This window comes from Pangasianodon hypophthalmus, chromosome 22 (assembly GCF_027358585.1).
Source record: "Pangasianodon hypophthalmus isolate fPanHyp1 chromosome 22, fPanHyp1.pri, whole genome shotgun sequence".
Classification (NCBI taxonomy): Eukaryota; Metazoa; Chordata; class Actinopteri; order Siluriformes; family Pangasiidae; genus Pangasianodon; species Pangasianodon hypophthalmus.
Genome location: NC_069731.1, coordinates 1,133,333 through 1,277,511, shown reverse-complemented (window position 1 = coordinate 1,277,511; position 144,179 = coordinate 1,133,333). Strand labels below are relative to the sequence as shown.

General features: G+C 39.0%; 6 protein-coding genes and 1 long non-coding RNA gene across 10 annotated transcripts in view; 3 read left to right on the top strand and 4 right to left on the bottom strand.

The window, feature by feature from the left end:
* Nucleotides 1-13,640, top strand: part of LOC128317186 (hemicentin-2-like) — a 17,319-nt gene extending 3,679 nt beyond the window's left edge. Inside the window, exons 2-5 of the mRNA XM_053227822.1 lie at nucleotides 11,892-12,052; nucleotides 12,240-12,602; nucleotides 13,157-13,411; nucleotides 13,537-13,640. Of these exons, the coding sequence (XP_053083797.1) occupies nucleotides 11,892-12,052; nucleotides 12,240-12,602; nucleotides 13,157-13,411; nucleotides 13,537-13,640 (883 nt within the window). The remainder of the gene's footprint in view (nucleotides 1-11,891; nucleotides 12,053-12,239; nucleotides 12,603-13,156; nucleotides 13,412-13,536) is intronic.
* A 15,375-nt stretch (nucleotides 13,641-29,015) lies between these two features.
* LOC128317185 (sialoadhesin-like) lies at nucleotides 29,016-32,503 on the bottom strand. Its single transcript, XM_053227821.1, has 5 exons — nucleotides 32,461-32,503; nucleotides 30,293-30,655; nucleotides 29,461-29,715; nucleotides 29,279-29,387; nucleotides 29,016-29,130 (listed from the first exon to the last, which is right to left on the bottom strand). The coding sequence occupies exons 1-5, from the start codon at nucleotides 32,501-32,503 to the stop codon at nucleotides 29,016-29,018; spliced, it is 885 nt and encodes a 294-aa protein (XP_053083796.1).
* A 9,388-nt stretch (nucleotides 32,504-41,891) lies between these two features.
* On the bottom strand, nucleotides 41,892-45,858 carry LOC113541446 (sialoadhesin-like). The gene is made up of 5 exons (XM_053227820.1): nucleotides 45,816-45,858; nucleotides 43,222-43,587; nucleotides 42,418-42,672; nucleotides 42,193-42,301; nucleotides 41,892-42,045 (listed from the first exon to the last, which is right to left on the bottom strand). Exons 1-5 carry the CDS (start codon nucleotides 45,856-45,858, stop codon nucleotides 41,892-41,894), a joined length of 927 nt encoding a protein of 308 aa, XP_053083795.1.
* Nucleotides 45,859-59,633: 13,775 nt separating this feature from the next.
* On the bottom strand, nucleotides 59,634-67,230 carry LOC128316998 (uncharacterized). Its single transcript, XM_034298038.2, has 8 exons — nucleotides 67,116-67,230; nucleotides 65,633-66,004; nucleotides 64,927-65,181; nucleotides 64,691-64,790; nucleotides 64,374-64,428; nucleotides 63,108-63,211; nucleotides 62,537-62,650; nucleotides 59,634-62,046 (listed from the first exon to the last, which is right to left on the bottom strand). Exons 1-8 carry the CDS (start codon nucleotides 67,156-67,158, stop codon nucleotides 61,980-61,982), a joined length of 1,110 nt encoding a protein of 369 aa, XP_034153929.2. The 5' UTR covers nucleotides 67,159-67,230; the 3' UTR covers nucleotides 59,634-61,979.
* Nucleotides 67,231-71,520: 4,290 nt separating this feature from the next.
* LOC128317203 (uncharacterized) lies at nucleotides 71,521-72,986 on the top strand. Its single transcript, XR_008300740.1, has 2 exons — nucleotides 71,521-71,624; nucleotides 71,735-72,986. It is a non-coding gene; the product is annotated as an uncharacterized LOC128317203 (long non-coding RNA).
* A 5,560-nt stretch (nucleotides 72,987-78,546) lies between these two features.
* LOC113525078 (uncharacterized) lies at nucleotides 78,547-82,456 on the bottom strand. Its single transcript, XM_053227974.1, has 5 exons — nucleotides 82,375-82,456; nucleotides 80,328-80,693; nucleotides 79,215-79,469; nucleotides 79,001-79,106; nucleotides 78,547-78,890 (listed from the first exon to the last, which is right to left on the bottom strand). Exons 1-5 carry the CDS (start codon nucleotides 82,415-82,417, stop codon nucleotides 78,809-78,811), a joined length of 852 nt encoding a protein of 283 aa, XP_053083949.1. The 5' UTR covers nucleotides 82,418-82,456; the 3' UTR covers nucleotides 78,547-78,808.
* Nucleotides 82,457-84,073: 1,617 nt separating this feature from the next.
* nek11 (NIMA-related kinase 11) lies at nucleotides 84,074-138,528 on the top strand. 4 transcript variants are annotated; one of them, XR_008300738.1, is made up of 17 exons: nucleotides 84,074-84,137; nucleotides 84,584-84,788; nucleotides 98,567-98,732; nucleotides 103,952-104,070; nucleotides 104,222-104,286; nucleotides 104,774-104,900; nucleotides 106,537-106,686; nucleotides 109,742-109,820; nucleotides 110,354-110,424; nucleotides 110,858-110,977; nucleotides 111,963-112,056; nucleotides 112,240-112,342; nucleotides 123,188-123,288; nucleotides 130,505-130,565; nucleotides 134,404-134,501; nucleotides 137,845-137,911; nucleotides 138,181-138,528. XR_008300738.1 is itself a non-coding variant. In XM_053227968.1 (16 exons), the coding sequence occupies exons 2-15, from the start codon at nucleotides 84,601-84,603 to the stop codon at nucleotides 134,475-134,477; spliced, it is 1,518 nt and encodes a 505-aa protein (XP_053083943.1). In that variant the 5' UTR covers nucleotides 84,152-84,489; nucleotides 84,584-84,600; the 3' UTR covers nucleotides 134,478-134,501; nucleotides 138,181-138,527. The 4 variants fall into 4 exon arrangements, 2 of the variants coding, with proteins under 2 accessions (XP_053083943.1, XP_053083944.1); XR_008300737.1 differs by lacking the exon at nucleotides 84,074-84,137 and adding an exon at nucleotides 84,152-84,489; XM_053227968.1 differs by lacking the exons at nucleotides 84,074-84,137; nucleotides 137,845-137,911 and adding an exon at nucleotides 84,152-84,489 and having other exon boundaries at nucleotides 138,181-138,527.
* The last annotated feature ends 5,651 nt before the right edge of the window (nucleotides 138,529-144,179 follow it).

The window sequence follows — 144,179 nt, the reverse complement described above, 5'->3', positions numbered from 1 at the left end:
CTCCACAAAATATTTTTGGAAATAGTGTTCAGTTGACCCTGATCTCTCCCCAAGTATTCGCCCTCACGAGATGTTTTATAGGAGTTATTTGGTGATAAATAAAAGAGCGTGGTTGAGGAGGTGATTGACAGTTGTGGACATGACAGTCGAGTCATGAGTTGCGTGCACCTTCCAACACACACCTGAAGCTCTGGACAGTTCTGTAGCAAAGCCATGTCTTGTTCTGCTGTAAACTGTTCTAACAGACCCTCAGCGGGGAATTCTCTGCAGTTTTTCCAGTATGTTGCTCATTGTGATGCTTAAGCTAGCTCGTTGTAGTGATGTTATAACTAGTAAACCGACATGAGCGAATGAAGTGATGGCACAAACCAAGGCCTCTAACACTAGCTACATTTGATAATAATTCACTATTAACTATATGACCTTAGAGAACACTCAGTGTGGTGTGTTAAGGTTAACCAGTCTCTCCTTTTTAAACAAATGCCACAGAAAGAATGAGTGGAGTATATAAAAGCACTTCTCCATTCAGATGGGTAACTCACTGCAGGTGTCAGAGCTAGATGAACATCATGGAGAGCAGTGAATTTTTTCCTCAGAAAAAAGCTGTGTTGAGTGTAAATGTTGACTGCTTTTTATATTTTCAGTTGGTACATTACATTCACTACTTATACTTTCATTACTTTGATTAAAATGATTGATAATATCAGCTAGCTAGCAAATGGTAGCTTATCTTAAGCTGCACTTCAGGTAATATCAGCGTGCATGCTCAGGTACGAGCGTCCATCACTAATATGGGTGGGTCAGAGGTACGAGCGTCCATCACTAATATGGGTGTGTCAGAGATACGAGTGTCCATCACTAATATGGGTGGGTGACAGGTATGAGCGTCCATCACTAATATGGGTGGGTGAGAGGCGGACCCACTGTCCACCTGACCTTTCTCCACTTATTCAATATAGAACTTCAGTAGCTCTTTGGGATTCAGCCACTAGAGGGAAGCATTGACCAATTTATAGCGCTAAATCAATTTCATTTAATTTAATTCTGCAGAAATGTATAGTCTAAACTTACACTGAAAGATTTATACATTTATTTATTAAATGTTCAGACAAGAGAAGCCAGTTCAAATAAGAAAACCTTTATTCAAATGAATGCCAAGCCACAGCAGACAAAAAGAAAAGGAGGGAAAATTATTACATTAACTTAAAGATACAAAGATTCATTAAAGCAGTAAGCGAACATAAACCAGAAGCTCAGTATCAGTAGCACTTGTTTCTAAACCAACCTTACACCACAGCACGGTCGAGTTCTGGATTGTGATTGGTCAGAAGGTGTTGATTAATTTTCTATACCAGCAGCTCTGACAGTAGCACAGCTGCATATCACAGGTTTATATTAATGCACTTGTTCTAAAACATTATTGGTTCTGTAGAAAAAGCTTACTCACAACTCATTCACCGGCTCATTACAGTGGACACGCCACATAAACTGATAAAAAAAACTTGTATAGTCTTTGATATGGTAAAGTTTTCTTCAAGGAGATGCTTGTGTATTATTTATGGAAGGAGTCTCCAGTGTCAGTGCTTTGAAACAGTCAGAGGTAAAGCTGTAATTTTAAGCTTCTTTGTGGTTTCTCAGTAACATGACAAGTGTTTTTATCTTATAAACTACAAAATGGAGAAAATATAGATAACAAGAATTATTCTTATTATATTATAGTGTATTATATTGTTATAGAAAAAAATTGGTTTAAATGTTCTTCTAGACAGGATGTTTACAGGAAATAAACTGAGACTTATAATACTAATAAGTCTTAAAACGTAATGTGCAGTGGCAGCTGATATTAAATGGAAGGGCTAAAATCTATCAGTAGCAATGGACAATTTAACTAGGGTTGAACAACAACTACAGTATTAGTAGTAGTAATAATAATAATAATAATAATCCTTATCATCTGCAAGCTCCTCTGGATAAGGGCATTTGTTATATACTCTAAATGTAATTAAATGTAACAAAATGTAACTAAGTGTCTAATTATAGTCTCAGCCCTTCATGATATTCTGTGTGTTTCTTATGAGTGCTGGTGGTGCTGTTGCACTCAGTTTTAAAAAAAAAAATCCAAAATAATCCAATAATTAAAACATTTGTTAACTTCAAATAAGATGATGTGGATGCCATAAATGAAACCTTAGTCCTGCTAGCCCATTGATACGACCTCTCCTAACCTTTTATTTAATAGATTTGATTTTATTCTCTCTTATCAACCAGGTAGTAAAACTGAGAACCCTGATGCTCTTTCCAGGGAGTTTAACCGTTCTGAGCTAGCCTAGTCCCCAGAGGTGATCATCCAACCATCAACCATTGTTTTGTAGTGGAGGCATTCTTCACGGTTTCATCCAGGAGTGTCAAAGACCTCAGACTTCGTCTGTTGATGTCTCTGGTGGCTGAAGATGGTGTAGGACATTAGATCTTTTGTAGCCGTCTGTAGCACCTGTACATGGACCAAGAACACCAGAGCTTCCCCACAAGGCCTGTTACATCCTCATCCCACCCCTCTCATCCTTGGTTGCATGTTTCCATGGATTTTGTCACTGTCTTACCATCTTCACATGGTAATACAGTTATTCTTGTCACGGTATATAGATTTTCGAAGGCCTGTCACCTCACACCATTGCCCAAAGTTCCCTTTGGTCAAGAGACTGCTAAAATTATGCTCCAACATGTCATCAGGTTGCATACTTACATTGAGGACCTTAGATTGTTTCTTGATTCTGGAATGCTGACAGCTTAATGGTGCCTCAGCCAGCCTGTCTTCTGAGTTCCTTCACCAATCCAATGGTCAATCAGAGGGAACAAACCAGGAGATAGAAACAACCATGAAAAGCCTGGTTTCCTGCAATCCATCAAAAAAAAAAACCCACAATATTTTAAAATAAACATTACTGATGCATATGTATTAACATACATACATACAGGGTGTCCCAAAAGTCTCCATACATTGGGGACTATGTTTGCCAGCACCACATCGATTGTGCCTTCGTTGTCTTCCATGGTGTTCCAGGACTTTTGGTGTTGCTGAGCTCGCCAGTGCATTACTTCTTTTTAAGAATGTACCAAATTGTTGATTTGGCTACTCCTAAGGTTTCTGCTATCTCTTTGATAGGTCTGTTTTTTTCAGCCTAATGATGGCCTCTTTCACTTGCATCGACACCTCTTTGGACCACATATTGAGAGTTCCCATGAACAGTTACCAAATGCAAATTCAACACTTGCAATCAACTCCAGACCTTTTATCTCCTTAATTTGTCATGAAATAATGAGGAAACAGGCCACACCTGGCCATGAAACTGCTTATCAGTCAATTGGCCAATTACTTTTAGCCTGTGAAAATGGAGGGACTCTAGAAAATGGCTGTAATTCCTAAACAATTAATGCAGTATTTCGTTAAACCCCTTGAATTAAAGCTGAAAGTCTCCACTTCAATCACATCTTGATTGCTTCATTTTACCAGCCCTTTGGGTGGTGGAGAGGGATTATCAAAAGGTAAGTGTGTGAGATTTAGTGTCAGTTTGTTGTTGTTTTGGTGCATTAAGCCAGTGGTTCTGGTTCATCTGAGTTGGATCTAGCACTGATTCATCACACTACTGGAATAACATTTGTACATTTCTTCTTTAATGTGTTTATTTATTATTAAATGACAACACACACTTTTATAGTTATAAATATAGTTATAAACTTTGATTGTAATGCCTTTAACAATGCTGATGATGTATTAAACAATAAAACTAGACAAAAGCAGCAATCTGTGGGGTCCAAGAACTGAGAAATGCCTGGTGAACACTGATTGACCGATGGTCACCATGTTTTTTTTTTTTTTATTTTTAAACAACCCAGTCATCATAAAAATCTACTTACAGAAAAACTAAATAAAATGACTAATTAAAAGTCCTCACTATAACTGTCCTTGTCCTGGAATTTTGTATGTGTTGTAGGAGCACTTAAGATTACAAATGATATGACAAATTAAGCCATCTCTGACCATCTCTTGGTATCCTTCACCATCACCCTCCCTATCCTGCCTAAAACCACCAGCCATCTATACTTCTCTCCCACTCGTAAAAACCTCCACTCTATCTCCCCTTCCTCCTTAGCTTCCTGCACCCTATCATCCCTTCCTGTCCCTGACTCCTTTTCCTCCCTACCGTTGGAGCTAGCCACTGACACTTTCCTCTCCTCACTTTCCTCATCCACGGACCTCGTCTGTCCTCTATCCTCTAAACCCAGGAAGATTTCCTGCCCTGCTCCTTGGCTATCAGATGTGTTACGCAGTAATCAGAGAGAATTAAGAACAGCAGAGAAAAAAAATCGCAACTCGACACAGATCTTGTCTCTTACGGTGCTCTCCTGTCCAAATTTTCATCTGAAGTGACTTCTGCTAAGGCTGCCTTCTACAAAGAAAAGCTGGAATCCTCTGCACAAGATCCTCGCAAGCTCCACAACATCTTTTCTTCACTACTCAACCCACCGGCTCCTCCTGCTCCATCCTCCCTGACTGCTGAAGACTTTGCCACTTTTTATGATAAGAAGATTGGAAAAATCTGCCAGACATTCACTTCTACTCCTACTTCTACACTACACACTGAGGATTCTCCTTCTGATTTGCTGACACAGTTTTCTAAACTAACAACAGAAGAGATCCTGCAAATCATCTTATCCTGCAATCCTGCCACCTGCCCATTGGATCCAATCCCTTCCACAATGCTCCAGACCATCTCTCAAGACCTCCTCCCCTTCATCACCTCTATCATCAATGGCTCCATAACATCTGGTCATGTTCCAACCTCATTCAAGAGAGCAAGGGTTACTCCCATCCTGAAGAAACCCACTCTAGCAATTCCTACCTGGAAGGTCGGTCATATCAGGTGACATGGAGGGGATCCACATCTGCTCCCTGCAGACTCTCCACTGGTGTCCCACAAGGCTCAGTACTTGGTCCTCTCCTGTTCTCCCTCTATACTCGATCTCTTGGTGCGGTCATATCCTCACATGGATTTTCATACCACTGCTATGCAGATGACACTAAACTCATCCTCTCTTTCCCTCCCTCAGACACTCATGTTTCCGCTCAGATATCAGCATGCCTGGCAGACATCTCATCATGGATGACAGCTCATCAGCTGAAACTTAATCCCACCAAAACTGAACTGCTGTTCATCCCAGGTGATTCATCCCCATCTCAGGATCTTGCAATCTCCCTAGACAATTCTCTGATCTCGCCTTCGGTTACCGCACGCAACCTTGGGGTAACCATGGACAATCAACTGTCCTTCTCCTCTCACATTGCTAATCTCACACGCTCATGTCGATTTCTCCTTTATAACATCAAAAGAATTAGTCCATTTCTTTTCACACAGGCCACACAGGTGCTTGTTCAGTCCCTTGTCATTTCAAGATTGGACTACTGCAACTCACTCCTGGCAGGTCTGCCTCTGAGTGCCATTCGTCCTCTGCAACTGATCCAAAATGCAGCTGCACGATTGGTTTTCAACTTTCCTAAATTTTCCCACACCACCCCATTGCTGCGCTCCCTCCACTGGCTTCCTGTAGATGCCCCCATCAGATTTAAAACACTGATGCTTGCCTACAAAGCCAAAAACGGACCAGCACCCACTTATCTCAAAGCACTTATCACACCTCGCACGGCACCATGCTCCCTTTGATCTTCTAGCACTGCTCGACTGCTCCCACCATCTCTCAAGGTACAAGGAAGGCATGCATCGAGACTCTTCTCTGTTCTGGCACCAAGGTGGTGGAATGAACTTCCCCTAGATGTCCGAACAGCTGAGTCACTGGCAGTCTTCAAACGACGTCTAAAGACTTACCTCTTCATAAAGTACTGAAGTTAGCACTTACCAAAAAAAATAAAATAAAGTATTGTCTGAGTGACAAAAAAGTACTGTCTGAGCGCTTGTCTATTACCTCCCCAACAGAGTTTTGGACTGATGGTATTCCTAGTTTGTGACCTAGTGAGCCAATATCAGAATGTATTTTTGATAGACTTGAAAGCACTTTTGTAAGTCGCTCTGGATAAGGGCGTCTGCCAAATGCCATAAATGTAAATATAAATATGATTCACACTTTATCAGTCTCTTTTTTTCTTTAGGTTTGGAATGATTTTTCTACACACTTATTTTGCAGGTGATCTCATGCAGAAATACTGGGGTGTGGAATATCCTGAGCCGGTTTGTGATGTGAGAGGATTCAGTATCTTCATTCCCTCTAGTTACTATTATCCACAGTCAAATTATCAGGTTGTACAAATGCTTTGGTGAAAGGGGCAGCTGCCATGGCCCCAGACTGCCACGAAAAGGAGACAGAGAGCTGCCTCTCAGTAATTAGTGGTAACCTGTGCCACCTGTGACTGGCCTATTTAAGGCCTACTTACAGGTTGCTCAAATGCTCAGTCTTGAGTTTACCCTGTGAGTGAAATACTAAGCTGGTTCTCTGGTCCGTTCCTCTGCGCTGGGTTGGCCTCACCTTGTCAACCAAGCCACCCTTTCACCCTTCCTTCTCCTGGGGGAAAAAACCTCTTTTGTTTCCTTGTTAGCTCATGTAGGGTGAAAGTGAGTGAGTGAAGTGACTTGTGGCCAAGTATGGTGGCCCATACTTGGAATTTGTGCTCTGCATTTAACCCATCCAAGTGTGGACACACACACACACACACACACACCCAGAGCAGCCTTCTTTTTGCTGCGGCGCCCGGGGAGCAGTTGGTGGTTCAGTGCCTTGCTCAAGGGTCTCACCTTAGTCGTGGTATTGAGGGTGAGAGAGATTCACTGCCCCCACCTACAATCCTGCCGGACCCGAGACTCAAACCCACAACCTTCAGGTTCACCTTCGGGTTACAAGTCCGACTCTCTATCCATTAGGACAGAGCTAGGCTTCATATGCCTTAAACCTAGCTCCCCTTCTGATTTCAGTCCTTCTCATGGTACACTGGTAATGCGCTTGCTTTCTAACCCAGAGTTCGTGATTTTGAATCCGATTCTGGGTAATGTTTAATTTGTGTAATTTAGGAAATTGCTTTTTTTTCATTTTGTTACTTTTCTCCACAACCAGGATAGTGTATGTTGGCCTGAGCTAATTTATTTTCTGTTTTGCAGGTTTCTGTTTATCCTCCTTATCTGCTCTGCACTTCTACACTTCTATCTCTTGAGTATTAGTTGTAGCTCACTCAGTTTGCCCTGGTGTCCTGTATCCTGAGGCCTGGGTTTGAATCCACCGTATGGTGAATCGCTACATAACTTTGTTGCCTGATGAACTCAAAAATGGGCAAGTGTATAGACCCACCGCATGTTTAACAGCTCATCAAACACCAAGTCGTACTTGGAGTATGTTGGAGACAAATCACACTGCACTTAATCCCCAATGTGCAGTTCAGTTATTCCAGAGAGTACAAATTCAGATTTATAACCAATGTGGATGGTGCCAGATATGCAGGTGATCCTGGAGTGACTCTTAATGTTGCAGGTAATTTTTAATAAAGAAAATAAATGTCGATCAGCATAATTTCCTTTCCCAACTTAAAGGAATAAATGCATAGTTCTGCAAAGGCAAGATTCTCTTCTTAAACCTACAGTTGCCTCAAAACGTCTGAGTTTAATTAGTTAAGTCATATCATTAAAGGTGCAGTTAGGTCAACATTAGGGGAGTTTTGGATAGTAGTGGCCTAAAGATTAGAGTGTCTACAGGAAGATTTCCAGGCTGGAAATCAGCTTTCCAAACTGGTTTTCTCAGCCCCTTAATGTACTTGTGCTGAGGCCACGGCTTAAACCTTTTATATTTTACCATGTAATCTGCCAGGTTATTTGTGCAAGTAACAAAAATTGACTGTTGCACCTTTAATCGAAAACTAATACAGGATTCAAAATGCATTATTTAAAACTGATTAAAAAAATAAACACAGCTGTTTGAGGAATAAACAGTAGGAAACAAATCTATTTATGTGTTCTGTTCACACATACTGAGCTCTTTCCTGACTATCATGTGATCTTAACTCAGAATGCTCCTCTGTATGTTATGCATCAGCATCTATACTGCAGAGATGGAACAGCTCCATGTAAATGTCCATGCTTTTGGAATGGGATGTCCAACAAGATCATATGTGAAGGTCAAGTGTCCACATACTTTGGCCATTCAGTGTATTTCTGAATCAAAATTGTTTTTTTTTTAATAACGTGTGTGTGTGTGAGAGAGAGAGAGAGAGAGAAAGACAATGCATGAGGCCTCTGCTCGTCTTCCTGTCTTAATGCTTTGACACTCTTGTGGTGGCTTAGTTTGTAGCTATATTGGGTATATTCTTTTATTCCAGGAAGTACTTTTAAATCTCACATTTCATGACCAAGTTAGTGAGCTCAGTGTATATACATAGACCCAACACTGAGTGTGTGAAGTTCTTGCTGAAGAAGAGATGAAGATGCTGCACTTGGCTACGATTCTGCTCACGCTGTCCGGTATGAAACATCATCTCACTCTTACACACAATTATTGTTCAGAGTTTTAAGTGTTTGCTGATTGATGTTGCAGTGTGTATGGTCAGTTATTGGATTATACACTTGGACAAACACATTATACTGTCTAATGTTAGTGAATGTTTGATTTCAAGCTGATGAAAGATTTCTGATGGTGGTGATTAAGTAGGTTTCAGTAATAAGAAACAAAACAACATTAGTAATTAACTATCATTAAAATCTTATTTTAAAATCTAAATTTTATTTGTACTGTATAGCTCTTTTAACAATGGACAGTGTTAAAAAAAGGCTGGACAGAAATATATAAATTTGAAATTTATTAGTTTATCCCTAATGAGCAAGCCAGAGGTGACGGTTGCAAGGGTCCTTGAGAGGAACCAGACTCAAAAGGGAACCCATCCTCATCTGGGAGACACTGAATAGTGCGATTATAGATCAAAAACAGATAAGACAAAGAACACAAGAGCACCCACTAGACTCCTGCTGTACATCTAACCTCTGACTTTTAACTAACAGACAGAAAAGACCGAGTCCCAGGTAGCTGTACTACATTTCAGACAGGTTGCCATGTGCTGATAAAACCATTCATATCACCATGTAAGGAATGTCAGTTTTTTCCAGAGGTAATATTAAGATGAAGATTTTTTGAGGAGTCATGTTAGTCATGTTTTGCTTCTTTTGGAAAGTCTTTTTCATGGCAGCAAAATCGTGCAGTAAGTTAAAAGAATAACTTAGAAATAGACTGATGTGTGCTGAAGGAGCTTTTGAAGAAATAGAAACATTGCTGCTTCTGAGATTAGCTTTTGAAAGAGTGCAGAGAGACACATGAGACTTTGAAGATAGGATAAATAGTTGGGTGGAACATTTTGAAAAGTATTAATAGATAAATGTGAATCTACCTGTCAGGACTACATTACCCATCAGCCCCATGCACATCATGAGATCATGCACACCTGAGTCACGTTAAGGTTCTTGTTTTTCTAGTCCATGTTCTTAGTGTTTGTGTCGCACCTCATTTTCATTTATATGACCTCTTTAGAAAAATATTATAAATTAGCTCCTTTTAAACATTCAGTATTCAGGATTATTTAACATGATTAGCTAACTACAGGGCTGTGGCCTTAGCAAGAGCTTTATACATTTTTTTTTTTTTTAAAGAAGACATCCTAATAAAACACTTAACACTAATAAAATACTGATTCAGGTCTAGTCTACTATCTCTATTAAAATATTCAAAACATGTCAATTTAATGGAGATGAATAAATTTAATTTGAAATCTGGCTGCCATGATTGTTAATATTTATTTCTCAATGATGCATAAGACAGTGATTAGCAGCCAGGTGTCACTCTAAAGAAATGCACAAGATTTGTAGATTAGTTAAGCATCAAGAAGTGTGACTACCTTTTATAAAAGCATAACATTTGGCAGTTTGGGGTTCTGGAGCACTCAGGTGTGTGTCAACATCATGCCAAGAAGAAAGGAATATGACCTCAGAGAAGCAATTCTCAATCTGAGAAGGCTTATAAGGCCATCTCCAAATAATTTGAAATTTGTCAGGAGTGGGTGTGCTAGCAAATTTAGTCTATGAACAGACCCTTTAATGCTCAGAGGTATAAAGAAAAACCCCAGAGCTATCATGTGACATACAGGCCTCTGTAAGCACATTAAATGTTTATGTTCATCACAGCATAATCAGAAAAAGACTGAACAAGTATGACTTTCATGGAAGATTGAGTACCCTGAACAAACCACAAAAGTTCTGGAACAATATCCTTTGGACTGATGAGGCCAAGGTGGAGATGTTTGGTCATCATGCACAGTGCCATGTTTGGTGAAAATGAAACACAGCATATTACCACAAACACCTCATACTAACTGTGAAACATGGTGAAGGAGGGGTGATGATTTGAGCTTGTTTTGCAACCACAGGAGCAGGGGAAACTTGCAGTCATTGAGACAACGATGAACTCCACGTTATACCAGAATATTCTTGAGACAAATGTGAGATCATCTGTCCAGCAGCTTAAGCTGGGCTGAAATTGGGTCATGCAACAGGACAATGATCCCAAACACAGCAGCAAATCGGCATCTGAATGGATAAAGAAGAGAAAAATGAAGGTGTTGGAATGGCCAAGTCAAAGTCCAGATCTCAACCCCATTGAGATGCCGTGGTGGGATCTTAAGAGAATTGTGCATAAACGAATGCCCTCAAACATCAATGAACTGAAGCAACTTTGTAAAGAAGAGTGGGCCAGAATTTCTCCAAAATGAGACACGAGAGACTGAAAAACTCCTAAAGAAAACATTTTACTTTGTTATTGTTGCTAAATGTGGTTTTACATGTGACATGTAGGGTGTACTTATTTTTCCCACCTGGTTTCTTAATGTTGGTTTAAGTTTTGGGGACAAAATGACTACATACTCTAATCTGTTTTTTTGTTTTTTTTTTATTGAAGTTGGTGAAGACCACACAGTTGTTATTTAGGCCCTGATAATTAAAAACAAAATTGAAGAAGCTGTACTTTCTTTTTCCCATGACTGTATATATGTATCAGATGAACACACATGAATACACACAATATACTGTATAAAATAATATATCAGTGTAACTTCATCAATCTCCTTTAATCTCCATTTATTTCTCTACACAGGTGTTCTCAGTGATTTGAGTGTGAAATATCCTGATAAGCTGATCTGTGGTGTGAGAGGATTCAGTGTCTCCATTCCCTGTAGTTATTCTTATCCAAAATCAAATCCCAATATTCAGGTGACACAAAAGCTTTGGTGCTCAATGAACTCAAACACAGATTTGTGTAAGAATCCACCATATGTTTATAGCAGCTCATCAAACACCAAGTCAGACTATGAGTACGCTGGAGACGACAAATCAAACTGCACTTTGTTAATCCACAACTTACAGTTCAGTTATTCTGGAGAGTACAAATTCAGATTTATAACTGTTCAGCCTAGTGACAGATACACAGGTGATCCTGGAGTGATTCTACAAGTTGCAGGTAAATTTTAATGATTAAAAAAAAATCCAAATTATTCATTATCTGTATACTTTACTCTCCTCACCTATAGGAATAAATTATAGTTTTGCAAATCTTTCTTGTTGTGAACTTGTTGAATCCATTGCCGAGATCAGCTTTAATTTTATCAAGAAATCTCATTTAGCTGATGTTTATTATTCAATAATACATTTTTAGCTTTGTGAGAAATCCTGATTCACTGATGTGGAGTCTTTCCTGCTCTCTGAAAAAGATTTAAAGGTGTCACTAATCAGGCTCAGTGGAAACGGAACCCTTAAACAAGGAGACTCGTTAAATCTGACGTGTGATGTGAAGTGCACACACAGTTCCTCACAGTTTGTGTGGTCTAAGAACAACGAGCGCTTACCTGCATCAGGACCCGTTCTTCACTTTCCTGCTCTAACCGTGAGGGATTCTGGGAGTTACACCTGCACTTGGAAAACCAACGAGGCGTCAGGATCTGAAACGATCAGCCTTCAGGTCGAGGGTGGGTCCATTTGCTCACAACATTCCAGCCTCTGTGTGTGTGTGTGTCGGAATATTTGAAGAAATGTCTAAAATTATTCATAGGATCTGTACATGCTTCCTCTCTAATATAGATCTATTGGGAGATTTTTTCTTTTAATTTTACCTTTTTAAATCTTGACAGCGTTATGTACACACTTATTTTGCAGGTGTTCTCAATCACAGAGACTGGGGTGTGAAATATCCTGATAAGCCGATCTGTGGTGTGAGAGGATTCAGTGTCTCCATTCCATGTAGTTATTATTATCCACAGCAAAATTATCAGGTGATAGAAAAGCTTTGGTGCTCAATGAACTCAAACAAAGGTCAGTATCATGGTCCACCGTATGTTTATAACAGCTCATCAAACACCAACTCAGACTTTGAGTACGCTGGAGACAACAAATCAAACTGCACTTTGTTAATCCACAATCTACAGTCCAGTTATTCTGGAACATACAAATTCAGATTTATAACTAATGTGACCAAATGCAAATGGACCGGTGAACCTGGAGTGATTCTACAAGTTGCAGGTAAATGCTATGGTTTGAAAAAAGCTAAAATAAAATCATCTTTATGTGCATAATGAACTTTCCATAAGATTCCACTGTGAAGGAGTGTTTTTATTCTACCAGTTATCAAAAATATTTTCAGCTGCTAATAAATTAATGACAGAATGTGATGGGGCATGCTGTTATTGGAAAATAATCACTGACCTGGTGGTGTGATGCAGCCTGACGTGATGTTGATTATTTTCTCATAACAGAACAAGCGCATTAATAGAAACCTGTGATTTGCAGCTGTGCTACTGTCAGAGCTGCTGTTCTAGAAAATTAATCAACACCTGCTGACCAATCACAATCCAGAATTCAACAGCGCTGTGGTGTAGACATTACATAGAAAACATATATTAATAAAAATGATGGAATCTTTTTCAAGAAATATACTTTTTTTTTTTTAAATAACAAAGCACATTATATAAGACCATATTGTTGACTCAGACTTTAGGTTTCGACTGTAGTATAATTATTAACCACCTCTCAGTCCTGATTCACTGACGTGGAGTCTTTCCTGCTCTCTGAAAAAGATTTAAAGGTGTCACTAATCAGGCTCAGTGGAAACGGAACCCTTAAACAAGGAGACTCATTAAATCTGACGTGTGATGTGAAGTGCACACACAGTTCCTCACAGTTTGTGTGGTCTAAGAACAACGAGCGCTTACCTGCATCAGGACCCGTTCTTCACTTTCCTGCTCTAACCGTGAGAGATTCTGGGAGTTACACCTGCACTTGGGAAACCAATGAGACATCAGGATCTGAAACGATCAGCCTTCAGGTCGAGGGTGGGTCCATCTGCTCACAACATTCCTGAAGTTTAAATATCACACTGTCTCTAATGATTACTGAAGGAAATAATGTGACTTGTGTTTAGTTAAGTATTGTTGTTGTTGCTGTTGTTTTTTAACAGATGAAAATCCTGATCATTGGCCAATCTGGATCATTGTTGTGTTGACAGCCGGACTGATTTTCATCACCGTAGCTATCGCAGCTGTGATTTACAGCAGGAGGTGAAACAGTCTAAAAAAAAACTCACAATCTTTTTGTGAAACAAAAAATGTCTTTATAAAAGCATACAATTTTGACATGTCACAAGCTGTACTGCCAAACTGTTAATTTAGTAGTAAACAGCAGTTAACATGTAGTTTGTGCCTCAAACAGGTTTCTGTGTGAGCGCAGGAGTGTCCACACTGAGCAGCAGAAGGAGGACGATTCTGATATCTATGCTAATGTCCAGCAGAAGAAGGATGATTCTGATATCTACGCTAATGTGTAATAGCAATGACCTGACCACAGTTTCACACCTCATGCTAAACATAGTCTTCTTCTTGTGAATTTCCTGTGTGAGATGAAAAAGTTACACATCACTTACATTTCCTTTGTGTTGCATTTGAGCTTAATTTCATGATAGACAACTTAGCTATTTATTACATTTATTGGAATTTCAGTCATGGAGCAATTTTTGAAGTTGGTTTAGAACTTTGTGTTAAAGCACATCTTTTACAGTTACTTCCTCTGCAGAATGATGGGGTTTTATTTTTAAGGCCTCAGACTTGTTTCACATTAAACTTCTAGAACAATAAAATTGTGTTTATGTTCTAAAGTGTGTGATTTTTTCTTTTTTGGGAGGATGATGGTTAAAACACTTGAATGAATTCACATCCAGAGTAGCCTGATTAACCAGATGCTTTATTACAAGTGCTCAGTAAATGAAGAGAAAATGTACAGAGGTTCAGGTTTCCATCACTGGATGGCGATGTTGTTCTTTGCAGCAGACCTCAACACATTCTCTGTATTTGAAGACATGAACATACATCCCCTCTGCTGTTACACTCAAACTTAATACATTTATTTTCTGAAAAATCAAACTACAGACTTGAGGATCTGGTGTAATGGCGAAAAAAAAAAAACTTTATCTATATTATTCAAAGTAGGCAAATACATTAACATAGCAGAGGGCATGATCATTATCATCACTGTTACTGTGTTAATTATTACAGTAACAAAACCTAAAGATAAATAACAGCTTAAAAATAGGAAGAAATCTAATCTCCTGCATCATGAGCAAAAAACTTCACACAGCATGTATGTTACCTTATACATAAAAAGACAACCCTTTTTTTTTGCATTATGCTTAAAATAAGTTTTTGTTAGGGAAAAAATGATAAAGCACTCTGCTAAAATGAGGATGCGAACAATCGTTTACATTTACTCATTTGGCAGACACATTTATCCAAAGTGACTTACAGTTGAGCAGAGCAGATGAAGTTTATAGAACTTGCTCAAGAATCCAACAGTGGCAGCTTGGCAGTGCCGGGATTTTATATAATTAAAAACTCCCTGCATTAAATGGTAATGATCAACATCAGAATCAGAAAATCTTGTTTCTAAAGCCGTATTCAGACGGGATTAGTTTTGCGGACTTAAGTAATGTTGTTGGAGAATGTTTGTAGTGATTCTGAGCAAAATCACACAGGATCAGGTCTCTCTGTATGAATCCCACAGATGGGCGTGTCTTCACGATGTACGCATGGTTGTTGCACTAAAAGTAGCCTACTATACACACCTTACACATTTAATGCAAACGGATTGCTTTGCCCTTTATTATACAGTAAGTACTGGTTGTGAGGGGGCGTGGCCACAAGTCGTGCTTGCACATCAGGAGGTCACATGACTATAACATGTATACAGGCTGTACCTGCCACTGCAACTCGCTCCTGGCAGGTCTGCCTCTGAGCGCCATTCGACCTCTGCAACTGATCCAGAATGCAGCTGCACGACTGGTTTTCAACCTTCCTAAGTTCTCCCACACCACCCCATTGCTACGCTCCCTCCACTGGCTTCCTGTAGCTGCCCACATCAGATTTAAAACACTGACACTTGCCTACAAAGCCAGAAACGGACCAGCACCCACTTACCTCAAAGCACTTATCACACCCCACAATGCACCACACTCCCTCCGGTCCTCTGCTCGACTGCTCCCACCATCTCTCAGGGTACAAGGAAGACCTGCATCAACACTCTTCTCTGTCCTGCACCTAGATGGTTTAATGAACTTCCCCTAGATGTCTGAACAGCTGAGTCACTGGCAGTCTTCAAACTGCCAGGTGTCTGTGTGCTTTTCTTACTATATTACCTCCCGAACAGAGCTTCTAGACTGATGGTATTCTTAGTCCATGACCTAGTGAACCAGTATCAGGATGTATTTATTGATGGAGACTTCAAAAGCACTTCTGTAAGTCGCTCTGGATAAAGGCGTCTGCCAAATGCCATAAATGTGAATGCACCTGGCTAGCAGTAAGTCAGTAACCTTTTTGGCAGGAGACAATAGAAAAGATGGAATGCTTCCTGTCTTTATACTGAAGAAAAAGCGCAAAATCTATTTTCACACAGGCTATAATGCAATCTTTATCAACATGTCAATTCAGACAGGATATACAATATATTACCTCTTGTTTATTCTACAGGTTCTTTTTAAAATACAGTGTAACCTTTCGAGACGCGTTCATTTGCATGTATGTAAACAATTCAGATGACGGATTCAGGCGGGACTAAAATCCCAGAGACATTAAATCCATCTCCACATGTAAAACTAAACCTGTCTGAATAGGGCTTAAAGCACCCTAAGAAGTAAAAAAAGCTGTTTACTCAAAAACAGCATGAATTACAATAAAAAAAATCACAAGAATGTGTTAAACAAATTCATTTTAAATCTCCTTCCAAACAAGATGTTTACAGCAAATAAACTGACACTTCCTATGATATTAGCAAGTCTTAAATCCTACAGAGGTGAAGACCCACAAACAAGCAGCAACTCAAGGTGGCTGCAGTGAAGGCCTGGCAAAGCATCTCCAGGGAGGAAACTCAGAATTTGAGTTTTGAGAACATGGGCTCCAGACTTCAGGCAGTCATTGACTGCAAAGGATTTTCATCCAAGTATTAAAATTATGATTATATTTACAATTATGCCACTTTGTCCAAATACCTGTCACGGTTCATGGGTTCACCGGCCTCTTCTGGCCGTGTTGCGCACTACTGTTGATTAGTTCATTAGTTTCAGCTGCCACTCATTTACTGCTCTATTTAAGCTTCAGTGTTTGTCCTGTCTTTGTCAGTTCATTGTTTTTGTGTCTGTGTTCTGTGCAGCTTCCGCGATTGCTCTGTTCCTGATTCCCTGCACCCCGGTGGATTACTGTCTGCTAGCCTGGATCATAGGACTGTTTGTTTCTCCTTTGCAGCTGAGGGCGGCTAAGGAAACCTGCCACCACCGCACCCACATTTGTCCACCCAGAGAACTCTGTCTGTACTCTCTCTCCGGCTCTTTAATAATAAATATTTAACTCGCACTTGAATCCGCCTTGTATTTCCTGACAGAACGAACTTCCTGTGGAACGCAGCCGCGCGTCTTGATAGACAAGAGGAGCAGATGGTCGCCACGGGTCGTGCGGTGCAAGCCTTGGTAGCGCAGGTGTCCGAGCTCACTGCCCAGGTTCAACTCCTGAGAACCGAGCCGGCAACATCACCTGCTTTGTGGGGGACAGCGGTGTGGGAGAACCAACATCCATGCTGTTCCTCGTTCCAAGCACTAGCCGAAGAGATGAAGAGAGTATTTGATTGTGCTGAGACGGGACGTGAAGCGGCTCGGAGGCTGGCCGATTTACGTCAAGGCGAGCTCTCTGTCTCAGATTACTCCATCGAATTCCGCACCCTGGCGGCCGAGTGCAACTGGAACGAGGAGGCGCAGTGGGATATGTTCCTGCATGGCCTGGCAGACCGCATCCAGAAGGAGATCTTCATGCTGGAGCTTCCAACGACCCTGGATGAGCTTATTGCTCTCGCCATTCGGGTGGACGTGCGCCTGCAGCAGCAGGAACAATGGGGGCTACGACACGCAGTTCCGCCAGCCACAGATCTCCCAATTTCCCACCGATGCGGCCAGTCCAGCGCACGATCCGGAGCCAATGCAGGTGGGTAGAGCTCGGCTATCCCGGGAGGAGAAGGATCACCATCGGACGAGAGGTTTGTGTCTCTACTGTGGAGGGGCGGGACATATTGCCTCAGTCTGCCCGTTAAAAGCCAATGCCTGGCAGTAGGTCGGAGGTTACTGTCGGGTGGGATTTCTGTGGGTAAAACCTCTTCCACCACTCTCCTCCCAGTTCGGCTGCAATGGGGAAGCACCCTTCATCCCGGTCATGCCCTCTTGGACTCTGGAGCTGAAGGTAACTTCATGGACTATCGGTTTGCTCACCAACTTCACCTCCCTGTGTCGACGCTTAACCACCCCATTTCTGTCAGCGCTCTCAATGGCCAAACTCTCTCCACTATCACTCACACCACCGCTCCTTTGAAGAAATACGCTTCCTACTCGCTGATTCCCCGCTCGTTCCTGTTGTCCTTGGTCACCCCTGGCTCACACTCCATAACCCTCACATTGATTGGCATTCTAATACAGTTTTATCGTGGAGCGAACAGTGCAGTGTCATGCCAATTATCTTGTGTCTGCCTGTTCATCTGTGTCTAATTCTGTTTTCCAGAAGGAGTTGGTGGACATGTCTAACGTGCCTAAGGAGTACATGGACCTGAAGGAAGTGTTCAGTAAGTCTCGGGTCGCTTCTCTCCCTCTGCACCGTCCCTATGACTGTGCCATAGAATTATTGCCAGGTAAGTCTCCACCTAAAGGCAAGCTTTACTCGATCTCTGCCCCAGAGAGGGAGGCCATGGAGAAATATATTTCTGATTCTTTGGCAGCCGGGCTCATCCATCATTCCTCTTCCCCCGCAGGTGCCGGGTTCTTTTTTGTCGTGAAAAAGGACGGATCTCTGCGGCCGTGTATTGATTACCGAGAACTGAACAGCATCACGGTAAGGAACACTTATCCCTTGCCGCTGATGTCTTCAGCTTTCGAGCGGCTGCAGGGGGCATCTTTTTTCACCAAATTGGACCTGCGCAACGCCTATCATCTGGTTCGCATAAGGGAGGGGGATGAGTGGAAAACAGCCTTTAATACCCCCAGAGGGCATTTTGAATACCAGGTTATGCCCTTCGGCCTGTCTAACACTCCGGCAGTTGTCCAGGCACTCGTGAATGACGTGCTGAGAGACATGGTTGACCAGTTCATATATGTCTACCTGATTTTTTCCTTCTCTCTCCAGTAACATGTTCAGCACGTCAGACGAGTGCTCCTTCGGCTGCTCGAGAATGGGCTTTTTGTCAAGGTGGAGAAATGCGTTTTTCATGCACAGTCAGTCCCATTTTTGGGGTTCATCGTTTCGTCCGAGGGGGTGCGCATGGATCCCGACAAGATCAAGGCTGCGGTGGAGTGGCCGATCCCTGACTCCCGCAAGGTCCTGCAGAGGTTTCTGGGGTTCGCCAATTTTTACCGGCGTTTTATTCGCAACTTCAGCCAACTAGCCGCCCCTCTGACCGCCTTGACCTCCACCAAGACTGCGTTCAGGTGGTCTAGTGCAGCCCACGCTGCATTTTCTAACCTTAAGAGCCGCTTTGTTTCGGCCCCTATTCTCATTGCCCCCGACCCTTCGTGTCAGTTTGTGGTGGAGGTCGACGCTTCGGAGGTGGGGGTTGGCGTGGTTCTTTCCCAGCGCTCCTCCGCGGACGGCAAGATGCATTCGTGCGCCTTTTTTTCTCATCGTTTGTTCCTCGCCGAACAGAATTATGACATTGGTAATAGAGAGTTGTTGGCTATCAAGTTAGCCTTGGAGGAGTGGCGTCATTGGTTGGAAGGCGCCTCCGTCCGGGTGCCCACCGGGTCGGTTATTTGTGCTGGAGGTTTTAAGGTCTGAAGTCATCCGCTGGAGCCACTGTTCTAAGGTCGCTTGTCATCCGGGGATTAATCGTACTGCCTTTTTGGTCAAACAACGGTTCTGGTGGCCGTTGATGGCTCGTGACATTCGGGATTTTGTTTTGGCCTGTTCGGTCTGTGCTAGTTGTAAGACTTCCAATCATCCCCCCGAGGGTCTCCTTCAACCGCTGTCTGTCCCTTTGAGACCCTGGTCCCACATAGCCCTAGATTTCATTTTGCGCCCTACCTCCGTCCCAGGGTAACACGGTGGTTTTGACCGTGGTGGACCGGTTCTCGAAGGTGGCCCATTTTATTCCCCTGCCTAAATTACCTTCTGCCAGGGAGACGGCGGTTGCTGTCATAGACCACGTCTTTCGCATTCATGGCCTCCCGACGGATGTGGTTTCTGACAGGGGTCCCCAGTTTGTTTCCAAATTTTGGAGAGAATTTTGTCGGCTACTGGGGGCGAGTGCTAGCCTTTCTTCTGGTTTCCATCCTCAGAGCAACGAGCAGACCGAGCGAGCCAACCAGGATCTTTAGCGGGTGTTACGATGTTTGGTTTCTCAGAACCCATCCCCTTGGAGACAACAGCTCTCTTGGGTGGAGTACGCACACAATTCGTTGCCAGTGTCATCCACGGGCCTCTCTCCGTTTGAGTGTAGCTTAGGGTACCAGCCACCTATTTTTCCCAGTCTGGAATCCGAAGTCGCGGTCCCCTCTGCACACGCTTTCGTCCAGAAGTGCCGCTGCACCTGGAGAACTGCTCGTCAGACGCTTCTCCGGGTGGGTGCGTGCACCAAGGCTCAGGCTCGAAGCCTCCCGTCTACGTTGTTGGTCAAAAAGTGTGGCTTTCTAGTAAAGATATTCCTCTTCGCTCCGTATCTAGTAAGTTGGCTCCTAAATTCATTGTCCCATTCATTGTCACTAAAGTTCTTAGCCCAGTGACAGTCCGCCTCAAACTTCCTCCAGCGTACAGGAGAATCCATCCCGTCTTTCACGTATCTAAATTGAAACCCGTTTTTCACTCTCCTATTAATCCACTGGCCCCCGCCACGTCTCGTAGATGGGGAACCTGCTTATTCGGTTAACTGCATTCTGGACTCGAGACGGAGGGGACGCGGATTCCAGTATCTGGTGGACTGGGAAGGTTACATATTGGATCACTCCCTTATCGATGATTACAATCGACAGGTAGGCTCCTAGGAGGAGGGGTACTGTCACGGTTCATGGGTTCACCGGCCTCTTCTGGCCGTGTTGCACACTACCGTTGATTAGTTCATTAGTTTCACCTGCCACTCATTTACTGCTCTATTTAAGCTTCAGTGTTTGTCCTGTCTTTGTCAGTTCATTGTTTTTGTGTCTGTGTTCTGTGCAGCTTCCGCGATTGCTCTGTTCCTGATTCCCTGCACCCCGGTGGATTACTGTCTGCTAGCCTGGATCATAGGACTGTTTGTTTCTCCTTTGCAGCTGAGGGCGGCTAAGGAAACCTGCCACCACCGCACCCACATTTGTCCACCCAGAGAACTCTGTCTGTACTCTCTCTCCGGCTCTTTAATAATAAATATTTAACTCGCACTTGAATCCGCCTTGTATTTCCTGACAATACCTTTGAGCCCCTGAAAAAGTACTTTGCTGAAAATGGCTTTGCTGCAAGTGCGAGATAGTTATCCTAAATGGTAACTGATGTCATGATTTTAACAGTAACAGCAATTTTAATAATTACCAATGTTGCGTTTCATTTTTTATTAATTATCATGTTATTGACTCAACAGAGCTGAAACTTACTTATTGCTAAATCATCAGAATTCTTTCATCTGATCAAAAATTAAATGTTCTCTAATATTATTAGATAATCCAATAACTGACCGTACACACTGCACCATCACTCAGTAAACAGTTAAAACTCTGAACAATAATTCTGTGTAAGAGTGAGATGATGTTTCATACCGGACAGCGTGAGCAGAATCGTAGCCAAGTGCAGCATCTTCATCTCTTCTTCAGTAAGAACTTCACACACTCGGTGTTGGGTCTATGTATATACACTGAGCTCACTCACTTGGTCATGATACGTGAGAAGATAAAAATATAAAAGCTGTTCCTGGACAAAAAAAACCAAAAAAACACACTCGTTATAGCTACAACACCACAAGAGTGTCAACCGATTATAACAGGAAGCAGAGCAGAGGCCTCATGCAAAATTTTTCCCCACATACATGCATTTCATCCAAACCTTATATATCAGACAGTTCGAATACACCTTTTTTCACTTACTATTTTCTACTACTTCAGAATACTACTTCTAATACTTTTAGAATAATAACATAAATCTTTTTTTTTTTTAAATAAATGGCGTTTGCCGGAGGAGTGGCTGGCCGCTTTATATCCCAGGGTGTCATTGTGTGTGTGTTACCTTCTGGCTCTCTCTCTCTCTCTCTCTCTCTCTCTCTCTCTCTTTCAAGCTACACGTTTCTCCTCCAGTGTGGAGCTCGGTTTATTTAACTGAAGCCTCCTGGGTGAAGATCCTCATGAAGCTGGGTGAGAAGATGTCGAGTGTGCAAATGGACACAAATCGGAACACTTAAGAATTTAAAACATGAAATGGTTTGGATTTGTTTAACACTGTTTATGGTCACTGCATAAATCTGTATGTGTTATTTCATACTGTTATTATTCTAACATTATTAGGATTAGTATTCAGAAATAATAGAAAATTGGAAAAGTGAAGAAAAACCTTCTTTAAGCAGGTGTATTCAAACTGAATGTTAATATGGTGTAAATATTTTACTGGTTAAAGTTTGGACACATGCGTATGTGAATGTGTGTGGGGACAAAATATTGCATAATCTCCTCTTCTTCCTCTTCTATTAATGGTTTGACACTCTTGTGGTGTTGTAGCTATACTGAGTGCATTCTTTTTTCCAGGAACAGCTTTTAGTTCTCACATCATGAGCTCAGCTCAGTGTATATACAGAGACCCAACACTGAGTGCGTGAAGCTCTTAATGAAGAAGAGATGAAGAAGCTGCACTTGGCTACGATTCTGCTCACGCTGTCCGGTATGAAACATCATCTCACTCTTACACACAATTATTGTTCAGAGTTTTAAGTGTTTGCTGATTGATGTTGCAGTGTGTATGGTCAGTTATTGGATTATACACTTGCACAAACACATTATACTGTCTAATGTTAGGGAACTATTAATTACTGTCTGATAAAAGATTTCTAATGATGCTGATTTTAAGTAACTTTCAGCTTTGTTGAGTCAATAACGATGATTAATAAGAAGCAAAACACAACATTAGTACAAAGACAAAGACAAAGCACACAAGAGCTTCTTTAAAAAAAAAAAGGCACACTAGACTCCTGCTGTACATCTAACCTCTGACCTTTAACTAACAGACAGAAAAGACCGAGCCCCAGGTAGCTGTACTACATTTCAGACAGGTTGCCATGTGCTGATAAAACCATTCATATCATCATGTAAGGAATGTCAGTTTTTTCCAGAGGTAATATAAAGATGAAGACATTTTATGAGGAGTCATGTTTGTCATGTTTTGCTTCTTTTGGAAAGTTTTTCTGATGGCAGTAAAATCATGCAGTAAGCTAAAAGAATAATTTAAAATAGAATTGTGTGTGTGTGTTCAAAGAGGGTTTGAAGAAATAGAGACGTCACTGCTTCTTTTAAAGAGTGCAGAGAGACACAAGAGACTTTTAAGACAAGATAAAGAGTTGCAGACAAATTACTGAGTGAAATCCAAACTAATAAACTGCTCTTCACTTTGCTTTTACAGATCTAGAAATGTGATTTTGTACATTTTATATAAATCGAGTCAGTTGGGCCGCTATAATTAGAAATGAGTTGTAGTGTGTCTTTTGTTGTTCTAACATTCATCTGATCCAGAATCTTACCTTCTCGTCTCAATAATGGAGCACAGGAACATCCTAATGAATAAAACACTTTACTGAGTCAGGTCTACTATTAAGATATTTGAAACAAATCAATTTAATGAAGATTAATAAATTTCACTTGAAATCTGGCTTCTATGATTATTAATAATTATTTCTCAATGAGGCTTTTACTTTAAATGCATTATCTGTAATTTAAAAATGTCTGTAGGTTCACAACACAAAGGGACTGCATTCTGCATTCCGTGTGCGTGTGTGTGTGTGTGTGTGTGTGTGTGTGTGTGCGTGTGTGTGTCCGCGCATCATCTACCATTTAACACCTGCCCTTAAGTGTGAACATTTTTAAAAGAAATAGTTTATAAATATGCGTCATCATTTTGTATTGTGTGTATTAACAGGACGTAATAAAAGATAGAAATATACACAGAAATACACATATATTTGTATATAGATTGTTTGTTTATATACCTGTATAAATGAATAAATGTATACAGGTATGAATATATATAGATATAAAGGTATATTGTGTACAGGGAAGTAATAAGAAATATCAGATGAACCCACAGGAACTTGAAAACACACAACATATAAAACAATATATCAATATTACTTCATCAGTCTCCTTTAATCTCCATTTATTTCTCTACACAGGTGTTCTCACTCAGAGCAGCGATTTGAGTGTGAAATATCCTGATAAGCCGATCTGTGCTGTGAGAGGATTCAGTGTCTCCATTCCCTGTAGTTATTCTTATCCAACATCAAATCCCAAGATTCGGGTGACACAAATGCTTTGGTGCTCAGTGAACACAAACACAGGAAGGTGTTTGGATCCACTGTATGTTTATGACAGCTCATCAAACACCAAGTCAGACTTTGAGTACGCTGGAGACGACAAATCAAACTGCACTTTGTTAATCCACAATCTACAGTTCAGTTATTCTGGAGAGTACAAATTCAGATTTATAACTGTTCAGCCTAGTGACAGATACACAGGTCATCCTGGAGTGATTTTACAAGTTGCAGGTAAATTTTAATGATTAAAATAAAAATGCAAATAATTCCTTATCTGTATAATTTACTTTCCTCACCTATAGGAATAAATTAAATAATTTTAAATAATCTTTCTCTTCGTGAACCGTGAAAGTAAATTTGAGTCCAGTTTTAATTTTTATAAAGAAATCTCATTTAGCTGATGTTTATTAATCAATAATACATCTTTATCTGTGTGAGAAATCCTCGTGTGTGTAACTGAAATTTAAACAAACCGTTTAACATACACTCTCAGAAAAAGGGTCTAAACTGTACATTTCCTGGGGAGGTAGTCTTAGCTTTTGTACCTTTAACATATTTCACCTGGCAATATCAACATAGTGTCCCTTTAAAATTAAGTTGCATAATTTACCTTTTAATTATTTTTTAGATTAAAGCTTAAACATACACTATGTGCAGTTTTGTAAGATACAGAAGGTGGTACACTTTAGTGACAAGGAATGGTAGAGTTTATTGGCCTTGTTTCTGAGATTTTATTTTAATCAAACAGTAAAAGTGCAGTAATTTTCCAACACACAGTGTTAATGTCATCATTTCTTAACGACTAACACCTGATACTGACTCAGTTAATACACTCTTCTGTGTGTTTATTATCCCTGCTGCTGTCAGTCAATACAAACGCACTGTACTGGACTTTATTACTGAATAATCATGGAGTCTTCTTTGAGAAAGATATGCTTGTGTGAGAGAGGCTGTAAAAGATTTTATAAAAACAGTTCATGCTTTAGGATGCGACTGTAATATAATTATTAACCCCCTCTCAGTCCTGATTCACTGACGTGGAGTCTTTCCTGCTCTCTGAAAAGATTTAAAGGTGTCACTAATCAGGCTCAGTGGAAACGGAACCCTTAAACAAGGAGACTCGTTAAATCTGACGTGTGATGTGAACTGCACACACAGTTCCTCACAGTTTGTGTGGTCTAAGAACAACGTGCAGTTAAACACATCAGGACCTGTTCTTCACTTTCCTGCTCTAACCGTGAGGGATTCTGGGAGTTACACCTGCACTTGGAAAACTAATGAGGCGTCAGGATCTGAAACGATCAGCCTTCAGGTCGAGGGTGGGTCCATCTGCTCACAACATTCCTGAATGTGTAAAATAATTAGTGCATGAAAAAAAGTGACTTGTGTTGACTTTAATATTTAAATGTTCAACACCGTTGTTTCTGTTTAACAGATGAACTTATTACATGGCCGTTGTGGATCATTGTTTTGGTGACAGCTGGACTGATTGTGGTAGTTGTGATTTACAGCAGGAGGTAAAACTCTGAATATTTCCATACATTACAATACATACAATCCTTAAAAAGTCACATTATTATTAACAATGTGTATTTTGTGTCTCTTACATGAGTTTGTGTGTGATTGCAGGTGCGTCCACACTGAGCAGCTGAAGGAGGACGATTCAGACATTTACACCACAGTACAGTACAATACATTCACCATGAACTGATCACACTTTCACTCCTCAGTTACTTCATTCCAGACTTCTGCATGTCAATTTCCCCTGAGAGCAGAAAGCAAAAAGACATAAGCTCCTTATTTCTCCATAGCAATTTCATAAACTATCATGGAGTGATTTATAAGGAATTAATAAACCTGTGTGTGTGTGTGTGTGTGTGTGTGTGTTGTGCTGATATAGTAAAATACAGATTGACAGTGTAGTGTGAGTTACAGTTACCACCCTGAAGTTGATTATATTCCTATAACAGCACGACCCACAAGTGTTTTATTCCTCTTATACCACAGAGACATGTTCATTATTTTGTATTAAAGAAGGACTCTGTCTTGAAAATGTCAGAAAACTTAAAATTTTAAGTTTTAATTTTAAACAGGTTTAAAGCCCTGATCCTGGAGACTCCTTCCATAAATGTTACATAAACTTTCCTTACAAAAATCTTCACCATATTAAAAGTTATTTTTAGTCTGTTTATGTGGAGCATCCACCGTACGAGTCTCTGTGAAAGAGCTGTTACCATAGAAACGATAATGTATGAGAATGAGTGCATTAATATAAACCTGTGATTTGCAGCTGCACTATTGTCAGAGCTGCTGGTATAGAAAATTAATCAACACTTTCTGACCAATCAGGATCCAGAATTCAGCAGCGCTGTGGTATAAGGTTGGTTTAGAAACAAGTGCTACTGATACTGAGCTTCAGTTTTATCACTTACTGCTTTACAGAATCTTTGCATCTTGAAGTTAATGTAATAGATTTTCCTGCTTTTTTGCTTAAAACTTACAGATAAAAGTTATTGAATGAATTTGTGATTCTAAGATTCTGTATTTCTAAGTCAGCAGTAATTACCAACAGAAACTGGGGTGAACCAGCAGGCTGATGTTACTGATTATTCCACATTCAAGGACTTCATTTTCAAATACACAAGCGTTCCTTGTACAGTGCAATTCTTATTTTGTATGCTTTCACCGATGCTGCAGTAAAAAAAAGTTAAATAGTAACAAATAAAACAACAAAATTGTTTAGAAGTTGTGCAAAAATATTGTGTAGGGTGGAATAAAATCAAAATAGGGCATAAAATATGGAATTATAAGAACTGTTCAAAATAAATAACAGTGGTAGAATATTAAGCCATTTAAAGTAAATAAATATTTACATGAGGTTTTGTCCATCTTAACGTAATGTGTAACTTCAGTATTGGTGACTATAGCAAGTTCATTACTGTATGTTATTGTTAAATTAATGTGTTTGTCTGCTATGGCTTGACTTTCATGTGAATAAAGGGTTTATTATTTATTAAACTGACTCTTCTAATCTCTAGTCTGATCTGTCAGGATATTAATGTATAAATGATTCTGTGTGATGTGGTATGACTTCTACCTGGAGATCATTTCTAGAGCTTATAACTGAATTGAATGGATCTCGCGCTATAAATTGATCAATACTGCCCTCTAGTGGCGAAAAACTGACGCGCCACTGAAGCTCTATGTTCACTGAAAGGAGAAGTTCTGCACTGATATTTTTAGTATTTTATGACTTGTGATCCTGCATGTCTCCTGTGAAGTAGAAAAAGTGAAGTCAGAGGGTTTTCTGATGAAACTAGCTACTTTAGCTGTTTACTTTCTTGTTTGTTGTTGTGATCATTTTGAGCATAAAACCCTGTAAGCAAAAACAGCGGTGGAAAGAGCACAAAACACACTGACTTGGGGAAAAGTAAACATAAAAGTAATAATTCAGAAAATTTCTCCAGTAAGAGTAAATAAGGAAATAAAACACAACAAAAACTTGACTAATTACTTTACAAGTGACTCTTTTACACATTTACAACTGACAACTAATCCGAAAATCCTATTTTCTCTTCAGTTCTCTTGCTAACAAAGTGATCTGTGCTGAAATACACACCATTTTTACTTCATATTAATTAATATGTAAAATGCTAAACTGTAGTTGTATCATTTTCACAGGTTTATTGATTTGATCGTTTTAGAGCTTTGAGTCATGACTGACTCATTCTGTCAGTGCAGTTCATTTAAAAAGGTGAGACTGGCTAACCTTACCAAGATACTTGATTGTTTGCTTAGGTCATACATTTAATAAATGATTATGAAATGTAGCTAGTGTTAGCTGCCTTGGTTTGTGCCATCACTTCATTCACTCATGTTGTTTTGCTGGTTATAATATCAGTACAGCAAGCTACAGCTTACACCCCTAATGGGAGCAGCCGAAAGAGGAACAACATTGTTACACCAGATCCTCAAGTCTCTAGTTAGATTTCTCAGAAAATGAATGTGTCAAGCTTCAGTGTAATAGGAAAGTGTCTTCAAATACAGAAAATGTATTGAAGTCTGCTTGAAAGAAGAATACCACCATCCAATGATGGAAACCTGAACCTCATCACAGTGCAAGAACAGACTAAACAAGTAGCGTGTGGGATGAATATTCAAGTCTAGTCCTTCAAAGTAAAAGAGTATTTACTTAAAAGGCTGTGTGTAAAGACAAGCGTGTGTTAGTTTAGAGCTGTGTATAAATGTGGTGTACTTATGGATAGCTTCTGTATGAACACTTAATTGCCTCACAAACATGATGATTGTGTCACTGACGGCATTGTGTTTTGTGTTTAAGATAACTTCTGTGCAGTATTCTTCTTCTTCTTCTTCTTTTTACTTAGAGTGCAATAGTTGTGTATCATATCTACTTCTGTTAGGTCAAATGCTGTGGTTTGTAGAGTTTATTTTATTAATTATAATGCTGGATCCTCTAAATAATAAATAGATGTATAAAGTTTCAGTGTAAAAGCAGTGTGTACTGCGTCCTTGTGAGTAGTGGCTCACTTCAAGCTTCACTGCTTACAGGAGAAAGGAGGATAGACTACTACTCTAATTTAGATGCAAATAATCATAAATAGTAAACAATCCTACATCAATTTTAAATAGTTGTTGTAAATCATAATCATAATCAGCAGCTTTTGGCTTAAAAAATTGCTTCATGTCTGAAATTACAATAAATATAATAAATAGATAAGTTGTTTATCATGCAATTAAGTTCAAGTGCAAAACACAGGAAGTGAATATGCTGTGAAATGTTCTTTTTATATTTCAGCTCACAGAGGAAATTCACAAGCCTTTAAGCTGAACATGAGGTGTGAAACAGTGAAACATGTGATCAGCTCATTGCTATTAGACATTAGCATAGATATCAGAATCGTCCTCCTTCTGCTGGACATTAGCGTAGATATCAGAATCATCCTCCTTCTGCTGCTCAGTGTGGACACTCCTGCGCTCACACAGAAACCTGTTTGAGGCACAAACTAAACGTTAACTGCTGTTAACTACTAAATTAACAGTTTGGCAGTACAGCTTATGACATGTAAAAATTTTATGCTTTTATAAAGACATTTTTTTGTTTCACCAAAAGATTGTGAGTTTTTAAGACTGTTTACCTCCTGCTGTAAATCACAGCTAGGATAGCTACGATGATGAAAATCAGTCCGGCTGTCAACACAACAATGATCCAGATTGGCCAGTGATCAGGATTTTCAGGACTTTCACCTGTTAAAAAGTCACATTATTTCTTCAGTAATAATTCAAGACATTGAGGAATGTTGTGAGCAGATGGATCCACCCTCGACCTGAAGGCTGATCGTTTCAGATCCTGACGCCTCATTGGTTTCCCAAGTGCAGGTGTAATTCCCAGAATCCCTCACGGTTAGAGCAGGAAAGTGAAGAACGGGTCCTGATGTGTTTAACTGCTCGTTGTGCTTAGACCACACAAACTGTGAGGAACTGTGTGTGCAGTTCACATCACACGTCAGATTTAACGAGTCTCCTTGTTTAAGGGTTCCGTTTCCACTGAGCCTGATTAGTGACACCTTTAAATCTTTTTCAGAGAGCAGGAAAGACTCCACGTCAGTGAATCAGGACTGAGAGGGGGTTAATAATTATACTACAGTTGCATCCTAAAGTCTGAGTCAACAACACGTTCTTATATAATGTGCTTTTTTAGTTTTTAAAAAAAAATAAATTATATTTCTTCAAAAAGATTACATTATTTTTATTAATATGTTATTATATTTTATTATGTTAATGTTTTCTGTGTAATGTCTACACCACAGCGCTGTTGAATTTTTGATTGTGATTGTGAAGGTGTTGATTAATTTTCTATAACAGCAGCTCTGACAGTAGCACAGCTGCAAATCACAGGTTTCTATTAATGTGCTTGTTCTGTTATGAGAAAATAATCAACATCACGTCAGGCTGCATCACACCACCAGGTCATTGATTATTTTCCAATAACAGTATGCCCCATCACATTCTGTCATTAATTTGTTAGCAGCTGAAAATATTTTTGATATCTGGTAGAATAAAAACACTCCTTCACAGTGGAATCTTATGGAAAGTTCATTATGCACATAAAGATGATTTTATTTTAGCTTTTTTCAAACCATAGCATTTACCTGCAACTAGTAGAATCACTCCAGGTAAACCGGTCCATTTGCCATCGATCACATTAGTTATAAATCTGAATTTGTACTCTCCAGAATAACTGGACTGTAGATTGTGGATTAACAAAGTGCAGTTTGATTTGTCATCTCCAGCGTACTCAAAGTCTGACTTGGTGTTTGATGAGCTGCTATAAACATACGGTGGACCATGATACTGACCTTTGTTTGAGTTCATTGAGCACCAAAGCTTTTCTATCACCTGATAATTTTGTGGATAAGAATAACTACAGAGAATGGAGACACTGAATCCTCTCACACCACAGATCGGCTTATCAGGATATTTCACACCCCAATCACTGCTCTGAGTGAGAACACCTGTGTAGAGAAATAAATGGAGATTAAAAGTTATTCTGATATATTGTTTATTTGTTGTGTGTTTTCAAGTTCACGGGAGCTCATCTTTTATTTCATATTACTGCATGGTACAGAATATCTTTATATCTGTTTAGCTATATGTATTCACACCTGTATGTTTATTCATTTATATTTGTAGTAAGTAAGTAAATAAATAAATAAATAAGAAATTATTTTTAATTCACATCTTATATTGCATTCATACAAATTATTTTTTAAAATCATCCTCACCAATACACAATATTTTACAATCAGACTGTGGTGCATTTGCCTGTGAGTTATAATATAAAGCAGGGAGGAAGAATAAAACTGTAAGTTTTTAACAACTCAGAAAATGGCACCTTTTGTTTGAACCCACCCATTTTTCAAGTGATCAAAAATATTGGAACATGTGACTGACAGGTGTTTCTTGTTGCCCAGGTGTGCCCTGATAGACTGACTGTTTACACAATTAATAGCTCTGAACACCTACTCTTGGTGTGAGCCCTGGGTTTCACCTGTGAAGACTGCATTTGTTGTTGTAAAGGATAATTCAACATGAAGACCAGAGAGTCTTTGGGAGAAAAGCAAGCCATTTTGAAGCTGAGAATAGAGGGAAATTCGATCAGAGCCAGTGCACAAGCATTGGGCATAGCCAATACAACAATTTGGAATGTCCTACAAAAGAAAGAAACCACTGGTGTACTAAGAACCAGACATCCAACAGGTTGGCCAAGGAAAACAACAGCAGTTGATGACAGAAACATTGTGAGAGCTTTGAAGAAAACCCCCAAAACAACAGTCAGTGACATCAGCAACTACCTCCACAGGGTAGGATGAAGGTATCACAATTCACCATTCAGAGAAGACTTTGAGAGCAGAAATATAGAGGCCATACAAGATGCAAACCACTCATCAGCAGTAAGAATCGGAAGGCCAGATTGGAATTCACAAAGAAATACAGAGTGATGTAAAGGCCAAAATCTGGAGAAAGAAAGGATGTGCTCATGATCCAAGCATACATGCTCATGGGTCAAGCATGGTGGAGGTAGTGTCATGGCTTGGGCTTGCATGGAACAAGCTCACTAATCTTTATTGATGATGGAACTCATGATGGTAGCAGCAGAATGTATTCAGAAGTCATTCTGTCTGCCAATTTACACAGAAATGCATCCAATTTGAGAGGAACTTCATCATGTAGCAAGACAACGACCCAAACACACACTGCCAACACAACAAAGGACTTCATCAGGGGAAGAAGTGGAAGGCCAAGTCAATCACCAGACCTTAACCCAGCTGAGCAGCATTTCGCCTCCTGAAGAGGAGACTGAAGGGTGAAACACCCCAAAACAAACAACAACTGAAAGAAGCCACGCTATAAGCCTGGAAAAGCAAGACAATGTCACTGGGTTGCTGGCTTGATGCAGTTATTGCAAGCAAAGGATATGCAACAGTTGGGCTGTCTGCTACTAAAGGTGCCATGTTCTAAGTTGTTTAACGCGTCTAGATGTAAATATCAGGAAATGAAAGCTGACATTCTGATCTATTGTGTCATATTCATCTTTTGATCTGAAACCCAAATGTCTTTAGCAAAAACAAAACTTACTTAAATCATCATTAGGACTGTTTTCTCAGACAGTAATTAATAGTTCCCTAACATTAGACGGTATAATGTGTTTGTCGAAGTGTATAATCCAATAACTGACCGTACACACTGCAACATCAATCAGCAAACAGTTAAAACTCTGAACAATAATTGTGTGTAAGAGTAAGATGATGTTTCATACCGGACAGCGTGAGCAGAATCGTAGCCAAGTGCAGCATCTTCATCTCTTCTTCAGTAAGAACTTCACACACTCAGTGTTGAGTCTGTATGTATACTGAGCTCACTGACTTGGTCATGATATGTGAGAACTAAAACCACTTCCTGGATCAAAAAAATGCACCTATTATAGCTACAACCTCAAACACCACACACAGTGCATGGCAGCTTGCTGCATATGGGGCTGCGTAGCTGCAGACTGGTCAGAGTGCCCATGCTGACCCTATCCACCGCCGAATGAGTCTGCAATGGGCACGTAAGCATCAGAACTGGACCATGGAGCAATGGAAGAAGGTGGCCTGGTCTGATGAATCACGTTTTCTTTTGTAAGATGGCTGGGTGCATGTGCATCGCTTATCTGGGAAAAGATGGCACCAGGATGCACTATGGGAAGAAGGTAAGCCGGGGGAGGCAGTGTGATGTTCTGGGCAATGTTCTGCTGGGAAACCTCGGGTCCTTCATGTGGATGTTACTTTGACACGTACCACGTACCTAAACATTGTTGCAGACCAAGTACACCCCTTCATGGCAACGGTAATCCCTAATGGCAGTTGCTTCATTCAGCAGGATAATGCACCCTGCCACGCTTCGAAAATTGTTCAGGGATGGTTTGGGGAACATGACAAAGAGTTCAAGGTGTTGACTTGGCCTCCAGATTCCCCAGATCTCAATCACATCCAGCATCTGTGCTGGACAAACAAGTTCTATCTATGGAGGCCTCACCTCGGAACTTATAGGACTTACAGGATTTGAAGGATCTGCTGCTAACGTACCACAGCACACCTTCAGAGGTCTTGTGGAGTCCATGCCTTAATGGATCAGGAAGCATTTAGTGGGACAATATTAGGCAGTGTACATTTATATATATATATATATATATATATATATATATATATATATATATATATATATATATATAGACATACACACACACACACACACACACACACTGCTTGTGTCCAAAGTTTGAATACACCTGTTTCAAGAATGGTTTTATTCACTTTTAATATTTTGTACTATTTCAAGGTTAATAATAAAATAAAAATAATGAAATAGCACATATATAAAAAAGTTTTGAACAAAATCAAACTATGGTTTTAGTTTTTTAACAGCAGTCCGGAGTCATTTTTTGACAGCAAAAATGCCACTCAGGCCCTCTAGTGGCTTGCTGCAGTACAATTTTAAACCCTGCCTATTCTCATTAGTGAATGTTAAAGGTGGTGAACTTCCATTTTAAGATCAATCTCCACAAAATATTTTTGGAAATAGTCTTCAGTTGACCCTGATCTCTCCCCAAGTATTCGCCCTTACGAGATGTTTTATAGGAGTTATTTGGTGATGAATAAAAGAGCGTGGTTGAGGTGTGATGCTTAAGCTAGCTCGTTGTAGTGATGTTATAACTAGTAAACCGACATGAGCAAATGAAGTGATGGCACAAACCAAGGCAGCTAACACTAGCTACATTTCATAATAATTCACTATTGACTATATGACCTTAGAGAACACTCAGTGCGGTGTGTTAAGGTTAACCAGTCTCTCCTTTTTAAACAAATGCCACAGAAAGAATGAGTGGAGTATATAAAAGCACTTCTCCATTCAGATGGGTAACTCACTGCAGGTGTCAGAGCTAGATGAACATCATGGAGAGCAGTGAATTTTTTCCTCAGAAAAAAGCTGTGTTGAGTATAAATGTTGACTGCTGTTTATATTTTCAGTTGGTACATTACATTCACTACTTATACTTTCATTACTTTGATTAAAATGATTGATAACATCAGCTAGCTAGCAAATGGTAGCTTATCTTAAGCTGCACTTCAGGTAATATCAACGTGCATGCACAGGTACGAGCGTCCATCACTAATATGGGTGGGTCAGAGGTACGAGTGTCCATCACTAATACGGGTGTGTCAGAGATACGAGCGTCCATCACTAATATGGGTGGGTCAGAGGTACGAGCGTCCATCACTGTTATGGGTGGGTGACAGATACGAGTGTCCATCACTAATATGGGTGGATGAGAGGAGAACCCACTGTCCACCTGGCCTTTCTCCATTTATTCAATATAGAACTTCAGTAGCTCTTTGGGCTTCAGCCACTAGAGGGCAGCATTGACCAATTTATAGCGCTAAATCAATTTCATTTAATTTAATTCTGCAGAAATGTATAGTCTAACCTTACACTGAAAGATTTATACATTTATTTAATAAATGTTCAGACAAGAGAAGCCAGTTCAAATAAGAAAACCTTTATTCAAATGAATGCCAAGCCACAGCAGACAAAAAGAAAAGGAGGGAAAATTATTACATTAACTTGAAGATGCAAAGATTCATTAAAGCAGTAAGCAAACATAAACCAGAAGCTCAGTATCAGTAGCACTTGTTTCTAAACCAACCTTACATCACAGCACGGTCGAGTTCTGGATTGTGATTGGTCAGAAGGTGTTAAGGTTTAATTTTAATTTTCTATACCAGCAGCTCTGACAGTAGCACAGCTGCATATCACAGGTTTATATTAATGCACTTGTTCTAAAACGTTATTGGTTCTGTAGAAAAAGCTCACTCACAACTCATTCACCGGCTCATTACAGTGGACACGCCGCATAAACTGATTAAAAAAAACTTGTATAGTCTTTGATATGGTAAAGTTTTCTTCAAGGAGATGTTTGTGTATTATTTATGGAAGGAGTCTCCAGTGTCAGTGCTTTGAAACAGTCAGAGGTAAAGCTGTAATTTTAAGCTTCTTTGTGGTTTCTCAGTAACATGACAAGTGTTTTTATCTTATAAACTACAAAATGCAGAAAATATAGATAACAAGAATTATTATATTATAGTGTATTATATTGTTTTAGAAAAAAATTGGTTTAAATGATCTTCTAGACAGGATGTTTACAGGAAATAAACTGACACTTATAATACTAATAAGTCTTAAAAATTAGTATTATGTATTAAATGGGAGGGCTAAAATCTATCAGTAGCAATGGACAATTTAACTAGGGTTGAACAACAACAACAGTATTAGTAATAATAATAATAATAATGATAATAATAATCCTTATCATCTGCAAGCTCCTCTGGATAAGAGCATTTGTTATATACTCTAAATGTAATTAAATGTAACAAAATGTAACTAAGTGTCTAATTATAGTCTTAGCCCTTCATGATATTCTGTGTGTTTCTTATGAGTGCTGGTGGTGCTGTTGCACTCAGTTTAAAAAAAAAAAAAAATCAAAAATAATCCAATAATTAAAACATTTGTTAACTTCAAATAAGATGATGTGGATGCCATAAATGAAACCTTAGTCCTGCTAGCCCATTGATACGACCTCTCCTAACCTTTTATTTAATAGATTTGATTTTATTCTCTCTTATCAACCAGGTAGTAAAACTGAGAACCCTGATGCTCTTTCCAGGGAGTTTAACCCTTCTGAGCTAGCCTAGTCCCCAGAGGTGATCATCCGACCATCAACCATTGTTTTGTAGTGGAGGCATTCTTCACGGTTTCATCCAGGAGTGTCAAAGACCTCAGACTTTGTCTGTTGATGGCTCTGGTGGCTGAAGATGGTGTAGGACATTAGATCTTTTGTAGCCGTCTGTAGCACCTGTACATGGACCAAGAACACCAGATCTTCCCCACAAGGCCTGTTACATCCTCATCCCACCCCTCTCATCCTTGGTTGCATGTTTCCATGGATTTTGTCACTGTCTTACCATCTTCACATGGTAATACAGTTATTCTTGTCACAGTATATAGATTTTCGAAGGCCTGTCACCTCACACCATTGCCCAAAGTTCCCTTTGCTCGAGAGACTGCTAAAATTATGCTCCAACATGTCATCAGGTTGCATACTTAAATTGAGGCCCTTAGATTGTTTCTTGATTCTGGAATGCTGACAGCTTAATGGTGCCTGAGCCAACCTGTCTTCTGAGTTCCTTCACCAATCCAATGGTCAATCAGAGGGAACAAACCAGGAGATAGAAACAACCATGAGAAGCCTGGTTTCCTGCAATCCATCAAAAAAAAAACCCACAATATTTTAAAATAAACATTACTGATGCATATTTATTAACTACAGGGTGTCCCAAAAGTCTCCATACATTGGGGACTATGTTTGCCAGCACCACGTCGATTGTGCCTTTGTTGTCTTCCGTGGTCTTCCAGGACTTTTCGTGTTGCTGAGCTCTCCAGTGCATTACTTCTTATTAAGAATGTACCAAATTGTTGATTTGGCCACTCCTAAGGTTTCTGCTATCACTTTGGTAGGTCTGTTTTTTTTCAGCCTAATGATGGCCTCTTTCACTTGCATCGACACATCTTTGGACCACATATTGAGAGTTCCCATGAACAGTTACCAAATGCAAATTCAACACTTGCAATCAACTCCAGACCTTTTATCTCCTTAATTTGTCATGAAATAATGAGGAAACAGGCCACACCTGGCCATGAAACTGCTTATCAGTCAATTGTCCAATTACTTTTAACCTGTGAAAATGGAGGGACTCTGTAGAAAATGGCTGTAATTCCTAAACAATTAATGCAGTATTTCGTTAAACCCCTTGAATTAAAGCTGAAAGTCTCCACTTCAATCACATCTTGATTGCTTCATTTCACCAGCCCTTTGGGTGGTGGAGAGGGATTATCAAAAGGTAAGTGTGTGAGATTTAGTGTCAGTTTGTCGTTGTTTTGGTGCATTAAGCCAGTGGTTCTGGTTCATCTGAGTTGGATCTACCACTGATTCGTCACACTACTGGAATTGCATTTGTACATTTCTTCTTTAATGTGTTTATTTATTATTAAATGACAACACACACTTTTATAGTTATAAATATAGTTATAAACTTTGATTGTAATGACTTTAACAATGCTGATGATGTATTAAACAATAAAACTAGACACAAGCAGCAATCTGTGGGGTCCAAGAACCGAGAAATGCCCGGTGAACACTGATTGACCGATGGTGACCATGTTTTTTTATTTTATTTTTAAATAACCCCGTCATCATAAAAATCTACTTACAGAAAAACTAAATAAAATGACTAATTAAAAGTCATCACTATAACTGTCCTTGTCCTGGAATTTTGTATGTGTTGTAGGAACACTTAAGATTACAAATGATATGACAAATTAAGCCATCTCTGACCATCTCTTGGTATCCTTCACCATCACCCTCCCTATCCTGCCTAAAACCACCAGCCATCTATACTTCTCTCCCACTCATAAAAACCTCCACTCTATCTCCCCTTCCTCCTTAGCTTCCTGCACCCTATCATCCCTTCCTGTCCCTGACTCCTTTTCCTCCCTACCGTTGGAGCTAGCCACTGACACTTTCCTCTCCTCACTTTCCTCATCCATGGACCTCCTCTGTCCTCTATCCTCTAAACCCAGGAAGATTTCCTGCCCTGCTCCTTGGCTATCAGATGTGTTACACAGTAATCAGAGAGAATTAAGAACAGCAGAGAAAAAAAAAATCGCAACTTGACACAGATCTTTTCTCTTACGGTGCTCTCCTGTCCAAATTTTCATCTGAAGTGAGTTCTGCTAAGGCTGCCTTCTACAAAGAAAAGCTGGAATCCTCTGCACAAGATCCTCGCAAGCTCCACAACATCTTTTCTTCACTACTCAACCCACCGGCTCCTCCTGCTCCATCCTCCCTGACTGCTGAAGACTTTGCCACTTTTTATGATGAGAAGATTGGAAAAATCTGCCAGACATTCACTTCTACTCCTACTCCTACACTACACACTGAGGATTCTCCTTCTCATTCGCTTACACAGTTTTCTAAACTAACAACAGAAGAGATCCTGCAAATCATCTTATCCTGCAATCCTACCACCTGCCCATTGGATCCAATCCCTTCCACAATGCTCCAGACCATCTCTCAAGACCTCCTCCCCTTCATCACCACTATAATCAATGGCTCCATAACATCTGGTCATGTACCAACCTCATTCAAGAGAGCAAGGGTTACTCCCATCCTGAAGAAACCCACTCTAGATCCCTCTGATATCAGCAACTACCGACCGGTATCAGTTCTCTCTTTTCTTTCTAAAACCCTTGAACAAACCGCAGAACAACCTCCAAGATCCCAATCAGTCTGGCTTCAAACCGACACACTCCACAGAGACTGCCCTTTTGGACGTCACTGAGAAGCTACATGCTGCTAGATCAGCCAAACTGTCTTCAGTCCTCATCCTCCTTGACCTTTCAGCAGCGTTTGACACAGTGAACCACAAGACTCTCTTGTCCACCCTCATGAGCCTAGGAATTCATGGTGCAGCATGGCAATGGTTTGCTTCCTACCTGGAAGGTCGGTCATATCATGTGACATGGAGGGGATCCACATCTGCTCCCCGCAGACTCTCCACTGGTGTTCCACAAGGCTCAGTACTTGGTCCTCTCCTGCTCTCCCTCTATACTCGATCTCTCGGTGCGGTCATATCCTCACATGGGTTTTCATACCACTGCTATGCAGATGACACTAAACTCATCCTCTCCTTCCCTCCCTCAGACACTCATGTTTCCGCTCAGATATCAGCATGTCTGGCAGACATCTCATCATGGATGACAGCTCATCAGCTGAAACTTAATCCCACCAAAACCGAACTGCTGTTCATCCCAGGTGATTCATCCCCATCTCAGGATCTTGCAATCTCCCTAGACAATTCTCTGATCTCGCCTTCGGTTACTGCATGCAACCTTGGGGTAACCATGGACAATCAACTGTCCTTCCACTCTCACATTGCTAATCTCACACGCTCATGTCGATTTCTCCTTTATAACATCAAAAGAATTAGTCCATTTCTTTTCACACAGGCCACACAGGTGCTTGTTCTGTCCCTTGTCATTTCAAGACTGGACTACTGCAACTCACTCCTGGCAGGTCTGCCTCTGAGTGCCATTCGTCCTCTGCAACTGATCCAAAATGCAGCTGCACGATTGGTTTTCAACCTTCCTAAATTTTCCCACACCACCCCATTGCTGCGCTCCCTCCACTGGCTTCCTGTAGATGCCCGCATCAGATTTAAAACACTGATGCTTGCCTACAAAGCCAAAAACGGACCAGCACCCACTTATCTCAAAGCACTTATCACACCTCGCACGGCACCATGCTCCCTTTGATCCTCTAGCACTGCTCGACTGCTCCCACCATCTCTCAGGGTACAAGGAAGGCATACATCGAGACTCTTCTCTGTTCTGGCACCAAGGTGGTGGAATGAACTTCCCCTAGATGTCCGAACAGCTGAGTCACTGGCAGTCTTCAAACGACGTCTAAAGACTTACCTCTTCATAAAGTACTGAAGTTAGCACTTACCAAAAAAAAAAAATTAAGTATTGTCTGAGTGACAAAAAAGTACTGTCTGAGCACTTGTCTATTACCTCCCCAACAGAGTCTTGGACTGATGGTATTCCTAGTTTGTGACCTAGTGAGCCAATATCAGAATGTATTTTTGATAGACTTCAAATGCCATAAATGTAAATGTAAATATGACTGACACTTTATCAGTCTCTTTTTTCTTTAGGTTTGGAATGATTTTTCTACACACTTATTTTGCAGGTGATCTCATGCAGAGATACTGGGGTGTGGAATATCCTGAGCCGGTTTGTGCTGTGAGAGGATTCAGTATCTTCATTCCCTCTAGTTACTATTATCCACAGTCAAATTATCAGGTTGTACAAATGCTTTGGTGAAAGGGGCAGCTGCCGTGGCCCCGGACTGCCACCAGAGGGAGACAGAGAGCTGCCTCTCAGTAATTAGTGGTAACCTGTGCCACCTGTGACTGGCCTATTTAAGGGCTATTTACAGGTTGCTCAAATGCTCAGTCTTGAGTTTACCCTGTAAGTGCAAGACTAAGCTGGTATTGGTATTTTGAAAACTAGAGCTGTTCTCTGGTCCTTTCCTCTGCGCTGGGTTGGCCTCACCTTGTCAACCTAGCCACCCTTTCAAGTCTTCAGGTTCCTTCTCTTGGGGGAAAAAAACCTCTTTTGTTTCCTTGTTAGCTCTCTGTAGTGAGCAGTCGGTGGTTTCTCCCCTGATGGTCCTAAGTTTGTGCCTTTAGTTTCTCCTTTCTTCCTATTCTTGCTAGCTCATCTGGGTTTCTTTGTTTTGATTTGCTGTAGGGTGAAAGTGAGTGAGTGAAGTGACTTGTGGCCAAGTATGGTGGCCCATACTCGGAATTTGCGCTCTGCATTTAACGCATCCAAGTGCACACACACAGTAGTGAACACACACACACCGTGAACACACACCCGGAGCAGTGGGCAGCCTTTTTTTGGGATTTCGGTGCCTTGCTCAAGGGTCTCAGTCGTGGTATTGAGGGTGGGAGAGATTCACTGCACCCACCTCAAAAATGGGCAAGTGTACAGACCCACCGCATGTTTAACAGCTCATCAAACACCAAGTCGTACTTGGAGTATGTTGGAGACAAATCACACTGCACTTAATCCCCAATGTGCAGTTCAGTTATTCCAGAGAGTACAAATTCAGATTTATAAACAATGTGGACAGTGCCAGATATACAGGTGATCCTGGAGTGACTCTTAATGTTGCAGGTAATTTTTAATAAAGAAAATAAATGTCGATCAGCATAATTTCCTTTCCCAACTTAAAGGAATAAATGCATAGTTCTGCAAAGGCAAGATTCTCTTCTTGAGCCTACAGTTGCCTGAAAACTATATTATATTTTTCAGAAAATAAATGTATGAAGTTTGAGTGTAACAGCAGAGGGGATGTATGTTCATGTCTTCAAATCCCGAGAATGTGTTGAGGCCTGCTGCAAAGAACAACATCGCCATCCAGTGATGGAAACCTGAACCTCTGTACATTTTCTCTTCATTTACTGAGCAGTTGTAATAAAGCATCTGGTTAATCAGGCTACTCTGGATGTGAAATCATTCACGTCTTTTAACCATCATCCTCCCAAAAAAATCATACGCTTTAGAACATAAATTTCATTGTTCTAGAAGTTTAGTGTGAAACAAGTCTGAGGCCTTAAAAATAAAACCCCATCATTCTGCAGAGGAAGTAACTGTAAAAGATGTGGTTTAACACAAAGAGACTGGAAGTATTTACTAAATATGCCGTGTATACAGACAAGTATGTGTTGGTTTCTGTTACAGGTTGTGTAGGTTTCATTTGTGTATCAGTTGTATTAAATTATACAGCAAAAGTAATAAATAAATAGAAATTAAGAATCGTTTCTAAATCAACTTCAAAAATTGCTCTATGACTGAAATTCCAATAAATGTAATAAATAGCTAAGTTGTCTATCATGAAATTGAGCTCAAATGCAACACAAAGGAAATGTAAGGGGTGTGTAACTTTTTCATCTCACACAGGAAATTCACAAGAAGAAGACTAAGTTGAGCATGAGGTGTGAAACTGTGGTCAGCTCATTGCTATTACACATTAGCATAGATATCAGAATCGTCCTCCTTCTGCTGGACATTAGTGTAGATATCAGAATCGTCCTCCTTCTGCTGGACATTAGCGTAGATATCAGAATCGTCCTCCTTCTGCTGCTCAGTGTAGACACTCCTGCGCTCACACAGAAACCTGTTTGAGGCACAAACTACACGTTAACTGCTGTTTACTACTAAATTAACAGTTTGGCAGTACAGCTTGTGACATGTCAAAATTGTATGCTTTTATAGAGACATTTTTTGTTTCACCAAAAGATTGTGAGTTTTTAGACTGTTTTACCTCCTGTTGTAAATCACAGCTGGGATAGCTACGATGATGAAAATCAGTCCAGCTGTCAACACAACAATGATCCAGATTGGCCAATGATCAGGATTTTCAGGATTTTCACCTGTTAAAAAACAATGTGAATATTTAACTAAACACAAGTCACATTATTTCCTTCAGTAATCACTAGAGACAGTGGGATATTTAAACTTCAGTAATGTTGTGAGCAGATGGACCCACCCTCGACCTGAAGGCTGATCGTTTCAGATCCTGACGCCTCATTGGTTTCCCAAGTGCAGGTGTAATTCCCAGAATCCCTCACGGTTAGAGCAGGAAAGTGAAGAACAGGTCTTGATGTGTTTAACTGCTCGTTGTTATTAGACCACACAAACTGTGAGGAACTGTGTGTGCAGTTCACATCACACGTCAGATTTAACGAGTCTCCTTGTTTAAGGGTTCCATTTCCACTGAGCCTGATTAGTGACACCTTTAAATCTTTTTCAGAGAGCAGGAAAGACTCCACGTCAGTGAATCAGGACTGAGGGGGGGTTAATAATTATACTACAGTCGCATCCTAAAGTCTGAGTCAACAACATGTTCTTTTATAATGTGCTTTGTTATTTTTCTTAAATTATATTTCTTCATAAAAGATTCCATCATTTTTATTAATATATGTTTTCTATGTAATGTCTACACCACAGAGCTGTTGAATTTTGGATTGTGATTGGTCAGCAGGTGTTGATTAATTTTCTATAACAGCAGCTCTGACAGTAGCACAGCTGCAAATCACAGGTTTCTATTAATGCGCTTGTTCTGTTATGAGAAATAATCAACATCACGTCAGGCTGCATCACACCACCAGGTCATTGATTATTTTCCAATAACAGCATGCCCCATCACATTCTGTCATTAATTTATTAGCAGCTGAAAATATTTTTGATATCTGGTAGAATAAAAACACTCCTTCGCAGTCGAATCTCATGGAAAGTTCATTATGCACATAAAGAATATTTTATTTTAGCTTTTTTAAATCATAGCATTTACCTGCAACTTGTAGAATCACTCCAGGTAAACCGGTCCATTTGCCTTCGGTCACATTAGTTATAAATCTGAATCTGTACGTTCCAGAATTGTTAAACTGTAGATTGTGGATTAACAAAGTGCAGTTTGATTTGTCGTCTCCAGCGTACTCAAAGTCTGAGTTGGTGTTTGATGAGCTGTTATAAACATACGGTGGGCCATAACACTGATCTTTGTTTGGGTTCACTGAGCACCAAAGCTTTTCTATCACCTGATAATTTTGCTGTGGATAATAATAACTACAGGGAATGGAGACACTGAATCCTCTCACAGCACAGATCGGCTTATCAGGATATTTCACGCCCCAATCTGTGCTCTGAGTGAGAACACCTGTGTAGAGAAATAAATGGAGATTAAAAGTAATTCTGATATATTGTTTATTTGTTGTGTGTTTTTTCAAGTTCATGGGAGCTCATCTTTTATTTAATATTGCTGCATGGTACAGAATATATCTTTATATCTGTTTAGCTATATGTATTCACACCTGTATACATTTATTCATTTATATTTGTAAGTAAATAAATAAATCAGAAATTATTTTTAATTCACATCTTATATTGCATTCATACAAATTATTTTAAAAATCATCCACACCAATATACAATCTTTTACAATCAGACTGTGGTGCATTTGCCTGTGAGTTATAATTTAAAGCAGGCAGGAAGAATAAAACTGTAAAAGTCTTAAACAACTTAGAAAATGGCACCTTTTGTTTGAAATATTAAAAAGTGAATAAAACCATTCTTGAAACATGTGTATTCAAACTTTGGACACAAGCAGTGTGTGTGTGTGAGTGTGTGTATATATATATATATATATATATATATGTATATATATATATAATGTACTCACTCTTATTTTTATATATACATATATATATATATATATATATATATATATATATATATATATGTATATATATGTATATAAATGTACACTGCCTAATGTTGTCCCACCAAAACCTTTCTGATCCGTTGTGGCATGGACTCCACAAGACCTCTGAAGGTGTGCTGTGGTATCTGTGTTAGCAGCAGATCCTCTAAGTCCTGTAAGTTGCGAGGTGGGGTCCCCATGGGGAGAACTTGTTTGTCCGGCACAGATGCTGGATGGGATTGAATGAATGGGATTGAGCATTTTTCAAGTGATCAAAAATATTGGAACATGTGACTGACAGGTGTTTCTTGTTGCCCAGGTGTGCCCTGATAGACTGACTGTTTACACAATTAATAGCTCTGAACATCTACTCTTGGTGTGAGCCCTGGGTTTCACCTGTGAAGACTGCATTTGTTGTTGTAAAGGATAAATCAACATGAAGACCAGAGAGCTGTCTTTGGGAGAAAAGCAAGCCATTTTGAAGCTGAGAATAGAGGGAAATTCGATCAGAGCCATTACACAAGCATTGGGCATGGCCAATACAACAATTTGGAACTGGTGTACTAACAACCAGACATCGAACAGGGTGGCCAAGGAAAACAACAGCAGTTGATGACAGAAACATTATGAGAGCTGTGAAGAAAACCCCCAAAACATCAGTCAGTGACATCAGCAACTACCTCCACAGGGCAGGATGAAGGTATCACAATCCACCATTCGGAGAAGACTTTGAGAGCAGAAATATAGAGGCCATACCACAAGATGCAAACCACTCATCAGCAGTAAGAATCGGAAGGCCAGATTGGAATTCACAAAGAAATACAGAGTGATGGAAAGGCCAAAATCTGGAGAAAGAAAGGATGTGCTCATGATCCAAAACATACATGCTCATGGGTCAAGCATGGTGGAGGTAGTGTCATGGCTTGGACTTGCATGGAACAAGCTCACTAATCTTTATTGGTGATGGAACTCATGATAGCAGCAGAATGTTTTCAGAAGTCATTCTGTCTGCCAATTTACACAGAAATGCATCCAATCTATTTGGGAGGAACTTCATCATGTAGCGAGATAACAACCCAAAAACACACTGCCAACACAACAAAGGACTTCATCAGGGGAAAAAGTGGAAGGTTTTAGACTGGCCAAGTCAATCACCAGACCTTAACCCAGCTGAGCAGCATTTCGCCTCCTGAAGAGGAGACTGAAGGGTGAAACACCCCAAAACAAACAACAACTGAAAGAAGCCACGCTACAAGCCTGGAAAAGCAACACAAAAGAAGAATGCAGCAGGTTGGTGATGTCAGTGGGTTGCTGGCTTGATGCAGTTATTGCAAGTAACGGATATGCAACACTTGGGTTGTCTGCCTCTAAAGGTGCCATGTTCTAAGTTGTTTAACGTGTCTAGATGTAAATATCAGGAAATGAAAGCTGAAATTCTGATCTAATGTGTCATATTCATCTTTTGATCTGAAACCCAAATGTCTTCAGCAAAAACAAAACTTACTTAAATCATCATTAGGACTGTTTTCTCAGACAGTAATTAATAGTTCCCTAACATTAGACAGTATAATGTGTTTGTCGAAGTGTATAATCCAATAACTGACCGTACACACTGCAACATCAATCAGCAAACAGTTAAAACTCTGAACAATAATTCCGTGTAAGAGTGAGATGATGTTTCATACCGGACAGCGTGAGCAGAATCGTAGCCAAGAGGAGCATCTTCATCTCTTCTTCGGTAAGAGCTTCACACACTAAGTGTTGGGTCTATATATACATGTATGTATATACACTGAGCTCACTGACTTGGTCACGATATGTGAGAACAAAAACCACTTCCTGGATCACAAGAATGCACCTATTATAGCTACAACGTGAAACACCACACACAGTGCATGGCAGCTTGCTGTATATGGGGCTGCATAGATGCAGACTGGTCAGAGTGCCCATGCTGACCCCAGTCCACCGCCGAACGTATCTGCAATGGGCACTTTTACATCATGTGGACTTTCCGGGTGCATGTGCTTCACTTACCTGGGAAAAGATGGCACCAGGATGCACTGTGGGAAGAAGGTAAGCTGGTGGAGGCAGTGTGATGTTCTGGGCAATGTTCTGCTGGGAAACCTTGGGTCCTGGCATTCATGTGGATGTTACCTTGGCACGTAGCACCTACCTAAACCTTGTTGCAGACCAAGTACACCCCTTGATGGCAACGGTGTTCCGTAATGGCAGTGGCCTCATTCACCAGGATAATGCACCCTGCCACGCTTCGAAAATTGTTCAGGGATGGTTTGAGGAACATGACAAAGAGTTCAAGGTGTTGACTTGGCCTCCAAATTCCCCAGATCTCAATCCCATCCAGCATCTGTGCTGGACAAACAAGTTCTATCCATGGAGGCCTCACCTCACAACTTACAGGACTTACAGGATCTGCTGCTAACGTCTTTGTGCCAGATACCACAGCACACCTTCAGGGGTCTTGTGGAGTCCATGCAACAATGGATCAGAAAGGATTTGGTGGGACAATATTAGGCAGTGTATGTTATATATATATATATATATATATATATATATATATATATAAATATATATATATATATATATATATATATAAATATATAGACACACACACTGCGTGTGTCCAAAGTTTGAATACACCTGTTTCAAGAATGGTTTTATTCACTTTTACTATTTTGTACTATTTCAATTAATAATAAAATAAAAATAATAAAATAGCACATATATAAAAAAGTTTTGAACAAAATCAAACTATGGTTTTAGTTTTTTAACAGCAGTCCGGAGTCATTTTTTGACAGCAAAAATGCCACTCAGGCCCTCTAGTGGCTGGCTGCAGTACAATTTTAAACCCTGCCTATTCTCATTAGTGAATGTTAAAGGTGGTGAACTTCCATTTTAAGATCAATCTCCACAAAATATTTTTGGAAATAGTCTTCAGTTGACCCTGATCTCTCCCCAAGTATTCGCCCTGACGAGATGTTTTATAGGAGTTATTTGGTGATAAATAAAAGGGCGTGGTTGAGGAGGTGATTGACAGTTGTGGACATGACAGTCGAGTCATGAGTTGCATGCACCTTCCAACACACACCTGAAGCTCTGGACACTTCTGTAGCAAAGCCATGTCTTGTTCTGCTGTAAACTGTTCTAACAGACCCTCAGAGGGGAATTCTCTGCAGTTTTTCCAGTATGTTGCTCATTGTGATGCTTAAGCTAGCTCGTTGTAGTGATGTTATAACTAGTAAACCAACATGAGCGAATGAAGTGATGGCACAAACCAAGGCCGCTAACACTAGCTACATTTGATAATAATTCACTATTAACTATATGACCTTAGAGAACACTCAGTGTGGTGTGTTAAGGTTAACCAGTCTCTCCTTTTTAAACAAATGCCACCGAAAGAATGAGTGGAGTATATAAAAGCACTTCTCCATTCAGATGGGTAACTCACTGCAGGTGTCAGAGCTAGATGAACATCATGGAGAGCAGTGAATTTTTTCCTCAGAAAAAAGCTGTGTTGAGTGTAAATGTTGACTGCTGTTTATATTTTCAGTTGGTACATTACATTCACTACTTATACTTTCATTACTTTGATTAAAATGATTGATAACATCAGCTAGCTAGCAAATGGTAGCTTATCTTAAGCTGCACTTCAGGTAATATCAGCGTGCATGCTCAGGTACGAGCGTCCATCACTAATATGGGTGGGTCAGAGGTACAAGTGTCCATCACTAATATGGGTGTGTCAGAGATACGAGTGTCCATCACTAATATGGGTGGGTGACAGGTACGAGCGTCCATCACTAATATGGGTGGATGAGAGGCGAACCCACTGTCCGCCTAGCCTTTCTCCACTTATTCAATATAGAACTTCAGTAGCTCTTTGGGATTCAGCCACTAGAGAGCAGCATTGACCAATTTATAGCTCTAAATCAATTTCATTTAATTTAATTCTGCAGAAATGTATAGTCTAAACTTACACTGAAAGATTTATCCATTTATTTATTAAATGTTCAGACAAGAGAAGCCAGTTCAAATAAGAAAACCTTTATTCAAACGAATGCCAAGCCACAGCAGACAAAAAGAAAACGAGGGAAAATGATTACATTAACTTAAAGATACAAAGATTCATTAAAGCAGTAAGCAAACATAAACCAGAAGCTCAGTATCAGTAGCACTTGTTTCTAAACCAACCTTACACCACAGCACGGTCGAGTTCTGGATTGTGATTGGTCAGAAGGTGTTGATTAATTTTCTATAACAGCAGCTCTGACAGTAGCACGGCTGCATATTACAGGTTTATAATAATGCACTTGTTCTAAAACGTTATTGGTTCTGTAGAAAAAGCTCACTCACAACTCATTCACCGGCTCATTACAGTGGACGCGCCACATAAACTGATAAAAAAAACTTGTATAGTCTTTGATATGGTAAAGTTTTCTTCAAGGAGATGTTTGTATATTATTTATGGAAGGAGTCTCCAGTGTCAGTGCTTTGAAACAGTCAGAGGTAAAGCTGTAATTTTAAGCTTCTTTGTGGTTTCTCAGTAACATGACAAGTGTTTTTATCTTATAAACTACAAAATGGAGAAAATATAGATAACAAGAATTATTCTTATTATATTATAGTGTATTATATTGTTATAGAAAAAAATTGGTTTAAATGTTCTACTAGACAGGATGTTTACAGGAAATAAACTCAGACTAATACTAATAAGTCTTAAAATGTAATGTGCAGTGGCAGCTGATATTAAATGGCAGGGCTAAAATCTATCAGTAGCAATGGACAATTTAACTAGGATTGAACAACAACAACAGTAATAATAATAATAATAATAATAATAATAATAATAATAATAATAATAATAATAATAATAATAATAATAATCCTTATCATCTGCAAGCTCCTCTGGATAAGAGCATTTGTTATATACTCTAAATGTAATTAAATGTAACAAAATGTAACTAAGTGTCTAATTATAGTCTTAGCCCTTCATGATATTCTGTGTGTTTCTTATGAGTGCTGGTGGTGATGTTGCACTCAGTTTAAAAAAAAAATCCAAAATAATCCTTTTTAAAACATTTGTTAACTTCAAATAAGATGATGTGAATGCCAAAAATGAAACCTTAGTCCTGCTAGCCCATTGATACGACCTCTCCTATCCTTTTATTTAATAGATTTGATTTTATTCTCTCTTATCAACCAGGTAGTAAAACTGAGAACCCTGATGCTCTTTCCAGGGAGTTTAACCGTTCTGAGCTAGCCTAGTCCCCAGAGGTGATCATCCGACCACCAAGGATGTTCTGGAGTCAATGCATTCTTCACGGTTTCATCCAGGAGTGTCAAAGACCTCAGACTTCGTCTGTTGATGGTTCTGGTGGCTGAAGATGGTGTAGGACATTAGATCTTTTGTAGCCGTCTGTAGCACCTGTACATGGACCAAGAACACCAGATCTTCCCCACAAGGCCTTTTACATCCTCATCCCACCCCTCTCATCCTTGGTTGCATGTTTCCATGGATTTTGTCACTGTCTTACCATCTTCACATGTTACAAAATACAATTATTCTTGTCATGGTATATAGATTTTCGAAGGCCTGTCACCTCACACCATTGCCCAAAGTTCCCTTTGCTCGAGAGACTGCTAAAAGTATGCTCCAACTGTTTTTTTTCAGCCTTATGATGGCCTCTTTCACTTGCATTGACACCTCTTTGGACCGCATATTGAGAGTTCCCATGAACAGTTACCAAATGCAAATTCAACACTTGGAATCAACTCCAGACCTTTTATCTCCTTAATTTGTCATGAAATAATGAGGAAACAGGCCATGAAACTGCTTATCAGTCAATTGGCCAATTACTTTTAGCCTGTGAAAATGGAGGGACTCTAGAAAATGGCTGTAATTCCTAAACAATTAATGCAGTATTTCGTTAAACTCCTTGAATTAAAGCTGAAAGTCTCCACTTCAATCACATCTTGATTGCTTCATTTCAAATCTGTTGTGGTGGTGTACAGAGGCAAAAATTATGAAAATTGTGTCCCTGTCCAACTACTTATGGACCTGACTGTACATTTAGTTTACTATAATAGACAGTATGATGAATAAAATGTGAGAGAAAATTTGGTGTTTCTCGGTCGCAGTTTTAACACATTAAGCCATGGTAAGCTGTTTCCTTATAAAAGGTTTCTATAGAGCTGAAAATGGTTTTGTGAAAATGATTTTTCAGTTCCTGCTTAGCCCTTTGGGTGGTGGAGAGGGATTATGAAAAGGTAAGTGTGTGAGATTTAGTGTCAGTTTGTCGTTGTTTTGGTGCATTAAGCCAGTGGTTCTGGTTCACCTGAGTTGGATTTAGCACTGATTCGTCACACTACTGGAATTACATTTGTACATTTCTTCTTTAATGTGGTTATTTATTATTAAATGACAATGCACACTTTTATAGTTATAAATATAGTTATAAACTTTGATTGTAATGCCTTTAACAATGCTGATGATGTATTAAACAATAAAACTAGACACAAGCAGCAATCTTTGGGGTCCAAGAACTGAGAAATGCCTGGTGAACACTGATTGACCGATGGTGATCATGTTTTTTGTTTATTTTATTTTTAAATAACCCAGTCATCATAAAAATCTACTTACAGAAATCTAAATAAAATGAGTAATTAAAAGTCATCACTATAACTGTCCTTGTCCTGGAATTTTGTATGTGTTGTAGGAGCACTTAAAGATTACAAATGATATGACTGACACTTTATCAGTCTCTTTTGTCTTTAGGTTTGGAATGATTTTTCTACACACTTATTTTGCAGGTGATCTCATGCAGAGATACTGGGTTGTGGAATATCCTGAGCCGGTTTGTGCTGTGAGAGGATTCAGTATCTTCATTCTCTCTAGTTACTATTATCCACAGCCAAATTATCAGGTTGTACAAATGCTTTGGTGAAAGGGGCAGCTGCCATGGCCCCGGACTGCCACCAGAGGGAGACAGAGAGCTGCCTCTCAGTAATTAGTGGTAACCTGCTCCACCTGTGACGGGCCTATTTAAGGGCTGCTTACAGGTTGCTCAAATGCTCAGTCTTGAGTTTATCCTGTGAGCGCAAGACTAAGCTGGTATTTTGAAAACTAGAGCTGTTCTCTGGTCCTTTCCTCTGCGCTGGGTTCCTCGCCTTGTCAACCTAGTCACCCTCTCATGTCTTCAGGTTCCTTTTCGTGGGTGGAAAAATCTCTTTTGTTTCCTTGTTAGTGTAGCGGTGCGGTACAGGACAACAGAAATTATTACACTAAACAAGACGACTACGCCACCCCAGGACTTTCACCCAGGGAAATACTATGTGCCAGTGAATATTACTCAAAGGAACACAGGTTCGGTTCTACTAAGAAATAGAGCAAGAGACATAGGTACAAAAGATGCTTTGCTTTATTATTCAATAATCACCTTTTAAAAAGAGACAAGTCAAAATGCAACTTAAAATAGTAGTACCTGCAGTTCTTCACAGTACATGTTCCACCTAAGGTTACAGGGCTGTGGCCAACTAGCACAATATCTAGTTACCACATGCTATCAGTGCACACATTCACACTCACTCAATACCCAGTGAAGTTATGGTGGAAGATCGGCTTTACACAGCACACAGTGAACATCAGCACCACACACAGACGTGAGGAATCTGCCCCCCTGCCTTTGTTGGACACAGCACCTGCAATTAGATAGACTCAGTCAGCTTCAACCGAACGCGCACACACAACCACTAATTCCAAAAGAACAGAAGAAATATCAAAAAGAGTATACAAAAAAAAAGAAAACAAAAAAACACAACACGGGACAATACACTCCAAAAATAACAAAAAAAAAGGAAAAGTAGCCATCCACCAAGCAATCAGACAAATAGGACCACCAGGCTTTCAACAGGAGGTATACAGGAGCTACAAAAGTCCTTGTAGTCCACTGCTGGAAGCACCCGACTGAACCATCCAGTGAAGAGCTCAAGGAAAGCTAACATGGGAAGCAATTACTAATATAACGCAAAATATAAGTAAATTAAATGGGAACAAGACAGCAGCGTATTTCTGGGTACTGATGGTCAGTTTACAAGCCCAGCAGGAACACTCCAAATTACTACAAAAAAAAAGAACATATAATTAAATAAGTCATTCCAGTGCATAAAACGCCGAAGCCCTCAGATATTTCAATTATACTTACCGAAGATAAAAACCGGCAGTCTCAAACTAATGATGAATCAAAATACCGGCCGCACTAGCGGCAAAGCATAAATGCTAACAACAAGCCAGAACATACAGCCAACTGCCATACCAACATACAGCTGACCCAGACATACGGCGATAGAAAGACGGTAGTACTGCAATAAAAGAATGTAAAACATAGTTAAACCCCCAGATATGGTCAAAGATTCAAATTGCATTTCCCGAAATCATACACATACCTGAGAGTAGGCAGTCCGACCAAACACGAGTCACAGTGATTAACCCGTTGACTTCAGGTATCACTATAAATGGTGCAAAACCGATCAAATTAGAGTAACTAACACTAAAAAAAGGCAATTACTTGATGCTCAACTCACCATTAAAACACACGCATGTCCAAACAAAACGCGCAAGGAGATATAGGCCACATTACCTGCACCACCGTGTCGAACGCCGGTGTCGAGAGCAAGGGGAGGGGCAGCTAACAGTGACGCGCCTTCAGGTGGCACACCTCAACCCTTTATAAACCCACCTATGTTAACTAATAGGTTCAAATTGTTCTGACGTCGGCACAAGGGGGATTTAACCACCTTACCACATTAGCTCTCTGTAGTGAGCAGTCAGAGGTTTCTCCCCTGATGGTCCTCAGTTTGTGCCTGTAGTTTCTCCTTTGTTCCTATTGTTGCTAGCTCATCTGGGTTTCTTTGTTTTGGTTTGCTGTAGGGTGAAAGCAAGCACATTACCAGTGTACCATGAGAAGGACTGAAATCAGAAGGGGAGCTAGGTTTAAGGCATATGAAGCCTAGCTTTCATCCTACAGCAAACCAAAACAAAGAAACCCAGATTTTTTCCCCCCATTTTGTTGCTTTTCTCCATAACCAGGACAGAGTGTGTTGGCCTGAGCTCAATTAATTTCTATTTTGGAGGTTTCTGTTTATCCTCCTTATCTTCTCTGCACTTGAGTTCTATCTCTTGAGTATTAGTGAGCCACAACTCAGTTTGCCCTGTTGTCCTGTATCCTGAGGCCTGGGTTTGAATCCACCGTATGGTGAATCGCCACATAAATTTGTTGCCTGATGAACTCAAAAATGGGCAAGTGTACAGACCCACCACATGTTTAACAGTTCATCAAACACCAAGTCGTACTTTGAGTATGTTGGAGACAAATCACACTGCACTTAATCCCCAATGTGCAGTTCAGTTATTCCAGAGAGTACAAATTCAGATTTATAACCAATGTAGGCAGTTGCAGGTAATTTTTAATAAAGAAAATAAATGTTGATCGGCATAATTTCCTTTCCCAACTTAAAGGAATAAATGTATAGTTCTGCAAAGGCAAGATTCTCTTCTTGAACCTACAGTTGTGTCAAAACGTCTGAGTTTAATTAGTTAAGTCATATCATTAAAGGTGCAGTTAGGTTAACAGTTAGGTGTTAACCCATGTACATGAAGTTCTGCCCCAGGATCTCCAGTGGCCTAAAGATTAGAGTGTCTACAGGAAGATTTCCAGGCTGGAAATCAGCTTTCCAAACTGGTTTTCTCAGCCACTTAATGTACTTGTGCTGAGGCCATGGCTTAACTTTTATATTTTACCATGTTTTACTTATCTTCCAGGTTATTTGTGCAAGAAACAAAAAATGACTATTGCACCTTTAATCGAAAACTAATACAGGATTCAAAATGCATTATTTAAAACTGATAAGAAAATAAATAAAGCTATTTGAGGAATGAACAGTAGGAAACAAATCTATTTATGTATTCTGTTCACACACACTGAGCTCTTTTACTATCTATCACGTGATCTTAACTCAGAATGCTCCTCTGTTATGCATCAGCATCTATACTGCAGAGATGGAACAGCTCCATGTAAATGTCCATGCTTTTGGAATGGGATGTCCAACAAGTTCATATGTGATGGTCAAGTGTCCACATACTTTGGCCATACAGTGTATTTCTGAATCATAATTGTTTTTTTTAATAACGTGTGTGTGTGTGTGAGTGAGAGAGAGAGAGAGAAAGACAGTGCATGAGGCCTCTGCTCGTCTTCCTGTCTTAATGCTTTGACACTCTTGTGGTGGCTTAGTTTGTAGCTATATTGGGTATATTCTTTTATTCCAGGAAGTACTTTTAATTCTCACATTTCATGACCAAGTGAGTGAGCTCAGTGTATATACATAGACCCAACACTGAGTGTGTGAAGTTCTTACTGAAGAAGAGATGAAGATGCTGCACTTGGCTACGATTCTGCTCACGCTGTCCGGTATGAAACATCATCTCACTCTTACACAGAATTATTGTTCAGAGTTTTAACTGTTTGCTGAGTGATGTTGCAGTGTGTACGGTCAGTTATTGGATTATACACTTGGACAAACACATTATACTGTCTAATGTTAGTGAATGTTTGATTTCAAGTTGATGAAAGATTTCTGATGGTGGTGATTAAGTAAGTTTCAGTAATAAGAAACAAAACAACATTAGTAATTAACTATCATTAAAATCTCAGTGCACTGTTAAGATCAAGATTCAATTCAATTTTATTTGTACTGTATAGCTCTTTTAACAATGGACGTCACAAAACAGCTGGACAGAAATATATAAATTTGAAATTTGTTACTTTATCCCTAATGAGCAAGCCAGAGGTGACGGTTGCAAGGGTCCTTGAGAGGAACCAGACTCAAAAGGGAACCCATCCTTATCTGGGTGACACTGAATAGTGTGATTATAGATCAAAAACAGATAAGACAAAGAACACAAGAGCACCCACTAGACTCCTGCTGTACATCTAACCTCTGACCTTTAACTAACAGACAGAAAAGACTGAGCCCCAGGTAGCTGTACTACATTTCAGACAGGTTGCCATGTGCTGATAAAACCATTCATATCATCATGTAAGGAATGTCAGTTTTTTCCAGAGGTAATATTAAGATGAAGACATTTTATGAGGAGTCATGTTTGTCATGTTTTCCTTCTTTTGGAAAGTCTTTTTCATGGCAGTAAAATCATGCAGTAAGCTAAAAGAATAAGTTAGAATTGTGTGTGCTGAAGGAGCGTTTGAAGAAATAGAAACATCGCTGGTTCTGAGATTACCTTTTGAAAGAGTGCAGAGAGACACATGAGACTTTTAAGACAGGATAAATAGTTGGGTGGAACATTTTGAAAAAGTAATAATGGATAAATATGAATCTACCTGTCAGGACTACATTACCCATCAGCCCCATTCACATCATGAGATCATGCACACCTGAGTCACGTTAAGGTCTAATGAGCTCAAGTATTTCAGTTCTGACACTTGTAACACTCCTTGTCTAGCGTCTGTTGTATTCATTTTGTGTTCCTGTGTGGTTCCATGTTATGCCTAGTTCTTGTTTTTCTAGTCCATGTCCTTAGTGTTTGTTTTTGTGTCGCACCTCATTTTCATTTATCTGATATACATTATAAATTAGCTCCTTTTAAACAGCTGTTCAGCATTCAGGATTATTTAACAAGATTAGCTAACTACAGGGCTGTGGCCTTAGCAAGAGCTTTATACAAGCGTTTTTTTTTTTTTTCTCCCCAAAAAGGCTTCCTAATGAATAAAACACTTTACTGATTCAGGTCTAGTCTACTATCTCTATTAAAATATTCAAAATATATCAATTTAATGGAGATGAATAAATTTCATTAGAAATCTGGCTGCTATGATTGTTAATATTTATTTCTCAATGATGCATTTATTTAACTATTTTAATATAGAGCTGAAATTTCAGTCTATTTCTTATTACTGAATTGTACACAACAAAGCGGGATATCTGTATATATTCATGCCACATTTATTAAATTTATACATGTGTATAAATAAACAAAACATTAGGTTAATTACTTTAAAAACATTTTAAATTTTTAAATAAGCCATTGTCCTGTGTGTGTGTGTGTGTGTGTGTGTCATGGGGAAAAAGGAATTACACCCTCCCTTGATTCTATGGTTTTATTTATCAGCGCCTAAATAACGATAGGGTGGTCCTCACCAACTTCTATAAACAAACAAATAGGTGACAAAAAAAAACCACAATACATTTCAATATGTAGTCATTTTTCCCCAAAAAATAAACCAACATTCAGAAATCAGGAAGGAAAAAATAAGCACATCCTTTCTACTTCCACAATTATTAAGACAGTGATTAGCAGCCAGGTGTTACTAATAAAAAATAGCACAAGATTAGTAGATTAGTTAATCATCAAGAAATGTGACTACCTTTTATAAAAGCAGAACTTTTGGCAGTTTGGGGTTCTGGAGCACTCAGTTGTGTGTCAACATCATGCCTAGAAGAAAGGACCATGACCTCAGAGAAGCAATTGTTGCTGCTCATCAATCTGAGAAGGGTTATAAGGCCATCTCCAAATAATTTGAAATTTGTCGTTCTACAGTGTGAAGGATTGTTTACAAAAGGAGAGCCTTCAAGACAGTTGCCAATCTTCCCAGGAGTGGGTGTGCCAGCAAATTCAGTCCAAGAACAGATTGTTTACTGCTCAGACATATCATGTGACCTACAGGCCTCTGTAAGCACATTAAATGTTCATTACAGCATAATCGGAAAAAGACTTTCATGGAAGGTTTGGTAGGGAAAAAAGAATATGGAGCATGACTTAGGTTTGCAAAATTGCATCTGAACAAACCGCAAAAGTTCTGGAACAATTTCCTTTGGACTGATGAGACCAAGGTGGAGATGTTTGGTCATCATGCACAGTACCATGTTTGGCAAAAATGAAACACAGCATATTACCACAAACACCTCATACTAACTGTGAAACATGGTGATGGAGGGGGGGAGGGGGGATTTGGGCTTGTTTTGCAACCACAGGAGCTGGGAAACTTGCAGTCATTGAGACAATGATGAACTCCACGTTATACCAGAATATTCTTGAGACAAATGTGAGACCATCTGTCCAGCAGCTTAAGCTGGGCTGAAATTGGGTCATGCAACAGGACAATGATCCCAAACACAGCAGCAAATCGACATCTGAATGGCTAAAGAAGAGAAAAATGAAGGTGTTGGAATGGCCAAGTCAAAGTCCAGATCTCGACCCCATTGAGATGCCGTGGTGGGATCTTAAGAGAGCTGTGCATAAACGAATGCCCTCAAACATCAATGAACTGAAGCAACATTGTAAAGAAGAGTGGGCCAGAATTTCTCCAAAACAACATGAGAGACTGAAAAACCCCTAAAGAAAACATTTTACTTTGTTATTGTTGCTAAACGTGGTTTTACATGTGACATGTAGGGTGTACTTATTTTTCCCACCTGGTTTCTGAATGTTGGTTTAAGTTTTGGGGAAAAAATGATTACATATTGAAATCTGTTTTTTTTTTGTCACCTGAGGTTATTTGTTTATTGAAGTTGGTGAAGACCACACAGTTGTTATTTAGGCCCTGATAATTAAGAACAGAATTGAAGAAGCTGTACTTTCTTTTTCCCATGACTGTATATATGTATCAGACGAACACACGTGAAAACACATGAAGTATAAAACAATATATCAGTATAACTTCATCAATCTTCCTTAATCTCCATTTATTTCTCTACACAGGTGTTCTCAGTGATTTGAGTGTGAAATATCCTGATAAGCTGATCTGTGCTGTAAGAGGATTCAGTGTCTCCATTCCCTGTAGTTATTCTTATCCAAAGCAAAATTATCAGGTGACACAAAAGCTTTGGTGCTCAATGAACTCAAACAGAGATGTGTGTACAGACCCACCGTATATTTATAGCAGCTCATCAAACACCAAGTCAGACTTTGAGTACGTTGGAGACGACAAATCAAACTGCACTTTGTTAATCCACAATCTACAGTCCAGTTATTCTGGAGAGTACAAATTCAGATTTATAACTAATGTGACCGGTGGCAAATGGACCGGTGAACCTGGAGTGATTCTACAAGTTGCAGGTAAATTTTAATGATTAAAATAAAAATCCAAATTATTCCTTGTCTTATAGTTTACTCTCCTCACCTATAGGAATAAATTATAGTTTTGCAAATCTTTCTTGTTATGAACTTGTTGAATCCATTGCCGAGATCAGCTTTAATTTTATCAAGAAATCTCATTTAGCTGATGTTTATTATTCAATAATACATTTTTAGCTTTGTGAGAAATCCTGATTCACTGACGTGGAGTCTTTCCTGCTCTCTGAAAAAAGATTTGTCACTAATCAGGCTGAGTGGAAACGGAAACCTTAAACAAGGAGACTGGTTAACTCTGACGTGTGATGTGAACTGCACACACAGTTCCTCACATTTTGTGTGGTCTAAGAACAACGAGCAGTTAAATACATCAGGACCCATTCTTCACTTTCCTGCTCTAACCGTGAGGGATTCTGGGAATTACACCTGCACTTGGAAAACCAATGAGGCGTCAGGATCTGAAACGATCAGCCTTCAGGTCGAGGGTGGGTCCATCTGCTCACAACATTCCTGAATGTCTCGAATGATTACTGAAGGAAATAAAGTGACTTGTTCAACTAAATATTCACATTAAATACTGTTGTTTTTTAACAGGTGAAAATCCTGAAAATCCTGATTGTTGGATCATTGTTTTGATGACTTCTGGAGTGAGTGTCATCATCTCAGTCATCTTAGGAGCTGTGATTTACAACAGGAGGTAAAACTCTGCATGTTTTTATACAATACAATCTATAGTCTAAAATCTGTGTCTCATTTAAAGTATATGATTTTGACATGTCACAAACTGCAATGCTAAACTGTTCATTTAACAATGAACAGCAGTTAACGTGTAGTTTATGCCTCATAAACAGGTTTCTGTGTGAGCGCAGGAGTGTCCACACTGAGCAGCAGAAGGAGGACGATTCTGATATCTATGCTAATGTCTAATAGCAATGAGCTGACCACAGTATCACACCTCATGCTCAACATAGTCTTCTTCTGTGAATTTCCTGTGTGAGATGAAAAAGTTACACACCCCTTACATTTCCTTTGTGTTGCATTTGAGCTTAATTTCATGATAGACAACTTAGCTATTTATTACATTTATTGGAATTTCAGTCATGGAGCAATTTTTGAAGTTGGTTTAGAAACAATTCTTAATTTCTATTTGTTACTTTTGCTGTATAATTTAATACAACTGATACACAAATGAAACCTACACAACCTGTAACAGAAACCAACACATACTTGTCTGTGTACACGGCATATTTAGTAAATACTTCCAGTCTCTTTGTGTTAAACCACATCTTTTACAGTTACTTTCTCTGCAGAATGATGGGGTTTTATTTTTAAGGCCTCAGACTTGTTTCACATTAAACTTCTAGAACAATAAAATTGTGTTTATGTTCTAAAGCGTGTGATTTTTTTTTTTCTTTTTTGGGAGGATGATGGTTAAAAGACGTGAATGAATTCACATCCAGAGTAGCCTGATTAACCAGATGCTTTATTACAACTGCTCAGTAATTGAAGAGAAAACGTACAGAGGTTCAGGTTTCCATCACTGGATGGCGATGTTGTTCTTTGCAGCAGACCTCAACACATTCTCGGGATTTGAAGACATGAACATACATCCCCTCTGCTGTTACACTCAAACTTCATACATTTATTTTCTGAAAAATCAAACTAGAGACTTGAGGATCTGGTGTAATAGCGAAAAAAAAACACCCTTTATCTATATTATTCAAAGTAGGCAAATACATTAACATAGCAGTGGGCATGATCATTATCATCACTGTTACTGTGTTAATTATTACAGTAACAAAATCTAAAGATAAATAACAGCTTATAAATAGGAAGAAATCTAATCTCCTGCAGCATGAGCAAAAAACTTCACACAGCATGTATGTTACCTTATACATAAAAAGGCAAAACTTTTTTTTTTTCCTTATGCTTAAATAAAGCATAAAATACGTTTTTGTTAGGGAAAAAATGATAAAGCACTCTGCTAAAATGAGGATGCGAACAGTCGTTTACATTTACTCATTTGGCAGACACATTTATCCAAAGTGACTTACAGTTGAGCAGAGCAGATGAAGCTTAAAGAACTTGCTCAAGAATCCAACAGTGGCAGCTTGGCAGTGCCGGGATTTTATATAATTAAAAACTCCCTGCATTAAATGGTAATGATCAACATCAGAATCAGAAAATCTTGTTTCTAAAGCCGTATTCAGATGGGATTAGTTTTGCGGACTTAAGTAATGTTGTCGGAGGATGTTTGTAGTGATTCTGAGCAAAATCACACAGGATCAGGGCTCTCTGTATGAATCCCACAGATGGGCGTGTCTTCACGATGTACGCATGGTTGTTGCACTAAAAGTAGCCTACTACACACACCTTATACATTTAATGCAAACGGATTGCTTTGTCCTTTATTATACAGTAAGTGCTGGTTGTAAGGGGGCGTGGCCACAAGTTGTGCTTGCGCATCAGGAGGTCACATGACTATAACATGTATACAGGCTGTACCTGCCACTGCAACTCGCTCCTGGCAGGTCTGCCTCTGAGCGCCATTCGACCTCTGCAACTGATCCAGAATGCAGCTGCATGACTGGTTTTCAACCTTGCTAAGTTCTCCCACACCACCCCATTGCTACACTCCCTTCACTGGCTTCCTGTAGCTGCCCACATCAGATTTAAAACACTGACACTTGCCTACAAAGCCAGAAACGGACCAGCACCCACTTACCTCAAAGCACTTATCACACCCCACAATGCACTACACTCTCTCCAGTCCTCTAGCACTGCTCGACTGCTCCCACCATCTCTCAGGGTACAAGGAAGACCTGCATCAACACTCTTCTCTGTCCTGCACCTAGATGGTTTAATGAACTTCCCCTAGATGTCTGAACAGCTGAGTCACTGGCAGTCTTCAAACTGCCAGGTGTCTGTGTGCTTTTCTTACTATATTACCTCCCGAACAGAGCTTCTAGACTGATGGTATTCTTAGTCCATGACCTAGTGAACCAGTATCAGGATGTATTTATTGATAGAGACTTCAAAGCACTTCTGTAAGTCGCTCTGGATAAGGACGTCTGCCAAATGCCATAAATGTAAATGTCCCTGGCTAGTAGTAAGTCAGTAACTGTTTTGGCAGGAGACAATAGAAAAGATGGAATGCTTCCTGTCTTTATACTGAAGAAAAAGCACAAAAGCTCTTTTCCCACAGGATATAATGCAATCTTTATCAACATTTCAATTCACACAGGATATACAATATATTTTCTCTTGTTTATTCTACAGGTTCTTTTTAAAATACAGCGTAACCTTTCCAGACGCGTTCATTTGCATGTATGTAAACAATTTCTGACATGACGGATTCAGGCGGGACTAAAATCCCAGAGAAATTAAATCCATCTCCACATGTAAAACTAAACCTGTCTGAATAGGGCTTAAAGCACCCTAAGAAGTAAAAGAAGCTGTTTACTCAAAAACAACATGAATTACAATAATAAAATCACAAGAATGTGTAAAAACAAATTCATTTTAAATCTCCTTCCAAACAAGATGTTTACAGCAAATAAACTGACACTTCCTATGACATTAGCAAGTCTTAAATCCTACAGAGTTACATGCATGGAGAAACCACAGGCATTATGATGATTACTAAATAAAACTCATCTGCACTGTGGGTGAATGAGGTGTGAAAGCATCATCAGGCCTTTTTCACAGCGCTGTAGATTACAGAATCGTCCTGCTCCTGCTGCTCAGTGTGGACTCGCCTGAAATTACACACAACCCTGTTTATCAACCACAAATTATGCACGTTAGACTGCTTTTACTCTACACTTTGTGGTTTCTCACTAACACACTTACATTTAAAGATATGAGAGGCTGGTGAGGAAAAGACTGTTTATAGCTGCAATAACGCGAGTGAGAACAGGAACTTACTTGTTTCACAGATGCTCAAGAGCATTAAAGTAATTATAAACTCATATAAAGTACAACATGTTCTTTAATAAAGAAAAATTGTAATCATTGGGACTTTGCGGTAGTATAAGATGCTGTTGTTGATAAAATTGCCATAACAGCTCACCACAGAGTGTTTTATTCCTTATTTATTTGCTAAATAGAGAATGAACACAGATAATACACACTGCTTTTACAATTCTCCTTTAGTCTTAATCTGCCTCTGTTTTCCATAACAGCTTAAATCACATCGTACTTTTAAAGCAATTAATCTGTGGATATGTTTATGTTTTTCTTTCTTACCGTTCGGTTGGTTTGTTGGGTTTGATGCACACGGATGCATAAATCACTCCTCCTTTATCTAACACTTCTTCATCAGGCTGAGGAACTTGGTTTAGCTGCACTGCGACCTGTGAACTTGGTGAGAGAGAAAAACAGAGCTAACACAGTGCATGTTTTTACAATTCTATATTCCTCTCAATTAGAGCTGGGTGATATGACAAAAATATCATATCACGATTCTCAAAGACATTCTGTGATGCACGATATGTATCATGATATTGCAGGTTTGCACACAAACTGCCTGCAGTACAGTAGTGTTTCATTTTAAAACAACTTATTTTTAAAACTGAAAAGACATTTGTAAAGTTAATGTACAAAATTTTACCATCAAATCAGCTGCTTTAAGCTATTTAATTAATTTATTAAAGAAGATATCCATTAGATTTCAGAGAAGCATACTGTGACAATCATGATATCGATTTTATATCATCATATCACCCCGCCCAACTCTTAATTAAATATCAGTGTTCCACAACTTATTAAACTGTATTTTAAAAGCAAGCTCCACTGTATATTGCATTATGTTTTTTACCCTTTTGTTGTTGCTTTGTTTTGGACAGACGCGTAAGTCACTTCCTCCTTGTTCATCATTTCTTCATCAGGAACTTGAGAAACTTGGTTTAACTGTGGCTTTTTCTGTAAAAACATAATGCAAGCATCACCAGTTCTACTGTGCAGCAGTGTGGGAAATAATCAGTAACACATTATTTGTCCAGTTTAAGTCTGTTGATGTTTAGTAGATGATCAGCTCGTCCCCAGTTCTGTCAGAATTTCAGCTCCAGTTCGTGTAACATCAGCTGATAACCTTTTAGATGTGGTGTTAAAAGTAAGATAAAGATCATCTGAAAATCATGTTGAGAATCAGTTGATACGCTGCTTTATGACAGTCTGCATCAGACGCTTTTTCCCCATGAGGCCCACTTCGCAGTTTTTGGAGAACTTGCTCCTCGACACCCAACAAAACCAAACTCAAGACTTAAACAACTGCAGAGTATACGTATAAAAAAACAGGGCTTGAATTGTCTATTATTAACCTGCTAATGAAATAAAATACAATAAAATAAAAGAGATCAACATGAAAAAGAGTCTTATAATACAGCAGACCTGAAAACCCTGAAGAAACATAACGCCATAAAAAAGTCACAATAAATCCACTGCGTGTGCTAGAACACGGGGAACCCTAAACTGTGCTGTGTTCATCATTTCTTAAGATCATCCCTTGTGAAAACGATTCCTACTTAAGTGCATAAATAGTGTTCTTCAGGGATGCAAATAGTATTAAAACTACATTTTTCATAAATTATACTTTTCTGTATTTTTTAAAATGTATTTTATTAAAATAACCCTGTAAATAATTCTTCAGCATGCTGTAAGGAAGTTCACTTAAATAAACGTGTTTCTTAACATACTGAGGTCTACATGAACTAAAGTATATTTAACTCTTATCAAATTAAAGTGTATTATTTAAAACAATAATAAAAAAGGAAATTATGTTTTAGTAGTGTATTTATTTATTTATGTACTTCAAGTGTAACAACAATTTGTGTCTACAAATTATATTCTTGCATTAAATTGGACAATGCAAGTTACAATGCAGTGTACAATTAAGTTGTTAGAAAAAAGTGCACAAGGCACAACTAAATGCATTTAAGGTATATTTAAACATAATTTATTTACAATTTAAACACACTAAAGTTGTCAATGTTTTTAAAAATACTACATTTTGTATGTATTAAAGAGTACATATAAAGTTTTAACACTTTAAGTATCTACTACACTTTCTTTGAAAAGGTCATACCTGTGTTTTCTCTCCACTTTCCCTCCCGTTTTCTTCTGGAGCTTTAAATTTCCTCCTAACAGAAGCAGGAAAACACACAGTGCACATGGACATGGCCTAGAATACACACTGATCTCACACATCTCATTAAAAAAAAGTAAGGAACAATACTGTGCATGTTAAATATTGCAGTAAACTCAACTTCAACTGTTATCAAGTAGAGCTAAAAATCTGAAAACTGAAACTAAATCCTGAGACTCGATTAAAGTCCAACACAGGATGTGATTTTTTTTTAACACTGAGTAGATTGTATTGTATGGAAATATGTAGAGTTTTACCTCCTGTTGTAAATCACAGCTGGAACAGCTAAGACGATGAAAATCACTCCAGCTGTCACTAAAACAATGATCCAGATTGACCAATGAGCAGGATTTTCACCTGTTGAAAAGAAAACAACAATACTGAATTAACATGTGAATATTTAACTCAACACAAGTCACATTATTTCCTTCAGTAATCATTAGAGACAGTCTGATATTTAAACTTCAGGAATGTTGTGAGCAGATGGACCCACCCTCGACCTGAAGGCTGATCGTTTCAGATCCTGACGTCACATTGGTTTTCCAAGTGCAGGTGTAACTCCCAGAATCCCTCACGGTTAGAGCAGGAAAGTGAAGAACAGGTCCTGATGCAGGTAAGCGCTCATTGTTCTTAGACCACACAAACTGTGAGGAACTGTGTGTGCACTTCACATCACACGTCAGATTTAACGAGTCTCCTTGTTTAAGGGTTCCGTTTCCACTGAGCCTGATTAGTGACACCTTTAAATCTTTTTCAGAGAGCAGGAAAGACTCCACGTCAGTGAATCAGGACTGAGAGGGGGTTAATAATTATATTACAGTCGCATCCTAAAGCATGAACTGTTTTTATAAAATCTTTTACAGCCTCTCTCACACAAGCATATCTTTCTCAAACAAGACTCCATGATTATTCAGTAATAAAGTCCAGTACAGTGTCCATCTTAAACGGTTTAAACAGTTTGTTTAGATTTCAGTTACACACACGAGGATTTCTCACACAGATAAAGATGTATTATTGATTAATAAACATCAGCTAAATGAGATTTCTTTATAAAAATTAAAGCTGGACTCAAATTTACTTTCACGGTTCATGAAGCGAAAGATGACCGCAAAATTATTGAATTTATTCCTATAGGTGCGGAAAGTAAATTATACAGATAAGGAATTATTTGGATTTTTATTTTATTCATTAAAATTTACCTGCAACTTGTAGAATCACTCCAGGTTCACCGGTCCATTTGCCACCGTTCACATTAGTTATAAATCTGAATCTGTACTCTCCAGAATAACTGAACTGTAGATTGTGGATTAACAAAGTGCAGTTTGATTTGTCGTCTCCAGCGTACTCAAAGTCTGAGCTGGTGTTTGATGAGCTGCTATAAACATACGGTGGATCTGTACACCTTCCTGTGTTTGTGTTCATTGAGCACCAAAGCATTTGTGTCACCTGAATCTTGGGATTTGATGTTGGATAAGAATAACTACAGGGAATGGAGACACTGAATCCTCTCACAGCACAAATCGGCTTATCAGGATATTTCACATCCCAATCACTGCTCTGAGTGAGAACACCTGTGTAGAGAAATAAACGGAGATTAAAGGAGACTGATGAAGTTATACTGATATATTGTTTTATATGTTGTGTGTTTTCAAGTTCCTGTGGGTTCATCTGATATTTCATATTACTGCCCTGTACACAATATACCTTTCTATATATCTATATATCTATATATATTCATACCTGTATACATTTATTCATTTATAGATGTGCATATATAAATAAATAAACAAACAAACAAATAATGAATAAATAAAATATACATGTATATGTATCTGTATACAGTATTTTATCATTTTATATCATTACAGACCTTTTATCACACTTTAAATTACTTTACACATTTATTCAAATTATCCGATGAATGTTTGAAGGACAAAAGACACACTACGACTCATTTCTAATGATATCGACCCACCTGACTCAATTTTTTTAAAAAATCTACAAAATCAGACTTCTAGATCTGTAAAAGCAAAGTTTGGATTTCACTCACTAATTTGTCTGCAAGTCTTTTTGAAAAAAAAAAAGAAAGAAAAACATGTATAGAGCTCTTGCTAAGGCCACAGCCCTGTAGTTAATCTTGTTAAATCATCCTGAATGCTGCGTATGACGATACTGTACAGCTGTTTAAAAGGAGCTAATTTATAGTGTATTCTAAATATTTCACATAAATGACTCTTTTTACTTAAAAGTCATGTGTCTCTCTGCACTCTAGCTTACTACATGACTTTGCTGACATCCAAAAGCATTTCCAAAAGAAGCAAAACATTATATATATATATATATATATATATATATATATATATATATATATATATATATATGTGTGTGTGTGTGTGTGTGTGTGTGTGTGTATCATGATCTTAACAGTGCATTGGACCTGAGCAATTTTAATGATTTTCATAATTACTAATGTTTTATTTCTTATTAATTATCATGTTATTGACTCAACAGAGCTGAAAATCACTTATTGCTAAATCATCAGAATTCTTTCATCAGATCAAAATTAAATGTTCTCTAATATTAGATAATCCAATAACTGACCGTACACACTGCAACATCACTCAGCAAACACTTAAAACTCTGAACAATAATTCTGTGTAAGAGTGAGATGCTGTTTCATACCGGACAGCGTGAGCAGAATCGTAGCCAAGTGCAGCATCTTCATCTCTTCTTCAGTAAGAGCTTCACACACTCAGTGTTGGGTCTCTGTATATACACTGAGCTCACTGACTTGGTCATGATAAGTGAGAACTAAAAGCTGTTCCTGGAAAAAAAAAACACCCAGTATGGCTACAACACCACAAGAGTGTCAGCCGATTATAACAGGAAGCAGAGCAGAGGCCTCACACACATGCATAAAGACTTTCGTCCAAACCTTATACATCAGACAGTTCGAATACACCTTTTTTCACTTACTATTTTCTACTATTTCAGAATACTACTCCTAATACTTTTAGAATAATAACATAAATCTTCATTTTTCATAAAGATTTTTTTATTTATTATTATTTTTTTAAATAAATGGCGGTTGATGGAGGAGTGACTGACCGCTTCATATCCCAAGGTGTCCTCATGTCTGTGTTACCTTCTCTCTCTCTCTCTCTCTCTCTCTCTCTCTCTGTGTGTGTGTCTCTCTGTCTCTCTCTCTCTCTCTCTCTCTCTGTCTCTCTCTCTCTCTGTGTGTGTGTCTCTCTGTCTCTCTCTCTCTCTCTCTGCATCTCTCTCTTTCGAGCTACATGTTTCTCCTGCTGCATGATGAGGTCCCAGTGATCCTGGTATCATGTAAAGTTAGGCAGAGGAGGAATAATGATATGGGGCTGTTTTTCGTGGTTTGAGCTCGACTCCTTAGTTCCAGTGAAGGAAAATGTTAACGCTACAGCATATAAAACCATTCTGACGTTCTGGTGGTCAGGTGCCCACATACCTTTGGCCGTTTAGTGTGTTTCAGAATCCAAATGTAGTTTATTATTTAAAATTAAATCATTTCCTCAAACAAATAGTTTTTCATGTAGTACTTAGCAGAAGCAGTGAGGAGCTCGGTTTATTTAACTGAAGCCTCCTGGGTGAAGATCCTCATGAAGCTGGGTGAGAAGATGTCGAGTGTGCAAAGCTTCATCGGAACACTGTTAAGAATTTAAAACATGAAATGGTTTGGATTTGTTTAATACTGTTTGTGGTCGCTGCATAAATCTGTATGTGTTATTTCATACTGTTATTATTCTAACATTATTAGGATTATTATTCAGAAATAGTAGAAAATTGGAAAAGTGAAGAAAAACCTTCTTTAAGCAGGTGTATTCAAACTGAATGTTAATATGGTGTCAATATTTTACTGGTTAAAGTTTGGACACATGCGTATGTGAATGTGTGTGGGGACAAAATGTTGCATAATCTCCTCTTCTTCCTGTATTAATGGTTTGACACTCTTGTGGTGTTGTAGCTATACTGAGTGCATTCTTTTTCCCAGGAACAGCTTTTAGTTCTCACATCATGAGCTCAGCTCAGTGTATATACAGAGACCCAACACTGAGTGTGTGAAGCTCTTACTGAAGAAGAGATGAAGAAGCTGCACTTGGCTACGATTCTGCTCACGCTGTCCGGTATGAAACATCATCTCACTCTTACACACAATTATTGTTCAGAGTTTTAAGTGTTTGCTGATTGATGTTGCAGTGTGTATGGTCAGTTATTGGATTATACACTTGCACACACACATTATACTGTCTAATGTTAGGGAACTATTAATTACTGTCTGATAAAAGATTTCTAATGATGATGATTTTAAGTAACTTTCAGCTTTGTTGAGTCAATAACGATGATTAATAAGAAGCAAAACACAACATTAGTACAAAGACAAAGACAAAGCACACAAGAGCTTCTTTAAAAAAAAAAAGGCACACTAGACTCCTGCTGTACATCTAACCTCTGACCTTTAACTAACAGACAGAAAAGACCGAGCCCCAGGTAGCTGTACTACATTTCAGACAGGTTGCCATGTGCTGATAAAACCATTCATATCATCATGTAAGGAATGTCAGTTTTTTCCAGAGGTAATATTAAGATGAAGACATTTTATGAGGAGTCATGTTTGTCATGTTTTGCTTCTTTTGGAAGGTTTTTCTGATGGCAGTAAAATCATGCAGTAAGCTAAAAGAATAATTTAAAATAGAATTGTGTGTGTGTTCAAGGAGGGTTTGAAGAAATAGAGACGTCACTGCTTCTTTTAAAGAGTGCAGAGAGACACAAGAGACTTTTAAGACAAGATAAAGAGTTGGGTGGAACATGTTGAAAAAGTATTAATATGAATAATTATGATAAATATGAATAAATTAGCTCCTTTTAAACAGCTGTACAGTATCGTCATATGCAGCATTCAGGATTATTTAGCAAGATTAGTTAACTACAGGGCTGTGGCCTTAGCAAGAGCTTTATACATGTTTTTCTGGGTTTTTTTTTAAAAGAGGACTTGCAGACAAATTACTGAGTGAAATCCAAACTAATAAACTGCTCTTCAATTTGCTTTTACAGATCTAGAAATGTGATTTTGTACATTTTATATAAATCGAGTCAGTTGGGCCGCTATAATTAGAAATGAGTTGTAGTGTGTCTTTTGTTGTTCTAACATTCATCTGATCCAGAATCTTACCTTCTCGTCTGAATAATGGAGCACAGGAACATCCTAATGAATAAAACACTTTACTGAGTCAGGTCTACTATTAAGATATTCGAAACAAATCAATTTAATGAAGATTAATAAATTTCACTTGAAATCTGGCTTCTATGATTATTATTATTTCTCAATGAGGAATAAACAGGTTATCATTTATTATCTGTAATTTAAAAATATCTGTAGATTCACAACACAAAGGAACTGCATTCTGTGTGCGCGCGCGTGTGTGTGTGTGCGCGCATGTGTGTGTGCGTGTATGCGCGCGCGTGTGTGTGTGTGTGTGTGTGTGCGCGCAACATCTACCATTTAACACCTGCCCTCAAGTGTGAACGTTTTTTAAAGAAATAGTTTATAAATATGCGTCATCATTTTGTATTGTGTGTATTAACAGGACGTATTAAAAGATAGAAATATACACAGAAATACACATTTATTTGTATATAGATTGTTTGTTTGTTTATATACCTGTATAAATGAATAAATGTATACAGGTATGAATATATATAGATATAAAGGTATATTGTGTACAGGGAAGTAATAAGAAATATCAGATGAACCCACAGGAACTTGAAAACACACAACATATAAAACAATATATCAGTATAACTTCATCAGTCTCCTTTAATCTCCATTTATTTCTCTACACAGGTGTTCTCACTCAGAGCAGTGATTGGGGTGTGAAATATCCTGATAAGCCGATTTGTGCTGTGAGAGGATTCAGTGTCTCCATTCCCTGTAGTTATTCTTATCCAACATCAAATCCCAAGATTCAGGTGACACAAATGCTTTGGTGCTCAATGAACACAAACACAGGAAGGTGTTTGGATCCACTGTATGTTTATGACAGCTCATCAAACACCAAGTCAGACTTTGAGTACGCTGGAGACGACAAATCAAACTGCACTTTGTTAATCCACAATCTACAGTCCAGTTATTCTGGAGAGTACAGATTCAGATTTATAACTGTTCAGCCTAGTGACAGATACACAGGTTATCCTGGAGTGATTCTACAAGTTGCAGGTAAATTTTAATGATTAAAATAAAAATCCAAATAATTCCTTATCGGTATAATTTACTTTCCTCACCTTTAGGAATAAATTCAATAATTTTGCGGTCATCTTTAGCTTCATGAACCGTGAAAGTAAATTTGAGTCCAGCTTTAATTTTTATAAAGAATCTCATTTAGCTGATGTTTATTAATCAATAATACATCTTTATCTGTGTGAGAAATCCTCGTGTGTGTAACTCAAATCTAAACAAACCGTTTAAACCGTTTAAGATGGACACTGTACTGGACTTTATTACTGAATAATCATGGAGTCTTGTTTGAGAAAGATATGCTTGTGTGAAAGAGGCTGTAAAAGATTTTATAAAAACAGTTCATGCTTTAGGATGCGACTGTAGTATAATTATTAACCCCCTCTCAGTCCTGATTCACTGACGTGGAGTCTTTCCTGCTCTCTGAAAAAGATTTAAAGGTGTCACTAATCAGGCTCAGTGGAAACGGAAACCTTAAACAAGGAGACTCGTTAAATCTGATGTGTGATGTGAACTGCACACACAGTTCCTCACAGTTTGTGTGGTCTAAGAACAACGAGCGCTTACCTGCATCAGGACCTGTTCTTCACTTTCCTGCTCTAACCGTGAGGGATTCTGGGAGTTACACCTGCACTTGGAAAACCAATGAGGCGTCAGGATCTGAAACGATCAGCCTTCAGGTCGAGGGTGGGTCCATCTGCTCACAACATTCCTGAAGTTTAAATATCAGACTGTCTCTAATGATTGCTGAAGGAAATAAAGTGACTTGTGTTGAGTTAAATATTCACACGTTAATTCAATATTGTTGTTTTCTTTTCAACAGGTGAAAATTCTGCTCATTGGTCAATCTGGATCATTGTTTTAGTGACAGCTGGAGTGATTTTCATCGTCTTAGCTGTTCCAGCTGTGATTTACAGCAGGAGGTAAAACTCTGCATATTTCCATACATTACAATCTATAAAGTCTTAAAAATAGTCACATTCTTATCAATGTGTATTTTGTGTCTCTTACATGAGTTTGTGTGTGATTGCAGGTGCGTCCACACTGAGCAGCTGAAGGAGGACGATTCAGACATTTACACCACAGTACAGTACAATACATTCACCATGAACTGATCACACTTTCACTCCTCAGTTACTTCATTCCAGACTTCTGCATGTCAATTTCCCCTGAGAGCAGAAAGCAAAAACACATGAGCTCCTTATTTCTCCATAGCAATTTCATAAACTATCATGGAGCGATCTATAAGGAATTAATAAACCTGTGTGTGTGTGTGTGTGTGTGTGTGTGTGTGTGTGTGTGTGTGTTGTGCTGATATAGTAAAATACAGATTGACAGGGTAGTGTGATGAAGAGGAGTTACTGTTACCACCCTGAAGTTGATTATATTCCTATAACAGCACGACCCACAAGTGTTTTTGTGACAGAGTGAAATATATGTTCGTATCATTATATTGAGATTCATAAATCTGTAAAACATTGAAAGAATTCTGTATTCAGGCTATTTCAAATCCATTTAAAAAGGTTCATCAAATGTAAATATGTTATTTAAGCAGTTTTGGTTAATCTGGGATCAATTAGTTCAATTAGTTCAATCCAACAAGTTGTGCAATTACTGCTGCCTGCCAAACACTAGGGGGAGAACCTGCAGTGTTTCTCCATCATGCATAAAGTTCGCAGTGGAGAAGCATCGTGAAGTGTGACTGATTAATTCGCTCCCCTTTTTCAGGTATGCCTTTTAATTATTCGTTAAAATGGTGTGAGTTGATGTTTAAGGGTATGCAGATGCCAGTATTATAGAGAGTAAATGTTGATTGAAATGCTTAAAGATGTGATTAGTTCGGTGATGCAGGGGTCTGGGCGGCGCAGGGCCCATGTAATGGCGCGAGGCCATATGGTGAGCAATGAGTCGTACATATTTAGATTGAATGTTAGTAACGAGCACTTAATTCTGCTTGCAGAGTGTTCAATGTTTGATTCATATATTGTTTCAGACACCTAAGCAATTTTAGAAATATTAATTACTTGGAAGGAATATATGTGTTAATGGTTTGTACTAGTTTATAGATGTGTCTTGCAGTTAGGTTTTCAGACAATTCTGAAATGCCATGAAATGTATTAATTCATTGAGATATTGTTGACTAGAAGTAACTGAAGGTTACATCTCATTAACAGTTTATGTTACCGATTGTGAATTAAGAAAAAAAAGGCAAGCAACGCTGTTTTGTGCAATTGTTTATTGTTAACTGTTATCAAGAGATTATGCATAAAGTTCGCAGTGGAGAAGCATCGTGAAGTGTGACTGATTAATTCGCTCCCCTTTTTCAGGGGTGTAACATTTTATTCCTCTTATACCACAGAGACATGTTCATTATTTTGTATTAAAGAAGGACTCTGTCTTGAAAATGTCAGAAAACTAAAAAAAATTTAAGTTTTAATTTTAAACAGGTTTAAAGCCCTGATCCTGGAGACTCCTTCCATAAATGTTACATAAACTTTCCTTACAAAAATCTTCACCATATTAAAAGTTATTTTTAGTCTGTTTATGTGGAGAGTCTCTGTGAAAGAGCTGTTACCATAGAAACGATAATGTATGAGAAAGAGTGCATTAATATAAACCTGTGATTTGCAGCTGCACTATTGTCAGAGCTGCTGGTATAGAAAATTAATCAACACTTTCTGACCAATCAGGATCCAGAATTCAGCAGCGCTGTGGTATAAGGTTGGTTTAGAAACAAGTGCTTCTGATACTGAGCTTCAGTTTTATCACTTACTGCTTTACAGAATCTTTGCATCTTGAAGTTAATGTAATAGTTTTTCCTGCTTTTTTGCTTATTGCTGTGTAGAGTAACTTAAAGATAAAAGTTAATGAATGAATTTATGATTCTGCATGTAAACCTTAAAGCTGAATGTGTGCTGAACCATGGCTATATCATGTAACACTTCTAAGTCAACAGTAAGAAACTGATCAACAGAAACTGGAGTGAAAGAGCAGGTGTGTTACTGTTTAATCCAGATTCAAGAACTTCACTGTCAAATGCATAAGTGTTCCTTGTACAATGAAATTCTTATTTTGCACATTCTTACTGATTCTGCAGAAGACCATAATGGATAAATAATACGAAACAAAATATTGACATTGTTTAAAAAATGGTGCAAGATACTATGCAAGATGGAACTTTTTTTTAAAATGTGAAAAATTTGGAATTATAAAAACCATTTTACATAAACAACAGTGGTGGTAAATACAAATATATACAGTAAAGGTACGCTTGGTCATATTTACATAAGGTACTGTGCAAGTTAAGGTAATGTGTAACAGTATAGCTGTGGACTTGCTGTAGTCATTATGTTCATTGTTAATGTGTTTGCCTGCTATGGCTCGACTGAATAAAGTTTTTTTTAATTATTTATTAAACTGACTCCTCTAGTCTTTAGTCTGATCTTTTAGGAAATTAATTTATAATGTTTCTGTGTGATGTCTATGATTTCTATGCTGTAGCGGAATTAAAGTGATCGAGCTCTATAAATTGATGGACACTGCCCTCTAGTGGCTGAAGCCTGAAGCGCTACTGAAGCTCTATTCACTACTTGGAGAACTTCTGCAATTTTACTGACAGATGTGAATTAATTTTTGACCTGTAGTCCGATTCTGCATATCTCCTGGTGAAGTAGAAAAGAAGTAGCAGTAGAAATAGAAGCATGAATCATGAAGCAGAAATTTTTATTTATACAAGAAGTAGAAATAGAAGTAGAAGTAGTAAATGTTTCTGCTGTTATTAAACTATCATTTGGGAAGCAGCAAGTTGAGTCTGTGGATTTTCCCAGGATAAACCAGATATTTTTGCTGTTTACTGTCTTGTTTATTGATATGATTAAAAAAAAACAACAACTATGCAGTATAAGAGTACAAAACACACTGATTTGAGTAAAAGTACTGCTACTGTAGTAATAATTCACTTTAATAAAAGTAAAAGTATTCATCAAGAAAATAAATGCTGGCAGTACAGTGGCTTAGTGGTTAGGACGTTTGCCTCACACCTCCAGCTTGGGGGTTCGTATCCCACCTCCACCCTGCATGTGCAGAATTTGCATGTTCTCCCCATGCTTTGGGGGTTTCCTCTGAGTACTCTGGTTTCCTCCCTCAGTCCAAAGACATGCATTGTAGGCTTACTGGCATTTCCAGATTGTGCCCTGTGATGGTCCAGGGTGTCCCCCGTCTTGTGCCCCAAGTTCTTTGGGATAGGCTCCAGGCTCCCCATGACCCTGTGTAGGATACGTGGTACAGAAGATAGATGGATGGATATTCAGAGTTGTATTATAATATAGTGAAGTATTGTTATTATACTACATGGGATCAACATACTCAACCATTTGGAACATATAAAATATTATTTATTACAGCGTATGTGTTTCTGTATGTGTGTACATACGTGTATATATATATATATATATATATATATATATATATATATATATATATATATATATATATATATATATATATGTATAAATTAAAAAATAATTACAATAAGCAAAATATAATCAACTTACAGAAAGTTGCAGAAAAAAATATTTTGATAAGATGAAATTAATACTTGTCAAGTGTGAGTTGGTTTCTGTTTCAGAGCTGTGTTAGATTGGTGTATCAGTTGTATTAAAATTATACAGATGGTCTAATATTGTATAAATGTGGTTGGAGTAAATTACAATCAGCAGAAAAATTTTTAATTGCTCCATGACTGAAATTACAATAAATGTAATAATTAGATAAGTTGTCTATCATGAAAGTAAGCTCAAATGCAACACTCAGGAAGTAAATATGATGTGTAACCTTTTTATTTTCAGCTTGCACAGGAAATTCACAGGCTTGAAGTTGAGCGTGAGGTGTGAAAGTGTGATCAGCTCGTTGCTATTGGACATTAGCATGGATATCAGAGTCGTCCTCCTTCTGCTGTTCAGCCTGGACCCTCCTGCACTCACACAGAAACCTGTTTATGAAGCACAAATCACACATGAATTGCTGTAACATTAACAGTTTGGCCATACAGCTTGTAACATCAAAATCACAAGCTAGTGAGACACTGGTTTCACAATATTTTTACATCGTTTTTTGACTGTATAGGTTGTATTGTATAAAAATATGCTGAGTTTTACCTTCTGTTTTAAATCACAGCTCCTAAGATGACTGAGATGTTGAAACTCACTTCAGCTGTTATAAAAATAATTTTCACAACTGAAAGTTTAATAAGAGCAGAAATATTTTGACCTTTTTCTGCTTCATCAGGAGACATGTAGGAACAGTCTACAGGTCATAAAATAATTCATATCTATCAGTAACACTGCAGAATTCCTCCATTTAGTGAATATAGTCCTTTAATGTTTGCAGTAAGATGCTGGAGATCTGCTGCTAGTCTGTTATTGTGAACGCTGTCTTCTTTGCACCAGTATGCTGGGGAAGCAGCATTAGAGCCAGAGAAGCAAGGAAGCTCAACAAACTGATGAAGGCTGGCTCTGTTTTGGGATGATCTCTGGACAGTTTTGAGGTGATCATGAAAAGGATGACATGAAATAAACTATTATCCATCCTGCAGAATGAATCCCATCCCCTCCATCACCTACTGGTCAAACAGTGGAGCTCCTTCAGTAAGAGACTCGTTCAGCTCCACTGTAGCAAGGAACAGTAAAGGAGGTCGTTCTTACCAGCAGGGATCACACCACTGGGCCGAGGCATTATTGTGCATTTCAGCCTATTCCTTAAATGATGTGTTGCACTTGGTGGCATTCTGTTTACTGCACTGCCTTCTAATTCATTAATAATGAATAATAATGCTGATCATACAGACTTTGCTGCAGATCCACTCTTACCACTGCACTGTCACTCAGAGAACTGCCGTTTATACAGTTATATTTATTTTATAATTTATACTCTTATGTTTATTTATTTGTTTTTTATTTTTTTACTGAAAATGCTTATTTTTAATACTCTTGAATATTTCTTACTTGCTCTATCTATCTATCTATCTATCTATCTATCTATCATATCTGATAGAGCTTCAGTGGCGCTTCAGCCACTAGAGGGCAGTGTTGATCAATTTATAGTGCTCGATCATTTGATTTCCGATTTAATAAGATCTAGAAATTATCAGTCGATCATCAAACAGAAGCATTGATATAATTTCCTAAAGATCAGCCTAGAGACTGGAGGAGTCAATTTAATAAATAATAATAACCTTTATTCACATGAAAGTCAAGCCATAGCAGACAAACACATTAATTCAACACTGAACATAATAACTATAGCAAGTTAACTGTCATCAATACTTATATCTTAAGTTGCACAAAACCTCATGTAAATATCACCAAGAGTACCTTTACTGTAGATATTTTATTTACTGCCATTTATGTAGAATAGTTTTTATATTTCCTGTTATGACATATTTTATCTTGTTCCAATCTGCGTAACATCTTGCAGAGAAACAACGGAATCTGCAGCAGCTTAAGAAACACTTTCACACTTTGATGAAATACTTCCCTCTTTTTTTAACTTCAAGAGAGAGAAAAAAGGGAGCAACTGTAATCTGCATCTTTAAGACATTTTTAGAAAGGTCTACCTTACATATGTATGTACTGGAAGACTCTGGACATCCAGCATACCGATAATTATATTCCTTCTTCATTTTTATTATTATTTTATTTTTCCGAATTCTCTCCTAATTTAGTTTTGGCCAATTCATACCAATCAGGCAGCTCCCCCTATCACATGACAGCTTCCAACCAGGAAGGGCGAAGGCTAACACGTGCTTCCAGTCGACCAAACTGCTGCTCATGCACCGTCATAGGGTGGTGTAACAGAGGAGGAAAGTGCTATCCAGCCACTTCCACATTCATGAGCTCACAGACGCTCATGAACGACTAGTGTTGCTGTGATTGACAGGGGAGAGAGAGAGAGAGAGAGAGCCATCGTTCCCGGCCATGGAAGGACAACAGGGCGAACACTTTTCTGATGCACCACTCGGGAGCCACTTCCTTTTTCATCTTGATGCCATTTTGATGCCTTTAATGCCATGAAGCAATTTCAGCTCCATATGTGACTCCAGTTTCCAGAGTTAATTATTGTTGATGTCGATGCATGTTACATGATATAGCCAAGACTCAAATACAAATTTAGCTTCGATTCGTATTTAAGTTACTCTATACAACAATAATATGAAAAGCTATTACATAAAATTAAAGATACGAAGACTCATTAAACAGTAAGCGATCATAAACCTGAAGCTCAGTATCAGTAGCACAGTAGTTTCTAAACCAACGTGACACCATAGTGCTTTTGTATTCTGGATTGTGATTGGTCAGAAGGTGTTGAATAATTTTCTACAACAGCAGGTCTGACAAAAGTGCAGCTGCAAATCACAGGTTTATATTAATATTAATGCACTTGTTCTAACACATTATCGTTTCTATAGTAACAGGTCATTCACAGTAATATAAACCAATTAATAAACGTGTGTAATTGTTGATATGGTGAAGTTTTCTATGAGGAGTCGTTTATTCAACATTTATGGAAGGAGTCTCCAGTGTCAAGCACTTTAACTTTAAGTTTTCTGACATCTTCAGGACAGAGGAGTTTGCGCTTTGCGTTTTTTTTTTTTAATTAACTTCAAGAGAAAGAAAAAAGAGAGGCTGGTGAGGGAATGACTGTTTGTAGCTGCTGTAACATATATGTGAACAGGAACGAACTTGTTTTGCAGATGTTCCATAACATTAAATGTAATTAAAAGAGTATAATGTGTCATTCTTTAACACAATAAAAAAGGGGAAATTAGAGGAATAAAATGCTTGTGGGTCATGCTGTTGTAGGAGTATAATCAACTTCAGGGTGGTAACAGTAACTCCGCCTTCACCAGACCATCACTCAGTATTTTACAACACACACACACACACACACACACACACACACAGGTTTATTAATTCATTATAGATCGCTCCATGATAGTTTATGAAATTGCTATGGAGAAATAAGGAGCTCATGTCTTTTTGCTTTCTGCTCTCAGGGGAAATTGACATGCAGAAGTCTGGAATGAAGTAACTTTGGAGTGAAAGTGTGATCAGTTCATGGTGAATGTATTGTACTGTACTGTGGTGTAAATGTCTGAATCTTCCTCCTTCAGCTGCTCAGTGTGGACGCACCTGCAATCACACACAAACTCATGTAAGAGACACAAAATACACATTGATAAGAATGTGACTATTTTTAAGACTTTATAGATTGTAATGTATGGAAATATGCAGAGTTTTACCTCCTGTTGTAAATCACAGCTACTAGGATGACTAAGACGATAAAAATCATTCCAGTTGTCACAAAAACAAAGATCCAGATTGACTGATCTGTTGCAGATGATTTACCTGTTAAAAAGAAAACAACAACATTTAATTAATATTTGAACATTTATCTGAATACGTCACTTTATTTCACTCAAGACATTCAGGAATGTTGTGAGCAGATGGACCCACCCTCGACCTGAAGGCTGATCGTTTCAGATCCTGACACCTCATTGGTTTTCCAAGTGCAGGTGTAATTCCCAGAATCCCTCACGGTTAGAGCAGGAAAGTGAAGAACGGGTCCTGATGTATTTAACTGCTCGTTGTTCTTAGACCACACAAACTGTGAGGAACTGTGTGTGCACTTCACATCACACGTCAGATTTAATGAGTCTCCTTGTTTAAGGGTTCCGTTTCCACTGAGCCTGATTAGTGACACCTTTAAATCTTTTTCAGAGAGCAGGAAAGACTCCACGTCAGTGAATCAGGACTGAGAGGGTGTTAATAATCATAATACTGTCACATCCTAAAGTCTGAATCCACCACCATAAACTGTTTTGTATAACCAAAATGGTGTGTGTTGTTGACTAAATTCATTAGGGGCCATAACATAACTTAAATGAGTGAGTCTCGGACACTTCTACTTAAGAAAAATCAGGCAACCTTGAAAGCACAAGCTACATATCGGTGATTTTAATCTGAAAATGAAGCCCAGAAAATCTACCGAAGCAGCTGCGTAACCCTACTCTGAATATGAGGACCTTTCCCCATGTAAATATTGATGTAATTTTTGGACTTTGAATTAAGCCCTATGGGCCTTGAAGTTGACTTGAAGTGTGTGTCTTTGAAAAGAATTAAATTCGGAACTGCGAGGATATCTTAGCTTACTGACTAACATTGCAAAGTGCAAAAATGCTGAATGATAATTATTCTTATTGCTCCTTGTTTTTAAAAAGGACATTTGGAGGACATTAAGACATTCCTGTGTTAAAAATATAAAATCTTGAAACAAGATTAAAGACTTGGCGACAGCTGTCACACTCTAAGAGAGCTCATGAGCTAGTTTCTGTGGTGTTACATGGATGACACATAAAAATTGAAATTTGGCTGAAATTAGAAACAGTAGAACATAGAATTGATGAAAATCTCTGTGTAATTACAGCTAGAGCCAAGAAGAAAATGCTGCACCATTTTATGTTAATATAATAAACATAGTCATGAACAGTGGAATCAGACTTTTAAACCCAAGACTTATTTCATAAACATGCAGATTATGAAGTCTAAACTATCCAATGGAAAATTCACCTGCCACTTGTAGAATCACTCCAGGAAGACCTGTCCAACTGAAACCGCTCACATTAGTCATAAATCTGAATTTGTACTCTCCAGAATAACTGAACTGTAGATTGTGGATTAACAAAGTGCAGTTTGATTTGTCGTCTCCAGCGTACTCAAAGTCTGACTTGGTGTTTGATGAGCTGCTATAGACATACGGTGGGACATGACACTTATCTTTGTTTGAGTTCATTGAGCACCAAAGCATTTGTACCACCTGATAATTTTGCTGTGGATAATAATAACTACAGGGAATGGAGACACTGAATCCTCTCACAGCACAGATCGGCTTATCGGGATATTTCACACCCCAATCACTGCTCTGAGTGAGAACACCTGCAAAATAAGTGTAGAAAAATCAGTGCAGATGAAAAAGTGAAGAACAAGCTTCATATCTTACACCTTCATGTGTATCTCTATACATATACTGCCATATATACTTATTAGTATTATATTATAAATATTTAATAAATATTAAATGTATATTATGGTAACACTTTCCACAGAAATCATATCTATAATACCTTCATAATGTGTTATAATGAATACAAAACACACTATGCACATTTTCTGTGAAGGAAGATGTCTATAATCAACTATAAGCACATTCATAACACATTATAGTGCATTTATAAAGCATTATACACACTATTATAATTATTTATGAACATACACTACACATTGTAGCAATGTTTACTATGCATTATAAATTATTCACATAATACACTGTAAGTATTGGAACAGCAAAGCTTTTTGGTTATGTTTGAGCATTTTTTTTGGTGTATTTGTACCTGAGCATTACAGAAATTGTATATTTGTACTTGTATGTAATTACATTTCAGAGAAAAAAAGTTACTTTTTACTTCTTACATTTTTATTTTATTCTTTCAAAGTCCTCATTTCTAATCTCAAAGGTCTCTTGTTCTCTCATCCAGTCAATAACTACATGCTATACATCAATACAATGGGCTCCTGGGCATGATTTCAGTTGAAATCATCCAGTTATGTTCATCAGTAATCACGAACCATGCTAATTCATCATGCTGCACAATGTGGTTAGCGCTATAGCTGGCCGTGTGGATAATCCACTGGACTGCAGCGTGGTACTTGAGGATGAGTGGCCCAGGCCCTACCTCAGTAAAATATTTCAACATAATGGAGTGAACAAAGACTCGTATAAAGTAAGGCTTTTCCTTTACCGCCCTAGAAGGCATAAACTCATAAATTGAATCTAAAAAAGCAGGTAAATTGAGTTAAGTTTCGCTAATTTGCTAACATTAACTGCTTATATTTAACCATGTTTTCTTTGCTTATGCCAGTTTAGACTAGCATCAATTCCAGTAGCTAAAATAATTGACTAATCAGCAAGTCAAATTCTAGCTAATGGTTAATATTTACAGGATATTTTACTTCTGATTACTTCATTAACAAACTATGTAGCATGATTCATGCACATGAGCAGCAAAATGACGTAAAATCTCCCAACAATTTTAGAATTAATAAAAGAAATATTAAAAGTTAGTTTCTGCCTGAAAACATGACATTAATTTCATCAGTTAAAAACATACTTTCAATTGAATATAATTTCTCAGGACTTTTTCCAGTTCTGCAATTTTATATAGCGTTCACAGACAACTTATAAATTACTGTAAATATGTTAAATATGAATAAATATAAATATGTCTGTCAAAAATCTATACACATTAATGACAAGGATACAGTATAAATTCACTTCCTTTCTCTTACTTAATAAGTGGTATGCTTTTTCATTAAAGCTCAACATAATTTCCAAAAAAAATAAAAAGTGTAAACACAATACACTATGCAAGCTGAGTGATGTGTTATATACACTACTTATAATGCCTTCATGCATAACACATATTGTACTTAATAGTATATTAATAGCATTTTATGTTTTTTCTTGCCAGTAAATGAGTGAATGCACCGTAACACCAATCAGTAAACAGTTAAAACTCTGAACAATAATTGTGTGTAAGAGTGAGATGATGTTTCATACCAGACAGCGTGAGCAGAATCGTAGCCAAGTGCAGCATCTTCATCTCTTCTTCAGTAAGAACTCAGCTTTGTGTTGAAAGACGTTAAAACACACACACACACACACACACACACACTATTTTGAAATGCTGAAGTGAGTAATAAATTGCACTTCCTTTATTATGTAAGACTTCGGTTTGATTCCAAGTTGTTCTAGACAGTAATAATGGGAGATTTCTGAATACATTTCTATAATAATTTAATACATTTGAAATTCCAAGTTAAAAAATGTCACATTTGGATGTTTGAGATCCTGTGTAGACTATTTTCAGTCGAATGGTTCTAAATAAGGTACAGAGTAAAGGATAAAGTAAGCAATAAAGCAGAACATAGTGTGCTGATTTTTCAGAAAAACAGTTTTAGTGTGTAACAGTTTCTCTTGAGATACAGGAGATAACAAATAAAAGAAGCAATCTTTCATATTTTAAAATCTAAGATGCGAGGTAAAGTGATCTAGTGCGCCAAAGAACAATGCTGACCTCTAGTGGCTGAAAACGGAAGCACGCTTCATATGTCCGGTCATCTCTGCACTTTAAATCACACTCTGAATCATATCGAGGGTCAAAATACATGTTTTCTTGTTATTAAACTATTCAGGAAGTTCACTGTGCAGGTTTTTTCTTTTTTTCTTTTGATTTGCTGTGCTTTGTTAACAAGCTCACAGTTAATCAGGGTTACTCAGATGTCTTTACTGTCATTCAGTCTTTCCTGTAAGGTGAGACGTTTTTATTCTTTTAAGCTCCGCCCACTTCACAGTTGTATAATGCCATATATCAGTGAAAAGCTGAAATATTCCGGATATACGTCGATTTATGTGTCATTATGTGATATAGCCTACATGCCAGTTTCTTATAAATCACACTAACTAGAGCGGAAACATATAAATCCACATTTTATCCATCTCTATCTATCCATCTTTCTATTCTTTTTTTTTTCTATATTCACAACCAAGACGTTCTGACTTCATGAAAATATATACATTCACTATATATCACTATATATCATATCACTATTCAGAAAGATATTGCTGAGGAATTTCCAAAAATGGTTGTTATTGTTGAACTGAAATATTGCATAAAATATATTTTTAGAACTATGCATGGAATTTTGTGATTAAACAATCAAGAAATAATTTTCAAATTTTTATGTAAAACGTCTTTTTAATGGAAAAAAAATTACCTCTAACAACATTAAAAGATTAGGCTTTTTAAAATTTTATCAAGTATGCAAATTCTTGCATATTTAATAAAAAAAAAAAAAAAAAAAAAGCATACATTTGCATAAATACGCCTCATTTGCATGCATAAATGTATGGGGGGATTCAATAAAATAATATGTTCGCCTGTAGTGTCTTGTTTAAAACATTAAATCTTAAGCTCTAGACTTAAAATAAAGATTATTGTGCAGAAATATTAGCATGTCTAAAATAGATGTCTATATGAAAGTTAATAAAGCTTTGAGCTTTTGAGTGTTTAAATGTAAACTGATCAGTGTGTTGAAACTGAATTTTAACATCCACTACATCACTTTTTTTTGTTGGGGGGGCCGTTCAGTCCAATCAGCGATATTTTTGTTTATTTTAATTTTACTTTTCATCTATTTTTGTTTTGAAATGAAATCAAAACACACCCTCCATTTCCACCTGGTCGTTTTTGGCGCCGCCCCTTTAAGCGTAACCATGACAACGAGGCCAACACGCGGAAGCAGCACACGCTTAACTCACAGGTAAATCTGTTCTAAACAAAAACAAGCTCCATAATCTTATGAACATCTGATGCCTAATTTTGTTTCCGTTCGGTTTAGTTGAAAAGTTTAAGAAAATAAAACGCAGTAAAGTAACTTAGCCTTAAGCAGGAACGTCTTATTCACACATGAAGCTCCTTTACACTCTGTGCTTTAAACCTTTTAAAACCTGGCACATTTTCTGGAGTAGTATATGAATTTGATAACTTGCATCACTTAAACTCTAAAACAGAACCTGATCACATCCAGCCAGTTCAGTATTTATGATCAGTGTCTTTTTGGATATAATTTTTGTTGTTGTTGTGCTTTTAATTTCAATATGGAGAATGATCAGGTGAGATACCCTTGAAAAAAAAAACTGCTAAAGGGTTGGGCCATCCTCACCTTTTTGTTTTTAAGGACACTATCTATGTACACTACTGCCCTAGGTGTAGATTTGGACACCATGCCTAAATTCCGTGAACTGGAAGCTGAGTCTCCTCATCATCCTCATCCTCATCATCCTCATCCTCATCATCCTCATCCTCATCCTCTGCTGGCCAACAGATACGTCATTCAGCAGAGACTCGGCAGGGGAAGTTTCGGCACTGTGTATCTCATTGAAGACACAAAAATGACAATCAGAGACAAACTGTGAGTATTTTCTGTCTTCTGCCTGATCACGTTTCATGGAAGTCACATTTCATCCCACATGCACTTACCCAAGCTGTGGCTGTAATGATGATGTTACATGTTCTGCACTTAATTCAGTGAAGTAAAAACTGGGAGAATAAAAAGGTCCAAAAAAGGTCGCAGAACGAACACACAGCCATACGACAAATAGTATATACAAACAAACCTTCATATAATAGATAAAAAGCCTACAGACTGAACAGCAGAAGAATCATTGACCTTTCTATTTTGATCTGTTTTAATCTAAGCTTTACTCGCGATTCTACTTTCAGCCACTAGAGGTCAGTGTTGCTCTTTGGCGCATTTTCATATCTAAACCTACGAAGTGTGGAGGATTGTTCCTGTTACTTCCTTGTATTTTATTTATTTTATTTGTTTGACTGTAAAAATGGGTGAATGCACACTTTATCATTACGTAGAAACCTTTATATAGTAATGTTAAAAAAAATCATAAAATACATGCACAGATAGATTAGATATATCTGTAGAATATCTGTTTATAATCTGTATCTATTATAAACAGTATTTTATCTAGTTTTACAGATTTTAAGTTGATAGGACAATGTAAAAATACATGACTAGATTAGTAATTGGTTGCTGTTAAGATAATTGACTATAGAGAAACAAGCTGAGCTCTGATGTGTGTAACCTTCTGAAATGTATAATGCTGCTGCTCGTCTTCTCTCGTACTAAAAAAAACCCTCGGAAGCATGCATATGATCTGAGCATTCTCAAAGAATTAGTCACCAATTTAAACCTTGCTGTATATTCACTGAGGATTACATTATTACACAAAACACAAGAATAAAATGTAAATCAGCGAATTTTCAGCTGGAGATGTTTAAACAGGTCACTGTGATGCCTCAGTAAAGAACTCTTCTCTGTGTTTTCACTCTTCACTGTGCACTAATGTGTACAGATTTTAGATACACACTGACCCATATACCTTACTGCTACAAATGTACAGAAGAGAGCCAATTAAACTGGTGCATGAGAGGAAACGTTCTGTTCACACACAGCTGTATTTTTATCCTGAAGCTTCCTTTAGTGCTCCGGCGGACAGAAGGGAATCGGAGTTATGTAAAGCAGCTCATGACAGCGAGGAAAAGAGGAGGAAAAAGTAGACTAATAGGAGGAGACTAACACTGAAGTGTTTTAAGGGATTTTCTGCTTGTTAACCCAGACCCAGTGTCAGACCTGTCATTGAAAATTCAACACTTGTTTTCATACACTCTTCATGCCTCTCCATGGAAAAAAACCACACACACACCCTACTCCTTAAAGCCCTGCAAAGTACAAAGCGCATTATGGGTGTTCTGCATCCTTACATCATTTATGTGTTGTTTCAATGGTGTATAAAAGTGTAAGCCAGAGCAATAAAATAAGTACAGTGTAAAATATTTTGTGTGACGGTGGTGTGATTAAGCGGAGTTACTGTTACAATCCCATCCCAAAGTGTTTTATTCCTATTATACCACACTTATTTGAAATGATTAAATTTTTTTTAAAGAATGATACGTCATTTTTAGTTGTGGAACATCTGTGAAATAAGTTAGTTCCTCTTCTCACTTAAACAGTCGTTCCCTCCCCAGCATCTCTTTTTTCTCTCTAATGAAGTTAATAAGACAAAAAATGCAGCTTGTCATGTTACCGAGAAACCGCAAACTCCTCTGTCCTGAAGATGTCAGTTCAATTTACAGCGTTACCTCTGACTGTTATAAAGTCAGAGACTCCTTCCATAAATGTTAAAATAAGATTAGAACAAGCACATTAATATTAATATTAATATAAACCTGTGATTTGCAGCTGCACTACTGTCAGAGCTGCTGTTATAGGAAATTTATCAACACCTTTTGACCTAACGTCGCTGTGGTCTCATTTGTAAACAATAACATTTCATTTGCATTGTGTGTGTGTGTGTGTGTGTGTGTGTGTGATGTGCAGAGGAGCTGAAGGGTGTTGGTGGTCATGAGATTTATCACATCCATCTCACTCAATCATCACCTACTTCACACCATGCATCTCTCTCTCTCTCTCTCTCTCTCTCTCTCTTACTCTCTCTCCATCTCTCCTCTCTCATTCATTAGCTTTTCTTTTTTTCCCTCCTTTGTGGGTGTCTCTCTGTTTTTCTCTTGCTAGCTAACACACTCCTCTCGTACACAATTCATCCTTTCTCTCTTCTGTTTTTTCACCTTTCACCCCTTTTTGTCTTCTGTATTCATCTACTCATTTTATTCTGTCTCTCTCTTTAACCATCCTGTAGTCAAGCACTCCATGCTAAATCACTTTGCATCAATCAGGATGTCATTGTTTTGTCTCTTTCTGTCTGAGTTCCTCCTTTTTGCATCTTTTTCTCTGCTAAACCTCTCCATGGGTATCATCTCTTCATCGCTTGTTCTTTTCATTTCCTGGTTTCCTTCTCTCTCTTTCGCTCTTTTTCTCTCCAGTAGACCCTGCTGAGGTTTGGCTTTTTGGGTTTTGCCTCAGTAGCTCCTGGACTCTTCTGTTTCTTTGTGAGAGGAAAATGTCAGCGGTGGATGCTGTGAGGTGGAACCGCTGTGCTCCCTTCTTCCTCCTGCTGCCTCTTTAGTGGACCTTATTATCATCCTTTTCTAGCTACCCCTCCTCTGCTTGTGTATCCATGTCACTTCATGAGGTTCTGGCAACATTTTAGTCAGTAGCATGTTTCTGAGAGGTAGACATTATCCACGATGTGTATAGTATTTTTTTGGCACGGTAACAAATTCATAATCCCACATTATCTTTGTTTCCATTTGCAAGTGAGCCATACCTGAATTAAGTACTGGATGCCATACAAGGACATGTGGGAGGAGCTAATTATACAGACCACTGACAGGTGAAACATAATCATCACCCCACAGTTCGAAATATAAATGGGACAGTTCATACTGCCCATAATGTCGACTGGATTGTGTAAGTCCCACCCATCAGTCAAAAGAACCAATCACGTTGTTGGTAAAGATGAAACTTATACTCACAAATTCAGTTCCTACTTGTGTTTAGTCCACATTTAACTGTTTTTTTTTTCTTTCAAAATAGATAACTTTGGTCTCATGACTTTTACAGTATAATAGTATTTTTATGCTAATTATATGCTGTACACTTGCTAGTGTAAATGTAGTATTAAAATACATTTGTCATACTTTTTTGTACTACTGATCTAGCTCGCTAGCCCTACTAACACCACTGACCTGGGGCTACCATGACATATTCTTGACCTATTGAAATATGACTTTTGTGGAAATTGTTTGAGGAAAGGTTGCTTTGCTTGAAAAGGAGACATCTCTTCTCTTTTTTTATTTCCATTTCAACACATCTTTATCCAGCTGATGTCCTCTAACCAACCAAAATCCAATCCTAATCGACCATATGTATAGCAAATGAGTATTCATCGCTTCATCCGGCCCACATCTGGCTGCCAGAACACAGCCAGAACTGAGGCCTTGGAGAGAGCGTATGTTTACAAATGGGCCCCAAATTGAAATGTCATTCAAGCATTTGTTGCACTTGAGCTGTTAAAACTTTGGGCTGTTAAAAAAATGTCAACGTGGGCTCCCGAGTGGCACAACAGAAAAGCATTCATCCTATCATTGGACGATTGCGATGTCGCAGCCATCCATGGTTAGGAGTGCAAGAGAGCAAACTCGCCCAGGGGTTTGGGAAAGTATTACTTTCTAATAATCACACTAGTGACACTAGCCAATCATGGGTGTCTATGAGCTCATGTATGTGGAAGAGGGCGGATAGTGCTTTCCTCCGAGTGTGTTACGCTGCCTTGTGATGTAGCATGAGCAGCTGATCAAAAAAGATGGAGGTGACTGGCTTCATGTGTCTCGGAGGAAGCAAGTGTTAACCTCCACCAATTGTTAGCTGATGTGTAACAGCAGAGAGCTAGCTAGTAGGTGGAAATTGGTTAAAAAAACAAATTTAGAGAAAAATGGGGGAAAAACTCATTTCAATGTGCTACTTTTTAGCTATAAAACACTTTTTAACACATTTTCTGTAACTGACCCTTGTGTGTCTAAACCCAACCATATTTTGGCAGGATTTCTCTGCAATCACAGAGAGTGTTTACTGGCTGCACAAGGTTAGTGTTTTTGTGTTTTGGGTCGGTGAACCTGGGAGAAAATCAGAGTAAACCCATTTTCATGTTTGCTGGCAGTCAGTAAAAAGTTCTTCTTTCTCTCAGATAGAGAAAGTCCTCAAATTATGCTGGGGTCGTGTTTTCATCGAAGAAGATTCCATATGATCGACCTATTCTTGTGTTACTCAAAGGAAAAGGATGTAGAATGGCTTCGTGCTGGCAGGCTAAGATGTTAAAGTCTTTGCACATATCGCTATCTATATCGCTTATTTGGTCATCAGTAGTGTTCTCAGTGTTCCCATTTGAAATGCGAGTGTATCGTGTTTTTGACTTCTTATGTCTTTGAGGTTATATCATTCAGATTCTTGCATCACTATAAACATAGTTAAGCATGCAAACACGCGCACACACACACACACACACACACACACAGTCACAGATGCTCATTAGCATGTTGCACCTTGTTCAAGGCAGCCATACTGAGCCCATACAGAACCCAGTCACACGCCGAGTGTGTCACAAGCCGAGATTTTTCCCATCTGGGCCGTCATTCTGAGCACAGTGACCTTTAGCTAATAGACGACTTTATCATCAGCATGAGGCCAGCGCTGCAGAACAGCCTGTCATTTGCCTTGCAGCACATTTATTATTAGTCTTCATTTCATAAACGTTTCTGACGACCTCCAATTATGATTTTTTTTTTTTTATGTGTGCAGTAAGAAAGGTTTGTTCAGTCTAGAACTAACATGGGATTTCAAGAAGTGTAGATGTGACAATGAGAAAGTTTAAGAAGTTTGTTTCTTTAGTTTTGCCCCGCGCTCCGAGGCTAATGTGGCTAACGTAATGAAAGCTTATAGACACCAGTGCAGCAGCCTTGCCGAGGTGGTTTCTAAACACAGACAAAAGGACATCAACGATAAAAACAGTCTGAAGCAAAGAGTTTGGTGCAACGCCACACCAGCATCAGGTAGAGGCGTGGCCTGAGGTCTGAAGGCGGAGGTTATAGGTGAAAAAAACATGATTCACATGCTGATTATTCCACTTTGTGAAACTGTTTATGTTAAAATGGAGCTTGTACTGTAAAATCTAACATCTATCAATAGTTCGGCAATGAAACTGTTAGTTCTGAGCGATGCATTATATCACAAGGTCTCACTGATGTGTAATAATGATGTGGGGCAAACTATTACATGAACTGTTACGCAACCTTCTGTATTACGCTGTAACAGCGGAGACAGGGGAGATGGTTTAGTCTCCATATGCTGGAGGTTTTAATAAAACCCAACAGACAGTGTCAATAAACAGGCAGAGGGTCAAAACACAGATATAGTAATACGGCTACAAATCAGGAATAACGGCTCAGAACTTACACAAGGGAATGTATGAGCAAGACCTCACAAAAAGCAACTGTGAACTCCTGTACAGTATATTGTCCTTTTATAGTCCATAGACAGGAAGCATTTTGTTAAGAGCAAATGATCTAACGTGGATACTAAAAACAAAACCTTACAGTGATGTGTGTTTATTCGTAAAAGACGGGAGAGGTTTAGCACTGCTAGCATATTTATACCAGCCATCTCTGAGTTCGTCAGTTTGCTTCACTCGTAGCTCCAGTGCAAAACTAACGAAGACATTCAGACACCAATGTTTTCACTAAAATATGTAAAAAAAAATACCAAAAAAAAATCAACCAGGTAATTGCAGTGTTTTATTATTAATGTTGTACAGCATTCATGATGCACTAAAACTGGTAGATTAGGTCAGATGATTAGCATATCATGAATTTATCTTATGAATTTATACCATGAATTACACCATTTTTCCAAACTGGCTAGAAAAGATTAGTATTGTAACCTGAGACCTCAAGCTGTGCGTGAAAAACGAACCTGCGTTTTGAATTAAATCCCTTCTAATTTGCACCTCTGTTGTGTAATGAGCCAAGCTGCTGCTGATGAAGACTCAGGAAAGCGATTATAATTCTGAAATCAGCAGCACCTCCTCCTGCTGTGTGTGTGTGTGTGTTTCCTGTGCTCATCATTTACAAATGACTTAAATATCCTAGAGAAGATAAACTATTCCTTCAGTGTTTGAAACATAACCTTTATCACAGTGGCGACAAGAAATCGATGTGCCACTGAACATTTATTGAGATTTATTCTCATTCGGCATATTGAGATTAATTTCTCGGCCTACTTTCCTACCGTTAACGAGCCGTCATTGCTGCAGGAAAAGTGCCTCTGAGTGCTTATGGCAGCGAATTTAATTGCAAAGTTAGAATGTCTGACTGTAATGAAAAGAAATACACCATCTATCGCAGTTATTACATAAAAATATCATAGAACCAGGAAGCAGGGGGAAGCCGGAGGCGGTTGGACGCGTACATCATTTTTTCTTTAAGCACTTTCTAAAGAAATGTATTTTCATAGTATTAAATTCAGTGCAGAGCTCAAAACACAGTGAGATACAGATCAGGGCTAAAATGGTCCAATTTTACCTCCAATTGTTATGAAACTCTGACACTGCAGACTCCTTCCATAAATGATAAATAAACACGTCCTTACATATCAATAATTACATTTTTTTATCCTTTTTTTAATCTGTTTAAATGGAGCTTCTGCTGTACAAGTCCCTGTGAATGAGATGTTACTATAGAAACGATTGTGAGCACTTAGAAACATAGAAACAAAAGTGAGCGCATTAATATTAATATCTTTGGCATTAATAACTTTCCAGAATCTTTGGGAGTGCATGAGTTCGAGTCCCGATGATGCCACAGCCATCCTTGGCCGGGAGTCAAGACAGCAAAATTGGCAGTGCTCTCTGAAGGGGGGGGGCATACTCGCTCTCCACTGTCAATCACAGCGACACTAACCAATCACGGTTAAGCCCATGGTGCATAACGATTTCAAGTCACTGAGCATCGTGTGTTTGTTTTGAATGTTCAGAACACAGATTTTTTTTTTGTCTGTCGTTAAGCTGCTTGTGTGAATTAGTCTTCCTCTGAAGGTGGCGGATTCAGCCTGCTGTCTTCACACACACCCTGCTGAGATCACACTTCACAGAACCTCGTCTATCTCCATACTTATGACTACAGAAAACCTCTAAAAGCTCCTGCATGTTGGTGTCAAAGTGACTGCTGGGATTCGTGTTCGAGTCCTCGATGTGCACTTCGGTGAATAACAGCAGGAACACAGGAGCGCAATTTAGCAGTGAGAATTCTCTCGTGGGACGTACAGGCGTGTTAAAACCCCGCCTTATCGAAGTGGAACAGAGGCAGCTGGATGGAATCACTGAGATTTTATTCTTTATTTATGACTTCAGAAAAAAATATCTTTAGTCAAAGAACAATAAGGCAGACTTCATTTAGAGAGGTTCATGATTATTATCCAGACAGGCAGGCTGGGGATGAAACCAGAATATATAACACTGTTAATGTGACAGAAAACAAGAAAACAAGGAAAAGTAAAAAGCACCCACAATCTGACGCTTACTGCAAATCCTACAGGCAGTCGACCAAAGCGTGTTTCCTTTTCCAGTTTTGCTAATGTAGCTAAAAAAAAAACTGCCTCGCCCCAAATTGTTTTCCATAAAACATCAGTCTCAAACTGTACTTAGTTCTTCAGTTCTTCAGTAGATGAACACTGGAGCGTTATTGGAGCAGCCATCTTGGAGGCCCTTTTTTCCTCAGCACAGTTCAGTATCTAGACTCCGCCCACTCCCAATATTTGTAGTTGGAGTCATAGCTAAAAACTGAAAGTGATGTGGATGAGAATAAAATTCCATGTTGTACTTTAAAGGTGTAGACTCGTAGTGCTACTTATTTTCCCGTATGGTTTGTTTGAAAGTGAGATTACGAGCCTTAACCATGTAGTTTGAAGTAATTATATGGAGATTTGGGTGTGTATGAAAAAGATTTTGAGTGAGATAGACTTTTACAACTTCTTAGCTATATTAGCTGTGTAGCTCCAGTACAAAAATAGTACAAAAAAACTTTCTATATATATTTGTAAATTTACTGAGTTAATTATATAGAGATAGAAAGGCTCATAAATACAAATGGAAAGACTTCGCAGTGAGCTAATGAACAGTACATATCCAGTGAATAAATGAGGAAGTGATGAGGAGGAGATGGTGGTGGAGACCCCTAGCCCGTGTGCGATGGAACTGTCAGGTGAGAAATGTCAAGTAAAAACATAAAAGAATGTGTGGTTTGGATCTTGTCACATAATTAGCAGCATGAGATTAGCAATGTGCATGATTTAGTGCACTGAGCTAAAGCAAGGATACAAAACACATCTGACTCAAACTCCATGTTCCAGTTAACATGATTAACTTTTATTTTTCATGCTCATTCTCTCTCTCTCTGTATCTCTCTTTACTCCTGTCTCTCTCTCCTTTTATCTCACTCCCCTTCTGTCTCTCTCTCCTTGTCCTCCCATGTCTCTCTCTCGCTCTCTCTCTCTCTCTGTAGACACACACACACTCTCCCCTGTTTCTCCCTGAGCTGTGTGACAGATCTGGGGCTACATTAATTGTTTCATCTGCTTCCTCCTGTAAAGCCTCGTGTCCTCAAACTGGTCAATTTTCTGACCTGCTTCATTCATCAAAGTACAAAATAGGGTTTTCAACTGTAGCTTTCTGGAAGAGTTAAACATCTGTAGTAAGACTTACACTATACAGTCTGTGTCATAAACTCTAGCGTTCAAAAAAAAAAGTTTAGAGTGTTTAAAGGGATGAATTTTCTATAACATTACTGCAGCTGCAAATCACTCACTTTATATTAAATCACTCATTCTAATTAATTACTGTTTCTGTAGTAACAGTTGATATAGTGAATTGTTGATATGGTGAAGTTTTCTGTAAGGAGAAATGTGTTTATGTAACATTTATGGAAGGAGTCTCCAGTGTCAGTGTTTTGTAACAGTCAGAGGTAAAGCTGTAACTTTTCCGACATCTTCAGAACAGAGGAGTTGACAAGGTGTTTTTTTTTTTGTTTGTTTTTTTTTTTACAGACATTCCACAACATTAAATGTAACTATAAACAGATAAAAACACAACATGGCTGTGAGCAAATGTTTTAATTAGCAGATAAAGATATGAGAAATGAGATCGAGATAAATCAACACACTAAGCTAAATCCTTCCAGAGGAGTATGAGAAGGTAAACACAGACCTTCAGCTCTTTGTTACAGATCACAAAGCTGACTTTATCGATTGTATGTTACGTTAGTGTTGAGGAGCAGAAACTTTCTACTTATAACCCTAAACTTGCAGAACTATGTACAGTACCAGTGTTTAGAAGTAAACACACTGTGACCTGCTTTGCAAAGGGATGGTGAAGCTCTCGGGTTGAACGAGGCTGTCGAGTCTCTGTGGTTCAGAGCTTATTGCTCTCGCTCGCTTGTTTGCTCGCGTTCGCTGCTATTTCTGGATTTGAGACCAAATTTCCCTCGGCCTCCTGAGACCTGCTGAGAAATGGGACATGACCGTGTTCAAATATTTGCTGCGGGGAATCTCGCTGACCGAATTGATTTTTTTATTGCATATATTCATATCTGGGTTTTCTGAATAATAAAGGAGACCTGTTCTTGTCCAAACACTGTGATTACACACACACACACACACACACACAGGTACACACACAGTATAAATCCTGTAGTGTGGGTCAGGCGTAAATCACCAATTCATCAACAAATATATCAATGATTGTTTTTAAGCAGTAATTATTCAAAATGTAGAGCACTCACATGTTAATTATAAACAGATAAAAAGATGACGTGTCATTCATTAATAAATAAAAAAACTTTAAAAGTTGGCAAGTTGCTTTGGTGTAAGAGGAATAAAACACCTCGGGGCATGCTGTTATAGGAAAATAATCAACTCTGCGGTGGTAAGAGTAGCCTCTCTTCATCACACAACCCCGTTGTTGATTATTTACCTATAACAGCACTACCCATGGTAGTTTATTCTTTATTTAAGTGACCCTCTTTATGCCCATGATATCCGTCTGTTCTTGTTAACTTGATTTGAAACATGTTTATGCGCTGTAACCAAAAATTCATTTCGTAATTCATTTTAATTAAAAAAAAAAAAAACAGGTTAATTGCGTAAGTTAAGTGTAAATATAATATAGCCTCATCTGTTACTTATACTCGTTGCCATGGTTACATGGTTAAATTTAGACTAGATGCGCACATACCAGCCAATCAGAAACAATTATTTTTAATAGTCATGGTATATAAGCTGATTAAAAATAGATCGTAGCGCCCTAACGAGGGGTCACGTGAGGACACACAGCAGGTAGTTGTTTTTTCTCACTCTCACTTTTTTCTTTTCAAGCTTTTTGTCCTTGACACAAATTTGAGAAGATGGACTTGATTAAATTGGTTTGGGATTGAAAAAGGGTTCAGGGCCATTTGGCATTCTGGGTAAGGAAACCTCTTATAAAGACTAGAGAACATGAAGAGAGAAAAAATGGCTGCTGTCTAGGAAGAGTGTGAGATAATATATCAGTATGATCATTTACACTGATAGAGAAATCTGAAATTGTTATATTATTATTATTATAATATAAATCAATATAATTATAATCAATGTCCTGGTGGAATGAGTGTGTAGCTGGAGTGGATTTATTCCGAAAAATTATACACTCCATTTTAATCACACTCAGAGTTGTATCCGCTTGCTAATTATCTAGCTAACTATCAATTTTGCTAATTAGCTGAACTGAAATGTGTTTCAGATGTCCTTCCGATAACTAACTACCATCTAGCAAACTTTGGTTTTTTTTTTTTTTTTTTTTTTTTAGCAATTACAATTCAACAATATTTAAACTAACGTGACCATTAGCTGTCACGAAAATCACAGAAATTAGAACTGCACCTCTTTAACATGGTGGCTTTAAGCAAAGAAAATCAAAAAAGGCTATATCATATTATTTTTATTTTTTAGATCCATGAATATTTATTTACCCGCAGTAATGTTCTTTTTTTGTTGCTCAGGATCTTCATTAAGATGGGAAAAATCGCGGCTGATTAAACTGCGTATATGAGCAAGAACAAAATATAACCAAACAAACAAAAAGCCAGCAACAACAAAAGCTAAAATGTGTCAGCACTTTGTAACAGTCACAGGTAACGCTGTAACTTTTCACGGTTTCTCAGTAACATGACAAACTGCGTTTTATTAATTTGCTAATTTTTGTCTAATATTTGTATTTGTCTAATACATTATTGTTTCTATAGTAACAAACATGTATAATTGGTGAAGTTTTCAGAAAGGCGAAATGTGTTTATGTACCATTTATGGAAGGAGTCTCCAGTGTCAGCGCTTTGATGTCAGCATATCTTCAGGACAGAGGAGTTTACGCTTCTTTGCAGTTTCTCGGTAACATGACAAGCTGCATTTTTGGCGAAGAGAAGAGAGGCTGGTGAGGGAACGACTGTTTATAGCTGCTATAACATGAGAGAGAACAGGAACTAACTTGTTTCATGGATGTCTCACAATGTTAAATGTAACTATAAATGGATAAAAAAGTTTTTGTTGGCAAATTGTTGGTATACATAAGAGGAATAAAACACTTGGGGACATGCTGTTATCGGAAAATAATCAACTTTGAGGTGGTAACAGTGACCCTGCTTCACACCACTCCACTGTGTTTTTTATTCTTCCTTGCTATCTAAGCTTTTTGGTTTTTTTTAGTGTTACTGTATTTTGTTTAATGTAAGGATGAAGAAGGTTTGACCAGTAAAAGGAAAAGCACAGTGTGATGCACTGTTGAAAACAACACCAGGAAATCTAATATAATTATATAAAATATAATCCTTCATTTTGCAATTGTTTCTGCTACACCACCCACAGTGCTGCTTTATTCAGGGCAGATAAATGATATTTATAATTTAATAATGATATGATAAGCTATGATCTCATTTTAAATGCAGAAGACTGATTCTCTTCATTCAGAGGCTGGAAACAGAGCTCGGAGCAATGAAAGAAAAATGGTGCAGAAGAATAAAAGACCTTTTTCCTGGTTCCCAAAGCCAATTCTCTCCTGATAAATGCGCCGTTTCTAACGCTTGAGGAGAAAAACAAGCTTAAATTGGGCTCGCTTAATTACAGCATAATAACTCCAGCGTGCTAACCGGTTAAAGACGGCCTGAGATCAGGAAGAGTGATCAGCTTGACCATACGCAGGACAGGGCGACTTCTACGTGATTCACAAACAGGAAATGAATAACTATATAATGTTGAAATCTAAAATAATATTCTGTTAGTGTCTGGTAGACCTCAGCTGATATTAAAGTTAACAATACGATTTTTAAAGAAGCCAAAATTCTAATAATTTCAGCTGATACAGTGATTCTCAATTTCTCAAATGCAAATAAGTCACTTATTTAAAAAAAAAAAAAACCTTATAACTTTAAAACACCTACATAACATAAACTTGCTGAAAATAATTATTTTATGTGTCATGTCTGAAACCAGTCAAAAGTTAGCTTTCACTTGCTAAGTTAGCTTTTTCTCACTAGATTAGTTTTCACTTAGTATGTTAGCTTTCACTCTCTACGTGTTCAGTCTGAATGATGTATAATTGCGAAGTAAAACCAAGAAAAAAGGTTTCAGGTTACAAGTTATTTTTCTCTCACTAGGTTAGCTTTCGCTTGCTAAGTTATACTGTATTTCACTAGCTAGGTTAGATTTCTCTTTGGGCTAGCTTTTACTCACTAGTGAAACCAAGAAAAAAAAAACACATTCCCTCTCTAAATTAGCTTTCTCTCGCTATATTATCTTTTTCTCGCTAGGTTATCTTTCTCTGGCTAGGTTATCTTTCTCTCGCTAGGTTATCTTTCTCTCACTAGGTTACTTGGTAGTTTAGCATTTGTTCACTAGATTAGCCTCTGCATGCTAGGTTAGTCAAACTTGAAGAGACCATTCAAGCATGAAAATAGTTTTGACTGAGGCTTTTTTTTTAGTTAAACCACTTCCTCACAGGTCTGCTAACTCCAGAGTTTGTTGATTTATTATTTAATGCCATGTGAGAGAAATGTATATCATATTTTCATAAACATGATCTCAGGAAAATTTTTCAGTGTGGTTGGATTTAATTAGATTTTAGATGAATGAATTTGTTAAAAAAAAAAAAAAAAAAAAATTCAAATGCCCCTGCTCCTTAACTCTAACCTTACCCGTTGTAATTTATAATAGCTTATTAATCTACCAAATCATTTAGCGATGTAACACTGAAACTAATTAACAGCACTTTAACACATCAGACCTCTAATGCCTAAAAGCATCTTCCATTAATTTTACTCTCTTAAATCATTAACGTATTCCTACTGAGATTAATTAGTTGTAAAATTCTTCTTAAATTCATTTTATAAAATGAAGCAGTAAATGTCAGGCTCTTAAAGGTCATGGCAGAGCGTCTCAGCATCCTGCAGAGGAAATGGAGAAAGTCTGAACAGGGCCGGAGTGTGTAAGAGACTTCAGGAAACACTTATCTTTAACCTTTATATTCTGTTCAGGTCAAGCGATCTATTTTAATTTTTACTCAGAGGTGGTGTTAGTGGTTGTTAATAGAGAATCTGCAGGGATGGGAAGGAATTTCAGGGAAATCTGTGTGCTGTGTGGTGCAGTAAAGTTCTGAAGGAGATCCCAGTTGGAGATTTGAAGCCGGATGAGACGGTGAAGGCCACACAGGAAGCTCAGCTCCTCTCGCAGCTCCATCATCCAGCCATCCTCAGATTCTACACCAGCTTCCTGGAGAGAGACGCTTTCTGCATCATCACCGAGTTCTGCGAGGTAACCTGGCTTTTTGAGCTAGTGGTGGCTACTTTTATTCTGTTTGGTTTCTTTTGGGCTATTCTGTTTGGATTGAGCTGCTTTTGTTCTGGATTGATTTTGGCCTCATCTGGATTGGTTTGGTTTGGTGTATGGTCTAATCTGATTTATTATGATCTGGACTAAACCTCTTCTTTGGTTTAAACTAGTTTTATTCTGATTTAGGTCTGGACTGGACTTGTCTGTTCAGATTGGGAATGTTTTTTAGTCTGAACTGAGTTGATCTGATCTGATTTATTCCACCCTGCACTGTATTTGGTCTGGCTTGGTCTGGGCTTGTTATGTTTTAAACTAGTTTTATTAGGGGCCAAGTACCGAAGGTGCTTTTTTCTTCTTGATCCTCCGATATAGGACCGTCATAGCTACCTACACAGTCATTTTGGCGTACGCCCCTCAAGCACTCTAGTGCCAGCAACAGGGAAAATTTAGACATATGTTTCCAAAAATACAGATAATAAGGCCAAAAGTATTAAAAGTGCACCCCTGACTATGTGCATGTTGAACATCCCATTCCAGATTTAGCTGTTATAATAAGCTCCACTCTTCTGGGAAGGCTTTGAAAGGTGTTCAGTAAAGGTGTTCAGTGGGGTTGAGGTCAGGGCTCTGTGCAGGACACTCGAGTTCTTCCACTCCAACCTTCACACACCATGTCTTCATGGAGCTCGCTTTGTGCACAGGGGCATTGTCGTGCTGGAACAGGTTTGAGCCTCTTAGTTCCAGTGAAGGGAAACTGTAATGTTACAGGATACAAAGACATTCTATACAATTATGTGCTTCCAGTGTTGTGATAACAGTTTGGAGAAGAACCATATATGGGTGTGATGGTCAGGTGTCCGCCAATAAGTTTCGTCTAAATTCACCTGTAGGGGACGCTGTAATTCACAAATGAGTAAAACTGCTGCTAATTATTGAGCTGCCCAAAATCAAATCATGATTCTGCTTTAGGAGGATTCCCTGACAGGTACCATGTGTTCTTGATGTAACAAAGTTGTGATATGCATAACAGAAACTCAACCATTTTGACATTTTGAATTCTATCTAAAAAGGTTTTTTCTCCTAGAACCTTTGCCTCATCTTTGTAAAATTGTCACACCATGCTGAACAGAATTTTTCTCTCAGATGTTTGATATTCAACATGGTTCATCTGTACTGTGGGAATAAATTTAATCACAAAGGCACCAAACAGGAACTGAGGTCATATCTCATTAACAGCTTGACATATTGCCATCAAATTTAGTATAGCTCCTTGGGAACAAGCACAGATAGTCCCAGTGGCTTCTGACCTTCCTGTGTAAGAAGACCCCTTAATTGCTGATTCTAGTCCGCTTTTGGATGGGACTGTTCTTTGTCCTGGACTATTTTTGTTCTGGATCATTCTTGGTCTGGTCTGTAGTGCTTTAGACTCATTTAGCTCAGAACTAGCTGTATTTTATTATCAGTAATTTTCTAGACCACTTTTGGTCTGGACTGTTTTTGGTCTGGGTTATTTTTTGCTCTGAATTGCTCCGGAACATTTTCTTCTCCATGTTCGACTCAGCCCTGATGCGTGAGGTGGATTTCCACGCTGATCTATTTCTCCATTTCCCCTGTCCACTCAGTGCCATTGAGAGATCAGAGGGACGTGCAGCTAATGATGCCCTTGGTGCCCCAGAGGTCACTTTCATTTTCTTCATCACTTTTTTCCTCTCAGCTGCAGCATCTCTGCCTCGTTCTGCTTTCCAATTGTGCTTAAGTCCTGTTCATCTCAAGGAGTCACTTGAATTGAAAGTCTCCTTGATTATCTGATCTTCTGCTTTTTAACAAGCCATTGTGTCATTTGACCTGATTTGTAACCACGGCTTGTGTTTCATTGTGTCCGTTTTGACCCTTGACATCAGAATGTCATTTTTTTTTATTTGATGAAAGGTTCCCATGGCAACAAGATGGAAATTACGGCAGTATTATTTCCATTTCGCTATGATGAGAGAACCTTTGGGCAGTTACCTGTAATGGAAAAATTGTAGAGAGACGGAGACAGAGATGCCCTTTCACCTTTATTATCAAGCGTACAACCTTATGCGATATTTCCTCCTGTAGCGGCTGGATGTCTTAAAACAGAAATGAAACTAGTGAAAGTGTGTAAGTATACCCACAATACAGCACCATTAATGACACTAGTTTACATGTGTGTGTGTGTGTGTGTGTGTGTGAATATAAAAGTGCATTTCTGTTGGATGTACAGCCAAACATCCCCTTAAATAGATTAATATGTAGCTGAATTAAATCTGTTGACAGTAATCTAATATCATGTCTCAAAGGTGTCACTAAGCCTCACATGTTCCACAAATGACATTTATTTATTCACTAGTTCGCGCTAGTTTTTCAGAGTTCCTATGGATGGAATAATGTCAAATCACCACCTCATTCTGAAGTCGAGGTTCCTGATGTCATGAATTTCTGACAGGCCAGGAAATGTAATCGGATGTCCCATAAGGGTTCTTTGGTTGTCTCTCTGGAGGAACCCATAATGTTTGTATTTAGAACCCTAGAACAAAGTGTTCTCCTGTCAAACAAGAAGCTAAGAACCATTAACTATCTGAAAAACCTTTGAAATGCTCTTTTTTCCTCCTAAGACTGTTGATTCCTAAAGGGTTGTCCCTCTAGTGGAACCCATAAAGGTTCATACAGAACCCTAAAACAATGTGGTTTTATAACAGAAAGGGTTCAGATAAATTCTTTGTCATTATTTACTTCTTAATAGCTAGAACCTGTTAGGAATTTCACATTTAACTAAACTGTCTTGGTACTTTACCCAAAGAGAAGCTTCCTAAAGAAGAAACATTTAGAACCCTTAAGGTTCACCGATTGTCTCCTTGGAGGAACACTTTAAGGTTAAATGTAAAACACTACAACAATGTGTTTTCCTACCAGAAAAGTTCCATGTAGAACCCATTTAGGAAGCTAAGAACCCTTAATTATCAGATGAACCCTTTGTAATTAATAATTATTAGTTATTACTGTTCTAACAATAATACAAAACAATATTATTAATGCAGAATGAATTACAGGGTGTGACCTGAGCTGTGTACAGAAGGACAGAGCAGGTAACACAGCAGGTAGCAGGAAACTATTGATTTTCCTCCTAATTTTTTTCTTTGGGGTTGAGATTCGGCGTGTGCAGCACGGCTCGCAGAGACAGTAAACGAGTTTCATTACTCTGAGGAAGATGGATTACATAAACGAGTGCAGCGCTGAGGCTGTTTTTAATCTCATCTGTGCTCTGGATTACAGCATGTCACACTGAGATGCTGCGCTCGAGTCTTTCTATTATACACAGAGGAGGGAGGAGGGGTTCCCTTCATCTGATCTCAGAGAGAGAGAGAGAGAGAGAGAGAATGAGTGTGAATAAATGAGAGAGAAAAATGAGAGAAAAATGAGAGAGAATGAGTGTGAATAAATAATTAAGAAAAAGAGGGAGAGAGAGGGAGTGAGAGAGACAGAGAGAAAAATGAGAATGAGTGTGAATAAATAGTTAAGAAAAAGAGGGAGAGAGAGGGAGTGAGAGAGACAGAGAGGAAAATCTGAAAGAGTGAGAGAAACAGAGAGAGAGAGTAACAGAGAGAGAGAGAGAGGGAGAAAGGAGGACGAGGGATATTATGAAGATGGGAGAAAGAAAAAGAAGGAGAAAATAAACGGTGGGAGGAACAGGAGGTGAGGAGAGAGACACAGAATGAGGGATAGAAAAACAGCGAAGCCATGAGACAGAGAGGGGGAGAGGGAATTAAGAAAAAGAGAGAGAGAAACGGAGTGAGAGAGACAGACACACAGAGAAAAAGGGAGAGATGGAGTGAAAGAATGAGAGAAACAGATAGAAGCAGAGAGAGATGGGAGAGAGAGAGGCAAAGGCAGAGAGAGAGATAGAATAAAGGAGGAGGAGGGATATTATGATGGTGAGAGAAATAAAAAAGAAGGAGAAAATAAAAGGTGGGAAGAATAGGGGTGGGGAGAGAGACAGAACGAGGGATAGAAAAGAGACAGAGATAAAAAAGAGAGAGCGAGAGAGAGAGAGAGAGAGGGAGAGGGAATACCAGTGACAAGGGAAAAGGCACAGTGAAGACTTCTGTGTGATTGTGTTTGATTGTGTGTGTGTGTGTGTGTGTGTGTGTGCGTGTGTGTGTGTGTGTGCGTGTGTGCGTGTCGATTTATTAGCACTGTTGGTGTTTGTGTGTTATATGAGTGTGATGTACTTCCTGTTACAGAGTTCACACTCTCATTACTGTGAAGACGGCGTTGGCGAGAGATGAGAGATCAGAGATAGAGATTAGATATTAGATCAGATGGCTGTTTAAGTGTCCTCATTTCCTGCGCTTTCTAATTGAACCACTGAACCCTGGTGTGTGTGTGTGTGTGTGTGTGTGTGTGTGTTCTCTCAGATAAAGAGCTTCTGAGGGATTATGGTGTCATCGAGCATCAGTGTGAAGACCTGCTCTCTTCAGTCCTACACATCTCCATCTGATTAAACACAACTACACTTCCTTTTTCTGGACACACACACACACACACACTCCGTATCACTAATGAAAGAGTCCACAGGAGCATAAGTGAGGTTCAGATACTATGTGCGGTAAAGGAAATGACACAATCATCAGTGAGTGAGAGAGAGAGAGAGAGAGAGAGAGAGAGAAGGAGATCCTGGTGAGGGGACGAGGGTTTATCATTGGTGTAACATAAATGAGAACAGGAACTAAGTTGTTTTGCAGATGTTACACAACACTAAATCTAACTAGAAACTGTTAAATCATGTGATATATTGTTTATTAATAAATTAAACATTGTAATCATTGGCAAATTGGAATAACACACTCCAGACTGTGTGGAAAATAACCCATGGACGCGTCACGTCATTCCGCATCACACCCCCGGGGTGGATTATTTTCCTGTAACCGAGCGGTCTGTTGTGTGTTATTCCTCAACTAATGGAGCTGCACAACAATCAGGACTATAATACACACGTTTTAACCCACACAACGTTCTGTTCATCATCACCTGACTTCTCCTACACACGTTTTATTTGTGTCACATGCAGTGTGTTGATGTGAATGTGTCTTTAATGATGGCGGACTGATTCGAGGTGATCGATTTGGACCTGATGTGTAGTGTACGTGATGTAGTGATGTACCGCACGTCTGTGTGTGTCTCAGGACGGGGATTTGGAGTGTAAGCTGGAGCGGTTGCGTGTCTCAGGAGAAGCTCTGTCTGAGTCTCAGATCAGGGAGTGGCTCGTTCAGCTGCTGCTGGGGGTCGACTACATGCACGAGAGGTGAAGAACCTCACTCCTCAACTCTGTCATCTCTCACACACCACACTGGGAGAAGCTGGAGTGTGCTGAGAGCTCCATGCTTAATTCCTTTACACTTCAATATGTAAGTAATAAACCACTGTGTGTGTGTGTGTGTGATTTTCTGCACCAGGCGGATTCTACACCGAGACCTGAAAACCAAGAATGTGTTCCTGAAGAAGAACGCTGTAAAGATCGGTGAGCTCTCTAAAGGCTGGAGAGTATTTTATATTAACAGCAAGTGCTTTATTCTTCTTACTCCACATAAATTTACAGTTACAGTTTTTACTCCTTAAAGCACAACACATCATAACTTTTGTGCATTTAGACTTGCATTTAATGTTGTGGAACCTCCATGAAAAAAGTTAGTTCCTGTTTTCCACTTACGTTATAGCAGCTATAAACAGTCGTTCTCTCACCAGCCTCTCTTTATTCTCTCCCTTGAAATAAAAAAAGCTTGTACAAGTCACTGTGAATGAGCTGTTACTATAGAAACGGAAACATATTATTTTAACGAGCGCTTTAATATAAACCTGTGATTTGCAGCTGCACTACTGTCAGAGCTGCTGTTATAGAAAATTAATCAACACCTTCTGACCAATCAGATTCCAGACCTCAGCAGTGCTGTGGTGTACGTGTCAGTGTGTGATAAGTGATGAAATAAGACATGGTGTGATCTCGACAGGTGATTTTGGCGTGTCATGCCTGCTGATGGGGTCATGTGACTTCGCCACCACGTTCACAGGAACGCCTTACTACATGAGTCCTGAGGCTCTCGGTCACCAAGGTTACGACTCCAAATCAGACATGTGGTAAGTGGAGCTGAGACATTTTCTTTCACCTTATACATTACTGTATAAATCTATATGTGTTCCTTTAAATATCTCCTGGAAAAACCCAGAGTTTGTTAGATAGCATACGGTAACTCTGAAGCCAGGAAGCCAGGGACAACGCTGAACATTATGCTACCGCCACCATGCTTCACAGTGGGAATGGTTTTATACTGACACTCCAATGCAGCAGGACTATACACATGTAAGATCAAATTTATATTTACAAAATGTAGGGCACTTTTGCACGGTACAGTGTATTTTGCTTACATTTATATTCTGCTCATTATGGTGCATTTGTTTTCTGATTTTTGTTGCACTCCACTCTGTCGTTAATGACGCCTAAATACAGAAGCGTCATTATGACATTCTCATACACTCATACACATTCTCATTCATCATCACACTTTCATGCTCCTGTGAGTCTAAATGCAGGCTGATTCACTGTAGAGTTTCGACACACTGAAGCTTCATAACAGAGACAGGGGCATGTGTGGGAGAATTAACCTGTCAGTCTCTCTGTCTGTCCTCTGTACCTGTCTCTCTCTCTCCCTGTCTGTCCTCTATACCTCTCTCTCTCTTTATCTCTCTCTCTCTGTTCTCTACACCTGTCTGTCACTCACTGTAATCTCTGTACTTCTCTTTCTTTCTCTCACTCTCCTCCTTCGTTCTCTCGTGTGTCTGTCCTCTATATCTGTAACTCTCTCTCTGTTCTCTACACCTGTCTGTCACTCACTGTGCTCTATACCTCTATACCTCTTTCTGTCTGTAATCTCTGTACCTCTCTTTCTTTCTCTCACTCTCCTCCTTTGTTCCTCCTGTCTCTCTTTCCCCGTGTGTCTGTCCTCTATATCTGTAACTCTCTCTCTCTCTCTCTCTCTCTCTCTCTGTGTCTGCTCTGTGAAATGCCCTTGATGATGCACACTCAACTGTACACTCTTCTCATTAGGCTGTGCAAGTCCGGACAGAGAGCCTATGCACACACACACACACACACACACACACACACACACACACACACACACACACACACACACACCCCTCTATATCTGTCTCTCTGATGTATTTTCTAGCCTGCTCTATTTCCCCATCATCCCTGCCTCAGTGACTGGAAAGTTCTGGGTAAAATCAGCATTTTCATAAACACGTCTTCATTTTAATCCTATCCTGCCGCTGGCTCGTGACCCTTGCACCTTTATTCTGCCGCAGCATGAGAACGATGCGGGTACCAGCTGCATCCTGAATCATTATGTATGCCAGCTTCACTCTGTGTAGATGCCTGCACTCTTACCTTCCTGTAAACACCGCCAGAATCTCCAGATCACACACAGGGGCTTCAGACACCAACACAATCCACCTTTGAGCTGTCTGCTTCTAGTCTAAATGAGACATGTTCATTTGACATAGTTTATTGGATAATCAAGGGTTACTTAGCTTCTACAGTCAATTTCCATTTATGACAGGAAAATACTTTGTTGTAGGGTTCTACATAGAACATTCCTCAAGAGGAACAACTGCAATGCAAGTATAATAAAGATGACTTCAAGCGTATATAAACAAATGAAAATGATAGAACTTTGAATTAGTTGTGTGTGTGTGTGTGTGTGTGTGTGTGTAGGTCTTTAGGCTGCATCCTGTATGAGATGTGCTGTCTGAAACATGCCTTTGAGGGACACAACTTCCTGTCCGTGGTGCAGAAGATCATGGAAAGTTCCACGCCGTCCCTGTCGGAGAAATACTCACCAGAGCTCAACTCCTTAATGCAGAGGTGTGTATCCACTCTAACACACCCTTTAAAACACTGCTGTGTGTGATCCACTAGTATATACACACACACACACACACCCCACCATGTCAGTACCTGTACTGAGAATAAACCATCATCCAACCTCATTGGTGTTCCCATGGTGGTTCCTTTCCACTGACAGATGGGGTAGAGGGGTGCCAATAATTTGTGCAGAAAACAGATGAACTACAGTCATTCAATAAATCGTGCATCTACAAGCTGACCTCGGTGGGGGTTAAAGGTTCAACAAATGGTTTCTCTTACAGAAAAGATTCCATGTAGAATGCTGGTGAGATCTGTTTAAGCAACTGAAGAACCCATGAGAAATCATCTCTCATTTCTATCAGTGTTGATTAGCAGCCATTAAATAAACTGATAAACTCTTAGAAAAAAGATGAAAACTAGAACCCTAAAGGATTTCTTGCTTTATTGTATATCTCTGTACAGGAACCATTAACCATTAACATTTATTATCCACAATATTATTAAACTTAAAGCATATTATTCAGTAAACATTAAGTAGTAGCTTTTCAAAACTTCAGGTGAAAGAGTGAACAATGGCAACAAATACAAATATAGCTCGCAATCACTTCAGCTTTCCTCAGTGCACAAATAATTCAAGCAAACATCTATACTTGAGCTTTCACTCATTTCTCAACGAAGTGCCGTTGAGAAAGAAATGGCTTTGTGATGACTCAAAAATGACTCAAAAATCACTGGCTGTAAACACCTAAAACATGTGAATGTCCGGCAAAATATCAGTGTGTATCAGTGTGTATCAGTGTGTATCAGTGTGTAGGCCCCGCTCCTGCTACAGACCACGAATACACAGCTCTTCCTCCTCCAGATAAGTAAACTAAATACAACTGAAGATGAATAATTAAATGATTTGCAGGTTAAAGATCCTCTTGCTTGGCAGTGACAGGATTTAAATTCACATGCTAATAATGTTTTATTTATAAAACGCTATTTTTCTCACACCATGTTGCGGCACAAAATCCAACAGTAAACAATAAATAAATATTACTCATCAAAATAGTCATGTTACACAACAAGCCGTGGTGGGAATGAGAGCAGGTGGATGTTCAGGGGGGTCAGTAAACAGAAGGGGATGTGAGAGAGAAAACCAAGAGCGAACAAATTTCAAAGCTGCGTGATACAACATTTAAAGTCTGGCTTCCCACACAGGAACACCAACATCAAGGAACCACAAATGGACTGGAATCACATGACCTTAACACCCAGTTGGAGGCAAATGGACGTAATAGTTTGCCTTGATAACCCAGGACACAGGAGGGACACGCTTACTGGATGAATGAATAAATAAATATGATAATCATTTCCACACTAAAGCCAGCTTTACACTGTAGGATTTTTCTGTCTCAGACAACAATAGCACATTATAAAAGAATTCTTTCAGAGATCTTAGAAAGCTTATATTATCAGCAGCTGACCTAGCGCCACTGCGATCAACTTTGGCCAACAACAAAGTTCTGTGTGTGTCGTCTAAAATCTAAAATCTTGTCTAGAATCCACCAACAGGAGGATGGCAAACTCGCAGGACAGCTACAAATGCATTAGTGGCGATGACAATAAACCAAACATGCTAACGTACAGGAAAATATCTCCCTATTACCTCAAGCTCACTTTGAAGAACGCTTGTGTTTGTTTTCTACACGTGCTGATTTCCAGATCATGATGATTGATGATTGATGATTGATGACATGAGCAGAATGTAGTCATTTGGTTTAATGGTTCCACACCTTATCATACAGCCTGTTATAGAATTCAGCTGATTGTGTTCGTCGTGTACAGTGTGATGAGTAAAATTAAAGACGAAACCCGGGTTAATGCTTTTACAGCATATGCTCCATGACATCACAGCGGGTTTAGAAACAGTTTGTGTGCTAGAACTCAGTATCAGTAAACTGCTGGATGATCGTTAGGCTCTGTGATAGATGGGGTAATAAAGTTTGAGCTATCTGATTTGATAAATGATCAAGGATATTAGAGTTTTTGTGCATGAAGTTTTGTTGAGTTATAAACTATTCCAGTAGAAAACCCTGGCACGGTGCAGAGTGATCCTAAACTCATAAAAGATAGGATGTGATCGTGTTTCTGATCGTTACGTTGGCGGTGATTGATGACGGTGATAAACTGATGTTTTTCTGAGACGATGTTCTTTATCTGATGCTTTGCCTTTGTTTCTTTCTCCCTCTGCACTCTCCCACTCCTTCTCTCTTTTAGATCAGTGTGCTTTTTTGGCTTGACCAATAACGTACACTGATAGTGACATTTTTTTAAGTTTGTGATTGTTAAAAGGGCTATATTCTGTAGCGTTCTTATATTCTGGTGAAAAAGACTCACAGCAACGCTGAGGATACCTTCATCAGAATCCTGAATCCATTCAAATATACACGTTTTCTATGTCACAAGACACATTTGCATGTTATTTGCATACAATACTGTAATTGGCTGAAATCAGCATACAGTACAAGCAGCTCAAGTGAATTTACACAGGCGATAATGCTAACTAAACCGCTAACTAAAATGACGAGTGAAACGAGTCAGAATAAACGTGAAGCTGAGAAAAATTCCTTCATTTGTTCCCCAAACGCAAAACTTTCCATAACCAGCACAATCCTTTTTAAAACTCAAATCCTTATAAAGAGCTTAAACGTCCATTACACTGTTAGCTAACTGGATTACAGACATGAAGCAGCGTTACAACGAGAACTATACATTTACATCGACTCACATTACATTTACATAAACTCACAGCTTGGAAACTTTTTTGTTTAATATTTTACTCATCTCTTATTCGTTTCTCTGTGTTTCGGAAGTCATACAACTCACTGATGAATATTAATAAACACTGTGGGCCTGGTTTATGAATATTAATGACCAGTGGGCGGTCATTACAGGTTGTGACACTTAAACAATTAATGAAAACACACGGTTCTGTACACATTATATAACTCTCACACATTTAATCTCTCTCTCTCTGTCTCTCTCTGTCTCTCTCTCTCTCTCTCAGGATGTTGGAGAAATCCCCGTCACTGAGGGTTTCCGCAGCTGAAGCTCTGAGCAGTAGCGTTATTAAGGAGCTGACTCAGGTAAAGTCGATAAAGAAGACACAGCCTCTGCCTTTCTTTTATTTCTTCTTGTGCCAGATTTCAATAGAAATGCTTTATATTTGAATAATAGGAATATTAGTGCTGCAAAGCCTCAGTTGGAAAATGAATTGTGTGCAGGAAGACGCACGTTTACTGCTAACAAGCTGCTACTGTAGAGCAAGACAAGCCCCTGGGGGCGGGGCATATACGTTCCAGTGAACATTTAATTGGACAAGCCCAAGACTAGTACAGGATTAGTCATCAAAAATGGAATAGTTTTTCCCCAGAAGTTATGAAATATAAACTATTCTATGGTTTGAAACAGTGTTGAAACACAGCCTCTCATTTCCCTCGTGATGGCGTGAAGAAGATAAAGCGCTGCACTTTCTGTCATTATTAAACACATTTAATATTTTTCATATTGATATTTTTCTAGTGATTTAAGCTTAAAGTCAACATGCAGATTCTCACAGCACCTCTGAGAGCAACGTTTACAGATTTATGAGCTCTTTCTCTCCTTTGTCTGTCTGCAGTGTGTGAAGCAGCAGCTCTCGGAGGGGACGGCGGGGGACGACAGAGACGCGTCTCACATCGCTAGCGTGCTGTGAGTGAAGCAAACTCTCACACTCTAATCGCCAAAAACCTCTCGCAGGAGCGTGTGACGCCGCCGGAGAATCCTGGCAAAAGCGAGAGTCTTTTTTTTTGTTCTTTTTCACACTTGGTCTAAAAATACGTGACTCCGGTGTCATGTGCTCGCCGTTTGGAACGTGTGAATCAGGTGGAAGGAAAACTAGCGGCTGTGTTCCAGCTCACTCACTCATTAAACATTTCAGTGTTCATTAATTTACAGAACAAACAGCCACCAATCAGCGAGAATAATGTTCACAATATAACACTGCTAGCTAACTGACTGTGTAGCTAATACGATTCTGCAAGTTAGCCACACAAGCTAGCTGTGTAAGCAGCAAGGTTTAATGAAAATGTTATAAATAAATGAAACACTTCCTGCTGTAATTAGAAATCATTTCACTCCCCAGGCAGAAGAAAGTGCACCTGCAGACGCTGAGGGAAAGGTCAGAGGTCGAGAAGATGAGTCCTCGAGAGCGGATGAGGCTGAGGAAGCAGCAGGCCGCTGACGACAGAGCCAGGAAGCTAAAGTGAGACACGGCTAACGATAAAGCACAGTGCAGCTCGAGAAGCCACGCTAATCAGCTGTGCTAAGTGTCCTGTGTGTGTTTCAGGGGTGCAGAATACCTGAGTGTGTGTGTGTGTGCTTACTGCTGCTCTACTTAATTATTATTTTGGTGGATTTATAGTTTGATGGATTTTTATTTGAACACTCTCAATAAAAAAATACTTTTTACTCTTTACATTTTTATTTAAACCTTCAGATTACTCGTTACAAAACACGACGGTTACTGTTTTACTCTTTTAACTTTCTCGTGAGCACATTTTTGGCTCAATACGTAAAAGTTTTTGCTGAGAAAGATTTTGACACGTTATCTACAGTGGATATAAAAAGTTTACACACCCCTGTCAATTCGCAGGTTTTTGTGATGTAAAAAAAATAAAACCAAGATAAATCCTGTCAGATTGTTTTCCACCTTTAATGTGAAACAGCAACCAACAAAACTCGAATGAACAACAAACAGAAACGTTTCAGAAAAAAAGAAAAGAAAAAACATACAGTATCCTGGAATACAGCAGTATACAGCAGCTTTTGCTTGTAATTCAGCACTCAGTGTTTTTGGAATCTAACAACTTAGCACATCTTCATTTGGTCATTTTATTCCACTTTTCCCTGCAAAATGCTCCAGATCTATCAGAGAGTGAGGGATTCCACAGGTTTTTGATAGGATTTAGATCTCTTTTTTTTCCTAAAACATTTATATTAGTTTTTCACTTGAATTGTTGGTCACTATTTCACATTAAATGTAGAAAATATCTGACAGGATTTATCTTGGTTTCAGTTTTTACATCACAAAAACCTGCAGTTTTAAGAGGCGTGTGTAAACTTCTTATATCCACTGTAAACTTTCTCTTAAATATTGTTGTTGTTGTATGGGTAATTAAGGGTGTTGTGTTGAAGTCTGAACGTGTGTGTGTGTGTGTGTGTGTGTGTTGGTTTGTGTTTATATACAGACATATTGTGGAGGAGAAATATAAAGAAAATCAGCAGCGCATGATCGAGCTCCGGTCCAAAAACTTCCAAAGAGTCAGCATCAACGTTCTCACTGTGGGTCTGTGTGCGTGAAAGGAAAGAAAAGAATAGATAGATAGATAGATAGATAAATAGTAGATAGATAGATAGATAGATAGATAGATGATGGAATAATTTAATGAAAATATTATGAATGAATAAAAACATTTCACGTTGCTGTAATTATAAATCATTTCTCTCCTCATGTCTGATCTAAAGGAGAAAGCTGAGGACACAGTGAGACAAATCCAGCCAATCAGACAAGAGGATGCTACACCAAGCAGCCATCCTGGACCAATGGGAGAGCAGCTCACTGAACATGGTAACTGTCTAGCTGTGTTTTTTATGTTCGCTGTGTGTTTTAGTGTTTGGAGTACACGCTGCACAAGTACAGAGGTTGAAGCCATTCCTGCTCATCAGTGCGCTCCTAGAGTCCTGATTATTTGTTACCACGTCTCCTACACTTACACTTAGTATATTGTGTGTCTCCCACACTTACCGCGTCTCCCACACTTACCGCGTCTCCCACACCTACCGCGTCTCCCACACCTACCGCGACTCCCACACTTACCGCGTCTCCCACACCTACCGCGTCTCCCACACTTACCGCGTCTCCCACACTTACCACGTCTCCCACACTTACCGCGTCTCCCACACCTACCGCGTCTCCCACACTTACCGCGTCTCCCACACCTACCGCGTCTCCCACACTTACCGCGTCTCCCACACTTACCGCGTCTCCCACACTTACCGCGTCTCCCACACCTACCGCGTCTCCCACACTTACCGCGTCTCCCACACCTACCGCGTCTCCCACACCTACCGCGTCTCCCACACCTACCGCGTCTCCCACACCTACCGCGACTCCGAGACCTACCGCGTCTCCCACACCTACCGCGTCTCCCACACCTACCGCGACTCCGAGACCTACCGCGTCTCCCACACCTACCGCGTCTCCCACACTTACCGCGTCTCCCACACCTACCGCGTCTCCCACACTTAGCGCGTCTCCCACACCTACCGCGTCTCCCACACCTACCGCGTCTCCCACACTTAGCGCGTCTCCCACACCTACCGCGTCTCCCACACTTACCACGTCTCCCACACTTACCACGTCTCCCACACCTACCGCGTCTCCCACACCTACCGCGACTCCGACACCTACCGCGTCTCCCACACCTACCGCGTCTCCCACACTCACCGCGTCTCCCACACCTACAGCGTCTCCCACACTCACCGCGTCTCCCACACTCACCGCGTCTCCCACACCTACCGCGTCTCCCACACCTACCGCGTCTCCCACACTCACCGCGTCTCCCACACTCACCGCGTCTCCCACACCTACCGCGTCTCCCACACCTACCGCGTCTCCCACACTTAGCGCGTCTCCCACACCTACCGCGTCTCCCACACCTACAGCGTCTCCCACACTTACCGCGTCTCCCACACCTACCGCGACTCCGACACCTACCGCGTCTCCCACACCTACCGCGTCTCCCACACTCACCGCGTCTCCCACACCTACAGCGTCTCCCACACTCACCGCGTCTCCCACACCTACCGCGTCTCCCACACCTACCGCGTCTCCCACACTCACCGCGTCTCCCACACTCACCGCGTCTCCCACACCTACCGCGTCTCCCACACCTACCGCGTCTCCCACACCTAGCGCGTCTCCCACACCTACCGCGTCTCCCACACCTAGCGCGTCTCCCACACTTACCGCGTCTCCCACACCTACCGCGACTCCCACACCTACCGCGTCTCCCACACCTACCGCGTCTCCCACACTCACCGCGTCTCCCACACCTACAGCGTCTCCCACACTCACCGCGTCTCCCACACTCACCGCGCCTCCCACACCTACCGCGTCTCCCACACTTAGCGCGTCTCCCACACCTACCGCGTCTCCCACACCTACCGCGTCTCCCACACTTAGCGCGTCTCCCACACTCGCCACGTCTCCCACACCTGCCGCGTCTCCCACACCTGCCGCATCTCCTACACTTATGTCTCCTGCACTACATCTTATCCGTCTCAGCAAAACAGGAGGAGACAAGAAGATGATTTCTGGTCTTGTGTTGCTTGTAGTTCGTCGCTTGTGGGCGTGGCCTGTCCAGCATTTTATTTTTGTTAGTTCCGATATGAAATAGTAGTAGCTATATACATCTTCTAATTAAACACACAAATTAAAAAACACACTAATCAGTGTGAAAATTGTATGGTTTGTTTGATTTACGTGATACACGATCGGCTTCGTATTATCTTCATTCCCAGATTAGCTTAGCAAACCGAGCTAACTGCACTAGCTACGCAGAGTCACCACCAATCCCTGCCTCTTCTGTCTGAGCTTTATTTTCTTCCTCATGTCTCCATACATATTTAATGAGAGGTCATGCACATGGAACTAAAGTTGTGAGCGGTGAACTGAAAAAATGTCAGACCACATGAGCTGAAGGATCATTTGAGCCTTTCGTTCAGATTTGCCGCTTCCTTAGAGCATCAAACCTAATTTGCGTAGAATTGAGAAAAACCGCAGTTCAAATGTTGCTTATTTTCTGTGTCGCTCACGTACACAGAAAATGAATAACCATCTGCAGCATCGTCACTCGCTAGTGTCACTCAACGGTTGAAAGACTGTAACTGCAGTAGCCTCTGCAGGCTCCGCCCCTTTTCACTACATACATCTTGAGTTCCACGATTTATTTATTTGTGGTTCAAGTATATCGTGTGTCTCACCAAGTGTGTGATTTGTGACACATGTTGAGGTTTTGGTGAGTGAACATGGATAATGATGATGATTTTGATGATGATGATGGTGTGTGTGTGCGTGTGTGCGTAGCATGCTGATGGGTATCAGGTGGTGTTTGTGAGCGCCGTTTAAGGGAAGATACCAAAGGACTGTTTCCTCTCATGTGCGACACAGATGGAGTCGACTCTCGTCTGCTCAGAACAGATCTCAGATATGTGAGAGAAACATTCTGAGCAGAAGGAAAGAGAAGAATCCATCTGTCACAGAAAAAAGCTCTGATCTGATGTGTTCAGACTGAAATGACCCATCTACGAGATGTCCAGAATCAGGGTTAAAATTTTACCCACTTCATATTAAATTAATAACATCACAACGCTGAATGTGCGCTACACCAGTGGCTCATCTCTAATCTCTGTTACTTAATATTTCCATTAGTCCATAAACTTCTTTGACTCAAGTTTGTTGAGATAAATATCTAGGTTCACACTTATCTCTCTGTCTTTTTCTCTGTGGTCCTCTGCCTGCCCTCATTTTCTCTCTTGCATGTGTGAAAAATGATTTAATCTGGCAACTTTTCAGCCACCATGGCTTTAATCCATGGTACTGGGTGCTAATACTTTATCCTCTGCTGTATTCTCATTACAGACTACATGCTAGAATGAATTGTCAAGAACTGTTCTATCGTTTGAAATGCAGCCTACAGTATCGGTTCCTGACGGGTTCTACATCAACAGATTTGCACTCACTCCGACTGGAAATTGAAAATTTGCTTTTCTGTTCTCGTCTATGATGTTCAGTGACCCTGTAAATTACAGTGAGGCTAAATTAGCGTGCTATTTCCGGAGAACCGTCATCACGCTAATGGGCTTGTAATGGTGATTGTTCTAATCATCGCCGCACTGAACGGAAGCCAAACACCGCCTCCTCGACCTAATCGAATTCGGCTGTCGTGAGAATAAATCTGCGGGACATGTTTTCAGGGAAGCTGAACACGTGTTCTTGCCTTAATTCTCTTTAACGCTCGGTTACGGAATAAATCAGAGGTTTATAATGAACGAGGAAACAGATTCGAGCTCCTTTCCCCGAGAGTGAGAAAGAAAAACGAAGGACGTGATGAACAGGAGCTGGAGAGAGCGGGTTGTAATATCACCGTCTCTTTATTAAAATAAATTATTCAGAGATGGAGTTAAAACATGAGCAAGTACCTTTTAGGAAGATAAGAAACAGTGAGTATCTGAAGAAGCTTCACATAGTAGATGAATTTAGAAAGGCAGCTTTCCAAAAGTAAATGCTGCTCCATAGACATGCACTGATTTTTAATCACTTTCATAATATGCAACAGAATTAAAGATCAGATCAAATTTGCACAGAATTGAGAAAATGTTCATTCAAATGTCACTGAAATGGCAGCTCCGTGTCACACACCTACAGTGCTTTCAGAAAGTATTCAGACTCCTTCATTTTTCACTTTTTGTTATGTTGCAGCCTTATGCTAAATGCTTTAAATTATTATTTTTACATCAATCTACACTCCATACCCCGTAATGACAAAGCAAAAACCAGATTTGTGATAACTTTGCAAATTTATTAATAAACAGAAAACTGAATTATCACATTGACGTGAGTATTCAGACCCTTTGCTATGACAGTTGAAATTTAGCTCAGGTGCATCCCATTTCTCTGAATCATCTCTGAGATGTTTCTACACTTTGATTGGAGTCCACTTGTGGCAAATACAACTGATTGGACCTGATTTGGACAGACACACACCTGTCTATATGAGGTCTAACAGCTGAAACTGCATATGAGAGCAAAAACCAAGCCATGAGGTCAGAGGAACTGGCTGCAGAGCTCAGAGTCAGGATTGTGTTGAGGAACAGATCTGGGGAAGGCTACGAAAACATTTCTGCTGCACTGAAGGTTCCCAAGAGCGCAGCAGCTTCCATAATTCTTAGATGGAAGAAGTTTGGAACAACCAGGACTCTTCCTAGAGCTGGCCACCAGGCCAATCAGGGGAGAAGGATCTTGGTAAGAGAGGTGACCAAGAACCTGATGGTCACTCTGGTTGAGCTCCAGAGATCATGTGTGGAGATGGGAGAAACTTGCAGAAGGTCAATCATCACTGCAACACTTTATGGCAGAGTGGCCAGACAGAAGCCTCTCCTCAGTGCAAGACACATGAAAGCCTGCTTGGAACCTTCAGTGCAGCAGAAATGTTTTCGTATGATGATTCAGAGAAATGGGATGCACCTGAGCTAAATTTCAACTGTCATAGCAAAGGGTCTGAATACTCACGTCAATGTGATATTTCAGTTTTTTTTTTTTAATAAATTTGCAAAGTTATCACAAATCTGGTTTTTGCTTTGTCATTATGGGGTATGGAGTGTAGATTGATGTAAAAAAAAATTATTTAAAGCATTTAGCATAAGGCTGCAATATAACAAAAAGTGAAAAATGAAGGGTTCTGAATACTTTTGAATGCACTGTATGTAGAAAATGACCACGCATCTGTGGCTTTCTTGCTCGTGAATGTAGAATGACTTTTTTTACACTGAGATTTACACAGGAAGTGTTTCACTGTGAGATTTAAATTGTGTTTCTACAGAAAAATACAGTACGTCTGCATGTTTAAAAAATTCCTATGTGTATTGTTTCAATGTTTTATGCCTTCTGTTGATCTCATAGTTCTGCGAAATGGAATGATGTCATAAATACACAGATTAATTATCAATAATGAGAAAATACGAGGAAAAACACAGAGAACAATGAGCAGTGGGCATGATCAGGAACCAGGAAGTAAAGAAAACAGGAACCAGGAAGTAAAACCTGGATGTGAACGGAAAATACTCCACGTGTTGAAACTGAACATTTCTAAATGAAATCGTGAGCCTGTGGCAGAAATGCATTTTTAAATGCTGTTTAATAAACTGGAAGTAAAAGCATTATTTCCCTCACCGATGACAGGCGAAGTTCTCCGCTCACATTTGCTTTAAATCTCAGTTTATCTTCCCTGTAAGAGCCTTTCAGAGAGAGAGAGAGGAGTCGCAGCATGTGATCACCTCGGGCAGATCATTAAATATGCGCATTTCACTGTTGTTGGGAAAATCTGTCAGCGTGTCGTCATTACAGCACACACACTAATGACTTGTTAGAGGTTTGAGATTCAGCACTCGGTATTATGTATAGTGTGTGTGTGTGTTTCTCTGGAGCTCTGGGGAACATCGATGTGTCTGGCTGAAGCTTAATGACTGTATCAGGGATCATCGAGACTGACAGTGAGCAGAGTTCAGGTCGGGAACTAAACTAATACACACTTGTGTCTAATTGGAGTTCTTATGAGAAGTTTGTTACCTGTTCCTTATTGTTCCAGACACCAGTATGACAATATTACTAAATAAAAATACAAAAAAAAAAAAGTCTGGAAGGTATTCTCATTTTAATTTTATAGTTCTGGGAAAACGGTTACATTTCTCTGATGACTCGTCCTGTACTAGTGTCGTCTTCATCCATTTAAATGCTCTCTTTAATGTATATGTCCCGCCCCCACAAATAAATAAATTGAATGGATTGGAACGGATTTTTCAGTGCTTTTGTGTATACACGTGTGTTTGAGTTGTTTATCATTTTTTAGTCTCTGCTTCACTTCTTTTCTGTGTTGCCATAATGGAAAAGTTCATCAGAAGTCCACAGCATGTTCTCCAGAGTCTCAGTGTGTTGACTTATTCCTCTAACCACTGTAATATACGCGGCGCTTCGCACTAGTGGGCTTTCCCTCATACTAAATCACAGAAGTTCAAGCTTTAAGTTCCTGCAAATAAGACCTGAGGGAACGATCCATGGCTGAACTCCAAACCCGGCTAACAGTTTCCTGCATAAGTGATCGGAGCGGGCCGTAACAGCACTGATTAAAATCAATGAAGCTCTGTGTCGGGGGACGAGTGTGTGAAAGCCCCGATCTCATTAACCCAGACTATGCTCATGTTTAATTCTCTCCATTCATCTCCATCAAAGCAGCAGTTTAGGGGTGGCTCACGAACGGAGTGTAAATCGATTTGTGTTTAAAAATGGAATTAGTTGAAATTGTTTTTAGACTGTAAGTGTTTTACGATCAGAACTCATCAGATCTCACGCTGAGAAACGTCACATTTAATTGTTATTCCTGCAGTACAAAATGAGCTGCGATTAAAATCTCACATACTTTTCATAAGTTTAGTGCAGTGAGAGTTACTGTTACCACCCTGAAGTTGATTATTTTCCAATAACAGCACGTCCCCAAGCATTTCATTCCTCTTACACCACTTTTTTATTCGCTAAAGAACGACACATCACGCAAAACAAGTTAGTAGCAGCTATAAACAGTCGTTCCCTCACCAGCCTCTTTTCTCTCTCTTAGATAAGATATAAAAAAAAACGCAGCTTGTCATGTTCCTGAGAAACCGCAAAGAAGTGAAAACTCCTCTGTCCTGAGGATGTCAGAAAACTTCAAGTTACAGCTTTACCTCTGACTGTTACAAAGCGCTGACACTGGAGACTCCTTCCATACATGTTAAATAAGCACCTCTTTACAGAACACTTCACCATATCAACTATTATGAATAAAAGCTGTTACTATAGAAACAATAACATATATAGTTGTTGTTGTTGGCAAATGGTTTGGTATAAGAGGAATAAAACACTCTTATTATAGGAAAATAATCAACTTCAGGGTGTAACAGTAACTCCGCTTTATCACATCTCCCCATCACTGATTATTTTACTGTCACTGCACAACGCACTGTTTTATTTCCTCCTTATTATACACTACTGAGTATAACAGCGTTGAAGAATCAGTACATTTTCATTAACAGTTCTCTCTCTCTCTCTCTCTCTCTCTCTCTCTCTCTGTGGTTCTCTAAGTGCTCTCTGACACTATTAATTATCTTTAAGTGTCTCTGATTAAATTACACCAATCCTCCACTAATCCTCACACTGTTATTTATCTGGTGCAGAACCTCTAATTTAACAAAGCTGATTTTTTTCTACTAAAAAGCGAGATTAGTGGAAATCAGTGTTCAGGCCATGTGTGATGAACAGGCCGTATAATAACGTAGATTTAAAGCACCATGTGGTCGAAAGCTTTTGAGTTCCAGCCAAGTTTAATTACCAAGAGAGCATCGGACCAACTGGTGGGAATTCTCATGCAGTTATAATTAAAAAATCTCACTTCCAGAAACACCCAGGCCCACACACGTTCAGCGTCGCCGTTTTAATTAAATATGTTACAAAATCAGGGAAATTGTCTAATTTAGGGTCATGGATCTCTCCATTTGTAATGATGACATCATCACATCTCAGCATCTCAATACACGATCAATGATGCAGGAGTTAAGGCTAATCCTGTACACTGCTCCACAGAGCCTTGAGTCAATCGTTCAGGTCTTGTTTGTTGTATCTGCTGTTCAATTTGGCCAAAATTACTCACACAGTCACAAAACACACACACACACACACACACACACACACACACACACACAGAGTTTTACAGTAATATACCCTCTCAAGTTACGGAGTTAGTTTTAACCAGCTCTAAGCATTTCTAACATAATCAGCATGTTATTTAACACAAACATATTAGAATTAAAAATTTTGTCACAGATATGTTCAAGATTCATTCATTTAAATTTTACACTTATTAAACATTTCGCTAGCATTAGTGGTCAGTTTTTTGCTAGCATAATCTCTCCATGAGTTCCCTTTATTTAGCTTTTTTCTCTCGCAGCGCTGTTGAATTCTGGATTCTGATTGGTCAGAAGGTGTTAATATTAGTATTATATTAATATGTTTCTATGGCAGATTTAAAAACCGTTGGTATGGTGACATTTTCTGTAAGGAGAAATGTGTTTATGTAACATGTATGGAAGGAGTCTCCAGTGTCAGCGCTTTGTAATAGTCAGAGGTAAAGCTGTAACTTTAGGTTTTCCGACATCTTCAGGAGAGGAGTTTATGCTTCTTTGTAGTTTCTCAGTAACATGACAAGCTGCATTGTTTTTCGTCTTATTAACTTCAAGAGAGAGAAAAGAGAGAGGCTGGTGAGGGAACGACTGTTTATAGCTGCTGTAACGTAAGTGAGAAGAGGAACGAACTTGTTTCAAGGACTTTCCACAACATTAAATGTAACTATAAACAGATAAAAAAAGATAAGTTGTGCTGTCCATTAATAAAAAAAAAATTGTAATAGTTGGCAAATTGCTGTGGTAAATAATCAGCTTCATTGTGATAACAGCAACTCTGCTTCTTTCCAACATCCCATCACTGATTATTTTCCCATAACACCACACCCCTCTCGGTGTTAGCTAGCAGTCGCACTCTGTTCATATCACATTTTACACTTCTGTATTTTCTCTCTTTTGAGTACCGTAAGATTTTTGGCAGAAACGACTGATTTCTGATTGTTCAATAAAACGTCTGAGTGACACAATGGCGAAAAAGTTCATCAGGGAAAAATAAAAATAAAAATGATTCAGAAGGGGTCCAAGCACTTTTTTTCCTCTTAAATCTCCATCAGCCAATTAGAAAGCTGAAACCGTCTTCCTCACTTCCTGTTCCTGTTCTGCTCATTTTAATCCTGTACACTGCTCCACAGAGCCTTGAGTCAATTGTTCAGGTCTTGTTTGTTGTATCTGCTGTTCAATTTGGCCAAAATTGCTCACACACACTCACAAAACACACATACGCACACACACACACATATACACACACAGTCTGCATCTGGATGCAGAGACAGGTATTGACTCGATCTGTTGGGATTACTCAAAGCTGAAATGTTTGCTAAGAAATCTATAGAGTGTTTCACACACACACACACATTATTCATTCCATTCTCTTATTATGTCCTTAATAACACACAGCCAAAATGTAAATGTAACACACACTCAGTACTTTACTATCATTTTTATTCCTTTCTTTTAAAAACACATTATTCCCACAACTAGCAAACAAGCGTCCTGTGATGTTGTTAATGTAATTCCTGCTCGCTGGCTCGTCTGTTATCGTCTGCTATCAGGGCGAAACCTCTTACGTTATTCCTCGTGATAACGATAAACACATTGTCATATTGTTCTGTTCACAGTAATGATGTTTGCAGTTTCATAATTTCGTGCCTGGTTTATCGAGGATTAAAGACGATTCCTCCGTCTCTGGAGATGCTTTTCAGTTTCTTGCCTCTGGCTCTACAAAATAGCTCTTTTCTAGCTGATAACACACACACACACACACACACACACACATTTATGCTATCTCTGGCAGGAGTGTGTGGAGCTCAGGTGGAGGCCTGAACTCGAGAAATTGAAACTATTCAGGCGATAAATGTAGAGTGTCCCATGGTGAGCACTGTCTCTCTCCATCTCTCTCCATCTCCTCCATCTCTCTCCATCTCATTTTCTCTCTCTCTCTCTCTCTCTCTCTCTCTCTCTCTTTCCTGTGGTATTGAAGGACCCATGCTGCACTGAAACAAGCGATGGCATGAGATGGTGAACACAGGAAGCACATACACGTGTGTGTGTGTGTGTGTGTGTGTGTGCGCGCTCTGATATTTCATTTTAATATCATCCTAATTTTATCCCAATTAACAGTTATCATGATATCACTTCATTTAAACACAAAAATTCAACATAAAATTGTAGGTTTGTTATATATTTCAAATCGTAAGTACAGCTAACTTGAAATACTTTCTTTTAAAAAAATCTAGTTGAATGTATAATTTTGCATCTGCTCATCTACAGGAAAATACATAACATTATGCACAAAAAAATCCTTTCATGTCATGTCCTATCATATCGTTCCTCAGGCGTTCTCACAGTGTTTTATTCCCCTTGTGTCCATCAACATCGTCGTAAAGTTGTGTGTGAGTGTTAAAACCAGTTTGTTGATAAACGCCAGTCAGCCATAATTTACCAAGTGCGCTCACATCACAGATGATTAACATTTAACCACACCCACAAAACTCCATAAAAGGCAAAGGGAGCTGAAAAATGACAAAATGACCAAATATGATGAAAGAGCGTCTCCTAATCGCGGCGTGTGCGAAATCTCCCAGTAATGAAGCGCCTCATCTACCAAACACACACTAACACCAAACACACACTAACACCAAACACACACTAACACCAAACACACACTAATTGAACAGCTAGTCTAATTTGTTTTCATTTGTCTCAAGGATTTATTTTGGATTAGAATTTCCTTTAAAGTCAGTAATGAAGTGACTGAGTGTTGAATAAATTGGTGTGTAATTTAAATAAATAAGTGATTTAAACTCTACACACACACACACACACACACACACACACACTCTGAGTTACAGTCTTTCGTTATACTTCAGTCTTTTGTTATGTGTGTGTGTGTGTGTGTGTGTGTGTGTGTGTGTGTGTGTGTCAGACATCCCTGAGGACCCTCAGGCAGCAGAAGTGTATTATTCTGAAGATGGATTCGAGTCGTGTTCAGATGAAGATGATTTCTGCTCTGAAGTTCCCACACAGGTGAGGAAGAGAAAGAGGAAGTTGGGGAGGAAGAGGAAGTGGCTCTCTCTCTCTCTCTCTCTCTCTCTCTCTCTGGATTTGTTGTTTTAACGTTGCTCAGATTCATACGTTGCTGTAATTCAGGATTCAGGAGCATATAAATGACATGAAACGTGTAAAATGATGTAAGTAACAGGTTTGACGTAAAACTTGTTAAAAAAATGATCCGAATGTATTTCATCATGATGCCATTCGGTTTATGTATTTGTGTTTATGTGTCTATTCGTTCATGCTTTTATGGTTGACGTACTTCTCTAAAGCCTGGGACAGAAATGAACACTTTCGCAAGTTTGCCTGCCAAAATAACATTAACATATCCCACATCTGCTCTAACAGAAGTTAGCACTAGCATAAGAGCACCGAACACGTTTATAAGTGAGTGATGGGCGTTAGCTTAAAAACCGTAAAAAGAAAAAATTATGTTGAAAAAATTACATTGTACACCAGTAGGGGGAGCTGAAGTGCTGTTTTCTCCAAGCAGAAGTTCATTTTAAATCTGATTTATAGTCTGGAAAATACAGGAACTCTGTATAAAAAAGGAAACTGATGCTATATAACTTGGATAAGTGAACAACTTCTCATTAGAAGGTGCTGAGTTGAGTGATTATCTTCTGATGTTATGCTAATTGTCTTTAATTAGCTTGTATTCGTTATCGCCACATCGCATTTAATCAGCTCAAGTAAAGTTTGTTTGAACACGACTGCAGACTTAAAGAGGAAGATTACCCAGAAGGCATTGCAACCAGACACAGAGAAACGGGAGATGAAAGAGATTATTTTGCTTTGTCAGGGATGCTTCGTAAAGTGCCGAGCTTTTGTAGTCGTTCAGAATGTTAGCTGTCCATCAAACAAGGAGGCGGGGCAAGAGAAAACGAGGAGCGATACGTGAAACTGCACATTTTATTGATGAGTATTTCAATAAAACTGAAACAAGAATGTTGTGTTTTTGTAATGACTGTAAATATATATATATGTACATATATATAAAAATAACAGGGAGTCAGAATGTCTCTGAGGCCCTCTAGTGGCTGGCTGCGGTACAGTTTTTAACCCCGCCCATTCCCATGTTAGTGAATGGGAAAGATTCAGAAATGGGAAATTCCAGTTTAAGTTACATCTTCAAAATTATTTTTGGGAATAGTGTTCTGTTGTTTTTACAAGTTCTGTTGACCCTGATACATCTGCCAGTATTTCTCCTCACAATAAATGTGTTTTATAGGAGTTATTTGGTGATAAATAAAAGGGCGTGGTCAATGAGGTGATTGACAGTTGTGGTCATGACAGTCGAGTCATGAGTTGCATGCACCTTCCAACACACACCTGAAGCTCTGGACAGTTCTGTAGCAAAGCCATGTCTTGTTCTGCTGTAAACTGTTCTAACAGACACTCAGAGGGGAATTCTCTGCAGTTTCTCCAGGATGTTGCTCATTGTGATGCTTAAGCTAGCTCGTTGTAGTGATGTTATAACTAGTAAACCAACATGAGCGAATGAAGTGATGGCACAAACCAAGGCCGCTAACACTAGCTACATTTGATAATAATTCACTATTGACTATATGACCTTAGAGAACACTCAGTGTGGTGTGTTAAGGTTAACCAGTCTCTCCTTTTTAAACAAATGCCACAGAAAGAATGAGTGGAGTATATAAAAGCACTTCTCCATTCAGATGGGTAACTCACTGCAGGTGTCAGAGCTAGATGAACATCATGGAGGTTGAGTGTAAATGCTGACTGAGGCTTATATTTTCACTTGCTACGTTACATTAGCTATTTATATTTACATTGCTTTGATTAAAATCATGGATAATATCAGCTAGCTAGCAAATAGAAGCTCAGTCAGTCATGACTCAAAGCTTTTCCTGATAAAATCACTATACCTGCAAAAATGATATGACAACAGTTTAGTAATTTACATATTAATTAATAACACTGTATGTGCCACTTGAGTTAGCCGATGCTCCATTTTGAGTTACTTCAGGTAATATCAGCGTGCGCGCTCACATGCAGTGTCCATCACCAACATGGGCAGGTGAGAGGCGGAGAAAACGCACATCTCCTTACAGAAAACTTCACCACATCAACGATTATTTATAATTTGTTTATATGCAGTAAATGCCATACCAGTCCACCATACGAGTCCCTGTGAACGAGCTGTTACTATGGAAACGATAACGTATTAGGACGAGCGCATTAATTGTATATAAACCTGTGATTTGCAGCTGCACTACTGTCAGAGCTGCTGTTATAGAAAATTAATCAACACCTTCTGACCAATCAGAAACCAGAACTGAAGTGGTGTGAGTAAGATGTAATTAGATTTGATTGCTCGGACTGGTCTAACTGGTGGAACGTGGTGATTGAACAGTGTTTCGGCGCCTGAGGGAGAAGTTTTTATTGTGCTCTTTATTGCCTGGACTCCTGTGCGGCGCGAACATTAAGGACAGTTAAAGTGCTGACGGTTCCACTCCTCCAGCCCGGATTATGAGGTTAGAGCGGATCGTTGTGTGATTTCCCTTTTCAGTCTCTCTCTGTGCGCTTCACACTCAAACATATTTTGAAGTGAATGCTTTGCTGAGCCTAGCGGACCGTACCATCTTAAGACCATATTTATATTTACAGGTTTTTTGGTAATATTTACACTAAATGTAATCGATCAGCTGAGACATGTTTGGTGTTTGGTGTCTGAAGTCGGGTGTCTGAGCTAAATGTCGATGCTAACGCATTATGCTCAGTAATATACATATGAATTATAATAGACATATATTATCATCTGAATCACATTCAGTGTGTAACTCCGCCTCCTTTAGGCCACACCTCCTCCCTGAGTCTGATGCTGGTGCAAACGTTAATGTTTTATTTTAAATCTGAAGTGGATGTGGCCTAAACTGGAAGAGTTGTTTTGTTTTGTGTTGTTTTAACTTAATTTACTTTATTTTACTGTGTTCATTTTTATATTTTATTCTTATTTTATTTCTTGCACAAATAACACCGTAAATCACACACATGTTTAGTGCACCAGGCTGAACCGGAGGCTATTAGCTTCCGCTACTCGCTGGCTACATTAGCATCATGGCTCCAGTGCAAACTTCAGACACTACACATTTTGTGGATATTTCATCTGCAGCTGAACTTCTACTTTTACTTTTTACTGCAGCTTTAACTTGTTACAGCCCTGCCGTGACCCTCACTTCTGTCTGACGTGAATGAGTCACGAAAGTTTATCCTGAGAGGATTCTCATGTTCCTGTGTTCTGCTTCACATTTCCATTGTGTTGTTTGTTTGTTTTTGCATTTTAATCTAATATTAATTTAAAACTTGTTTGCTTTAATGAGCTGTTTATGAAACTGTGCAGACAGTAAACTCGGTTAGCGCACATGGCACATCAGCTCTGGTGAATGTGCAGGTGTGAGGAAATGAAATACTCCTGCACTGGCAGTGAGTAGATTAATGAGAGTGACACAGAAAACACAGGTTGCAGGGAGGGCAAGCAATGTAACAAAGTGTAACTTCACACAAATAAAAAGCAGCCTCACCTGAGGAAAAACTTTACCTGAGGAACAGCCTCACCTAAAGAACAACCTCACTCAGGAACAGTGTCATCTGAGGAACAGCCTCACCTAAGGAATAAAATCACCTGAGGAACATCCTTAGCTAAAGAATAGCCTCAACTAAAGAACAACCTCACCCGTGGAACAGCCACACCCGAGGAACAGCCTCACCCGAGGAACACCCTCACCCAAGGAACAGCCTCAACCGAGGAACAGCCTCACCTGAGGAACAGCCACAGCTGAGGAACAGCCACAGCTGAGGAACAGCCTCACCCGAGGAACAGCCTCACCCGAGGAACAGCCACAGCTGAGGAACAGCCTCACCCGAGGAACAGCCTCACCCGAGGAACTGCCTCACCCATGGAACAGCCTGACCCGAGGAACAGCCACAGCTGAGGAACAGCCTGACCCGAGGAACAGCCTCACCCGAGGAACAGCCTCACCCATGGAACAGCCTGACCCGAGGAACAGCCACAGCTGAGGAACAGCCTCACCCGAGGGACAGCCACACCTGAGGAAAAGAAACACCTGAGGAAAAGAAACACCTGAGGAACAGCCTCACCCGAGGAACAGCCTCACCTGAGGAACAGCCACACCCGAGGAACAGAAACACCCAAGGATCAGCCACACCTGAAAAACAGCCTCACCCAAGGAACAGCCACACCCGAGGAACAACCACACCCGAGGAACAGCCTCACCCGAGGAACAGCCACACCCGAGGAACAGAAACACCTGAGGAACAGAAACACCTGAGGAACAGCTACAGCTAAAGAGCAACCACACCTGAGAAACAAAATCCCCATTCGTAGTGACATTCACTTTGTTTTATTAGCTGGATAGCTTTCATTTTGACATTTTTTACTCTTGGCTTGTGCTTTTAAATCTCCAATTTTTTGTTCTAATGTGCATTTTTTGATCTAATGTGTCTCAGTAGCACACTTTTGGACCATCAGCATCACAACACAATGACTCTGTACATTTTTCTTTCTTATTAAAAATAGGAAACGCTGTGCTTTGATGTTTCTGAGTCGAGAAGCTCTCACATAGGAGCTGATGAAATGTGAAGCGGAATAACGGAAAGCTGGTGGGCTGAGATTTCATCCCTCAGGCCCGCGGATCTCAGCACTGCAATGCAATCTCTTCCTCCAGCTCCACGCAGCCGAGGCCACGCGAGATTAAAACGATTTGTCACTGCTGGGAGAAACAAGCGAGCAGATGGAAGCGGAGGATCGGCTGAAATTGACTCCCGGCCCGGTGGAGATTTGATAATTAGTCGGATGACAGAGACGCTTGGACGGCTCTGCTCATTTCTTCAGGCTGATCATTTTATAGGGAAGGACGTTTTTTTTCCTATGTGGTTAGTTTCAACGCCTCGTTTGGCTCAATACACCTGCAATCCCCAACAGCAGAGCTTTCACCCCTGAGCAATTACAGCACGAAAATCAGCCCTGGTTTTATATTGGAGATTGGAGATAAAGCTTTAAACAATAGATGAGACCTGTTGGAATGAATTTCATCGTATTGTATATTAATATCGGGCCTCATTTATCAATCTTTTATTCTTTCATGGCCAAACCAAGATAAAAATTCCCACCATATTTATTCACTACTCATGTGTGTGTGTGTGTTCATAAACACGAGTCAGCCATAAATTACCAAGCACATTCACGGCACAGCTGTTTTACATTTAGCCACGCCCACCAAACTCTTAAAAGCTCACAGAGAGCTGAAAACGAGAAAATGGCAACTAAATAGTGAAAGAGTGCTTCTTAAGTTGCAGCGTGCACTAAATCTTCCAGTAATGCAGCTCAGCCACTGCAGCATGCCGGCTACCATAGACACTAATTAAGACACTAGGTCATTAATATGAAATGACTAAATTGCAGAAAATGTTTATTAAAATGATGTGTAATTGAAATTAATTTTAATCGAGGTTCTCATTAGTGAGTATCCTCACATGGAAATTTACACAAACCTCAGGAGCAAAACTCGGATACGAATGCTTTTCCCAACTAAAACACAGGATACGAATGCTTTTCCCAACTAAAACACAGGATACGAATGCTTTTCCCAACTAAAACGTGGATACGAATGCTTTTCCCAACTAAAACACAGGATACGAATGCTTTTCCCAACTAAAACGTGGATACGAATGCTTTTCCCAACTAAAACACAGGATACGAATGCTTTTCCCAACTAAAACACAGGATACGAATGCTTTTCCCAACTAAAACACAGGATACGAATGCTTTTCCCAACTAACTGGATTTTCATGAACACCACATTTCTTGTGTAAATAACCTTACGAATGAAAATTCTTCATATCCAGTTTTTTAAAAAACACAATTGAATGTTTCACATCACTTGTTCTACTTCTTGCTGCCAAACATATATTTTCTACAATTTCTGGATAAATATCTCCTGTGCTCTGAATAAATTTTACACATTTTAAAATTATGTTTTGCTTTTCAAATTTGTTGAAAAGCAAAAAGTCAAACCTAAAAGTGATTATTGTACACCAAAGCATTTAACAATTTCTGTACTTTTTTTTTTTTTTTATGTTATACCCTATGTAGTGAACACGTATAGAGACTTTTGTGATACAATGATTATTTTTGCCATCTTTCTATTTTCCTGAGGTTTAATTGCTACAAACACACAGTGTAACTACTGCTAATGTTCACTATAACATTAAACACTCATTAACATTCAGTATATACCCATTAATGTGCAGTAAATTCCCATTAATGTGCAGTATATACACATTGATATTCAGTATATGGTCAGTGGAATTCATTATATGTTCATTAATATTCAGTATGTACTAGTTAATACTTACTATGCACACATTAAAATTTAGTATACATTCATTAATATTCAGTGGACATTCATTAATATTCAGTGGACACTCATTAATATTCACATACATTCAAAATATTGGCTCAGTTGGTGATTTAAATTTGACACTTAAAGGTTTTTCTGTTGTCTCTCTGGGAGAACGCTATCACAGGGGTTCCAGATCGTTTTTTCAAATAATTTTTTACCCTTGAGTAACCTGTTGCTCTTGGAGTGTATCCAAAGTAAAGATGATTAAACCATAAAACAAGCAACATGTCTACAGTTTCTCTCTTTTTCTCTCCAACTTGTCAAAGGATTTAGCAGAGAAAAGGGTGCTGATTAGCGTTAATGCGAGCTGGAGGGAAAATCTGCTCCACTCATGATTTAGTAAAAAAAAAAACATTTCAATTTCGCCTCAGGCTCCTTCTGCGTAAATTCACACGTTACACACTTACATTAATGTGCATTTAATAAACCACGAGAACATCAAATTGCAATCAGGATAATTCACGAGTTAACACATGATTCTTAACCATGAAGGAGTCGATGTTAAAGGACCGAACCTGCCGGGGGCCAATCAGCAGCTCGCTGTGTTTCAAATGAAAAACTTAAAGTGGCATTTAGGAATAAGAAATAATTCCGAATGATATAAAGTTGGCTTCAGTGCTGTTTTGTGTGGAATGTGCGTATGAATGAGTGATACTTAACCAGCGTGGAATAAGTGATATTAAACGGATAATTTGCTAATGGAGGATGGAGTCATGTGCTGTTTTTTTCTGTCTCTCCCTCAGGACAGTGATCTGGAGGCCGTGGTGCGACACATGGAGGACGTTCTGGGGGAGAAATCTGTTGGTTAGTGATGCATTCACACTGCCAAGGAGCACACTGTGTGGAGCTTCCTGCGTACACGTCCCTGTGATTGAGCTGTTACTATAGAAACCATAACATATTATTTTACAGAGTGCATTAATAGAAACCTGTGATTTGCAGCTGTGCTACTGTCAGAGCTGCTGTTCTAGAAAATTAATCAACACCTCCTGATCAATCACAATCCAGAATTCAGCAGCGCTGCGGTGTACATTTCTGTTCCTAAAGTCCGTAATGACATTAAACCTCGTAGTGTGAGGGATCAGTTATTCAGTTAGAAGACGTGTGTGAGTTTTGTTTAAAATCTTGTTAAAGTGTGTTATCTCGTATTGCCTACTGAGTTGCCTTTTAATAAAAGGGGACGGCTGTGTTCAGGCTGGGGGTGGAGCTAATTTCCGGGCCAGAAAAACGTAAACAGATGCTTTATATGAATTATACGCCATCAGAATGATCATTTGTCAAGCAAACAACAACAATGCTGCAATTTATAAAGAAATACATTTTCAGAAAAAACGTTCTTTCTTTAGTGCCTTTAATATAAATATTTCACTTGTAAAAGTGCTAAAGAGCCTTTAAATCAACCGCTCTTGTACACTTGATGGTACATTTACACACTTTTTACCCTGAGGAACAGAAATGCACAGTGTAGTCTGTTTTATGACAGTTTAATAGAAATTCAGTGTTATATTAATGCATATATTACCATAATAATGGAGTCTTATTGTCACATTGCCCTGATTCTGTCTCATTTCCCCCTTCCTTATATGGTCTGTTTCCTGTTCTCATTTCCTGTTGCATTGGTGCTTTAATAGTCACACCTGTTTCTTATGACCTCCTGTTAGTTCATGTATTTTAAACCGTTTTCTTCTGTGCTTCTTGAAGTTTGAAATGAATCAATAAGCTCTGTGTGTGTGTGTGTGTGTGTGTGTGTGTGAGTGAGTGAGTGAGAACATCACAAAAGTGCAAAATATTCATATTCACAACAATATCTGCTCTGCTATAACAAAGTCTTTTTGTTTTTGTTTTTTTGCCCAAACACAAATAATCACCTGCTCTTAACGACTGTGTCAGCCATGGTGACTGTTCGACATCACAGCAGCCGTTCGTCACATGATCTAAACTCTACATTTTATTGGTTAATGAAATTTTCACCGTGTTTGAAATCAAGCTGGAGCCCCAAAAATGAAAAATGTCCCATCATGTCTATACAGCTGCGTCAAAAATGCACGAAATGTCTTCATGTTTTAAAGAAGTGAAATGGCTGATTAAAAGTTTGCCATTAGTGTTGAGATTCACTTATACAATCTAATTCATATTTTTGTAACTTGTAACGTTGTAACTTAAAAAATGAAAAATTAATGACGTATAGCACCGTAGATAATGACTGAGAAAAAAATGTGTTGAGTTGTTCAACCACTCCATTAAAGCTATGCCTTCCTTTAAATGAATTTTTGATTTACTTTTATACAAATACACAAAGTCTGAATATATACATGTATATAAATCACTTCTTCCTGTCTCCTTTTTCCGATGTTGTTTTCTGAAATTGAATGACGTGAGTTTGACTGCCTCATTGTGAATCCACACACTTTCAAACTCTCAACATTTACCTGAGAGGTCACGGTGTCAGCACACACACACACACACACACACACACACACACACACGCACATACGCCTGGAGTGTCACTAAGTCCTGTATGAAGCGAGTGATAAACGATCTTGACGTTTCCTCTGCCTTTCTGTGTGATAATGAGTTTTTCCTTCCGGCGTGTTTTCGTCCTCCTCGCTGCGGCGCTGACATTTACACCGATCGGGTCATTTATAAGGAGCTATTTACAGGTTTTGTCCAGATCAAATGCATTCGCCCTCTGAGACAGAGCTGTGAGGAATATTTCCATCCCCCGCTCTTGACTGGCATTTTCTCTTTATTTTCCTTCCTCTGATTTATTCGCACCTCAGGGTCGACTCTAATCGCTGACCTCCGCCGCCATCTTCAGATTCTGTGACGGGGTTTTTAGGGTCGTTTCAAACCTGACACCTTGATGATGCCTTAAAAATGTCAGTCAATGAATAAAATGCCAATAAAATGGCAGCAGAATGTTAAAATGTGGTGTTTATGTGGCCTATATAGTGAGTAGGGGGTGTGGTTTGGGACGAGTCCACGCCTTCTGTGATACAATTAGGGACTAGGCAGTAACTGCATCATGCATGAAGTGTCAGAAGTGGTCCACACACACACACACACATACACACACACACACACACACACACACACACAGGATCTGGGTGACTGAACCGTAACACTCATGTCAGTGTGTTTGACAGTTTTTTGAGATGTTGTTTTTTTCCATGCATAATATATTTCTTGCTATTCCTCCACCTGTGGCCTTTTCAATGAGCACACACACACACACACACTCACACACACACTCACACACACACTCACACACACACTCACACACACTGCATATCCAAAGAGGATACTTTCACTAAAGATAGATGGAGAGCAGGGTGTGAAATTTCTCCACCTGGACGTTTTTTTTTCCTGTCTCATGTTGTTTATGGCTCGAGTCGCCTCAGTTACCCGAAATTCCATATTTTGGTGTTATTTCCGGGAACAGATGTTTCCAGCTGTCAGCAGCTGGTTCTCAGAGTAATCACGCCACATGTTGTGTGTAAAAACCTCCTGTTATGTACAAAGCGAACCTAAATGCTCTACTTAAACACGGTGCATGTGGCAACACGAAAAATCCTCTCCTCCACCTCCTCCACCTCCTCTTCCTCCTCTTCCACCTCCACTTCCACCTCCATGTCCTCCTCCACCTCGTCTACCTCCTCCTCCACCTCCATGTCCTCCTCCTCCACCTCCTCTTCCTCCTCTTCCACCTCCACTTCCACCTCCATGTCCTCCTCCACCTCGTCTACCTCCTCCTCCACCTCCTCTTCCTCCTCCTCCACGTCCTCCTCCTCCACCTCCTCTTCCTCCTCCACATCCACCTCCATGTCCTCCTCCACCTCCTCTACCTCCTCCATCTTCCTCCACCTCCTCCACCTCCTCTTCCTCCTCTTCCACCTCCACTTCCACCTCCATGTCCTCCTCCACCTCGTCTACCTCCTCCTCCACCTCCTCTTCCTCCTCCTCCACCTCCATGTCCTCCTCCTCCACCTCCTCTTCCTCCTCCTCCACCTCCATGTCCTCCTCCTCCACCTCCTCTTCCTCCTCCACATCCACCTCCATGTCCTCCTCCTCCACCTCCTCTACCTCCTCCATCTTCCTCCTCCTCCTCCACCTCCATGTCCTCCACCTTCTCCTCCACCTCCTCCTCCACCTCCACCTCTTCTTCATAAATGTGCGTATGATCTGATATTTATCTCAATTTCACATTTCTAACCTACACCCCATCTTCAGCTCAGATCATTTATTCTGTATCTGCTCCTATTCTCTACATGTGCTCAATACATAACATGTAACATAATGCCCCTGTGCACCCTATCTAGTGCACTACACGTACAATAGAACACCATTTGGAATTATTCTCTGTATTTTTTTTCAAATAAAATATTGGCAGCTCAAAGACACGCCCATTTAAATGACTCAAAGACACGCCCATACGTCTGAGATGAAGACATGCCCATACAAATGACACAAAGACATGCCCATTTGTCCAACAATGACACGCCCATGTGCATGACACAAAGACACGCCCATTTGTCTCACTTTAAGACCATTCTTTATGTCGCCCTTTACGACATATCTAACCGTGTGTGTGTGTGTGTGTGTGTGTGTGTGTGTGTGTGTGTGTGTGTGTGTGTGTGTTCAGCAGGTGAAGCTGACGGAGGTGTGTCTCACGCGGGTGTGTATGGACCGCTCAGCATCAACAGCACCATGGATTAATTCTAATCCAGAACATGAGAGAAGGTTTATTTCATCTAAATGCTCTTATAATTTATTCTAAAATCCCAAATGTAATTTCACTGCTGATCGCTCTGAACGATCCTGACGCACACGGCGGGTTTAACTGGTCGTCACTAACCTCAGACTTCTGCTTTACATTTTTACTTTTCACTCACAATGACATGACACGTCTCTGTAGCAGAAAATAAAATCTATGAAACGCTGAAGCGAGAGCGATGATTAGAGAGGATTTGGCTGCTGCTGTGTGAGGCTGGACGGCCGAGCGCTCTGTGTCCGCCTTCAAATCTGCGATAAAAAGAAGCTGATTGAAAAAATCAATTCAATTACTGCAACACCTTCAATCCATTCAGAAGTTTTCAGTTTGATTTTCAGAGATTTTTCTTGCCGAGCTAATGCAAAAGTTTTGCTTTGTGATGTGATCAGCTGAGGAAACTTTGAACTTTTTGCTTTTTAGATTTTCTCTCTCAAATGTACATTTATATTTAACGAAAATAAATAAATAAAGTGGAAAATAAAGTGGACTTTATTTCCCACTTCGGCTTTTCCAAGTCAGATATTTTCACACGTCCATTACACCCTTCATGTTCGCTTTTATTCAGCCTTTATTCTGCACTGAACATTTTTCACTACAAGTGTCGAGATTTGGACTTTTACAGCGGATCGCTTTTATTTATTGGTATTTGTGGGTCACTTAGAACTTTTAGCTAACAAGTTAAATAAGAGTTTACGGAGGTTATAATCAGCTTCATGTGGCATTTATTTCTGTTTGTGAAAGCTGACAGCAGTGGCTTCTGTGCTGGACAATAATCTTGGTTGTGAAGATTATCTACACTTAAAAAAAAAAAAGAAAAGCATTCTTCATGGGTTCTTTAAGGTTCTTTGGATAATTAAGCCTTCGTAGGTTCCACAAAAGGTTCTACTTGGAACTCTGTCTGACAGGGAAACACTCTGTGGTCGAGTTCTCCAAGAACCCTAAAGAGTGTCATTATAATTCTCTTCCACGTGATGTTTCTTTGTGTGTTTAAAATTAAATTGTAAACTATTAAACGGTGAATAATACATTGGTTTTTTTTAATATATGTAATGGCCTGTATGTAATAAAACACTGTGTGTGTTGTGCTGTTATAGTAAAATAATCAACCACGGGGCGGTGTGATGAAGCGGAGTTACTGACACCATCCTGAAGTTGATTATTTTCCCATAACAGCGCGTCCCCAAGTGTTTTATTCCTCTTACACCAGGGTGATTTACCAACAGTTCCATTTATTATTTATTAAAGAACATTTCATACCTTTTATCCATTTATAGTTACACTTAATGTTGTGGAACATCCATGAAACAAGTCAGTTCTCCTCTCACCTGAAGATGTTGGAAAACTTAATGTTACAGCTTTACCTCTCGATATTGATGCAACGACATCATAAATTTTACACTATTTCCACACTCACCAAAACATGAGCAAATTTACTGCTAACATTACAGCTAAGTACATTTACGCATTAGCTGGCTAAGGTTTTTATACCCGTTGCTATGGCAATACAGGAGACACCAGAAGCAATCAGACCAAACACTAACATAATTCACCCAGCGTAAAAGTCGAGTCACTGAAGGACATGAAAGAGGTGCATTTGTTTCAGTTACCTTCGTTTCATATCGACTTTGAGTTAAGAATTTAAATCTCTGCTTGTGAGCCGGTATAACACAAGAATCCGGGACTGTGGTCTGTTTATTCAGTAAAAAAAAAAAATGGAGGAGCTGCTAATTATTAAGTAGCTATCAGAATGTACGTTTGCTTTGCTGTTTGCTTAGTGTCACTTGACACAGATCTGGAAAAAATAAAATATAATTTAACATCTCATCCACTGACACAGGCTAAAATATCACTGGTTAAATTCTGTTGGTTTTTTCTCCGCATGCAACGATTTTCTTGTTAGCAGCTGACAGCCTTGTGAATGTTTTGTTCATTTTGAGGAAGCCTCTTTTTTATTTCTTTATTGGATTTTTCTACACGGAATAACAGAATAAGTGTAAAGATAACAGAAACTATTGCCCAATTAACAAAGCCCCGACAAATTCCATAGATGAAGCAGTAAAATATAATAAAATAAAGTTGGCAATAAAATAAAATTAGAACAGAATAATTCATAAACACAAATACATAATTTACAAATAAATAAATAACTGAAAAACAATAAAAAATAATTTAAAAATACTAAAAAAAAAGGAGGGGGTGCTCAGCTTAAATGTCTATAGAGTCAGCCAGTATATTATCCGAAGGTCATCCCACGGACGCCATACCTTGTCAAATGGAGCCCGTGAGTGAGACTCTAATTTTTTCGAGTTTTATAGAAGTAAATACCTCTTTAATCCACATCTCAAGGGCAGGGGGTGAAACATATTTCCACTTTAAAATAATGAGACGTCTAGCTAATAAAGTTGTAAAGGCCAGTGTCTTTTGCATTGGCGCTGGAAGGTCAGTTTCAGACGGCACTCTGAAGACGGCTGAAAGTGGATTTGGATCGAGCGTTATGTCGAAAGTGTTCTGCAATGTTTTAAATATTTTAGTCCAATACTTTAATCAATAGTTTCGGACACGCGCATAGATGAGGCATGAGATCGGCCGGTGAGTGTTTGCATCGATTGCATGCGTCACTAACACTGGAGTATATCATAGCGAGTTTGGCATTAGTATAACAGATCCTGTGTAAAAGCCGTGCGTTGCACTGACGCTGAGTGAACCAGTTCAAGAATCTGCCCCCATTTTAATTCAGACAGATCGGTGTCCAAGTCCTCCTCCCAAGCGTTCTTATCCTGAGTGGGAAGACCCGGGTTTGTAGTATCAATCCGTTCATAGATAGTAGAGATACAGTGCTTTAAATGAGGGTCACTGAATGAGGAAACTGGTTTTGGTGGGAGTTGGGCAGGCCAAACCGTATGGAGAGATCAGTGAAGGATGAGAACACCCCATTTTCATAGAGCTCATCAACCCCGTTAGAAATGCCATGACTGTGACTGATGAAGCCTGGAGATTAAGTGCAGGGCCTATGCAAACCAGTATGTTTTCTAAATTGAATCCATATCTTAATTGATTGAGTGACCACCAGGTTTGAACTAATATTTGAAGGCAATGGCAGCTGGGAACAAATGACAAATGACAGAGCGTATCAGGAAGCCTTTTAACAGAGTTTAAGGCAAAGTTACTAGAAATTTGCGTCTCTTTGTCCAGTAAAAATGTCTTGCCTTTGTGATATCTCCATCCTGAAACTCACCTCTAGTGGAGACAATAATAATAATAATAATAATAATAATAATAATAATAATAATAGAAAGACTGTTTTCCTGTTAGTTGAGATTTAGAGGCTGGCAGGAGGAGAGAGGGATGAAGAAGAGGAGTAAAGAGAGGATAGAAACAGGTAGTAATTTACACATCAGCATTTTTGTGATGCAGTATATTTTATTTAAATGGTCACACAAGTCCTTAGTGTGTATCTCAGCAAGCAAAAACATTACAAACAGCTTAACTACATTCAATATACAGTAAATTAGCACAGATTTCATTTCTATAGGAGACGCTAATAAATAAAAGGAATTCTTATCGTCAAGACTCAGATGTTTCTCACACACTCACACTCACACACACAGATATGGTTGTGAAGATTCAGCTCTGTTGTTTTTTTTTCAGTACAGTGGCGTTTCCTTCACCGTAGGGACCCGAGACAGGAGGAGAGAGTGTGATTGGTGGAGAGAGAGAAGTGATTCAGGAAGATGGAGGCAGTGAAGATGGAGACAGAGTGCGTTTAGTGTGGAGGGGGCTGATTACCAGCAGCCTTGATTACCTTCAATAATCAGCTACATGCACTGCTTTACTGTGTGTGTGAGTGTGTGTGTGTGTGTGTGTGTGTGTGAGAGTGTGTGAGTGTGTGTGTAGAACAGCTGCTTCATTGCATGGTCATGTTACACTGGGGACAGCGAGGATGTCGGTGATGTAAACCACATTAAAACTCTCAGAAACTCAGAACAGGTTGCTAAAGGATGAAACAAGTTTATTTATTTATTTGTTTGTTTGTTTGTTTGTTTGTTTTTGTTTAAATCAATCATTTTTGACGCTGTTAAACCACAGTAACACCCGTGCTTCTTAGCACTTATATTCTGTTCACAGTTTATTATCAGGGGGCCAAGCACCGAAGGTGTGTAGGCACCCTATTGTTATTCTACCCTTTCTTCTTCTTCTTCTTCTTCTTCTTCTTCTTCTTCTGGCTCAGGTGTCTATGGCAGCCTGTAGAACTGTCTGGTAAAAAGTTATGAAATTTGGCACACTGATTGGGGAGGGTCTAATGAACATTCTGACCAAATTTGGGCCAAGTCCTGCCAACACTCTAGCGCCACCATCGGGTCAAATTTGGGCCTAATTTGGAAGTACACTTACGGTTATAACTTTTCAACCGTGTGTCCAAAGCCAGGTGTCCCTGGCTCCCTGGGTCAAGATGAGATCCACGTACCCCATGACATCAATTTCCATCTAATTAGATTTTCTGCCATCTTGGATTTTGTCAAAAACTGTTTTTTCACTACTCCTCCTACAAATTTTGTCCAATTATGACCAAATTTGGTAAACATCATCTCCAGAGTAAGCTTCACAAACTTTATCAAAAGAATTTTGAAAACTCCAAACAGTTTGCCTGCAATGTGCCAACAAATCTGACGGTGAAGCCGCCAAACAGGAAGTGAGGCTGTATCTCAGCAACAACCTTGCACACTGACACAAATCTTGGTAGGCATCTTCAGGACCATGACCTGAGGCTATGCAACAAATATCATGACAGCACACACACGCACACACACACACCGGGGGTGTAACGCAGTCAAGCATCTATCCGTATATGTACCAGTTAGTGCTCCAAATATTCACATTAGTTTTCGTATTCGGAGTTAAACAAAAAGTGGGCGTGGTCTAGAGTGGAAAGTTTTTGTTTGTTTTGATTGTTTTGAGTTTTTTTTCTTATTTCAAAACAACACTGACTTTCCCAAATCCCAAACAACAGCCACCTAATAATGTTTTATCAGATTTTTGGGTTAGTTTCTGAACACATTTCTGAACAATTCTTTTTGTGCGGTTTTTGAGATGTAGTTGGGGAGTAGTTTGTAGTTTGTGGAAACCTGGCAACCCTACCTACAAGTTTCACACACACCTTTCAAGTAAATAAAATATATAAAATTATATAAAATATATAAAAGTAATATAAAATATATAAAAGTAAAATAAAATATAAATAATTATATTTATTTACAACACATTGTCTGTTCTATCTGTTTCCTCTTGAACCAGATGTTGTTGTGAGGAACATTTAGATACTCAGAGCTGTGCGTTTGTCAGTGACGAGCTGCTCATTAATCTTTATTGGCATTTCAATGATTTTTATGTAACAGAGTTAATGATGTGTGTTTTCAGTTTTTCTTCTTTATTATCAGTGCAGCTCATCTGGGAAATGAAGGAAATCAGCTGAGAAATAACACAGACACATCACTGAGGGAAAGTCCAAAATCTGCTGCTGAATCATAATTACAGTTATTATTATTATTATCAGTAGTAGTATTTCTACATAGTAAAATCTTTAAAATATTTATTTTATAGTTGTATTTAAAAAGTAATTAAATTATTTAAAATTATAATGAATATAATCAAATTAAATAATTGACTTTAAATGATTTATTATCTTTATAATATTTTTTATTTATTTTGATTTGTTCATTCTGATAACACGATATCTGAGATTTTATCCTGTATTATAAAGCAGTAGAATCTATTACATATTTATCACAATGCAACGTATCAGCCGGTTCCGCTCGTCTCCACTCCACACAGTGTGCAGCATTCAGCCTGCCAGATCTCTAATCTCTGTGGGAAAAAGACAATCAGCAGATTTACTGTATTAGATTATTATCACACTTTAAGCGTTTGTCCTGGAAGACATCACTTAGCGAAAATTATTCTTTTTATTTAAAGATCCATCTGATCTTATAAGATCTCAAAGTTTGTAAAACTGCCCCATAATATATTTAAATATGTGATTAATGCATGTTGAGTGGAGCTTAAAGTATAGAATAGAGATTATTTACTCCATGCTATATTAAACTGTAATAACCACATAATAAAGTGTTAATAACATGCTATAATGTCAGAGAATGACAAAAATTCTGAGAGAATCTGAATAAAGTTACTGCAGCTGTAGTAAATGTAATATCCAGTATTAAGATTCAAGAACATTATAGAACTTTGTAAGCTTATTTATATATAGTATATGAACAATGCTTATACCAAAAGAAATAAGTTTCTTAAAAAAATGCCATCTTTGACCATCGTTGTATTATTATAACTCTATTACATGGTTATTATTATGTCATATATTAGTAGTTATTTCACACAAATCTGCACAAATCTAATCTGTCAACTATATAATTATTATTTATTTATTATCATAGTTATTTATGATTATATCTGATTATCAGCTGCTGTGTAAGATCCTTAACCCAAAACAGCTTAGATTTGTGTTTAGATCGGACTTTAACTTGCACGTACATCATTTTTGGCCAAAAGCATCTTCTAAGTATGTTAATGTTTATTCATTCGTACTCTAACCTAGTAATGTATGCTTAATGTAATGCTTGAGCATCTGTTTTTGCTTTAAGACATGATGCACCTGCTTTTACCTGACTAAGCAAAAAAAAGTGAAGTTATCAGCAGAAGTTGTGTATTAATGCAGCTCACGGGTTAGAAAGACAGGCAAGGGAAGCACACTGAAGAATGCGATTTCATAACTACCTCATACCATCAGCTTAGAAACCAATTCCCTTCCTCCAATTCACATCACTGCAGTAATAAGAAAGAAAAAAGTGCTGTCTGAGGAGAGGCGGTGATTCCTCCCTGCTGGAAAAAACATGACCGGATTCGATATGAGGTTCGATTCGGTGTCTAATCGGGTCAAAGCACATTACAGAGCATGGAAGAGTGTGGTTTCTGCTCTGACAGATGCTGAATACGTTTCAGCCACACTCTGAAACAAGAAGAAACAAGAAGGCTATTTAATTGTTTTAAAAAAATATCAATAATAAACTTTAGCAAAATAGCAATGATAAAGCACTTTTCATACATGTGGCAGCTCAAAGTGCTGTACAGTTAAATAGAGTGACGATGCACAGGGTAAAATAAAAGAGCCTGTGCAAATAGTATAATTAAACTGTGCATAAAGAGATAAGTAAACAACTAGAATAAAATGAAAGTAAAATAAATACACAGTAAAGCATTGTAATGAATTTTAAAATAATAAATAAAGATAAAATGAAACCATGAATACCAAAACCAATTTTTGTCTAGATTCATGAATCCCAATTAAGTCTAATTCAGTTCTGGGGGGCAAATATTTATGCAAAGCACTGTATGTAACTATTCATGTATGTATGTGTATATATACAGTTATGTAGGAAAGTCTTACACACTTTAAAGAAATTCTGTAAAATTAAAAAAAAATTAAAAGTTTCAAAGTAGTTCAAAATAGTTACTAAACTGAACAGTAACCATAAAAAAACAAACAAAAATGTCAAATTATTCATTTTATAATTAATATAATATATTAATGAACATATAATATCTTCATATATATTCATTATTTGATACCAAATGTGTTTAAATTCTCTCAGGTTTATTGTCATTAAGTTTTCCAGTTTTTTAGACATTTAGCCTTTTTGGAAGCTGAGATCTCTTAATTATAGAAAGAACCCTTGAAGAACCCTTGAAGAACCCTTGAAGAACCCTTTTTTCTAAGCATGTAGGTCATTCTAGGTTTCCTGGAGAACCTGCTCCAATTCAGATGTTTTGATTATGTTTTCTTCAGGTGTCAGTCTGGGTGACTCTGTGCCCATGATGGCTTCACGTTCCTGTTCTTGGCTGACAGCGTGGAACCCGATGTGGTGTTCTGCTGTTGTAGCTCACCCACCTCAAGGTTCCACATGTTCTGAGATGCTTTTCTGCTCACCACGGTTGTAAAGAGTAGTTATTTGACTTAGCGTAGCCTTCTGATCTCTCTCATCAGCACAGCATTGCCACTTGCAGAACTTCAGCTCACTGGACGTTTTTCGCACCATTCTGTGTAAACTCTAGTGAAAAACTCAACCCCGCCCATCTGGCACCAACATCCATGCCAGATTTTTTTCCTCATTCTGATGTTTGATGTGAACATTAACTGAAGCTCTTGACCTGTATCTGTATGATTTGATGTACTGCACTGCTGTCAAGTGATTGGCTGATTGGATAACTGCATGAATAAATGTACATCAGAATTCATCCAAACTGTTGCTTAATATCAACACAAGCATTTTGACTGGAATTTAAACGTTATCACTGTGAAATCTGCACTAAACCTCAACTGACTTAGATCAGGTTAGAAATCCATGTCTCATCACATCAACTGCAGCAAGCGATAGCAAGAGATTTACGTTATTCAGCTTACTCAGCGGGGTGTAGCTTATTTACTTATTCACCTTGTGTGTGTGTGTGTGTTTGCTTTCTTATGTTTTATTCAGATTTGAGTAAAAGTACTGCTACTGTAGTAATAATTCACTTGAGTAAAAGTAAATGTTGTCATCAAGACAATTACTCCTGTAAGAGTAAATAAGTCACGTGGTGAAAAACTCCACCTCCATCATCAGCAGTTTCTTCACTGACAAGCTGTAGCAGAATTTAGATATATTTAACACATCTTAAGATTAATACAGAGCTTTCATACTGTAAAACATTAAAATATCTGACTAGCTGGTCTAGCTCACTCAGCTAGCTAATGGCTTACCTGTACGTGTTTCCGCAGGTTGAATTGTTATTCACAGGTTTCGCATTAGCAGATCATTATCACGCTGTTTCCTGTAAAGCGTTTAAAACTGAAGATAGCTGATAAATTGGGTCAGGGACGTTCATCTGTCTCCACTGTCTCAGACACTGCTGCTAAACGTCTGTCACCTGATCTGTAGACTTCTGCCAGGCTGTTGGTGTTCGACTGTCTTGAAATTATTAAGAATTATTCAACATGTGCACATCTTTTATTTGGTTTACACTCTTCTGGGCTTTCTGCATTATTTTTTTTATCTTTCTGGATTATTTTATTTTTCTTTAACTCTGTAAAACTGATCAAAAATAAATGTAGCAAAGCTGAATGTTTTCAAGTAAAAATAAAAATACTATGATTTTAATTATATTTCAAAAGTACTATCACAGTGAATCTTATGCTCATGGACTGTAAAGAGAGTACATTTAGTACCATACTTTCCACACCTAGTTTGTTTATAGTGTATTCTTAATGCGTCACACACACATGTTCAGGGTTTCCTGTGTCTGAGTATTAGTTTTTAACTGGCAGTTTTTATTTCCAGCAGCTGTAGAAGTCTGAGACGGATCCCGTCAGGTCGTGTGAGGAGATGTGTTCTGACTCAGTGCCACATACAGCGATGGACTCCTTTTAATTATCTAGTCTCGAGTGGCACAAAGCCAATAACGGAGCCCATCGGAGGCCTGGAACCTGACGCTAATGTGTTTAGCTGAAGTGAAGAGTGACACGATGACAACGCGAGCAGATAAGCTTCCAGAGGAAGGTTTAATCACTGTCACGTTTCCTCTGTCTGTTATTTACACTCAAA

Coding starts and splice junctions, on each gene's coding strand:
- nek11 (XM_053227968.1), top strand. CDS start 84,601: ATGCCTAAATTCCGTGAACTGGAAGCTGAGTCTCCTCATCATCCTCAT. Junction 104,071..104,221: donor GTCGACTACATGCACGAGAG/GTGAAGAACCTC, acceptor TTTCTGCACCAG/GCGGATTCTACACCGAGACC. Junction 104,287..104,773: donor GAAGAACGCTGTAAAGATCG/GTGAGCTCTCTA, acceptor TGATCTCGACAG/GTGATTTTGGCGTGTCATGC.
- LOC113541446 (XM_053227820.1), bottom strand. CDS start 45,858: ATGAAGATGCTCCTCTTGGCTACGATTCTGCTCACGCTGTCCG. Junction 42,673..43,221: donor AGTGATTCTACAAGTTGCAG/GTAAATGCTATG, acceptor TCTCTGAAAAAG/ATTTAAAGGTGTCACTAATC. Junction 42,302..42,417: donor GATCAGCCTTCAGGTCGAGG/GTGGGTCCATCT, acceptor GTTTTTTAACAG/GTGAAAATCCTGAAAATCCT.
- LOC113525078 (XM_053227974.1), bottom strand. CDS start 82,417: ATGAAGATGCTGCACTTGGCTACGATTCTGCTCACGCTGTCTG. Junction 79,470..80,327: donor AGTGATTCTACAAGTGGCAG/GTGAATTTTCCA, acceptor TCTCTGAAAAAG/ATTTAAAGGTGTCACTAATC. Junction 79,107..79,214: donor GATCAGCCTTCAGGTCGAGG/GTGGGTCCATCT, acceptor TCTTTTTAACAG/GTAAATCATCTGCAACAGAT.
- LOC128317185 (XM_053227821.1), bottom strand. CDS start 32,503: ATGAAGATGCTGCACTTGGCTACGATTCTGCTCACGCTGTCCG. Junction 29,388..29,460: donor GATCAGCCTTCAGGTCGAGG/GTGGATCCATCT, acceptor ACTTTTTAACAG/GTGAAAGTCCTGAAAATCCT. Junction 29,131..29,278: donor GCTGTGATTTACAGCAGGAG/GTAAACAGTCTT, acceptor TGCCTCAAACAG/GTTTCTGTGTGAGCGCAGGA.
- LOC128316998 (XM_034298038.2), bottom strand. CDS start 67,158: ATGAAGATGCTGCACTTGGCTACGATTCTGCTCACGCTGTCCG. Junction 64,429..64,690: donor GCTGTGATTTACAACAGGAG/GTAAAACTCTAC, acceptor TGCTTCTGTTAG/GAGGAAATTTAAAGCTCCAG. Junction 62,651..63,107: donor AACAAAGCAACAACAAAAGG/GTAAAAAACATA, acceptor TCTCTCACCAAG/TTCACAGGTCGCAGTGCAGC.